Source organism: Schistocerca nitens, chromosome 1, assembly GCF_023898315.1.
Source record: "Schistocerca nitens isolate TAMUIC-IGC-003100 chromosome 1, iqSchNite1.1, whole genome shotgun sequence".
In the NCBI taxonomy this organism is placed as follows: domain Eukaryota; kingdom Metazoa; phylum Arthropoda; class Insecta; order Orthoptera; family Acrididae; genus Schistocerca; species Schistocerca nitens.
The window spans coordinates 437423572-437550543 of record NC_064614.1 but is presented as its reverse complement, the minus strand read 5'-3'; the positions used below and the strand labels follow the sequence as shown (position 1 = coordinate 437550543).

Below are 126972 nucleotides of genomic sequence, written 5' to 3'. Positions count from 1 at the left end.
ATCCTTTCGTCTTTCCCTCTCCTTCCCCTCTTTCCTGATGAGGCAACAGTTTGTTGCGAAAGCTTGAATTTTGTGTGTATATTTGTGTTTGTTTGTGTGTCTATCGACCTGCCAGCGCTTTTGTTTGGTAAGTCTCATCATCTTTCTTTTTAGATATATTTTTCCACGTGGAATGTTTCCCTCTGTTATATATATATATATATAACAGAGTGCCTTTCATTTAGTTGCAAAGATGGAACATACCTCCATGGATGTACACTATGTTCATAATGTTTTCTTTTTACAATGTACATGGCTACAAAGAACAATCAGAGACATTTTTATGTCACACTAAGCATTTGAATACTTTTCAGTAGTTTTTCCCAGTGCTGGTAAAGTTTAATGAAAGTCATACTCAATAAGGTCCCATACTATGTTCTTTTATGATGTCACAACTGAATAGTTTATGCACTGACTTTCTCCTAATCAAGTGAGTTTCAATTAAATTTTTATGTACTGCATGGAATGTGTTGTTTCTGTAGTATCTTTCTGATATTGGTTGCACACTGCTAAAAATCTGTGCTGTCAAAAACCATAAATTAAAAGTTCCGTGTTGTAGACTATTCTACAATATTAATTTATTTTGTTTTCTGGTTTTCAGCTTGCAAGGCCATCATTAGTTAGTGGAATGAATTAGTACTATAAAACAGCCACAATATTGTTCTTCTCATTTATAATTATGAATTTTTTCTATCGAGAAGTGACTAAAGAGTCAGATAACATTTTCGTAGTCTTCAAATGTAGCTATATATTTTTTTGTGAAGTCTGATGCCATGGTTCTTCCACACAATCCTTGCTTTAATTAAATGACTTCAGCTCCTGTCTCAGGAATGGGGTGAACTTACCGGTGTGACTGAACTAGTAGATGTTTACCTCTTTTGTTAATCCTTCATTCTTTGATTATCATTGTTTCCACAAACATATCATCATAACTTATTATATTGTCCATGTATACACCCTCTGAGTTGTCAGTTATGTTTTCCTTAAACAATACCATAATGATCTATTTCTGAAGTATTTGTTCTAGAGAGACATTACAGAAAGCATAAGTTTCACTGATACTTATGACATTTGAATTTCTTCAGTACAATGCAGGGTTACAAAAATATCATGCCCACTGTCATGCCATGACTGGAGAGAGGGTTTCCTTTGGGTTAACACTTACTTTTGTGGATGAGATGGTGATTGTCAAAGGCCCCAATCATAGCTTTTAGTGTATCTTTGACAGCTAACACTGAATAAACCATTTCTCATACAAATTAAGTTTCTACTACAATGGGCCTAAGTTCATAGTCTGATGATTCCTGCATGAATTGAGAGATGAGTAGCATAGATACTAATGGCAGTAGTATTGAGAAACAGCTAAATTTAGTGAAACTGAACAATGTCCGGAACCCAGTACAGTCTCAACCAGTTTCTACATAGAATGTGTGACTGATTTATCTGTCATAAGAACCATAATATACCATAAACTCCTAAAACTGAAAATTGTGTTCAGTAGCTGAAAGAAAGCACAGGTGACACCAGTCTACATGAAGTAGCAGAAGAGATCTACAGAACTGCAGCCTTCTACATTTACTTCCATCTGCTATAGAATCTTAGAACATGTTCTCAGCTCAAAAGCAGTGTGGTATTTTGACCAGAATGGTCTCCATTAAGACAACTAGCATTAATTTTGAAAACATGAGTCATGCAAATCACAACTCACACTTTTCTCACACACCTTAAAAAGCAATGGATGTGAAAATTATGAAGATATAATATTTCTTGGCATAAAAAAATTGAGTCATTACCAATGCCTGTAACTGTGTAATCATATGGGGTCTCAAAACATAAAGAGTCATTGACAAAAGTACTGTATTTTCAGGAGTGCCCTGGGTAAATGTCTTGGTACTATTTCTGTAGCCTATATGTTGTAAATTAGTAATTAATGATGTGGCAGACTGTATTAACAGTAACCTCCGACTTCTGCAGATGATGCAGTAATCTGTACCATAATAAAGTCATATCTCAAAAATGGCACAAAAATGATCAGTCACATATTGATAAAATTTAAAAGGGGTGCAAAGACTAGCAAGTTGCTTTAAATGTTCAGAAATGTAAAATTGGGTACCTCACATGATGTTTAAACACAGTATCCTGTAACAACAATCTCACTGAGCTACAACTGGATGCAGTCAATGCACACAAATACTTAGGTGCAACAACACGTGGAATATGAAATGGAGTGATCATGTAGGCTCAGTCTTGGGCAAGGTAGGTATCAGACTTTGATGCATTGGTAGTATACCGAGAAAATGCTGTCAATCAACAAAGGAGATTGACTACAAAACTCTTGTGTGTCACACTATAGAATACTGATGAATTGCTGAAGTGTGTACAACTAACAGGGGATAATGAAGATACACAATGAAGAGAATCACAAATGGTGAGAGGTTTGTTTGATCTATGGAAATGCTGAAAAATCAGAACTGATGACATCTGCAGATAGACACCAACAACCCCACTAAAATCTACTTAAAATGCTCCAACCACAGTTATGAAAGGAATCTAGGATTGTACTAAATCTCCTTACATGTAATTCACATGGGCACAGATTGATTACAATGTGCACAGAGGCATTTAAGCTGTCATTAATCCCAGGATTCATACACGAATGGAATAGAGTGAGATTCTAGTATACGGTGCAACATTAAGTTACCGCTGCAATGTACTTAACAGTGGTCTGCAGAAAAAGGAAGCAGACCCAGATACTGTAATGTTATCTTTTGTTTGTACTATTTCTTCAGGTCTTAAACAGGCAGTCTGGAGTCATCAGCGGCTGTGCCCATCCTGCCTGCAGATAGTATGTCCTCTCTCTGAAATGATCTCTTGCTCTTGCTTGTAACTGAGTGTGGAGGTTTTAAATTTTTTTGGTTGCATATTTTAATTTACTCTCTGCTGCACCAGACAGAGTAACATTAAATAATGAGTAGTGGAGATCATTTTTATCTGTTATATTAATGCTGTTTCAAATTTATGAATGGATGTTAATGACGACCCTTGTAAGTGAATAAATGTAATGTGAAGCTTTTCTATCATATATTAGTTGTGCAAAAGTTGATGCTATTTGTCATTCAGTTTTGGTCAAGGTTGGTCATTAAGTTACTGTGATGGGTTTTGTAGGAGTCTTTAGATTGAGATGGATTAATTTAATGCCTAATAACACTGTAGTACTAAATTACTTGAAGAAAGATGGGCAAGAAAGGTGTCAGTTGCTGTATCAGTTTTATGCACTTGCAGTTTAATATGAATATAGATTCTTTCTTGACGTTTAGATGGGACTGGAACACTAAACAACATTTTTTTCTGAATGTAGAACATTCATAGAATGTTATTCAATAGGACATAACTCTGCAATCTCCATAGAATAAAAATCTCATCAACAGTCTTAGTAATGACTCAGAACACCATAAGATTTTCAGAGAAGCAAATCACACCACATACCTCCAGTGAATGTGTTAATGTTGTCTAATACATAATGAATATCTCTATCTACCCCACCCCCCACCCCCACCCCCCACCCCCCATGAACCATAGACCTTGCCCTTGGTGGGGAGGCTTGCGTGCCTCAGTGATACAGATAGCCGTACCGTAGGTGCAACCACAACGGAGGGGTATCTGTTGAGAGGCCAGACAAATGTGTGGTTCCTGAAGAGGAGAAGCAGCCTTTTCAGTAATTGCAGGGGCAACAGTCTGGATGATTGACTGATCTGGCCTTGTAACACTAACCAAAACGGCCTTGCTGTGCTGGTACTGCGAACGGCTCCAAGCAAGGGGAAACTACAGCCGTAATTTTTCCCGAGGGCATGCAGCTTTACTGTATGGTTAAATGATGATGGCGTCCTCTTGGATAAAATATTCTGGTGGTAAAATAGTCCCCCATTCGGATCTCCAGGCGGGGACTACTCAGGAGGACGTCGTTATCAGGAGAAAGAAAACTGGCGTTCTACGGATCGGAGCGTGGAATGTCAGATCCCTTAATCGGGCAGGTAGGTTAGAAAATTTAAAAAGGGAAATGGATAGGTTAAAGTTGGATATAGTGGGAATTAGTGAAGTTTGGTGGCAGGAGGAACAAGACTTTTGGTCAGGTGAATACAGGGTTATAAATACAAAATCAAATAGGGGTAATACAGGAGTAGGTTTAATAATGAATAAAACAATAGGAATGCGGGTAAGCTACTACAAACAGCACAGCGAACGCATTGTTGTGGCCAAGATAGACATGAAGCCCACGCCTATGACAGTAGTACAAGTCTATATGCCAACTAGCTCTGCAGATGACGAAGAAATTGAAGAAATGATGAAATAAAAGAAAATATTCAGATAGTGAAGGGAGACGAAAATTTAATAGTCATGGGTGACTGGAATTCGGTAGTAGGAAAAGGGAGAGAAGGAAATGTAGAAGGTGAATATGGATTGGGGCTAAGAAATGAAAGAGGAAGCTGCCTGGTAGAATTTTGCACAGAGCCTAACTAAATCATACCTAACACTTGGTTCAAGAATCATCAAAGAAGGTTGTATACATGGAAGAACCCTGGAGATACTAAAAGGTATCAGATAGATTATATAATGGTAAGACAGAGATTTAGGAACTAGATTTTAAATTGTAAGACATTTCCAGGGGCAGATGTGGGCTCTGACCACAACCTATTGGTTATGAACTGTAGATTAAAACTGAAGAAACTGCAAAAAGGTGGGAATTTAAGGAGATGGGACCTAGGTAAACTGACTAAACTAGAGGTTGTACAGAGTTTCAGGGAGAGCATAAGGGAACAATTGACAGGAATGGGGGAAAGAAATACAGCAGAAGAAGAATGGGTAGCTTTGAGGGATGAAGTAGTGAAGGCAGCAGAGGATCAAGTAGATAAAAAGATGAGGGCTAATAGAAATCCTTGGGTGACAGAAGAAATATTGAATTTAATTGACGAAAGGAGAAAATATAAAAATGCAGTAAATGAAGCAGGCAAAAAGGAATACAAACGTCTCAAAAATGAGGTTGACAGGAAGTGCAAAATGGCTAAGCAGGCATGGCTAGAGGACAAATGTAAGGATATAGAGGCTTATCTCACTAGAGGTAAGATAGATACTGCCTACAGGAAAATTAAAGAGACCTTTGGAGAAAAGAGAATGACTTGTATGAATATCAAGAGCTCAGATGGAAACCCATCTCTAAGCAAAGAAGGGAAAGCAGAAAGGTGGAAAGAGTATATAGAGGGTCTATACAAGGGCGATGTACTTGAGGACAATATTATGGAAATAGAAGAGGATGTAGATGAAGATGAAATAGGAAATATGATACTGTGTGAAGAGTTTGACAGAGCACTGACAGACCTGAGTCGAAACAAGGCCCCAGAAGTAGACAACATTCCACTAGAATTACTGACGGCCTTGGGAGAGCCAGTCCTGACAAAACTCTACCATCTGGTAGGCAAAATGTATGAGACAGGTGAAATACCCTCAGACTTCAAGAAGAATATAATAATTCCAATCCCAAAGAAAGCAGGCACTGACAGATGTGAAAATTACCGAACTATCAGTTTAATAAGTCACGGCCGCAAAATACTAACGCGAATTCTTTACAGACGAATGGAAAAACTGGTAGAAGCCGACCTTGGGGAAGATCAGTTTGGATTCTGTAGAAATATGGGGACACGTGAGGCAATACTGACCCCACGACTTATTTTAGAAGCTAGATTAAGAAAAGGCAAACCTATGTTTCTAGCATTTGTAGACTTAGAGAAAGCTTTTGACAATGTTGACTGGAATAATCTCTTTCAAATTCTGAAGGTGGCAGGAGTAAAATACAGGGAGCGAAAGGCTATTTACAATTTGTACAGAAACCAGATGGCAGTTATAAGAGTCGAGGGGCATGAAAGTTAAGCAGGGGTTGGGAAGGGAGTGAGACAGGGTTATAGCCTCTCCCCGATGTTATTCAATCTGTATATTGAGCAAGCAGTAAAGGAAACAAAAGAAAAATTCGGAGTAGGTATTAAAATCGATGGAGAAGTACTAAAAACTTTGAGGATCGCCGATGACATTGTAATTCTGTCAGAGACAGCAAAGGACTTGGATGAGCAGTTGAACGGAATGGATAGTGTCTTGAAAGGAGGATATAATATGAACATCAACAAAAGCAAAACGAGAGTAATGGAATGTAGTCGAATTAAGTCTGGTGATGCTGAGGGAATTAGATTAGGAAATAAGACGCTTAAAGCAGTAAAGGAGTTTTGCTATTTGGGGAGCAAAATAACTGATGATGGTCGAAGTAGAGAGGATATAAAATGTAGACTGGCAATGGCAAGGAAAGAGTTTCTGAAGAAGAGAAATTTGTTAACACCGAGTATAGATTTAAGTGTCAGGAAGTCGTTTCTGAAAGTATATGTATGGAGTATAGATAGCCATGTATGGAAGTGAAACATGGACGATAAATAGTTTGGACAAGAAGAGAATAGAAGCTTTCGAAATGTGGTGCTACAGAAGAATGCTGAAGATTAGACGGGTAGATCACATAACGAATGAGGAGGTACTGAATAGGATTGGGGAGAAGAGGGGTTTGTGGCACAACTTGACTAGAAGAAGGGATCGGTTGGTAGGACATGTTCAGAGGCATCAAGGGATCGCAAATTTAGTATTGTAGGGCAGCGTGGAGGGTAAAAATCGTAGAGGGAGACCAAGAGATGAATACACTAAGCGTATTCAGAAGGATGTAGGTTGCAGTAGGTACTGGGAGATGAAGAAGCTTGAGCAGGATAGAGTAGCGGGGAGAGCTGCATCAAACCAGTCTCAGGACTGAAGACCACAACAACAACAACAACAACAACAACAACACATCTCTATCTAGTACAAAGATGAGAAACAAAGCCCCATTTGTTATGTTCTTATGTTCTTTTCCTCTGTGAATGTCATATCAGGATGTGACTTGTAACTGGCATCATATTTATGTATATTAGCATTTTGTTTTCATCAGAACTTTCAGTACTTTCACTACATCTGCATTCACATACAAATCTTGTCACTTCAGAAGGTAGTGACAAATGCTGTTGAATGCAACATAGTGAAGACAGGTGTCTGTTATATGTGAATTAATTGTATTTTTATTCTCATTTATTCACTTACTAAATACATAATATATCATTCAGATTAACACAAAAGAAAAGTGTACATGGGACCTTAAAAATAGTAATACAATATCCTTTTTAATGATGTATTTTATAATTATGGCTCACAAATTTATGTCAGTGATGGTTTATACTGGCAATGCCTTAGTTTGAAGAAACAGGCATCTCCATTTTAGAAAACTGCTGTTTTTCCTTCTCTACCCATTCTTTCAATGTTCTAATTTGAAGCAGAATGCTGTCACTGCAGGTTCCACCAGTGCTTCTGTATTGTTCAACACTGTTAGTGTAATCCCATATCTTCTCAATATCATCACTAAATTTAGAGCTGTAACATGGTATTCAGATGTAAATAATAGGCTTTGGAATACTGAAATATATGTCACATTTTGAAGAACGAGTATCCATTAATTTTACAGAAATAAAGTAAAACAGAATTTTAGAATATGAGGTTTATATTTAAATCTGATGGTCAAGCAGAAATAGTACATCCATTCCTGTAGGGCACATTTTTCATATTGGAAATGACTATTAAGTCATCTTCCTTTAGATTAAGTAAATATCATAAGTAATAAATACATAATGAAAGTGATTTTCTAATGTGCATTTACTACATTTAGATTGAACTTCTGTTTCGAAACTGCAGTACGAAAAATGGAGCTGAAACACAATGCTTACTACTGAAGGAAAGCCTGGAGGCTAAAGCTGAGGAGAGATGATTATGGAAATATTTCAAAGATGCATTGATAAGAAGAAGAGAAGATAACGGGCAGAAAGTAAAGGAAATCAGAAGGGAGTTTCAGAGGATCCTAATACATGTCAGAGTGAGAGACCAACTGATCACTCATCTGTTAATACGTGAACTTGCACATTTTACATACCTTATCAGCTGAAGTTCATTTACGGTGAGATCCGTTATCTGTTTCTTCTGTTTTTCAGCTGTGGCAACAACTTCACCAACGATATGATGCGCTTCACGGAAAGGAACCTATTAGGCACATCAACTCAGTAAGCCATGTAAGACAAAATTATAACTTGAAGATTGAGGATAGGTTTTTAATTCCAAGGTTACTTTTTTAGCAGCTACTGGTAGTCTTACCCCTTTCCGCACTAGGTAATATGCAACGTCAGTGGCTAGAAGGTTTGGTGTTAGAGCTGACAGGCAGACTTCTTTATTTACCTGTAATTTATAAGATTTATATATAGCTTTCCATTTTCTACTCTTTTATCAGTGATGATATAATTCTGTTTCATTTTTATCAAAGACAAGTGACATGGGGTTCAAAGGGCAACAAAACTGTGATAGCTTATAAAAAAATTGATAAATTGTCTTACCAAAATACCTGCTGTTGGTAAGGAAATATTACATAAATGTAAAAAAAAGTTAAGCAATTGGTGTAACAATATACCCAGTTTTTTCTGTCAATAATAATAATGCAAATCAAACAGTTTATTTATTTTTCTGGAGCAATAGGAGCATGCATAGCTCATTGCAATTGCTGCTTTGTTATTTCATGCAGTTTTTAAATAAACTATTGGTGCTTCATCTGTTTGTTTTCTAGTGATACCAGCTAAAGCTATAAGTGGCATAAAAACTGCTGTTAATGTACAACACATTACAGTATTTTCGTATCATTAAAAAGAAGTGAAACAATACAGTTGCACATCTTGATGATTCTTTATATTATATGTAAACAATTTATTTATGTCAGATACTTAAAAAAGTAATTTTTGTGTAATTACAATTGTAAGGAAGTTCTGGCAGAATGTGAACACTTTAGGAGTACAGGTGACCACTCACCAAAAAGTGGTGGGGTTTTGTTGGATGGGTGTGGGAGAGGAGGAGAGTGGTTGGAGGCAGGAAGAGGGATTGGGGTTGGGTAGCTAGAGCCTCAGAGGAAGGTACCTGTTTTGCTGGCAAGGAATGGATGCATGGGTGTGGAAGACAGTGGGGAGCTGCGCACTCTGAAGGTGATGTGGAGATGTGAATTGGGAGGCAGTGATTAGAAACTGAGGCCAGGAGGGCTGTGAGAGTGAAGCATAAATTGCAAGGGTAAGTCGCATCTGCTGGTGGTGTAGGGAAGGATCCACATGGTCGAGGTTGTGAAGCAGCCATTGGATAACACTTCAGGATGGTTGGGAAGAGTATAGGATAGAATGTTCGTCATTTCAGGGCATGATGATAATCAAAGCCATTACAAAGGAAATGGTTCATGTTTTTCACTATACCAGTCTTTCTATGGGCTGTGTAGAGGAAACCTTCCTAGCCTCTCAAAACACCAAAGTTTTTGTCTGGATGAGGTTCATTGATGATATCTTCATGATCTAGACTCAGGGCCAAGATTCCCTATCCTCATTCCTTCACAACGTCAACACGTTTTCTCCCATCCACTACACCTGCTCCTCCTCATCCCAAATGCCACCTTCCTGGACATTGACCCCAATCTCTCTGATGGCTGCATACAAAACTATGTACATATTAAAAGCACTAGCCACCAAGAGTACCTCTGTTTCGATAACTGTCATCCCTTCCCAACCAAAAAATCCCTTCCTTACAGCCTATCCCCACATGGTCAGTGTATCTGCAGTGTTGAGAACTCCCTTGCCCAATATGATTAAGGTCTCACAAGGGCCTTCACAGACAGGCACTAACCCAAAATCTGGAAACAGATTTTCTGCACCCTGTCCTCACACACTCTAATCCTGCCGACCCTCAAGAATCAGTCCCAAAGGGTCACTCCCCTCAAGACTCAGTATCACCCTGGACTGAAAAAACTGTACCATATCCTTTGCGAGGGCTTTGACTATCATACCCTGAAATCTACATCTGCATCTACATCTACATCCACACTTCGCAAGCCACCTGACGGTGTGTGGTGGAGGGTACCTTGGGTACCTCTATCGGTTCTCCCTTCTATTCGAATCTCATATTGTTCATGGAAAGAAAGATTGTCAGTATGCCTCTGTGTGGGCTCTAATCTCTCTGATTTTATCCTCATGGCCTCTTTGCGAGATATACGTAAGGGGGAGCAATATACTGCTTGACTCCTCGGTGAAGGTATGTCCTCAAAACTTCAACAAAAGCCTGTACTGAGCTACTGAGCATCTCTCTTGCAGAGTCTTCCAATGGAGTTTATCTATCATCTCCATAACACTTTCATGATTACTAAAAGATCCTGTAACTAAGCGCGCTGCTCTCCGTTGGGTCTCCCTATCTCTTCTATCAACCCTATCTGGTACGGATCCTACACCAGTGAGCAGTATTGAAGCAGTGGGCAAACAAGTGTACTGTAACCTACTTCCTTTGTTTTCAGACTTCATTTCCTTAGTCTGGCATCTGCTTTACCGATGATTAATTTTATATGTTCATTCCATTTTAAATCACTCCATCACTCCTTATGCCTACTCCCAGATAATTTATGGAATTAACTGCTTCCAGTTGCTGACCTGCTATATTGTAGCTAAATGATAAAGGATCTTTCATTCTATGTATTCACAGCACATTACACTTGTCTACATTGAGATTCAGTTGCCGTTCCCTGCACCATGCATCAATTTGTTACAGATTCTCCTGCATTTCAGTACAATTTTCCATTGTTACAACCTCTTGATATACTACAGCATCATCCGCAAAAAGCCTCAGTGAACTTACGATGTTATCCACAAGGTCATTTATATATATTATGAATAGCAACAGTCTATGACTCCCCTGCAGCACACCTGAAATCACTCTTACTCCAGAAGACTTCTCTCCGTTGAGAATGACATGCTGCGTTCTGATATATAGGATCTCTTCAGTCCAATTACACACTTGGTCTGAAAGTCCATATGCTCTTACTTTGTTCACTATACAACTGTGGGGAACTGTATCAAACACCTTGCAGAAGTCGAGAAACACGGCATCTACCTGGGAACCCGTGTCTATGGCCCTCCGAATCTCATGGACGAATAGCGTGAGCTGGGTTTCACATGATTGTCTTTTTTGAAACCCATGCTGATTCCTACAGAGTAGATTTCTAGTCTCCAGAAAAGTCATTATACTGAAACATAATACGTGTTCCAAAATTCTACAACTGATCAACGTTAGAGATATAGGTCTATAGTTCTGCACATCTGTTCGACGTCCCTTCTTGAAAATGGGGATGACCTGTGCCCTTTTCCAATCTTTTGGAATGCTATGCTCTTCTAGAGACCTACAGTACACTGCTGCAAGAAGGGGGGCAAGTTCCTTCACGTACTCTGTGTAAAATCGAACTGGTATCCCATCAGGTCCACCGGCCTTTCCTCTTTTGAGCGGTTTTAATTGTTTTTCTATCTCTCTATCATCTATTTCGATATCTACCATTTTGTCATCTGTGTGACAATCTAGAGAAGGAACTACAGTGCAGTCTTCCTCTGTGAAACAGCTTTGGAAAAAGACATTTAGTATTTCGGCCTTTAGTCTGTCATCCTCTGTTCCAGTACCATTTTGGTCACAGAATGTCTGGACATTTTGTTTTGATCCACCTACGTCTTTGACATAAGACCAAAACTTTTTAAGATTCTCTGCCATGTCAGTACATAGAACTTTACTTTGGAATTTGTTGAACACCTCTCGCATAGCCCTCCTCACACTACATTTCGCTTGTTGTAATTTTTGTTTGTCTGCAAGGCTTTGACTATGTTTATGTTTGCTGTGAAGTTCCCTTTGCTTCTGCAGCAGTTTCCTAACTCAGTTGTTGCACCACAGTGGCTCTTTTCCATCTCTTACGATCTTGCTTGGCACATACTCATCCAATGCATATTGTACGAAGGTTCTGAACTTTGTCCACTGATCCTCAACACTATCTGTACTTGAGATAAAACTCTTGTGTTGAGCTGTCAAGCACTCTGAAATCTGCTTTTTGTCACTTTTGCTAGACAGAAAAATCTTGCTACCTTTTTTAATATTTCTATTTATGGCTGAAATCACCGATGCTATAACCGCTTTATGATCACTGATTCCCTGATCAGCGTTAACTGTTTCAAATAGTTCAGGTCTGTTTGTCACCAGGAGGTCTAATATGTTATCGCCAAGAGTTGGTTCTCTGTTTAACTGCTCAAGGTAATTTTCAGATAATGCACTTAAAAAAATTCACTGGATTCTTTGTCCTGCCACCCGGTATAATGTTTGAGTCTCCCAGTCTATATCTGGTAAATTAAAATCTCCACACAAAACTATAACATGGTCAGGAAATCTACTCAAAATCTTTTCCACATTTTCCTTCAGGTGCTCTGCCACAACAGCTGCTGAGCCGGGGGTCTATAGAGACATCCAATTACCATGCTTCAGCCTGCTTTAACCGTGACCTTCACCCAAATTATTTCACATTTCGGATCTCCGTCAATTTCCTTCGATACTATTGCACTTTTTATCACTATAAACAGGCCTCCCCCTTCACTGTCCAGCCTTTCTCTGCAGTATACATTCCAATCTGAGTTTAGAATTTCATTACTGTTTACATCTGGTTTCAGCCAACTTTCCGTCCCTAGTACTACGTGGGCATTGTGACCGTTTATTAATGAAAGCAGTTCTGGAACTTTACTATAGATGCTCCTGCAGTTTACTATTACCACATTAATATTGTCATTCCCTGTTGCATTTTGCCTACTGCTATCTTGTAGCGTCTCAGGAGTCATCTTGTCGGGACTAGGGAGGGAATTCTCTAACATAAAAAACCCACATGTGTGCTCCACGAGTACTCTGCTACCCTTGTAACCACTTCCCACATGTGGTGCATGCCTGACCTATTCAGGCGGGCCCTACATTTCGGCACCCGATAGCAGAGGGTGAGAAATTTGTGCCCCAGATCTCTGCAGAATCGTCTGAGCCTCTGATTTAAGCCTTCCACTTGGCTCCAAACCAGAGGACCGCGATCAGTTCTGGGAACGACACTACAAATAGTTAGCTCAGATTCCACCCTGCGAGCAAGGCTTTCCACCTTCACCAACTCCACCAACCCCCCATATGAACTGAGGATGACCTCTGAACCCAGACGGCAGGAGTCATTGGCACCGACATGAGCAACAATTTGCAGTCATGTGCACCCAGTACTCTCTATCGCAGCCAGCAAGGCCTCCTCCACATCTCGGATGAGACCCGCCGGCAAGCAGACAGAGTGAACACAGGCCTTCTTCCCTGACCTTTCTACTGTTTCCCTAAGGGGCTCCATCACCCGTCTAACATTGGAGCTCCCAATCACTAATAAATCCCTCCCCCCGTGTGCCTGCTTGGAACTTGCTGAAGGAGCGGCCACATGTCCACTCACAGGCAGAGTGGGCAATGCCACATGGCCAGCCTCCATACTGACCCTCCACCTCATGCGATGCGAACGCCGTTGAACCCACCACTCCTCTTGGGGAGAGGGTGGCCCAACCGTGCCTGGTACTTGCAAAGATGTCTCAACAGCAGGGACCATTGGTGAAGCACATAACACCTAGGGTGTACCATGTGACACTCTAGACTCCCCACTGCCGCTACACTTGGAGGCAGCAGCCTGAAGACGGCTGACCGCGGCCATCAGCACGTTCAGCTGTTCACGAACAGTGGCCAGCTCCTCCTGCGTCTGTACACAGCAGTCACACATCCTATCCATCCTAAGAAATCAACAATTTACTATGGAGAGTTAAGTAATCAACTTTTAACTAGACTGCTAATTCACTAAAGGCGGCTGATAGCTGACTAAACTGTGGTTACTAGACACTTCTTGTTGGAAACAATGAAAATAAGCACTAACTGTCTCTGGATTGTATTCAAAACAAACATGAAATCTATGGAACACTATTGCTAGTACTCGAAAATTAAAGCTTCCTAAAAGCAAAAACGCACGGAAATAGAAGTGACAGGTAAGAAAAACACAGTTAATACATAAATTTACGTAGCTTGCTGCACAGGAGATGTGAAGCAGATGGCAGTTATGATGACACTCAGCTGAGGAATGTCCTCTCCAAGATCCTTCCCCTCTTGCTTATTTGTGGTGTTCCATCACCCCCTCCCTACTAAACATCCTAGTCAATCTCATGCGACTCCCATTCCAAACCCCTCACCAAAGGGGTCATATAGGCCTACCTGTAGAAGACTCAGGTGCAAGACCTGCCCAATCCACACACCCAGTACTTCCTACACCAGTCCTGCCATAGGCTTATCCTACTCCTTCAGAATAAATGACCACAGCTGACCTGTGACCAACAACAAAGTTCTTGTGGTACAAAATGCAACTGAGCTCAAAATGCTCAATTTCAGTAGATCCTTACAAATTGGGCCATGTGGATCCTTCCCTTTACCACCACCTTTTCTGGTGCAAATATCTCCTTCATTCCCATAATCATCTGGCCTCCATCTCTGTTAACCCACTGTCTCCACACCCTCCACCCAACAGTCTTCCCTTCCTTTGTCCTATCACCCCCTACCCTCTGCCTAGCAACTCTGTTTCATAACTTTATAAATTAATTTCCTTTTCGTCCCTGTCATTTCTGTCCTTTATTTAATCATACTAATCCAGTTTAAGGTCAGTGTTGCATTTTTAACTCAACATATATTCTACTACTGATGTCTGTGGTTATGGTAGGTGTGCATCTGGCAGTTCCTGAATAAAGCAAAGCATTACGAGTCATTAATATTACTTATTGTAGTTTCAGTTGCTACCATGTTACATTAATTTTGATCAATATAATTACGTTAAACACGGGTTAGTACATCTTCTAGCAAGGAGTTAAAAACTGACTTCGGACTAAGGTATAGAGAGTGGCATGTTTTTTTACTTGTAGTATAAATTTTTCTCTATTTAAAAAGTAGGGAAGTTAAAGTTTGTTAATAGTCTGTTCTTATATATATATACTGTAAGTATAAGACTAACAGAAAAAATAGTCAAATGTTATGATAGCTACATACCTCCATTGTTTCCACAATCCCCTTAGTTATCTTTAAAATCATTTCCATATTGTTATATGTTTCAAACATAGCTCTTTTGTCTTCCTGGAGGTCTTTATTATAGGTTGAAGGCAGACCTTTGAGGACCATCATAAAACCAGAAAACTGAAACGGTATCAGACCAGCAACGAATATGCAGTTATAACATATAAGATGTATCACCAATGTGTATATACATGTTGTATTTTCTTTCATAAGTATATTTCTTATGTAATGCTGTGTAAGTTGCATAACTGTATTACTCGTAGCCTGCTTTGTTAATTTCAGAGTTACATATTTGTCTGAAGATGGTCTTTCAACAACTGAAACCAGTTATCATAATTTGCAACACAGGTTTCAGTATGTGTAGACTCCAGCATAAACTTGTTCTGTACTTCTTGGTTGTGTGTTAATTCAAGAGGGACTGCAAATTTTTGGGTTGGGAGCAGTATTTGTAACATGGCATAGAGATATTTTAGAAACTACATCTTTGTTTGAAAAACTATTAGGTTGGAATTTACTAGAGTTGTATGTGCAAGCAATAATTTGGTTTACATAATAAGTCGTTGGTAAATTGGGAAAGGTTTACAGAACTATTTTGCATCTCTACACTGGGTATTAACTATTTATGAGTGCAACTGCCATATATGAAATTATATTGAATCACACAAATTCTTAATTAGTGACTTAATTTCTTAATGAAGTGTGTCATTGAATTGAGGCAACAAAAGTATAGTGGCAAATTTTGGAATTAAGTTGGTGTAACTGCAGAAGGCAGCAACTATTTTGCATACTTCATTTTGGTACTTCAGTACTGATTATTTGCTGACTTGATCAGTTTCAGGAAAATTAAAACATGTTTCTGTAAAGTCTGAAGCCTTAGCACTCTAATGGTAGATATCTATACGTCCAAAGCTACTGTATAGCTCAGTCAGAATCTATCATCACACACCGTTATGAGAGGTTCAATTATTCACTGATTTTATTTAATAATGTTTTGATAAAACTAAACATATTACTGTAAGCACCATCGTGAAAATTATCCTCTGAATAATAAATTTTCATGGAACCTGGTGAGAAAAATATTTTGATAGATTAAGAGCAGATGCAGATATTCAAGCTTCCTCTGTTTTAAAGTGGTGTTCAGTTTTATTGACAGGTTATTTAGGGTTCATAATTAATATTGTGATGAACAAAATATGTTTATTTCTGCTTTTGTAAAGTGGGAAATCTGGGTTCAAGTCCTGGTCTTGTGCAAATTTTCACCTTTTGCTATTCATATATTTTAGTGCTCAAATGCTGCTAATGTTATTAAAATATTTCAATGAGAAGTTAGTGCTGTTTCTATGGTTTCATGGTAACAACACTTAGGAAAAGTTTTTTGATAGTAAATCAGAGACAAAATCCGTCTGAAAGCAAATCACATGTAGATGTTTTATTGCATTTATCTTCACAATACATACTGTGAGAAATCCATAGAAAATAAGCTATTTCATGTTTCATAAGCTCTTTTGTGCTGACACATAAATTTATCATGCCATATGAATAAGAACTATGTCAGTCTCAGCTCAAAGATTATACCATAGAGTGAGAAGTAAAGCCATTTGTTGAAGGAAATAGAACTGTCATATGGTGAGGATAAGACAAAAGAAAGTGTACAATAAATAGAATCAAAGGAGGAACCTAAGTAGGAAGGAAAAAGAAATAAATATTGAACAGACATTAAGAAATCGTAGCGTAATAGTGCATAATACTCGTATTTTAATAAACTTAACAGTTTTGCCATAAATGTTCACATTTTACGATAATACATAATTCGCATTTATGTTACAAAATGATAAGTAGCACTAGTGGTTCCACAATATTAAAAATTGATTAAAAATGTAATTACACCAAAGTTAAAAGTGGTTTTTATTAATTGTAACTCTCAGTAACAAGACTGTCAATATGCATTTATCCACTAAAAGGCACAATTTCTTCACTGCAAGCATTTACTTTCAACAAATGGCACGGACTCTATATAACAAATTTTAATACCACATTACTTTACTCACATGTCCAAAAATGCATCCAGATTTCCCTCTAATGAGTTCAAGGCTATCTGGATTCTTCTTCTGTGGCATTAGACTGCTCCCTGTTGCATAGGCATCACTTAATTTTACAAATGCAAATTCTTCACTGCTGTATATTATGAGATCTTCAGCTAGACGACTTAGATGAATGGCTGTTAATGTTGACCAGAATAAGAATTCAGCTGTTTGAAATGAAAAATAAGAGAAATATATTAATCCCATATCACTATTGTTTCTTCATATCCTCTTTTATTAAATGAGAAACTTTCTTGGTTCACAGACCTGTCATTTGCATACTTTTTTGTATTTGTATCTGTTGCAACTTTTATGCAGAATTTTTTGTCCATATTTCAAATATGTTATTACATACAATTGATTACTCACAATCACTAGTGCTCATCTTTGTAGTCACCAGATGGAACATATACAGTGTGCTGAATGAGAACTGTGACCTACCAGACAGCTCATATTTTTAAAACAAATAAAATTTAATTTTACATTGAGGAATCCCCATTTATCCACAACAAAAAGACACTAAAATAATTTCTACCTTAAAATCTTAAAGCAAATCCAAATAAAATGTTAAATGGATGAAATTCAGAGGGAGAGGGAACCATACAAGCCACAAAATTTTATGAAAATCATTATATCTGCTATGTTATTAAGAAAAATGTGATTATTGTGTAACAGGTGGAAGATGAATAGATGCAGTACAAGTTACCACTTTTATGAACAGTATTACAACAGCTATGTTATTAGGAAAAATGAGATTATTCTGCTAGAGGAGCAAGACTGTAGATTGTAGATTGTATTTTATTGGTCCTGTTGTCTACATAGCAGCTTATGCGTAAGACATTGGACAAGTCAAGTTATAAATATACAGGCTGAAAGTAATTTCAAGGCATACATATTTAAGCTTACAATAATACACTTTACACGTAAGTATTTATATAACACATTTCATAAATTTAAATATTCTTCACTGGAGTAAAAGCAGTGATGCTGTAAATATGACTTTAGAGATTTTCCAAATGTATTGACCTCAGTGATAGCTTTTATGTTTTCAGGAAGTTTGTTATAAAGCTTAACTCCCATGTGAAAAGTACCTTTTTGGCACAGTGCTGTGCTGATTTGAGTCATATGTAAGTTTCTGTTTTGTCTGGTAAAGTGCTCATGTATATTACAGTTTTTATGTAGTCTCTGGTCCTTGCCTATTACATTTCATTTAAAGAACAAAAGGGTTTCCATAATGTATACACACGGTAATGGGGAAATACCAGATTTCTTAAACAGGGGTTTACAAGAGTCTCTAGGCTTGCACCCAAACAAGATTCTAATGGCCCTTTTTTGTAGTTTAAAAGTGCTATTAGCTATTTTAGAGTTTCCCCAGAAGGTGACCCCATATCCAAGACGAGAATGGAAGTATGCATGATATGCATTCAATACTGTTTTCTCACTACAGCATGATTTTAATGAACAAAGAAGATAACATGTTTTGCTCAGTCCTGCATTGAGATATTCAATATGCTTATTCCATCTGATGTTACTCTGCAGCCAAAGTCCTAAGAATTTGGTTTCAGTAGTGTTACCAACTGGTTCATCATTGATAGAGACTGATGGGATAAACATGTCCTTGTCAGGAACATTGTGGAATTTTAGAGCAACGGTTTTCTTACTGTTTATTACAAGCTGATTACTCTGTGCCCAGCTGCTAAGTTGTTTCGTGACCGTGTTTACTGTCTGCTGTAACGGTTCATCGTCGTCTCCTTTTAGTAGAATCGTGGTGTCATCTGCAAATATGATTGATTTGTGTGCATCAATATTTAAGCTTAGATCATTTATGTACAGAAGAAACAGAAGGGGTCCCAATACGGATCCTTGGGGTACACCACATTTTATTTGTTTATAGTCAGATAAGTGATTAGATACAGTTTTTAGTTCAATATTTGTGTGCTTGACGCACACTGCCTGCATACGATTTGTCAGGAAGGATCTGATCCACTTGTTGGACAGACCTCGAATACCACATCTTTCTAGCTTTGATAGCAGAATTTTATGGTCCACCATGTCAAAAGCTTTTGACAAGTCAATAAAGACTCCTATTGTTTCCTGTTTTTTGTCCATCAGGTTTAGGATGGAATTGATGCACTCATAGACAGCAGTTGTCGTTGACCTCTTATTTCTGAATCCATGTTGTTCATTACATAGGATGCTGTTTTTATTTATAAATTTCATAAGTTTCTCATACATAACTTTTTCCATTACTTTAGAGATGCAGGAGGAAATTGTGATGGGTCTGTAGTTATTTACATTGTCTTTATCCCCTTTTTTATATACAGGGATAACTTTTGATGTTTTTAACACATCAGGGAAAGTGCCTGCCTGAAGTGAACAGTCGCATAAATGTGTGAGTACTTCAATTAGGTTTGATGCACTCTTCTTTAACATTGTTGCAGGTATACCATCAATACCTGCCGATTTGGTATTTTTTAGTCCTTTTATTGCTTTAGCTACTTCATCTTGTGAAACAGAACTGATGTACATTGATCATCTACATGCACTTATTTTATATTCATTTTCCTGGATGCTCTTAAAGTTTGACTGTAACATATTTTCAGCAACACCTGTGAAAAAGTTGTTGAATGTGTTGGCTACTTCTAAGGGGTTTGTTACTTTTTGATTTTTATGTGATAGTGTTATATTTTTCCAAGGTTGTCTGTATTCTCCACATTCTTTTTTTATAACACTCCACATAACCTTTGATTTATTAGCTGAATTATAAATGATTTCATCATTATGCATTATTTTTGCTGCTTTTATTACTTTTCTTAATATTTTGGTGTATTTTTTATAGTATGCGCGTACTACAGGTGAGGAATTTTTTGAGTTACATATTTCATGAAGTAGTCTTTTCTTCTGGCATGAAACCCTTATTCCCTTTGTGATCCAGCTGTTTGTTCTAGAGTTTCCCCGTATGGTTAATGTTTTCAGTAGGAATGCAAGTTCAAAGAAATGGGTTAATGTATCAATGAAAGTGTTGAATTTTTCATTTATATCGTTCATTTTGTACACTCCTAGCCATTTTTCTTTCTGTAATAAGTTGTTGAAGTAGTTCACATTATGCTGGTTATAGCTTCGATATGCTGTTCTAAAAGACATGTTGTTAATAATACTGCCTTGTACTTTTATGCTTAATATTTGAGCAAGATGATCACTAAAACCTGCATTGAAAATTTTTAGTGAGGTGTTGTGTAAACTCTTCTTTACTAGAAACTGATCAAGAGCTGTTTGACAAGTTTCTGATACTCGGGTAGCTGCTTTTACTTCAGCCTTTAAATTGTAGGACGTTGAAAGGTTCAGAATGGTCTCCCTATTTCCACTATTCGTGAGGAAGTCAATATTGAAGTCACCACAGATTATCAATTCACAATCCATTTTATTTACTTTATTTAGCAATGACTCCATTTTGTTTAAGAAAAGTTCAAAATTCCCGGACGGTGATCGGTAAACTGTAGAAATAACCAGGTTGAACTGAGTAATTTTTATAGCTGCAATTTCATAATCCTTTTCGACATTTGCCCTAGTTAAGTCAGGTAGTGTAATAAAGTCTACATTATCCTTGGTGTAAATTGCTACCCCACCCTGCTTGCTGTTTTTCCTGCAGTAGTAAGCAGCCAAGACAAATTTGTTTATTTTCGTATTCTGGATTAATTCTGGGTTAAGCCAGTGCTCAGAAATGCATAACACTGAGATATCATTAAGTTCATGTGTTAATAGAACATTAATTTCATCGATCTTATTACGCAGGGATTGCACATTATGGTGATAAATTTTTAGTTCGGGCGTATTCACGATTTGGTAATTGGGAATCATATTTACAGCATCACATACCTCTAGTTTAAATTAGGAACGTCAGCAGTGTTGTATTTTCGTTCTTCTTTCTTGTTTATTTTGTTTTCCTCGCTGTTGGAAGGATGTTCAGGAAGCTGATAAATTGTTCTATCCCTTACAAGTCTTTCTTTGATTATTTCACTAACACGATCACAAACAAATCTTTTCCCTTCATAGTTCAAATGCATTCCATGCTTCGTGTGCATATTTCCATGAAGCTTGCTTATATCCAGTACATCGCACTTAGTGTATTGAGAACACAGTTTCCGTATTTTAATGTTTGTTTTCCGAATTTCTTTGTTTACACACGAAATATAAATCAGATCATGCCTATGAGGAAGTGTGGCAACAACTGTGTTTCTGTATTTATTAGTTTGTAAAAAATTCTGTAGCGTTTTCACGCAAACCTCTGCTTCATTTTTTGCCACATCGTTTGAACCCATTATACAGACGATAAAGTCATTTTCTTGCATTAATCTCGTCTGAGAGTTAATGTCTACAACATTTTTACATCCCGCTCCCGGTTTCACTACACTAGTCACTGCTATGTCGCGATTTTTCTCACGGAGCATGCTGGATAGATTCCTGTCATGACTGTCTGTTAGTAATAGTACACTACTCTTTTTCCCTGATGATCTGTGTTTGTTGTAGAAGTGGAAGTAGGTTCATTAAACAGAATGCTGATGGAATTGACAAAAATATGTCACTGTTACCATTATGGAGTTATGCAGTGTTTACTCATAAAAAATGTATTCATATTCTGTGTGATACCTATTGATAACAATATTATTCATGGTTGTATACGTATCTGTCCCTGGTGCAACATTATAGGCCTTTCATCAGGAAACAACTGTTGAAAGTGAACAGGTATTTGTTAATAAATAATTTAGATGAAATATGTTATTACATACAATTGATTACTCACAATCACTAGTGCTCATCTTTGTAGTCACCAGATGGAACATATACAGTGAGCTGAATGAGAACTGTGACCTACCAGACAGCTCATATTTTTAAAACAAATAAAATTTAATTTTACATTGAGGAATCCCCAATTATCCACAACAAAAAGACACTACTCCCTATAAAGATGACAGCTATGTGTTCACTTTAGACAGCCAGAGATAGTGGTCATGTGTGACTGAATTGTGCCAGCTTGTGTCAGTATGTGTGTGTTTTCCTTTCTTTTATGAAGAACACTTTGGCCAAAAGATAAGTGTGTAACCATCTTTTTGTTATGCCTATCTGCAACCCAATGTGTCATGTTTATAGTGAGTAGAATCTATCCTTTTCATAATTGTTGATATTCCAGCCTGGACTTTCCATAGTTTAATCTAAACTAAAAGGTTTCTGACCATCCCAGACATATTTCACAACAACTCCAACCATGTGGGTTGTCTGTTGTAACCTCATTAGCTGTCCCAGCCTTTTCCTTGTTAAAATTTGGGTCTAAGATCTCTTGTTGCCCATTATGGTTAAATGACCAACAAGTTTGCAAACTACATTCCCAGTTACAAAAAAATTTGTGCTATCACACTGTCATGGCTGAAAGCAAGCGGAAACTACAGCCGTAATTTTTCCCGAGGGCATGCAGCTATACTGTATGGTTAAATGATGATGACGTCCTCTTGGGCAAAATATTTCGGAGGTAAAATAGTCCCCCATTTGGATCTCTGGGTGGGGACTACTCAAGAGGATGTCATTATCAGGAGAAAGAAAACTGGCGTTCTATGGATCGGAGTGTGGAATGTCAGATCCCTTAATCAGGCAGGTAGGTTAGAAAATTTGAAAAGGGAAATGGATAGGTTAAAGTTAGATATAGTGGAAATTAGTGAAGTTCGGTGGCAGGGCGAACAAGACTTCTGGTCAGGTGACTACAGAGTTATAAACACAAAATCAAATAGGGGTAATGCAGGAGTAGGTTTAATAATGAATAGGAAAATAGGAATGCGGGTAAGCTACTACAAACAGCATAGTGAATGCATTATTGTGGCCAAGATAGATACGAAGCCCACACCTACTACAGTAGTACACATTTATATGCCAACTAGCTCTGCAGATGATGAAGAAATTGAAGAAATGTGTGATGAAATAAAAGAAATTATTCAGATAGTGAAGGGTGGCGAAAATTTAATAGTCATGGGTGACTGGAATTTGGTAGTAGGAAAAGGGAGAGAAGGAAATGTAGTAGGTGAATATGGATTGGGGCTAAGAAATGAAAGAGGAAGCTGCCTGGTAGAATTTTGCACAGAGCGTAACTTAATCATAGCTAACACCTGGTTCAAGAATCATAAAAGAAGGTTGTATACATTGAAGAAGCCTGGAGATACTGACAGGTTTCAGATAGATTATATAATGGTAAGACAGAGATTTAGGAACCAGGTTTTAAATTGTAAGACATTTCCAGGGGCAGATGTGGACTCTGACCACAATCTATTGGTTATGGACTGTAGATTAAAACTGAAGAAACTGCAAAAAGGTGGAAATTTAAGGAGATGGTACCTGGATAAACTGACTAAACTAGAGGTTGTACAGAGTTTCAGGGAGAGCATAAGGGAACAATTGACAGGAATGGGGGAAAGAAATACAGCAGAAGAAGAATGGGTAGCTCTGAGGGATGAAGTAGTGAGGGCACCAGAGGATCGAGTAGCTGAAAAGACAAGGGCTAGTAGAAATCCTTGGGTAACAGAAGAAATATTGAATTTAATTGATGAAAGGAGAAAATATCAAAATGCAGTAAATGAAGCACGCAAAAAGGAATACAAATGTCTGAAAAGTCAACAGGAAGCGCAAAATTGCTAAGCAGGCATGGCTAGAGGACAAAAGTAAGGATGTAGAGGCTTATCTCACTAGGAGTAAGATAGATACTGCCTACAAGAAAATTAAAGAGACCTTTGGAGAAAAGAGAGCCACTTGTATGAATAACAAGAGCTCAGATGGAAACCCAGTTCTAAGCAAAGAAGAGAAAGCAGAAAGGGAGAAGGAGTATATAGAGGGTATATACAAGGGTGATGTACTTGAGGACAATATTATGGAAATGGAAGAGGATGTAGATGAAAATGAAATGGGGGATATGATACTGCATGAAGAGTTTGACAGAGCACTGAAAGACCTGAGTCGAAACAAGGCCCCGGGAGTAGACAACATTCCATTAGAACTACTGACGGCCTTGGGAGAGCTAGTCCTGACAAAACTCTACCATCTGTTGAGCAAGATGTATGAGACAGGCGAAATACCCTAAGACTTCAAGAAGAATATCATAATTCCAATCCCAAAGAAATCAGGTGTTGACAGATGTGAAAATTACTGAACTATCAGTTTAATAAGTCATAGCTGCAAAACACTAACACGAATTCTTTACAGAGAAATGGAAAACCTGGTAGAAGCCGACCTTGGGGAAGATCAGTTTGGATTCCGTAGAAATGTTGTAACACGTGAGGCAATACTGGTCTTAGGACTTATCTCAGAAGAAAGATTAAGGAAAGGCAAACCAACGTTTCCAGCATTTGTAGACTTAGAGAAAGCTTTTCACAATGTTGACTGGAATGCTCTCTTTCAAATTCTAAAGGTGGCAGGGGTAGTGTACAGGAAGCGAAAGGCTATTTACAATTTGTACAGAAACCAGATGGCAGTTATAAGAGTCGAGAGGCATGAAAGGGAAGCAGCGGTTGGGAAGGGAGTGAAACAGGGTTGTGGCCTCTGATGTTATTCAGTCTGTATATTGAGCAAGCAGTAAAGGAAACAAAAGAAATTTCAGAGTAGGTATTAAAATCCTTGGAGGAGAAATAAAAACTTTGAGGTTAGCCGACGACATTGTAGTTCTGTCAGAGGCAGCAAAGGACTTGCAAGAGCAGTTGAACGGAATGGACACTGTCTTGAAAGGAGGGTATAAGATGAACATCAACAGAAGCAAAACGAGGTTAATGGAATGTAGTCCAATTACATCGGGCGATGCTGACGGAATTAGATTAGGAAATGAGACACTTAAAGTAGTAAAGGAGTTTTGCTATTTGGGGAGCAAAATAATTGATGATGGTCGAAGTAGAGAAGATATAAATGTACACTGGCAATGGCAAGGAAAGCGTTTCTGAAGAAGAGAAATTTGTTAACATCGAGTATAGATTTAAGTGTCAGGAAGTCGTTTCTGAAAGTATTTGTATGGAGTGTAGCCATGTATGGAAGTGAAACATGGATGATAAATAGTTTGGACAAGAAGAGAATAGAAGCTTTCGAAATGTGGTGCTACAGAAGAATGCTGAAGATTAGATGGGTAGATCACATAACTAATGAGGAGGTATTGAATAGCGTTGGGGAGAAGAGGAGTTTGTGGCACAACTTGACAAGAAGAAGTACCGGTTGGTAGGGCATGTTCTGAGGCATCAAGGGATCACAAATTTAGCTTTTGAGGGCAGCGTGGAGGGTAAAAATCGTAGAGGGAGACCAAGAGATGAATACACTGAGCAGATTTAGTACGATATAGGTTGCAGTAGGTACTGGGAGATGAAGAAGCTTTCACAGGATAGAGTAGCATGGAGAGCTGCATCACACCAGTCTCAGGACTGAAGACCACAACAACAACAGTGGATGACCTCACACTTTTCGTTATTTAGGGTCAACTGCCACTTTTCACACCATTCAGATATCTTTTCTAAATTGTTTTGCAATTTTTTTTTCTTCTTCTGAGGACTTCATTAGTCAATAAATGAGCGCATCATCTGCAGACAACCAAAGATGGCTGCCCATATTGTCTCCCAAATCGTTTATATAGATAAGGAACAGTAAAGGGCCTATAACACTACCTTGGGGAACGCCAGAAATCACTTCTGTTTTACTCGATGACTTTCCGTCAATTACTACTAACTGTGACATCTCTGACAGGAAATTCACAAATCCAGTCACATAACTGAGATGACTATTAGATAAAGTAATCTTATGGCTTAATAAAATAAATAAATAAATAAAGATCATCACACATCCTATAGATACTTCATATAACCTATTTATTTCTGTCAAATTTAGTCCACATGGGTATCTGTTGATGATAAAAAAAGTTTTTTCACTTTAATTGTGATTTGCTGAACTACAATATAGAATACAAAAATAATGTCAAAAACGCAAGTGTCTCCTTGACTACGTTGCAGAATTAGGGTTCTGTATTATATTTCAAATCGCTTAAACAGGTTCCCATCAGATACAAAAAGGAAAACAGGAAACCCTTAATATCATGACGAAAATTGAAAAACTAGGTTATTAGGCATGCATTCTACAGATTACCTAATTGTAGTGATTGAAGCACTGAAGGTTTCTCGTAACTGTCTAACAAGTAAAATCATTCATTATAAACAAGTATCTTTGTTGCAGCATGTAGATAAGTCTCTATTTTTTAAATATGAAAATGCCTGTATGAATACTAAGTAAGAATCATTAAGAGAAAACTAAAGGCCTTTATTCTATTAAATTATGCAAGTGCAGCCCTATGAAAAAATCTCTTTTGATGGTTTTTGTTATAACTAAATCATGCATCAGACAGATTTAGTAGAAATGTTGATGAAAGGTGCTAAAATGGCAAACCAGGTGGGCAGGAGGCCTGCACCACAAGTCTTATGACTCAGAAGATAGCTGGATGATTGTCAGATAAAATTTTGAATATTGTTGCAGTTCCATATTTTTACAAAAATCCACAGCATGGCATGGAAACACAAAGATACTGCTATTTAGTACAACTGATAAAACGGCTGATGTCAAAGAATCAATTCTCATGTTAGTCTGGTTATGTTAAATTTAGCCTGTACATGAACTAGTAGTATATAGCAGTATAGTTATTTTTATTATCAGTGCAGTTTATATATTTAATTCATAATAGCTGCTCTTCTTTGTTAATGTAGGTTTTAACTCTGCCCATATCCTTAATGGTTTTTGCTTGGTGTTACAGTTTACAGAGTAGAATGATTGACTCTCTGGTATCAGATTCTGGCAGATTATTGAAAAACAATCAGTTGTGAAATTTTTTTGTACTCGTTTTTTCACTTATATCCCCAGGACATGCAAAAATAATTAGTGAAAACTTGAGGTAAGTCTACAAGCTGTACAGTTGAGTAGACCAAAGTTAATAATTTATTAGTACAGATGGAAAGAACTGTGTCTTTGTTTAAAAAATGATGCAACTGATCATTAGTTAAATGTAAGTTTTTGGAATACAGAAACCAAAATAAAAGATTACCATCTATCCACTTTTAAATGTGTGTAGAAGAAAGCCTAAAAAGAAAGTTGTGGCTCGCATAATTTAAAACTGTGAAAGAGAATGTAGACATTCAGAGTGTGAGATGTAAACACAATGAAAGGTCAGGAACAGCTATTTTCAGAATATTGTGAACGTTACAAAGAAAAAAAGACAAGAAATGTTTGGACACTGATGCATTACGTACCGGTAATGCTTATTCAACCTTTTTTTTCAGGTCTTTCTCATTTCCCTGTTAGGATATCAAGCACAGTGTTTATAACATGCTTTACTGACAACTTGAAAGAAAGAGAATTACTTACCAACGAAATCACGATCTGAAACAGCATGCATGCTGTTCTGCGATATTTTCTTAAATCCCAAATTCTTGGCTAATTTATTGCGATCTATTTCAAAAGGATTTCCTGCTAGGGCACCACTACCCAAGGGCATTACACTTGTGCTTTCAAATAACTGACATAATCTATCATAATCTGATATCAGACTCCAGGTGTGGCTATTATAAGAAAGGAAAAATACTGTATTACTACAAATTATAAGCAGCTAATTTTAGGAACAAATATTACTTACTATTGTCTGCAACACAAATTGCCACTTATTAATTTTATTTAACATTCAAGAAGTGCATAAAGTCTTATGTTAATTGTTCATGTTATATGGAATTTTATGATTCATTTCGAGTTTAACCTGTTTTCAAAGAGTCATAAAATGCTTACAAGACATATTAGTTTAAAAACACAAGGTCTGTTTATTCTTCTTTGAATGAACTAATGAAACTAATAACTTCTCTAGATGTCATAAATAATAGCATTACAGAGATTATACTTTTTTAGAGTATTTTCATACAATAATCATACATCTAAAACAGAAGAGTTAAATTCCTACAGTCTTGCATAATCTTGTTCATAAGGCAAGTAGTGACCAATATTGCACTAAAGAGCTGTTCAACTTGCTACTTAAAATTCCTTGAATACATGCACATTGTTTGATTTAAAATTTAGGAAGTTTCAAAACTTGTTATACAGTCTTAAATCTTTAATGTAGGTGTATTGATTTGATCCACTGAGTTTTGGGTTTCTACTGTTAATGTGCAAAATTTTAATTAATTTACTCCATACATACTAAGTATTTGTTCTGCACAAGATACACTATATATAAAATAAAGCATAAGACTCATTGCCTTCTCCATAGCAGTTATATTGAATTTAGATATGTCTGCTCCCCAAATCCATAACATAATGTCATAGTTCAGAGGAATATAAATTGTCCAGCATTAAACAGAGCTGATGCTTGACTAAGAACAATGTTGAACGTCTGTCCAGCAAGTAATTCTAATACATAGTACTGAGGTAATTCTGCTCCTCACTGAAGGTAACAGGCAGATACTATGGTTTTGTTAGGTGTGAGCATAAAAATCAACAGGTAAAGCATGGGAACAATTTAACAAATGACTTGTAAATGCTAAATATTTCCTTTATTGGAATGTTAACAGGCATAGTTAACTGCAGAATGCATTTACAAAGGTAAGTTGCCATAAATGTGTCTATGAACAAAAACTCTCAATCTAGTCAGTCCAGTAAACCCAATACTCACAAAGGAGTTGGGAGTACACACAAGGGGTGCCTACCATCTATATATGGGGAATCAGTTTATACAGTCTTTAAGGACAAAATGAGAAATGTCGTTAATGTTCTTGAGATATGGCAAATGATGCTAATTTAACACAGTGATCAAGGAAAAATAAAAATAAAAATAAATGATCTGTAAGTGTATCTAATCCATTGTAGTGATCAGAGAACTGCACATGAATGCACTTGAGGTACTGCACATGAAGCTAATCTAACACGGTTGGAGATTTCAGTCAGTAACACCTGCACATGTGGTGCTGCAATGGTTTGCAAACCTTGCCACACTTTCTATAATGTAATGAATGCTGATAAGCAGATACTCCATGTTCAGAACACGAGACTGCGAGATAGGTGCGGTATATTTTTTCCCTGAAGTATGGTACCAATTTCGCCTACTAGATCTCCATAGGTGTCATGGGAGCCCGCAATGCTGTTTGCTTTATAGACACAAAAAAAGCAACTCCACATTGATGTCTTCATGGGTCATGCAATTATCTGGTAGTGTTACAGCAAGCCATTAAGCTCTGGCAATGAAATACAGCTTAGTATCAGTGTGGTACGTGCTGTGAATTGGGGCTGCTTCCTGTAGCATTCTTTAGTGAAACACCCACCATAGTGGTCAAAGAAGTGTGTGGCAGAGAAAACTCTTGTCCTTGGATGCATACAGTTCATGATGAGGTTTTTTGCCAGGCAAAGTGTCATCTGCTACACCACAAGATCACCTGCTAGAGCAGACAGGTGGCAGGCAAGAATGCATAGTCGTGCATCATCACAAAGTTCCCCCCTGCAAGAATGAGAGCTCAAGTTTGAGGATGCAGTGCTGCTTCTGGTGTTGATTGGTGGGCTGCTGGGGCAGCAGTGCAGTGCTGGTGGGGCCGGGGCCACTGCTGATGGTAGAGGCAGTGAATGGTGTGTTATGCAGCGGTCTCTGCTAAGGTTGGGGAGGGGGTGGGTGGGGAGGAGTTGGACAGCAGTGCACTGTGGCTGGCAGGTGAAGTCGAGAATGCTGCAGTGTGGGGGTGGGGCCAGCCAAAGGATGTGGTGGGGTGCTGGTGCTTGGACAGGTCACACACAGCAGGCAGTGTACTATGTGCCTCAAAGAGGTGGCATAAAGCACAGTGTCCTGTGCCAGCACTATAAACACCAGTTGCTGCTGCTTCTTACTCGTTGACCAGGTCACATGTTGTGGTGACAGCATGTGCCAGCTTTGTGCTGGTGAAAACAGATGCCTTAGTGTTGAACAGTGTTGACACCTTGTGATTCTGGCAAGGCACCAGATGATGAGCCCAGCATCAGGGGTGAGGCATTTGTGTCTTGGGTGGCTCCGCTGGGGTTGGCAGTGGTGTGAATGGCAGGGCAGCCTTTGCTCTTGAGTCCCAAGTGCTACCCACTGGATCAGCAGCATCAGCCGGCGTACCATTTTTGTCACTCCATGCCACATTGATTTCAACAACTGGTAGCGCACAAGGGCTGGAGAAGTTGAGTGTATGCATCAGGTTCAGTTGACTGATGGATACTGTGGTGGTGCCACCATGGAGACATATAGAAAAATGCCTTTTCTGCATGCTTAATCAGAAGGTGAGGGGTTGAGTACTTTGTGTGGAGTGGTGCCTGGCTGGCACCCACCCCCTCCCCTCCTCCACCCTGGTGTATGCACGTATGGAGGTCCTAAGCACAAAGGATTTGTGCTTGACATGGCAGTGTGGGAATACTGGTGCAGACATGCCATGCAGTCATGCAGCTGCTGTATGGCTGGCAGGGGCTGCGTGGGATGGTGAGTTACTGTCCATACATGACTTTGGTGATGCATGCACCAAAGTTGGTTTTGTGGGCCAACTGTAAGCCTAGGAGATCTAGCAGCAGGACAGAAGAACAAATTATGAATTGACAGGTAAGTACAGCTTTTAGGGTCTTACGGAATCTCTCAACCATGCTGTTGGTGGCAGGGTGGTAACTGGTCGTAAAATGGATGAGCATACCAGAAGTATTGATTAGTGTTTTAAACAGGAAAGATGTGATTCATCAGGCAGTGGTCCATATTCACATGGCAAGGGCACCCTAAAATGCAAGGCTCAGGTGTCCAGGGAAGCCTTGGCCACTGTATCTGGAATTATGTCAGTCAGCAGCAAAGCTTCTGGCTACCAAGTGAATCTACTGATGATTGTGAGATGTACTGGTGTCTGTTTGATGATGGAAGGGGTCCTAAAATTTGAATACAGTCATGGGAAAAATGATAGGCCAGCTGGAGGGGGGAGAATCAACAGGGGCTTGCACATGACACCTAACTTGGAGCACTAGCATAGAGTCGTGTGCAGGCCCAGTTGGTGTAGTCCAATTGGATACCAGGACAGACTAAATGCCCCGGCACAAGGACAGTGGAGGCACAGACGCTGGAGTGGGACAGGCCATGGAGGTGTTCAAATGCCACCTTGCGGAAGTCATGGAGGAGGTGAGGGTCAGTGTGCTCTGCGGAGTTGCCTGGGGATTCAGTTTTTTGCATGAAAGTTGCATCGTATGTATAAGTCAGTACAGGGAACCGTGTTTGATATGAGGGTGAGTCTGGTGTTTGACTCACTGTCCAGTCTTAACAGCTTGGTATCTCTGGGTAGAGGCCAGGACAGTCTGACTGAGGGCAGTGATGAGGGGACAGGAGTGGCTGAGGCAGGCAGTGACAATATTCTCAATGCCTGTCATGTGCCATTTGTTGGTTGTGAACTGGGCTATGTGTTACTGCTGATGGAACTGCCTTTGGCAAGTCTCTGTGCCTTCCTCTTAATAAAATACTGTCATAAGGGGGTGGCAGTCAGTGAAGAGCTTGAAGGGGCATCCTTTGACCTAGGGGTGAAAGTGCTTCATACATGGCAAGGAGCTCACAGTTATAAGCTGCCAACCTCTGCTGCAGCATAGAGTGCTTCATGGAAAAGAATGCATGCAGTTGCCAGGAACATTCAACACATTGTTGAAGGACAGCACCTAGGGCAGACTGGCTGGCATCAATAATGATTGTGAATGGGGTTGTTGGATGGGAGTGGGTAAGGAGGGGAACATGCAAGAGGTCACATTTCATTTATTCGAAACTCTGTCATTTGCATCCTCCATGGAATGGGCCTGCTACCTTTTTGTGTAGTTGCCCTGGAGTGTAGCAGTAGGTGGTGCATGCACACTTACAGCGTTTTCAGGTGTTGCTGGAAAATTTGTTCCATCCCAAGGAACTTGTGGGGTTCTTGGACCTTCTCATCCATCAGTTGGAAGTCCACGGATGATATCCTAAGTCCAAGAAAGTCAATCTCCTGAACACTAATGACACACTTCTCCCAGTTGATGATAACTCCTGCCTCTTGGATGCAGAAAAACACATCCTGGAGATGTTGGCAGTCCTCCACAAGATCACAAGATTAAATATCATCCAGGTAGGCAGGTGAAACAACCTGAGACACCACACAGGACTTTGTGAAGAAAGCATTGTCAGATCTGAATGGTGTTGCAGAGTTTGAAGAGCATAAATGCACTTTTGAAAAGATTGAAGTTGATGATTATTGTCATACATTTTCAATAAATTGCCAGCAACCATCAAAAACTTGGTTTCAGATAAAGTACAGTTTAAACAAAGTATGAAAGACTTTTCGATAGGTAACACTTTTTGCTCTATAGATGAATATCTTAACAGGGAATGTTAGACAAGCTTAAGTAAAAATGTCTGTTAGTCTTCAGTTTTGACAGCACTTGGTCACAACAGTCAAGATTAGATATTTTTGCCACGCACGGTCTGAGGTGTCTTGTCACAGTTCGCGCGGATAACCCCATAGGGGGTTTGAGTCCTCCCTCGTGCATGGGTGTGTGTGTTGTCTGTAGCATAAGTTTAAGTTAGATTAAGTAGTATGTAAGCTCAGGGACCAATGACCTCAGCAGTTTGGTCCCATAAGACCGTACCACAAGTATCCAATTAGGTATTTTGTGTATGAAAAATGTATTAAAAGTGCATAACTATATTTCATTCTTACAGTGTATTAATTCTGTAAATATTAACAGTTCAAGTTTATTGTAATGTATTCACTTATTTTGACAATCTCCTGACAAATGGTCAGGGAAGTGAGTCTTATATTCTGATGTTTTATGTTTTTTATGTTATACTTTCTGACATCTTCCACACCCATGAGAATCATCTTGTTTTTGGCTGTATGGAATGAAAACAATCTAATCTAACCTTCTCCATGTCCTTCAGGGCAAATGGAATCTGTGTAAATGCTTTCGCACAGTCTATCTTGCTGAAGATGGTTGCATCTGACAGATTGCGGCTTACGTGGCAGAAGCCGGCAGAGCGGCAGAAAACTGTGGGGCCCATTATCATTGCAATGTAGTACAATAGTGTACCTCCCATGGGGTGCTGGAATGGTGGGTAAGTAGAGAAAATTCAGCAAGAAGGTCAGCAAAGTGGCCAGAATATGCTTATGGTGAAATGGGTAGCAGTGCAGGATCTGCAAGGAATGGAACAGGGGGCATGCTATCAATGATACAGCAATTTGCCAGACTGAAGAGGCCATAGTGGGTGACAAAGTCAGCATGAAGGATAGGGTCCACAACATTGGTGATGGTAAAGGTCTGCCGAGGCTGAGGTTGATGGACCAGGTATGGGAGCAGTAGGTTGCAATTATGCAGTCATTCATCATGGAGAGGAGGAGGGGGAAAGGGGCCAGAGGTGGCTAACAATTTGTGGTCACACATGATGATATTGGATCCAATGTGAAGTAGAAGTAGGTAGGCTGTCAGAGAGGAAGAGTTCCAATGATCATGCACAATAGGTGCTGAGAAATAGCAAGCAGCTGTGTGCACCTACTACGGCTGCTGCTGGTGTTTAGACATCATCACATGGTGCCCAACAGTTTGCAGCATCACTGCCAAAACACTCTGCCATGTGGACTGTGGTGGACAAATGTGTGAGCCAATTCACAAGAAGTAGTATTTCTGGAATGATATTAAGCTCAGAAATTGCAGCTACCATTCTTCTGACGAAAATAGTGTGCTTGTGCACTGAATGTCTGATGTAACTATCCAGGCTACCAGCCAATATTTCAGGGCACTGAATCTACTGGACTGTACTGGGCTTTCAAAAATGTTGTGCACCTCTTTTTTTTTTTTTTTTTTTGACCACATTCCTGTGCCCAACTTTAAGTTGACACTACAGTGTGACATCTCTTGTAGTAAACCATGCCTATACATTTAGTATAAGTTCCACAAGACAGCCTTCACCAGCATCCACTGATTACCATATGTGGTGGCCTATACTATGTTCAAATTGCTTACAGACCACTTTTTGTGGCCTTCCATGCAGAAAAATGAAAATATGTAGCTGCAGTCCTGTGCCCGCAGCCAAAAGAGAATGTGGATCACCACATATACAAGATGAGTCACTAACTATTGTCACCTAGAATAACTCCAAAAGTATGATAGGATCTGAAAAGTTTGTGGGACAAATGTTGCATGAGACAGCGGGGGCCATAATATAATGTTGGTTTTTTGTTGCTAGGTTGGGTGATGTCAGAGATATGAAGGTCAACTAGGTTTTTTTTTAATGGGATGCTATAGTTTGATACTTACTTTCTGATAATGGCTATTGAGACGAATCCAATGAAATTTAACAGTAAGGTCTTTGAAGGTCAATGAGTGTCAAAAAGGTGGCACGAACGTCCATTTGCAGAAGGTGCTTGAAGTGATGACCATTGGTATAGATGCGGTGCTGCAATCTTCTTATCGTGGACTGAGTGGTATTTCTTATCACTTTGGCACTTATTGAAGCACATGCTCTGATAATTGTCTCTTGTATATTGTGCAAATAGTAAATATTTGCTGAATACGGTGTATCCATATAACGTACCATTGACATGTAAACACCATTTGATGGTTTCACAATACAACCCTAATAGTAACAGTAAGACTAGTATCGTCAAATCAAGTGAATATGAATGATGTATTCCTTCGAAGAACTAGTCAATATGCTTCTCATTTATGGAGAAGGCCAACAAAATTCAGTGAGTGCTAGAGACTTAGACACTGAAAGATATCCTCAACGTACTCACCCTACACATCTAACATTTAAATTTTAAATATGTGTATGATAAATTGAGAACAACTGAATCTTTAACGCATCAGAAACATATCCAGCAAAGGAAAGTTACTCATGAGGAAACATAAATTGACACTTTTGCCACTGTGGTTCGAGATCCTTGTGTTAGTTCACATCAAAATGCAAGGGAATCTGGCATGAGCCAGAGTAGTGTTGTTCATGTTATGCATCACTATAAATATCATCCTTATCATATCAGTCTCCACCAAGAATTAACTGGTATGGATTGTATGTGTCGCATTGAATTCTGCCAATGGGCTCAACATCAGATTCAGAGGGATGACACATTTATTAATTTGATTTTATTTACTGACGAGGCTATCTTCACCAACTGTGGAAATGTTTATTTGCATAACATGCATTATTGGGCAACTGAACATCCATGTTGGCTCTGGCAAGTTGCAGACACCAAAAGCCGTGGTCGGTGAATGTATGGTGTGGGATCCTGGAGGACGTAATTAGAGTCTGCTATTTCATCAAAGGAAATCTTATTGGTAGGAAGTACACTACATTCCTGCAAGAAACATTAGGTCTGTTATTGGAAGAAATACCTTTAGGAACAAGGACCAGAATATGGAGTCAACACATGCCAATGAAAATATGGTAACCATTAAATAATATTGCATTATACCTCCATGGTACATGGACGATAAATAGTTTGGACATGAAGAGAATAGAAGCTTTCGAAATGTGGTGCTACAGAAGAATGCTGAAGATTAGATGGGTAGATCACATAACTAATGAGGAGGTATTGAATAGCGTGGGGGAGAAGAGGAGTTTGTGGCACAACTTGACAAGAAGAAGGGACCGGTTGGTAGGGCATGTTCTGAGGCATCAAGGGATCACAAATTTAGCATTGGAGGGCAGCGTGGAGGGTAAAAATCGTAGAGGGAGACCAAGAGATGAATACACTAAGCAGATTCAGAAGGATGTAGGCTGCAGTAGGTACTGGGAGATGAAGAGGCTTGCACAGGATAGAGGAGCATGGAGAGCTGCATCAAACCAGTCTCAGGACTGAAGACAACAACAACAAACTCCATGGTATAATCTGATCTGGCCTTGTAACATTAACCAAAACGGCCTTGCTGTGCTGGTACTGCGAACGGCTGAAAGCAAGGGGAAACTACGGCCGTAATTTTTCCCGAGGACATGTAGCTTTACTGTATGGTTAAATGATGATGGCGTCCTCTTGGATAAAATATTCCAGAAATAAAATAGTCCCCCATTCGGATCTCCAGGCAGGGACTACTCAGGAGGACGTTGTTATCAGGAGAAAGAAAACTGGCGTTCTACGGATCGGAGCGTGAAATGTCAGATCCCTTAATCGGGCAGGTAGGTTAGAAAATTTAAAAAGGGAAATGGAGTGGCTAAAATTAGATATAGTGGGAATTAGTGAAGTTTGGTGGCAGGATGAACAAGACTTTTGGTCAGGCGAATAAAGGGTTATAAATACAAAATCAAATAGGGGTAATGCAGGAGTAGGTTTAATAATGAATAAAAAAAATAGGAGTGCGGGTAAGCTGCTACAAACAGCATAGTGAACACATTATTGTGGCCAAGATAGACACAAAGCCTACACCTAGCACAGTAGTACAAGTTTATATGCCAACTAGTTCTGCAGATGATGAAGAAAGTGAAGAAATGTGTGATGAAATAAAAGAAATTATTCAGATAGTGAAGGGAGATGAAAATTTAATAGTCATGGGTGACTGGAATTCGGTAGTAGGAAAAGGGAGAGAAGGAAATGTAGTAGATGAATATGGATTGGGGGGAAGAAATGAAAGAGGAAGCCGCCTGGTTCAAGAATCATAAAAGAAGGTTGTAAAAGTGGAAGAAGCCTGGAGATACTGACAGGTTTCAGATAGATTATATAATGGTAAGACAGAGATTTAGGAACCAGGTTTTAAATTGTAAGACATTTCCAGGGGCAGATGTGGACTCTGACCACAATCTATTGGTTATGGACTGTAGATTAAAACTGAAGAAACTGCAAAAAGGTGGGAATTTAAGGAGATGGGACCTGGATAAACTGAAAGAACCAGAGATTTTACAGAGTTTCAAGGAGAGCATAAGGGAACAATTGACAGGAATGGGGGCAAGAAATACAGTAGAAGAAGAATGGGTAACTTTGAGGGATGAAGTAGTGAAGGCAGTAGAGGATAAAGTAGGTAAAAAGACGAGGGCTGCTAGAAATCCTTGGGTAACAGAAGAGATAATGAATTTAATTGATGAAAGGAGAAAATACAAAAATGCAGTAAATGAAGCAGTCAAAAAAGAATAGAAATGTCTCAAAAATGAGGTTGACAGGAAGTGCAAAATGGCTAAGCAGGGATGGCTAGAGGACAAATGTAAGGATGTAGAGGCTTATCGCACGAGGGGTAAGATAGATACTGCCTACAGGAAAATTAAAGAGACCTTTGGAGAAAAGAGAACCACTTGTATGAATATCAAGAGCTCAGATGGAAACCCAGTTTTAAGCAAAGAAGGGAAAGCAGAAAGGTGGAAGGAGTATATAGAGGGTCTATACAAGGGCGATGTACTTGAGAACAATATTATGGAAATGGAAGAGGATGTAGATGAAGATGAAATGGGAGATATGATACTGCATGAAGAGTTTGACGGAGCACTGAAAGACCTGAGTCGAAACAAGGCCCCGGGAGTAGACAACATTCCATTAGAACTACTGACAGCTTTGGGAGAGCCAGTCCGGACAAAACTCTACCATCTGGTAAGCAAGATATATGAGACAGGCGAAATACCCTCAGACTTCAAGAAGAATATAATAATTCCAATACAACGAAAGCAGGTGTTGACAGATGTGAAAATTACCGTGTCTTTCAAATTCTGAAGGTGGCAGGGGTAAAATACAGGGAGCAAAAGGCTATTTACAATTTGTACAGAAACCAGATGGCAGTTATAAGAGTCGAGAGGCATGAAAGGGAAGCAGTGGTTGGGAAGGGAGTGAGACAGGGTTGTAGCCTCTCCCCGATGTTATTCAATCTGTATATTGAGCAAGCAGTGAAGGAAACAAAAGAAAAATTCGTAGTAAGTATTAAAATCCATGGAGAAGAAATAAAAACTTTGAGGTTAGCCGATGACATTGTAATTCTGTCAGAGACAGCAAATGCCTTGGAAAAGCAGTTGAAATGGATAGTGTCTTGAAAGGAGGGTATAAGATGAACATCAACAAAAGCAAAACGAGGATCATGGAATGAAGTCGAATTAAGTCGGGCGATGCTGAGGGAATTAGACTAGGAAATGAGACACTTAAAGTAGTAAAGGAGTTTTGATATTTGGGGAGCAAAATAACTGATGATGGTCGGAGTAGAGAGGATATAAAATGTAGACTGGCAATGGCAAGGAAAGCGTTTCTCAAGAAGAGAAATTTGTTAACATCGAGTATAGATTTAAGTGTCAGGAAGTCGTTTCTGAAAGTATTTGTATGGAGTGTAGCCATGTATGGAAGTGAAACATGGACGATAAATAGTTTGGACAAGAAGAGAATAGAAGCTTTTGAAATGTGGTGCTACAGAAGAATGCTGAAGATAAGGTGGGTAGATCACGTAACTAATGAGGAGGTATTGAATAGCGTGGGGGAGAAGAGGAGTTTGTGGCACAACTTGACTAGAAGAAGGGATCGGTTGGTAGGACATGTTCTGAGGCATCAAGGGATCACCAATTTAGTATTGGAGGGCAGCGTGGTGGGTAAAAATCGTTGAGGGAGACCAAGAGATGAATACACTAAGCAGATTCAGAAGTATGTAGGTTGCAATAGTTACTGGGAGATGAAGAAGCTTGCACAGGATAGAGTAGCATGGAGAGCTGCATCAAACCAGTCTCAGGGCTGAAGACCACAACAACAACATCCCTCCATGGAACTGAACATACTTTCTAGTTTCAGAATGTAAAATGTGGACTGCAGACTTTAGGGAGACTGTAAGAAGTTTAAAAGCATATACAGAGAACACTACTCTCATTCTTTTTGCTGTTTTCATGGTTGATTTCCCTTTAAATCTTATTTTATTTGTAGTAAAATATTTATAAGATAAGTTGATACAATTTACACTGAAGTGTCAAAGAAGCTGGTATAAGCATGCATATGCAAATGGAGAGATACGTAAACAGGCAGAACACAGTGCTGCGGTCAGCAAAGCTATGTAAGACGACAAGTGTCTGGCACAGTTCTTAGATCGATTACTGCTGCTACAATGGCAAGTTATCAAGATTTAAGTGAGTCTGAATGTGCTGCTATAATTGGCGCATGAGTGATGCAACCTAGCATCTCCAAGGTAGCAATCAAATGGTGATTTTCCCAAACAACCATTTCACAAGTGTACCATGAATATCAGGAATCCAGTGAAACATCAAAACTTCAACATCACTGCAGCCGCAGAAAGATCCTGTAAGAATCGGACCAACAATAACTAAAGAGAATCATTCAACATGACAAAAGTGCAACCCTTCCACAAATTGCTGCAGCTTTCAGTGTTGGGCCATCAACAAATGTCAGTGTGTGAACCATTCAATGAAACATCATCGATAAGGGCTTTTGGAGCCAAAAGCCCACTCTTGTACCCATGATGACTGCACAGCACAAAGCTTTACACCTTGCCTGGGTCCGTCGACACTGACATTGGACTGATGATGGCTGGAAACATTTATCATCCATGAGTCTCATTTCATATTGTATCAAACAGATAGATGTGCATGGGTATGAAGACAACCTTATGAATTCATGTGCCCTACATGTCAGCAGGGCACTGTTCAAGCTGGTGGAGGCTCTGTAATGCTGTGGAGTGTGTACAGTTGGAGTGGTATGGGACCGCTGATAGGTCTAGATATGACTCTCACAGGTGACATGTACATAAGCATCCTGTCTGATCACCTGCATCCATTCATGTCCATTGTGTATTCTGGCAAACTTGAGCAATTCCAGCAGGACAGTGCAACACTCCTCACATACAGAATTGCTACAGAGAGGATCCAGGAGTTAAAACACTTCCACTGGCCACAACTCCTCAGACATGAACATTATTGAGCATATCAGGGACACCTTACAACATGCTGTTCAGAAGAGATCTCCACCTCCTCGTACTCATATGGATTTATGGCCAGCCCTGCAGTATTCACAGTGACAGTTCCCTCCTGCACTACTTCAGACATAAGTGGAGTCCTTGACACATCATGTTGTGGCACTTCTGTGTGCTCGCGGAGGCCCTAACGATATTAGGCATATATAGCAGTTTCTTTGGCTCTTCAGTGTATTTTGTATCCATTCATGTGTAAATGGAAGCTGCAGGTATATGACCTTACCTTAGTAACCAATGACTCCAACGAATTGCTTGAGCTCTTTGGAGATGAGTATATCCTGGCATAATAACATTAATATCGTCTTGTGCTTTCTTAATAAAAGTCTGAAACATAATTACACATTCAGTTCCAATAAAAATACTTGTTGACTTACTAATGGTGATTTCCAATATTTTGAAAGCTAAACTTTGAGTAAGTTATCGTAAGCAGCCTAAGTGCACCAACACTTTAAGGTCTGTTTGATAGGCAAGTTGTTGTATTGTTGTTGTGATCTTCAGTCCAGAGACTGGTTTGATGCAGCTCTCCATGCTACTTTATCCTGTGAAAGCTTCTTCATCTCCCAGTACCTACTGCAACCAATATCCTTCTGAATCTACTTAGTATACTCATCTCTTGGTCTCCCTCTATGATTTTTACCCTCCACGCTGCCCTCCAATACTAAATTGGTGATCCCTTGATGCCTCAGAACATATCCTACCAACCGATCCCTTCTTCTAGTCAAGTTGTGCCACAACTCCCCTTCTCCCCAATTCTATTGAATACCTCCTCATTAGTTATGTGATCTACCCACCTAATCTTCAACATTATTCTGTAGCATCACATTTCAAAAACTTCTACTCTCTTCTTGTCCAAACTATTTATCATTCATGTTTCACTTCCATACATGGCTACACTCCATACAAATTCTTTCAGAAACGACTTCCTGACACTTAAATCTATACTCGGTGTTAACAAATTTCTCTTCTTGAGAAACGCTTTCCTTGCCATTGCCAGTCTACATTTTATATCCTCTCTACTTCGACCATCATCGGTTATTTTACTCCCTAAATAGCAAAACTCCTTTACTACTTTAAGTGTCTCATTTCCTAATCTAATTCCCTCAGCATCACCCGACTTAATTCGACTACATTCCATTATCCTCGTTTTGCTTTTGTTGATGTTCATCTTATACCCTCCTTTCAAGACACTGTCCATTCCATTCAACTGCTCTCCCAAGTCCTTTGCTTCTCTGACAGAATTATAATATCATCGGCAAACCTCAAAGTTTTTATTTCTTCTCCATGGATTTTAATTCCCACTCTGAATTTTTCTTTTGTTTCCTTTACTGCTTGCTCAATATACAGATTGAATAACATCAGGGATAGGCTACAACCCTTTCTCACTCCCTTCCCAACCACTGCTTCCCTTTCATGCCCCTCGACTCTTATAACTGCCATCTGGTTTCTGTACAAATCGTAAATAGCCTTTCACTCCTTGTATTTTACCTCTGCCACCTTCAGAATTTGAAAGAGAGGTATTCCAGTCAACATTGTCTAAAGCTTTCTCTAAGTCTACAAATGCTAGAAACGTAGGTTTGCCTTTCCTTAATCTATCTTCTAAGATAAGTGTTAATGTCAGTATTGCCTCACGTGTTCCAGTATTTCTACGGAACCCAAACTGATCTAGGTCTGCTTCTACCAGTTTTTCCATTCGTCTGTAAAGAATTCGTGTTAGTATTTTGCAGCTGTGACTTATGAAACTGATAGTTTGGTAATTTTCACATCTGTCAACACCTGCTTTCTTTGGGATTGGAATTATTGTATTCTTCTTGAAGTCTGAGTGTATTTCGTCTGTCTCATACATTTTGCTCACCAGATGGTAGAGTTTTTTCAGGGCTCGCTCTCCCCAGTATTGCCTCACATGTTCCAGTATTTCTACAGAACCCAAACTGATCTAGGTCTGCTTCTACCATTCTGTAAAGAATTCGTGTTAGTATTTTGCAGCTGTGACTTATTAAACTGATAGTTTGGTAATTTTCACATCTGTCAACACCTGCTTTCTTTGGGATTGGAAATATTATATTCTTCTTGAAGTCTGAGTGTATTTCGTCTGTCTCATACATTTTGCTCACCAGATGGTAGAGTTTTTTCAGGGCTGGCTCTCCCCAGTATTGCCTCACATGTTCCAGTATTTCTACAGAACCCAAACTGATCTAGGTCTGCTTCTACCAGTCTGTAAAGAATTCGTGTTAGTATTTTGCAGCTGTGACTTATTAAACTGATAGTTTGGTAATTTTCACATCTGTCAACACCTGCTTTCTTTGGGATTGGAAATATTATATTCTTCTTGAAGTCTGAGTGTATTTCGTCTGTCTCATACATCTTGCTCACCAGATGGTAGAGTTTTTTCAGGGCTGGCTCTCCCCAGTATTGCCTCACGTGTTCCAGTATTTCTACGGAACCCAAACAGATCTAGGTCTACTTCTACCAGTTTTTCCATTCGCCTGTAAAGAATTTGTGTTAGTATTTTGCAGCTGTGACTTATTAAACTGATAGTTTGGTAATTTTCACATCTGTCAATGCCTGCTTTCTTTGGGATTGGAATTATTGTATTCTTCTTGAAGTCTGAGGGTATTTCGTCTGTGTCATACATCTTGCTCACCAGATGGTAGAGTTTTTTCAGGGCTGGCTCTCCCAAGGCTTTCAGTAGTTCTAATAGAATGTTGTCTACTTCCAGGGCCTTGTTTCAACTAAGGTCTTTTAGTGCTACTCTTCACGCAGTATCATATCTCCCATCTCATCTTCATCTGCATCGCCTTCCATTTCCATTGTACTGTCTTCAAGTACATCGCCCTTGTATAGACCCTCTATATACTCCTTCAACTTTTCTGCTTTCCCTTCTTTGCTTAGAACTGGGTTTCCATCTGAGCTCTTGATATTCATACAAGTGGTTCTCTTTTCTCCAAAGGTCTCTTTAATTTTCCTGTAGGCAGTATCTATCTTACCCCTCGTGAGATAAGCCTCTACATCCTTACATTTGTCCTCTAGCCATCCCTGCTTAGCCATTTTGCACTTCCTGTCAATCTCATTTTTGAGACATTTCTATTCTTTTTTGACTGCTTCATTTACTGAATTTTTGTATTTTCTCCTTTCATCAATTAAATTCAATATTTCTTCTGTTACCCAAGGATTTCTACTAGCCCTTGTCTTTTTACCTACTTGATCCTCTGCTGCCTTCACCACTTCATCCCTCAAAGCTACCCATTCCTCTTCTGCCGTATTTCTTCACCCATTCCTCTCACATCAACTATATGTAAAGGAAGACAGCACACAAATGTCAGTGATAAAGACTTGTTTTTCTGGCAGAAGAGTGCAACAGGGGAATTCTGAAAGTGTTACTTGGCATGCATTCAAAGAAACATGCTCACAGAAACCTGCTTAAGGGATTCTAAGATCTGGCTGTCAGGTTGGAAGTTAAAAATATACTTCATCCTCCTAAACATCAATCCCATAGTGGTTGTAGAGATAAAATTAGAGTAATTACAGCTTGCACAACTGCATTATATATTCTCCCATACTCCATCCATTAATGTAATTGGACGCATTATTAACATACATTACAATGAGAACTACCTTCAGCCACACATTTTCTATGGTGATTCATAGATTAAAGATATAGATGTAAATGTATAAGTAGATAAAAGTGGAAGAACATTGAATAGATGAAAAAAAATTTTGGTAGCCTATGGGTTGTTACTTTGCAGAATCTAACAACTTACCTATATGAATGATCACTAATCAAGGCTGGTCATTTCCATTTCCATTTTCATTTAAATTATGGTTTCATAGTCTGTTGGCATTGTCCAACAGCTCTGGAGGCTTTCAGAAATTAAAGGAAAGCTACTGTGGCAGAAATGATAGATGATAGTCATCTAAGCTACTATTCGAAATACTGAAAGTGCTATCACTGTCATGGATTTCTGGTATGGAGGTTTTAATGTACATTAAACATAATGTATAAATTGAAAAAAGAAATTAAGTGTGAAAGACATGTGGCAGTCAAAATATTAGACTATGGCCGAACTTGCTTTAGAGACCAGCTAGTACAAAATTACGCCAGTAAAGTAAATTTCATTTGGGAATGAAATTGTACAAAAAATTCTCAGAAAATAATACATACAATGTAAATTAATAAATACAAAAGCAATTTTAGATTAGTCACAGTATATGTTGAACACACTACAACTATCCTGTTAGTGATTAAACTCTATATTTCAGTCAACAGTCCAGTATTGTGCAATAAAATGTACTAAATATAATTCAATAAGCAAAACAAATAAATAAAATAATAAACTTTCTGTCATTATGAACTGCAACAAGATTAATGGAAGGTACTTATAAAGAACAATCATGACAAAGAAAGGCACATCCAAACTTACCTGTACAAGTTCATAAAATATTTGCCGGAGGTTTTGAATATGAGACAGAAGCCAGAGTTTCATGTCTGTGGCTACTTGATCATTTCGGCTTCTTCCAGTGTGGAGTTTCGATGCAGGTTCACCAATAAGTTCCTGAATGTTTAACAGCATTTGTTACAATGGCATCAATAATTGTAGTATCCATCTCATGGTCTACAGAGATGTTGAAGATTTTAACAAGACTAGATTAATATTCATTTTAGCACATTAGGTAGACACAATAACTAACTATTCATAAATGGCCTTTCATTAAAAAAAGAAAAAAGAAAAGTGGCACAAAAATTGCTGAACCAAACGAAAGTAGTTGTGATGTGGAAGTACGACCAATGACTTATTACAGCAAAATGACAAACTCTTCTATCAGACCCACCATAACATTCAAGAAAGGGTGACCAGCAATGCAACAGAGAAAACAGAAAAAAATGGTTCAAATGGCTCTGAGCACTATGCGACTTAACTTCTGAGGTCATCAGTCGCCTAGAACTTAGAACTAATTAAACCTAACTAACCTAAGGACATCACACACATCCATGCCCGAGGCAGGATTCGAACCTGCGACCGTAGCAGTCGCTCGGCTCCAGACTGTAGCGCCTAGAACCACACGGCCACTCTGGCCGGCGAAAACAGAAATGAATGACATTCAAAAAGATATGACCTTTGATGCAGAAGAAGAAGACAGGAAGGAAATGGTAGGTGTCATTTATCCTCACAACTTTTTGTGAATTGTCCAGAGTTTGGAAAAGACAGGACAGAATCGAAGATTTTGTGAGTGAAACTAACATACTATAAAAGCAGAATGTTTTACATCAGTCAGCAGGACCAATGCAACACCAAAATTCACAACACACTAGTTCTTGACAACTATTCATAGATGACAATGCTAAAACATGTAAAACTGTGCTCAGAGATACAAACTTGTAGGCAACTGGAAAACTACAGTTGGTGTGTTTCTCTTTCTAAGCTAATGCATTTATTGCAGTTCTGTATGTCTGTAATTTTTTTGTGCCTAAGGAGTCAAACACAATAGCTTGTGGTAAGAAAATTTGGGCCCATGGTTCATTCACAAGACAATATCAAGGAGATAAATTTAGGTAACTATGAAATTTATTCAGTATCAGGGAGTATCCAAGATTTTAGTAACAATTAGGAATATTTTCATGGAAAAAACAATTAATGAACTGCTCTTTCACATTAAGACTAAATGCAGCTGAAAACAGTAGGGGATTACATGGCTAGTAACTAAGTAACTCCAAAATCAGGCCCAGAGGCCCACACAGTGCCAACTGCCCAGTGTCATCCTCTAACGTTTGGTATCATTTGGATTTGATTTGGATGGGCATGGAGACAGAACACTATTCTCATAGCCTTTGTCAACTTTCTGGACACTTGAGTCACAGTTTCTCATTCTATTATCTTCTCCTCAGTACACCTTGCTAGCCTGAGTGCACCTTGTTCCCGACCTCCCACCAGAGGTTTATTTATCAATTGTCATTTTTTATTTTTAGTTCACTGTTGCTATTTGAGTTTACATATTGACTTTTTGTCATTTGAAGATAGTGTGTGGAGCTGAGTTAAATAGAGGGGTGACAGTAGCAGAAGTGGACAGAAAAATTTGTGCTGTGTATGAGGATAATGCCAAAGGACAAAGTTTGGCATGAAAATAGTTTTCTCATTTTAAGGGGGATAATTTCGACAATGGTGACTCTCCACATTTGGGAATACTTTTGGAGTTTGATGAAGATTGTTTACAAGCATTAATCCACAATGATCCATATCAGTATACATGAGAACTGGCAAATGTGATGAACTGTGATCATTCCACCATTGTGTGACATTTGAATGCAAAGGGCAAGGCTCAAAAACTGGGTGTATGGGTATTGCATACTCTAAGCCAAAATCAGCAGGTAGCCATATGTGAATCTCTGCTCATCAATTGACTCATGAACAACAGTGCTCATTCCTATCCTGTATCATTATTGGTAATGAGAAATGGTGTCTTTATGCTAACATAAGGAAAAGAAAGGAATGGTTGAACCCAGACAAAGCAGCAAGCCCTTTCCACACAAATACCAGTACATGCCCACAAGAGATAATGTTATTTAACATATAACACATCAGCCTCAGTTGCAAATAGAAACAAATCTTTACCTAGGTTACTGCCAAAATAATTTGGCTTTCTTACGAAGCTATTGACACTAAACTATTGCATGCCAAGGTTTGGCCATGCCAAGTATAAAACTGTAGCACAATAGTACCCAGTCATAAATCTACATTACTTAGCTGAAGAGAAACAGTAGGCCCCACTGTACTGATGAGGTCAGTATGCTGTGAGAGCTGCGCCAGAACTAATTGCAGTGAAAAACTATGCACCAAGCACCGCAGATGGTCATGCACATGCACATGGGGAAATATAGATGCATAAACAGTAGCTACCTTTATGTTAGGAATTGGATTAATATAACCATGTAAACTGTTGATGTCGTAATCTGTAACCGAACTTACTTCTGAGGAGAATGAGAACCCTATAAACAGATACGGAGTCCATAAGAAAGACTAACTATTACTCGGCAAAATTATTCCTCAATTGTGGATACAGTACTACTCGACTAAAGAAAGTGGAGTCAGGCATCAGCAACTACAAAGGCACCATAATATCAGGGCTGGTGAAACTGTAATAACTTCAAGTTGAACAAATATATTTCAAGGAAGACGCAATACATGAAAGTCACAGATCAAGTAAACAGAGTAAGATGTGTATACACTTTAACAGTAAAATCATAACTGAGTCCAAGTCTAGCAGCCACTGGCTGGCTGGCCGCTTAGGTGGCGCTGGTGCTTCATGGCTGGCAGACAGTGCCACATGTAGAGGATGCGCGTAACTGTGTGGCGGCACTTTGAAAGATCGGCGAGTTACAACACTTTTCCCCCCTTTGAATTTTTTGCACAGGTCTTGGTGGAGGTGGCCTGTAGGTTGTTAACGTCCATAGGTATTGTTTGACTGGCCATTAAGTCTCGAGGAGGAGGCTTCCCGTACGAACGGAAGTGTCCCCGATGATAATGGGTCAAGATGACAGGAGACTTGGGGGTTGAATCTGCTGGGGCCTCTGCACCAATCTGCTGTTGCGGCAAGTCCAGCTGTTATAACAGGAAAACATGGGTGATGTGTCCACGTCCATAGGAGAAGGAGGCGAGTAGAGTTACTCTGACAGATGATGGTCATCTGGTCCCTGCATGTGCACATCTCCTGGTGGCGTCAGTTCTTGGTCTGGTACCTATATGACGGTGAAAGGACTGCGTTGTGAGTAATGAGAGATTCCAGTATCCCGAGCGTCAGGTAGAGCCGAAGGTGGTGTAGCGGCATCTGGAACAGCTGTTGCCGGCACACGAGGCCGAAGCTGATCCGAATGACACACTGAAACACCCGTGTCCGTCTGGATTTCATACAGGCGTCGGCTACGGTGTCATAAGATGCGGCCAGGACTCCATTTTGGCCACCTGCCATATCCCCGTACCCATACAAGGTCGTCAGCGGTGAACCGGCCAAGTGAAGGCACCCGCGGCGATGAGGTGGAAGGCCGCAGAAGATGAAGTAGCGTGCGGGGCTGTCGGCCACGTAAGAGCTCAGCTGGGCTGTGCTCGCCCATGGGAGTGAAATCGTAAGAAGCCAGAAATTGGAGAAGTGCATCATCAGCAGCAGAAGAAGTCAGGAGTTTCCTCATCTGAGCCTTAAATGAGCAGACCAGTTGTTCAGCCTCACCTTTTGACTGTGGATGGAACAGAGGGGCCATGACATGCATGATGCCATGACGGGCACAAAAATCCGCAAAATCGGAAGAGGCAAATTGCGGACCACTATCAGTAACAAGAGTAGAGGGAAGGCCTTCCAAAGAGAAAATGTGAGCCAGAGCATTGGTGGTTGCCGCAGTGGTAAGCAACGTGCAACGGACAATGAAAGGAAAGTTAGAGTAGGCGTCAATAACGAGAAGCCATTAAGTACCTAAAAAAGTTCCCGCGAAGTCAGCATGAATATGCTCCCAGGGCTTGTCAGGTGAAGGCCACGGTGACAAAGATGACTTTGGGGCGGCGGCCTGTGACGCACAAGGGCCGCAGGCAGTGACCATGTGTGTGACTTCAGAGTCGATGTCGGGCCAGTACATATGACGGCGCGCCAGAGATTTTGTGCGAGAGACACCCCAGTCCCCTTGGTGAAGGAGGCGCAAGACCGAAGCACGCAAAGATGCAGATACCACATCATGCGTCGAAGCATTTTCAGTGGAAAGGAGGATAACACCATCCTTAGCCGTGAGGCGGTAACGCAAAGCGTAGTAGTTCCACAACGGATCAGAAGTCTTAGCGGACGGATGATCTGGCCAACCCTTCTGAATCCAGTGTAAAACCCCGGAGAGGGTAGGGTCAGAACAGGTAGCAGCCGCCAGCCGGTCCCCGGTGATGGGGAACCCGTCCACAACCAGCTGCTCAGCAACATCCTGCTGGAAACACAAAAGTTCGTCCCTATCGAATGCCAGATCAGGACCCATGGGAAGGCGAGACAGTGCATCAGCATTCGCATGTTGAGCCGTTGGCCAGAAATGAATCTCATAATTGAAACGAGACAAGTAAAGAGCCCAACGCTGGAGGCGGTGTGCAGCCTTGTCGGGAAGTGACGTTGATAGATGAAACAAGGAGACAAGTGGTTTGTGATCCGTAACAAGATGAAATTTGGATCCATAGAGAAAAACACCAAACTTATGAAGAGCATAAATAATGGCCAAAGCTTCTTTTTCAATTTGAGAATACTTTTGTTGGGCATCAGTGAGCGTTTTGGAGGCATAAGCAATGGGTTGTTCAGAACCGTCAGAAAAACGGTGCGCAAGAACAAGATGTTGGCCAGGTTAATAAGTAGCCAGGCATGGGGCCTGTTTCGGCATAGTCTTCAATTTCTGGAAAGCTGCATCGCATGACGCGGACCAGTGAAAAGGCACGTTTTTATGCAACAGGCGATGCAACGGCTGAGCCACCGAAGCAGCAGATGGTAAAAACTTGTAACAGTATGCTATTTTCCCCGAGAAGGCCTGCAGTTCCTTAACAGATGTAGGGCGAGGAAGGGCATCGATTGCAGCGACAGTTTGCTGAAGCGGACAAATACCATCCCGAGATAGTTGAAACCCCAAGTACGTGATAGATGCCTGAAAAAATTTTGATTTCTGAAGATTACACTTAAGACTGGCAGTCTGTAAGACATGAAAAAGTGTGTGGAGATTTTGAAGATGTTCATCAGTGATGGAGCCAGTGACAACAATGTCGTCCTGGTAATTGATACACGCAGGGACAGTGAGCAATAATTGTTCCAAGAATCACTGAAAGAGAGCAAGGGCGCTGGCAACCCTGAATGGCAATCGTTGGTATTGATAGAGACCAAAAGCGTGTTAAGGACCAGAAACTGCCGGGAAGCTGCGTCGAGAGGAAGTTGATGATAAGCTTCTGACAGGTCAAGTTTAGAAAAATACTGGCCCCCAGCAAGTTTAGTGAATAATTCTTCAGGTCAAGGCATAGGGTAAGTGTCGATAAGGCATTGAGCATTTACAGTGGCTTTGAAATCGCCACAGAGACGAATATCACCATTTGGCTTAGCAACGACAATGACAGGAGAGGACCACTCACTGGACGTGACAGGAAGCAAGACCTCTGAAGCAATGAGACGATCCAGCTCCCGTTTGACCTGATCACGAAGGGCCACAGGAATGGGCCGAGCCCAAAAAACCTTAGGCCGAGCAGTGGGTTTGAGCGTGATATGAGCTTCAAAGTCGTTTGCATGGCCTAACCCAGGAGAAAAAAGGGATGAAAATGTCGTCGAAAAGGAATCCAATTGAGCATAAGGAATAGCATCAGAGACAATATGGACAGAGTCATCTATGGAGAACCCAAAAACGCGAAAGGCATGGAAACCAAAAAGATTCTCTGCATTACTATGGTCAACCACAAATATGGGAACAGTGCGAACGACAGATTTGTAAGATACCTCAGCATTAAATCGTCCCAAGAGAGAAATCTTCTGTTTATTGTAAGTCTGTAATTGCCTAGTGACAGGTGACAGGATTGGAGAACCCAACTGAAGATACGTCTGAGAATTGATGATAGTGGCAGGAGAACCAGTATTCACCCGCATGCGAACATCTCGACCAAGTATTTGGACAGTGAGGAATAACTTCCCTGAAAGGGAAGAAGTACAGTTGATAGACTACACAGAATCAGAATCAGCATCATGGTCATGAACATCATGTATGCGGTCGGATTTGCAAACGGATGACACATGACCTTTTGTTTTTGCATTTGTGACACATGGCCCAACGTTGTGGACAATCTTCTCGTGAATGTTTTGTAAAACACCGCAGACATGAAGGAAGTTGTCATGGGTTTTGCTGCAGTTTCTTAGAGATTTGTTTACGGTGAGGCCGAGGCTGTGCTTGGGAGTGTACTGAGGCCACGTCGGCTGGCGGGGACATGCCACACGCTTTTTCAACATCGCACAGAGGTTGTATTTCTCTGACGTCGCCCCAAGCCTCTATTTGCGCTCCAGCGGCGTGAGAAATTTCAAAAGACTGAGTGATGGATAGGACTTCATCTAGAGTCGGATTTGCCAACTGAAGGGCACATTGCCTAACTTCTTTGTCGGGCGCCAATTCGATAATAGCATCCCATACCATGGAATCGGCATAGGATTCTTTGTGAACTTCAGTAACAAATTGACACTTTCTACTGAGGCTGTAATGTTCAGCAGCCCAAGCGCAATAGGATTGATTCGGTTGTTTTTGACAACGATAAAAGGCAGCACGAGAGGCTACCACATGCGTTTGCTTTTGAAAATAGACAGACAGAACTGAGCACATTTCAGCAAAGGACAAAGACGCAGGATCTTTCAAAGGAGCCAATTGTGACAACAACCGATACATTTGAGGTGAAATCCATGAAAGGAACAGAGACTTACATGGCTACGAAGTCTTTCGCGACGAATTTCTTGAATAAAAATCTCTCGGTGTACATGCCGCGTCAATTCTGGATAAAACTCCAAGCTTTCGACCACTACCTCCATGGTCGTCGTCAGGGCTAAAACTGACTGTCGTGAGCTAGTCAGTTTTAGTCCTGACGACGACCATGGAGGTAGTGGTCGAAAGCTTGGAGTTTTATCCAGAATTGACGCGGCATGTACACCGAGAGATTTTTATTCAAGAAATTCGTCGCGAAAGACTTCGTAGCCATATTAGTTTCCTCTACGGGGAGGATATAGCGCGCAGCGTTCGTCACCTGGAGAAGCTGCGCCTGAAACAGTCTCAGTTGCTGAGCAATCTGGCTTTTTTACAACTACAAGGAGGTAGTACCGAAGTTTGCAGTCGTCAAACACCACATCAGAACCGCTGCAGTAAATAGAATTTTACGAAAGACCAGCCATGCTATTGTGAAAGAGAGGATACGTCATACCAGGTATGAACTAGACATGAACGCTCGTCTGTTATTTAGTTGCCATTTACTTCTGGCCGGAGTCCTCTCACCATTAGACTGGGAATGGGTGGATATGACTTTGGTGGCACACCAACAGCCAATTTAAGCAGGACTACGGTGAAACAGGCCGATAAATTTGAGCGGCTTAACCGTGATCAAGAAACTACTGGGTCCAACGGCATTCACCGCACTGTTATCAACTTCTCTGACAAGGAACTTGATGAAGCTACCATCTCGGCTCTCAGTAAAGGATTGAACTTTGCCCCAGCTCCACGTAAGTTACCGGTGGTTGAGATTATTAGTGGAGTGGAACAAGCAGTTCGTCATCTTCCTCAAGAAGCAGCGGATGACGTAAGGCTTGCTACTAGCCGGATTTTAGCGACATCTAAGCCACCTAAGTCAAACATCAGCAGAGAGGAGAGACAAGGACTGAAATTGTTGCAGAAAGATGAAGATCTAGTTGTTCTACCTGCTGACAAGGGAAACGCCACGGTAATCCTCAATGCTACAGATTACCACAAGAAAGTTGGATTATTACTGGAGGATAGCACATACCGGATTCTCAGACGGGATCCCACATCGGTGCTCAGCAGGAAGACAAGGGAGCTACTAAAAAACTCTGGCCTCTCCGACAATCTGGTGAAGAACTTATGGCCGAGAGCGCCTAGGCCACCAAGACTGTACGGTTTGCCAAAGGTTCATAAGGAGGACGTCCCGTTGAGACCGATTGTTAGCGCTATTGGCTCTCCTACGTACAGGCTTGCAAAACACTTAACTAAATTGTTGGCGCCTATAGTTGGTCACTGCCCACATCATATTAAGAATTCAAAAATGTTTGTTGATATCATAAAACAGATGAAGATAGGCCCAAGTGATATCATGGTCAGCCTCGACGTGGTTTCTCTGTTCACCAAAGTACCTGTGGATGACACCTTACAACTGTTGGCTGCTCATTTTTCCTCAGAAATTTTGAAGTTGTTCCGGCACACCTTGACGACCACTTACTTTTTATACAGTGGAAATTATTATGAAATGACGGATGGAACAGCTATGGGTTCGCCGTTGTCACCAGCTATAGCGAATTTTTTCATGGAGTACTTTGAAGAACGAGCGTTGAACAGTGCTCACCTCCACCCATCATGCTTCTACAGATACGTCGACGATACTTTTTTAATCTGGCCACACGGGAGCGACACGCTGCAGCAGTTCGTCGAACATTTAAATGGTGTACATCCAAACATAAAATTTACATTGGAGGTAGAGAAGGAAGGGAAGTTACACTTTTTAGATGTGTTGGTAGAGCGAAAGCCGGATGGACGACTGGGCCATTCTGTGTACAGGAAGCCAACCCATACAGACTTATATCTGCATAGCCATAGCTTCCATCATCCGTCTCAGAAGAGAGCTATGCTGAATACTTTAATACACAGAACCAGGACTATTTCCGACAAGGACCACCTCGTTCCCGAGATTAACCATTTGACGACTGTTTTCAAGAGGAATGGTTATTCTGCCGGTGAAATTAAATCAGTTTTGTCCAAGAAAGTAAAACACGATGCCAGCCATATACAAGAAGAGGACCAACACATAGCACGGCTTCCTTTTGCGGTGCTACAACGAGCAAGATAGCCAGAGTCCTGAAGAGGCAAGGAATAAAACCAGTTTTCCGACCACCTAGGAAAATTAGGGAAATGTTGAGATCAGTCAAGGATAGTCTCGGCTTAAGAGTGCCGGGAATTTATACTATTCCTTGCGAATGCGGCAAGAATTACGTGGGCCAGTCTGTAAGAACCGTTGCCGACCGCTGCATCGAGCACCAGCGCCACCTGAAATACAGGTATTTGGAAAAATCAGCGGTGGCTGAACATAGCCTGCTTAACAAGCATAAGATTTTATTTGAAGAAACCAGAGTAATAGCCCACGCATCGAATTACTGGGACTCTGTGATCCGGGAAGCAGTCGAAATTAGACTCAGCGATAATAACTTTAACAGAGACAACGGCTATGCACTTAGCAACACTTGGAAGAGTGCACTGCATAAAGAAAAATCGCAGAGAAAAACATCTCGCACTTTACCTCCTGATTCAAGGGATGGCGCTGCAAGCAACGCAGGATAGAAACTACATCTATGGAAGTAGAGGGCACCACTTCACTACGCGCCATATCGCTGTTGCTATGACGTATTCCAGCCAATCAGAAGCCGTCCTTGGCATATAAAAGTGGGAACCTCGCTAGCTCAAGGCCATCTTCTCAGGCAGAAACTCAGCCCCTGGCGAGAACGGGATACAGCGTCTTCACCTCCGCAACTGCCCCCTCAACACCATCATCCCCCTCTTGTCCCTCCTTTTCAACTTCTGCCTCTCCCACAACACCATCCCCACAGCGTGGAAATCCGCGAAAGTCGTCATGATCCCCAAACCAGGCAAACCCAAATCAGACCCCAAATCCTATCGCCCCATATCCCTCCTTGACGTCCTCCGCAAGACCTTCGAAAGAATAATTACAGACAGACTCACACACTTTACTGACAAACTCCAACTCATCCCTCACCTCCAGTCCGGCTTCCGAAAACTCCACTCCACCAATGATCCCCTTCTCCGACTCACTTCAGACATAACAAGACACCAGAACCTTGGACAGTGCACGCTCGCTATCTTTCTGGACATCGAGCGAGCATTCGACAAAATCTGGCATGACGGACTTTTATACAAGCTGCTTAAGACAGGCTTCCCACCACAGACAGTACAACTAATCAAAACCCTATTAAATGACAGACGCTGCCAAATCCACATCAACCAAACCACCTCATCCCCTTTCCGCCCCGAAGCAGGAGTAGCTCAGGGTGGGATTATCTCCCCCCTGCTCTACTCCCTTTACACCATTGACATCCCCACCCCGACAAGAACCACCGAACAACTCCAATTATACGCAGACGACACCGCATACTGGAACTCAGGACCCTCGATAAACACCATCAACAACCAGACAGCGACCTACCTGACAAAACTAGAAGACTGGATGCGACAATGGCGCATCAAACCCAACCCCACAAAAACCCAACTCATCCTATTCAAACACCGCAACATCCACAAAAATACAAACCAAAATCCCGACCACATCTCCCTCACGCTGTGGGGCACCCAGCTTCTCCCCTCTTCCAACGCAAAATACCTAGGCGTCCACCTTGACAAGTACCTCAACCTGAGCAACCACGTCAAGGAGACCCTAAGTAAAGCCCGTCAACGACAACACCTCATACGAAGGGTACAAGGCAAATTTACAGGCTGCAATGACAAGACAGCTGTAAACACATACAAAACCTTCATCCGCCCACTTTTTGAATACGCGGCAGCGCCTCTTGCCTGCATCTCCAAGACCCAAGCAGAAAGAATCTTCCGCACCGAAAGACGATTACTTCGCAGCATCCTACGACTCCCACCCTCCACCCCCAGACAAGAGGTCTTTGAGGAAGCAAAAGTCACCCCCGTTCAAACAAGATTAGCCATCCTGAGAGCCCGCTATGGGAAAACCACCCTCACCTCCCGACCCGACCTACACACAGTATACACCCACAGACCAAGACACAGAAACAAACCCAAATACAAATACACCTACCCACCAAGAACAATCATAAACAACACCCTCCACACCTTCCCTGAAACTATACACCAACATGAACACGCAAGACAATTACACATACAGAACAACGACACTCCTACCCCCCCTCACCTCCAGGCGTTGAACCCCGACCGCCCGCCACCATAAACCCCACCTAATCGATAGCAACAAATCGGCACATAAACCCGCCTCCACTGTCGCCCTTACTTTTGTACTTTTGTATTATTGTTCTTATTTTCATTTCTATTACTAGCTCCATTTCTAACTCTAATTCCACTTCTACTGCTTCAAAAATTGTAAAAATTGTAATTAGTCTATAAGTTAACAAAACAATTCTATATTGCCAAACACTATTTTAGGAAAAGTGTAATTAGTATGTAAGTTAGCAATAAGTACAAAATAAATAAAGAAAAGAAAAATGTAATACCCTCATCTCTGGCACCAATAGAGCAACAAGCTCTCCAGCGGCCCATCCGCCTCCCATCAGGAGCGGAAATGAATAGTATAAAAAAAATAAAAATAAAAAAAAATAAAATAAAAAAAATAAAAAAAATTAAAAAAAAAGCTCACGACAGTCAGTTTTAGCCCTGACGACGACCATGGAGGTAGTGGTCGAAAGCTTGGAGTTTTATCCAGAATTGACGCGGCATGTACACCGAGAGATTTTTATTCTAGAGACTTACATGTTTGTTCGTACGCGACATAAATGCCAAGAAGTGCTGTCGAAGACGTTTTTCATAATCAGACCAGTCTTCTGCCATCTCATCGTAAGGAGGAAAAGTAGGTAGAGACAACGACAAGAGATGCCCCACATTTGATGCCGTGACGAAATCACAAATCACATTTGTGAGAAGCATTTGCTGTTCTATGAGACCTTGCAATAGTTGCTCTAAAGTAGCCATGGACACACGTGGGTCAACGATGGAAAAGAAAAATCCCATCCTCATCGCCAATTGTAATAACTTCAAGTTGAACAAATATATTTTAAGGAAGATGCAATACATGAAAGTCACAGATCAAGTAAACAGAGTAAGACGTGTATACACTTTAACAGTAAAATCATAACTGAGTCCAAGTCTAGCGGCCGCTGGCTGGCTGGCCGCTTAGGTGGCACTGCTGCTGCATGGCTGGCAGACAGCGCCGCATGTAGATGATGCACGTAACTGTGCTGCGGCACTTTGAAAGATTGGCGAGTCACAACAGAAACAAACGTTGAAAAGCTTCATAAAAGTTCTTATTTCTCAATTGTAACTGGTCATCAAGTAGGTTTTCTTTATCAAGCAACAAGTGTTTAGAGATTTGCAACCCCTCAAGGATGTCAATCCTAGTGCATTTAATGTCACAATTTAATAGCTCTGTGTTATTTGGTGGATTTGGAGCATGACCCAATTGAAAAAGGTGCTCAGCAAAAGTCGAGCCATGCATGCCATCACCACTTTTCATGGGTATGTGTTCTTTATATCTAGCTGAGAGGGCTCTCCCTGTCTGGCAGATGTAATAACTTGGGCAATCACTACAGGTAATGTATTCAGAATTGAGGGATAATTTCTTGAATAATAGCTAGCCTTTCTTACAGGCTCCGAATCCATTTATAGGGTTCTTGTTCTCCTCAGAAGTAAGTTTGGTTACAGATTATGCCATTAACAGTTTGTATGGTTATATTAATCCAATTCCTAACATAAAGGTAGCTACTGTTTATGTATCTATATTTCCATGCACGCATGCACATGACCATCTGCGGTGCTTTGTACATAGCTGTTCGCTGCGATTAGTTCCAAAACAGCTATCGCAGCCTACCGACCTTGTCCACGCAGTGGGGCCTGCTGTTTCTTTTCAGTCCAAGTAATGTAGATTATGACTAGTTACTATGGTGCTTCAGTTTTATACTTGACATGGGCAAACTTTGGCATGCAGTAGTTGAGTGTCAATAGCTTCTGAAGAAGGCCAAATTATTTTAGCTGAAACCTAGGTAAAGACTGGTTTCTATTTGCAACTGAGGCTGACGTGTTATATGTTTAATTATCACAGTTGCTGATGGGGCTGCACAATGTTAAAAGATGTTCGAACAGTTATGGTGTGGTGTACTACAAATTACTTCCCTGAGGTGTAACCATTACTTCTGACACTTACTGTCAAAAACTGAGACATCTTGCAGATGCAATGCAATAACAACAACCAGGAAGACTGTGTGAAGTGATACTACTCCACAATAATGCCCACCTGCATCCTGCTAGGCCGACACAAAACATACATGTAAGAGTTGGGTTGGGAAGTCATTCCACATCTACTTTACTTACCTGATCTTTCACCCTCATATTTTCACCTTATCCTCTGTATATCAAACAGTCTTCAAGGAACTTCCTTTCAGGATGAAAATGCACTCCAAATATGGCTTGATGAGTTTTTCACCTCAAAACTAAGTGATTTCTACAGTTGTGGAATCAAAGAGTTACTTACCCCAGCATTGTAAATGGTGAACGAGAATATATTATTGATGACTTAAGTCTCTGTTATGTCTACCTATTGTGTTTATTAATATGTAAAAATGCTATGAACTTATGCACCAACCCAATGTTTTCTAGGAGCTCCAGTTCATTTTGGCCAATGCTGTTGTTTGTTCCTTGCTTAATATTCTTCAAAATTATTTTTGCCTATTCTGAGAATAGTTTTTATGTTTATGTTTGTATGTTCCATTTTTAGTAACAGCTTGGAGGATTTTGCAATATTGATGGTAAGAGATTTCAGTTTATGGTCTGGATTAAGTGGAGCACATTATTTCTAGCACATACTTTAATCCCAGGAGCCATCCATCATTTATCCTTGCTTCTTTTCAATACTACCCTCTTATGTTATAGGGGGGAAATGTCAAAGTGCCTTAGAAATACATTTAAGAACAAGTTAAATTTTTACTCGAAAATGTCTGTCTTATAAAAATACTTTTTTCCTATGATCCACACAGTTTGCCATATTGTACTGTGAACATTTTACTATCATTGTCAGTTAAACCATTTACTGTTGGTTTTACAGATAAATAACTGTAGGTTCTTGGATCTAAAAATTAATTGTGAATGACTCTTACACTGTGCCCTTAATCCCTGTTAGGAAATTTCATCGTGGGAAGTAATCCAAAACTGGACATCAAAAACTTGAAGTGCTCTCAATCAGTATTATCTTGCAGAAAAGCAACATTTAAGTCCTCACAAACAACTGTTCTCTGTTTCAGTCTCAATAATCTTATTAAAACAATCTCTAGCTACTTTATAAAGCTTCAGACACTTCCAGCTGGTGTGCTGTAAATTGTCAGTACTTAAGCTTGTGTGTTTTCCATTCCATTATTGCAGCTCAGCTTTCAAAGAACTGTTCAACACAATATTCATTTACCTGAAGAGCTTGGCACTTAACTACATATTCTGCATATAACTTTTTTTGCATATAGTAACTCTAGCTTTATTCTTACTAGATATACAACAATATGATATCCATCAAGATATGTATTCCTCAAGATAAATTTGTTCAGTTTCAGTTGTTCTGGCGCAAAGTTCTGATACGCACACAAAGTTTCCTGACATTAGATCTGTCATTCTGTTTTCCTTTATAGATATGAGACATTCATCCTGTTTTGGTGGAAGACTGAAAATGTTAATTTGCCTGTCCTACAGTTTAAACTTTTCACTTTTTACCATTTTTCTACTTAGTTGAGAGTATTCTGCACTTAGTTTTACATGAATATAAAGTACTTTAAACCTGATAATCTTACCTTCAGCCTCCTTTCAATAGCTGTATGAATGTCTTCATCTGAGCTCTTTATTGTAAACCTACTTTCTTGCCATTCTTTACATATCTGTAAGCAAAAGTATAAATAGAAACATAATTTGAATGGAGTACTGGAAGTAAAAATCTGTTCATGAAATGAAACTAGAGATATCATTCAGTAATTAGCATACGAGTCATATTGTTTTATATTTTATGTTTTTTCATACACAAAATCAATTACATCAATCAAAATATTACACTGCCTTGAAATTCTCTTATGCACCAGAGTAGTAGGTACTTACCAGTGGAGAATACTGTACAGAATGTCTTCCATTAAGAACATCATTTACATTTTGTCTTCTTCAATTGCATTTTCATCTTAGACTATTGACAATGAGGCCCTGCCACATATCAAGTAATAAGTTAAGAGGACCCAACTCAAAGTGTTATACATAACCACTGCTTACCCCATGATTATCATGATGTTAGAGTCATCCATTGTTCCTATATATCAGTAAATAATATCAGTAAATATGGTTCTAGTAATCCAAAATAATGTGTTAAACTAAACTGATATCTTATGTTACAGTCACACTATTTCCATAAACTGTGCGCTTCTCTGTTTATGTGCAGCTATCTGTTTGGTCTTCCACACTGTTACATACAGTATTATGCTGTGTCACATTCTCTGCAAACATTCGTCTAATTGTATGTAAATGTCTGTTGTGCAGCATCTTTTTAAAAAGATGCTCAGCAAAGGAAACAAACAGGTGACTAGGGCAGATGAGTCAATTACACCAATGCCACCACGGACGCCAATGCCAGTTCCTCAGCGACCACTGACGTGTGGGCGCGGACCGCAGAGAGAATGCCTCGTGAGGAGAGGGGATTTAATATGGCTGCCTGCCCCCAGGAGCTCAGTTCATCAGTGCACCTGTCGATGGTGACATGTCTGATAGCCAAAATATTGTGCCCGCTGGACACTATGGACCGGCAGTACACCCATGGACTGTTCGAGCAAGAAACTGAGGAATCACATTGCCTTTCTTAATTGCTGTCCATGCTGACCACTGACACACACACTTACCCACACATCTGTTCACAGTTACAACATCATAGCAAATCTTCAGACATTTGCAAAAGATCAAGAAATGTATTAACAAAGAGAAGCTGAAATAACTTCTCTGGTCTGTGATAACCACCAAAGTCTTCTTCTTGTTCTGTCTTATTTATTTATTGTTAATGTACTGGTATCTACAACTATGACATGTAGAAATCTGGGAGACATGTTTAGTAGAAATTATTTTTTCTGATGTATATGAGCCTCTTACAGTTACATATGTCATATTGTTTGCTCACATGAAAACATTCTCACCATACCAATGACAGCTTAACAATTAAAAAAAAGAAAGTGATATAACATGCCCTCTTTGTATCAAGTGCAGAAAACTGAATGTTGTGAATCCGTCCATTTATTTCTTCATGCTCTGTGTATGGAATAATACTGCAACTTGTCAAGGAAAAAGTTTCTCCATAAATGCAAAGTTAAGAATCCATAAGAAAGTTTTGGTATTGTAAGACACTAGCCAGCACAAAGTGAATACTTTCCAAATCAGTAGTAATTTATCAATATCAATGAAGTACTATCTGAAAGAATCTGCATAAATATTCAGTCATATCTTAATAAAATTTAAAAGTGGTACAAAGATTGGCAACATGCTTTACATGCTCAGAAATGTAAAATTGTGCCCTTCACAAAATGAGAAAACATAGTATCCTATGATTATAATATCTACATCTATCTACATCTACATTCATACTCCGCAAGCCACCCAACGGTGTGTGGCGGAGGGCACTTTACGTGCCACTGTCATTACCTCCCTTTCCTGTTCCAGTCGCGAATAATATCAGTGAATCACAGTTGTAATTGGCCAACTCTTACAAATATCTGGAAGGAGCACTTTGCAGGGATATGAAATGGAATGATCACATAGGCTCAGTTGTGGGTAAAGCCGGTGGCAGACTTGGATTTACTGGTATAATACTGACAAAGTGCAATCAGTCTACAAAGGAGATTGCTTACAAACTACTTGTGCAATGGTTCTTGAATATTGCTCAAATGTGTCGGCCCCATACCAAATAGGACTAACAGGGGATATTGAATGTATATGGAAAAGCGCAGCACATGTTCACGGGTTTGTTTAATTCATGGGTGAGTGTCATGGAGATATTGAAGGAACTGAACTGGAAGACTATTGAAGATAGACATAAACTATCCTGAGGAATTCTGTTAACAAAAGTTTGGTATCCAGCTTTAAATGATGATTCTAGGAATGTACTACAACCCTTATGTATCACTCACATAGGGATCGTGAAGATAGATTAGAATAATTACTGCACGCACAAGAGCATTCAGGCTATCATTCTTCCTGGACTCCACATGTAAAAGGAATGGGAAGAAAGCCTAATAACTGGTAGAATGCGATGTACTCTCTGCCATCCACCTCATGGTGGTTTGCTGAGTATAGATGTAGATATATATACAGGGCTTCCCACATAAAACCGATACACCTCATGTACCAGTTAATCATCTTTAATTGAATCACTTGCCAAGTGGCCTGGATGGCCATGAACAACAATTCCAGCATCTCTTATAAACAGGTAATTACATTTTTTTAACATTACTATCATCTATTCTTTTTTAATTAGTTCATATCAGGTGTGAGATACACGGTTTTATATGGGATGTCCACATACAACTTGTGTGTGTGTGTGTGTGTGTGTGTGTGTACACGCGCGTGCGCGTGTGTACCTGTTGCAATTGATGTGTGGCTTTTATACAATATGCAATGCTGGTCATTGCAGCACCATTAAGATGGCTTGTAACAAATGTCAAATTAGCACAAAGTGTACTATGAACATGGATATGTAAATGATTAGTGTTTCATTGCAACAGCATAAAGAAAGTAGGAGTAATGCCATCAACATTCTGTGTAGGAGTAAAGATAGTTCAAACAGGGGAAAATCTCGGATTGAATAATGACAGAATTATGAAAAGGCCGGATTGGTACTTGGCATATAGAGGGGATGCTGACTCACAGACGGGCACAACAAAAAGCCTGCTAAACATGTGAGCATTTGGCCAAATGGCCTTCTTCTAACATAGAAAACACATATATATTCATGCAAGCACAGCTCACACACACATGACTGTTGTTAATGACCACCAATGCCAAACTACAAACTCACAGTCTTTTTGTTGTGCCTGTCTGTCAGTCAGCATCTCCTCTGTATGCCAAACAGCAATCTGGCCTTTTCATAATATTGTTATTTGTGAGAATATTGTGTCATACCTCATGTATGAAGGAGAAATTTCTGTCATCATGTACCAGAATTTGGCAGCATCAGGACTGTTGTTTACTGAAACTGCTGTTTGTCATTCAGATGACAACAAATCACAGCACAATCATCTCTGGTTCACATAGCTGGTAATTTCTATAGCAGGTATTACATTTCTGACGTGATAAGACCGAGGGTTACCCAATCTTCAAGACTGTCATGATGCTATCTTTCAACAAGATAATGCAAGACTGCATATTTCCAATGTTATCACGATTTTCCGCAGCACAGAAAGTGTTCGACCCTTGCCCTGGCCTGCACATTATCCAGATTGCTTACACACTGAAAATGTCCGGTCATGGGTTGCCAAGCAATTGGCATGCCACCACTTACCAGCCACTATGATTGATGAACCCTGGCATAGATTTGAAGCAGTATGGAATGATGAACCCAAACCCATCATGCCAGGTCAGTTTACCTCAGTTCCCAGTTTTGTTAGAGCCACTGCTGCAGAGGTGGCAGCATGGTGTACCAAATTCTACACCTACAAATTTAATCAAGCATTCTTCCTCCTACACTGTGTATTCATTTTAAGTGACATTTAGTTATTTGCTATACTGTCTCGTGTAGCAGTTTTGATGGCCAGCAGTATATACTCAAAGATTTTAGCAGTTAATCATTTCTTTAAATTTTTCCATTGCAGTTGGAGGTAAGATTGTGTATGTCATAGAATAAGTGAAATGTTTAACTCTTAGGGCAAAATTAAATATTTCACTAAGTCAGTAATCTCTTGAACATGAAGACGTAACAAATTTCTGAAAGCTCAAGTTTCTACTCTAACCTGACTAATTGTAAATATGAGAAATGTCAATTTACAATTTTTATGGTTCTGCATTCTGCACCTTGTCACCAATGTGGTGTCAACTAAAGAGGACTTGCAATACAGCGGCCGAAATCCCCCGAATGGGACCTTCTGGCCAACAATGCCATATGATCACTTTCCTTTGCTTTCTTTTTTTTTCCCTCACAGTTTCAAGAAACTATTTGTTTGCCATATTAGTGTGCAAGTGTCTTTTTATTTTTGATTGGTTCCTTGCCATCTGAATGGTTTCATCTAAGCTGTCAACTCAGATGCAGTGGATGAGCAATTTACTAAACATCTGGTTGGCTCTGAGCACTATGCGACTTAACTTCTGAGGTCATCAGTTGCCTATAACTTAGAACTAATTAAACCTAACTAACCTAAGGACATCACACACGTCCATGCCGCGGCAGGATTTGAACCTGCGACTGTAGCGGTCACTTGGTTCCAGACTGCAGCGCCTAGAACCGCATGGCCACTCCGGCCGGCTACTATAGATCTGTTATTTCACTCCACCAGAAGGCAAAATCAGCTCAGGTCCTATAGAGCCTCACAGACAGTAACAAACAGAAGTTTCCTGAGGGGTGGAAAGAATAAAACCAAATATGTGCAGTCTCAAACATGCCCAACTTTGAAAGAAACTACTATTAATACAGCATACTTGGTAAATACACAAATTTGTAGGACCAATCTTGTTTCAGATGTGTCAAATCTCCTACAAACATTTTTATGGCAGAGCACAAGAATACATCTGTAGGAAACTGCAGATTCACTGTCCTTGAGTTGATGGAATTTGATGAATCTGGTCACAATGCAAGGGCCCAGTCTAAGATCAGAAAAGAGGCATGCACTAATAGGCCACACAAATACTTCCTTAAGGTGCATTTACACCTATGCACCTTGCAACTAGTTGCCTTGCAGCTGTAGCTTTCCCCGCATGGAAGTAGAGGCATCCAGCATGAACACAGGTACGAGTGAAATCATTCACACCCACATTTGACGGAAAAGTCATGCAACCTACACGTGTGCCTCTACTTGTGTAAGGGCAAGAACAGTGACATTGTGACCAAGTGCTAGATGCAAAGGTGTAAACACAGCTTTAGTAATGGAATCAGTCTCATTTATTTTGTGTGAAGGTAGCAGGTATCCACACTGAACTTTGCTCAAGGCTATTAATATGTAATACCAATCAACACAAAATCTCTGAGTTATCCACTAAATATCTCCATACACCCCATTAAAAATTCTGAATCTGTGAACCACTGTGTCATTATGAAAGAAATCATCACATTTTTCCAAACTTCTCTTAAATCACAGGGAACATAAATATTTTGATAAAACAGTTTGAGTATAAAAGATAGTTTCCAAATGGCACCTCAGTACTAAATCACATTTTCATAAACACATAGTAAGTGTCTCAAAGGATGGGGTGCATGTCTACACCATTTTTTAATCTGATACCTATGGTCAGTAGAAGTTTTAGCTCTGTAATGATGATGATGAACAACAACAGCAACAACAATAATAATGAAACAAAAGTTAAGTTCTACATACTTACCAATTAAAAAACATTAGGTGCCTAATATAAAAATATATAAACAAAACAATAATCTCTCAGAAACAATTGCCACAACAATATACTGGTTTATATTTTAATCACTTGAAACAATATTACAATTTAAAATGGTACTGGTAAGTGTTTAACACTATGTTAAACAGAGCACTAGGAGAAAAATATGAAAATTTTAGTAGCTAACATACATTCTGTACAGGATGATGTGACAAATATATTTATAGCTGAAATTAATTCCGGGTTAATGTACAAATATTTGCACCTACTCACTAAAATCTGTAAATTGAGATAAAAAGAATAAAATCAGAATAAAGCAAGATTAAATGGTAATTATTTTATGCCTGAGTAAATGGTAATAGTAAATTCATTGGTTACCTCTTGCAGTCCTTTTTTAATCTGGGCTTCTTCATCAGCAGATATTAACCCTGCATGTTTTAATGCTTCTGCATATGCCATGCTTCCCTGTAATAAATTGTATTTTATTGATATTCTACATTTTAAAAATTGTAATAATTTTCCATTACATTTCAAATACTTGATTTACTTTTTCACAATTAAGTGAGCTAAATCACATAAAAGTCTATGAATTACATACTCATGTTCCTTTGACAAAAATACAGATGATTGCAGATGAAAGAGGAACAGAGGAAGGAGATGAGAATGAGATATAATACCAAATCCAAACATTTCTTTGTATCACAAATGTTGGGGTAGAATATAAAAGTACAAATACTGTATTTTGTAATGAACCATGTTATTGCAGATGAATATAAATCATTTGCAAATATTATAGTAAGCTGTTTTAACCATTTTATGTAGCAAATAAAGGGAATGTACAGTGTTGGATATGATGTTAAAAATTGATGACAGAGAGCATGAACTGTTCAATAAGTTGTTATCTTTACACATGCCATTATTTATACTCTACCAAAGACTTTCCTTACCAAGCTTATATCACCAAGATGGTTTCCTTCCATCCTATTCCTTGTGTCATCTGTTCTTTGTTGCTGAGTAATGTTTCAGATATGATTTTATCATTCTTATTGCATATTTAAATTTTTCCTTGTGTTTTCCATTTCACTTTTGTCCTTACAACACAATCTTGAAACCTATTATCCTCCTGGCCAGGCTCTGCTAGCCTCTGCCCCACACCCACATCCACCCTGCCTCATGACCCTAAATTCACTCATTCCACACTCACACCCTTGTCTCCACAGTCTCATCCTTTCTCTTTAATTGCCAAACCTCCCTATTGAGTCCTCCTCATCACTGTGTACTATATACAACTATCTCTGCCTGTGGACAGCATAAGTTAACCAATGTCACATTCCTGTGCCTTGCACCTGTTATATGTTCCTCCCAGCTGTCAGCCAACCTTTCTAAACACTTACTCCTACTCACTGCCTCCTTTCACACATAATCCACTCCATCTGACAAAACCTCTCACCTCATTCGAGCTGCAGTGCTGGTGAAATGTAGTCACTTATTACAAATGGCTGTGCAAGTATGTATGTTTACATTGTTGCATGTCTGTGTACTTAACAGCACTGAAGATGGATTTGCTTGAAAGTTGGTGAACTGGACACTGTTTTCTTAACTGAAGTTATTCATTTCGCTTTGAATAACATTGCAGAGTATCTTGCCATTTGTTTCAAAATTTGAAAAAATACATACCTTTTTCTACGCATTTAGCAGCTTTAATTGTAGCTTTTACAGGTTTGTAACATTTGTGTAGTTTTGCTTATCTTCATCACTTTTATGAGGCTTATTCAGAATAATGAGCAGCCTTATAAATTTTTTTCAGTGTGGAGAGCATCATTTGTTAATGAGAGACACTTTATGTGTATTATTACTGCAACCTCTTTTGATGACACTCAGGAATGTTTCTCTGCCACATGCAATAGCCATATCAACTGGGAAAATACATCAATATTCAGCAATTGTTTTATCATCATCCAGTGTATGAAACCAAACCTTTACTTTAAATCAGTCCTCCTTTTTTCTGTTAGTTACAACTAGTATTCTGTTTATATCTAATCTAATCTGAGATTTCTTTTACAAGCAATAGTTTTGGTTGGTCAACTTCAGGAGTTGCTCAACAGCATAAGATGATCACATAGGGATGTGACTGATGCACCATGTCTCACATGGTTGGACAACATGTTGGATGACCTACATCTAAATGTCTTGCACAAATAATTTCTATAAAGATTCAATGTGACAAGTGCACTGTCCATTAAATCTCTGCAATATCACTTTGTCTATGCATAACAGAACATCATTTCGAAGTAACATAAATAGATGGATTTAGATGTAGACAATTATTGTAAGCATAATATAGTTAGATAATGTAAACAATGTGTGTGTGTGTGTGTGTGTGTGTGTGTGTGTGTGTGTGTGTGTATAAAAATTGAAATAAAGTTCCAGGCCATATAGGTCAAAGAGTACTACACTGAAAATCTCTCCAAGTGCTGTACTTCAATAATAGACTTGCAAACATACAAGACAGTACTTATAACAGTATACATGCACCCAATAGTAGATGCTTTAACAATCATTGTAAGCAGTTATAAAAGGACTAATAACATAATGGAAAGTCTAGGGTGAAATAATAACAGTATGGAAAGGATTAATTTCTACTCATCACATACAGGAAATGTTGACTCAACACCTCCTCTATGTGGTGAGTAGCAATCTGTCATTTACATATTGTTGTAGAAATAGTAGAAATAACTGGGAAGTCATTGCATATTGATTTCATCGTGACATAGTACTGGTCAAGATCACCTAAAGTTCCTGATGTCTAGCTTTGGTTTGTTCCCCACAGTAATATTCTCTGCAAGAATAGGAGGACACAGCACAGCAGCAAGTGATAATCTGTTTCTAAATCCAACAGTCTTTCATTAAATAAATATGAGCCCTGTAATAAAGGTTTATCAGCCCAGATTGGCAAAATGGCAACAATAATTGTTTGGTTTAAATGTTCATTTATTAGCCTTTCAGCATGTTTACCATGCAATTGGCTCTGTCCATTGAAGTTATACATGCACACGTACTTTTAAATTAAATACTTGTAGATTTTAAGGCTTTTACAAAACATGCAGAAACTGTTTCAAGAATTTAGATATCTTAACTTTTTCATTGTTGTATATATACAAAACAATAATGTACATCACAAAAGGTAGTGAGGACTGGATTACAAATGCTAGTGTACACACCCACAATACAAGAAAGAAGAATGAAGTACGGAGCATACCCCACCGACTGGCAATGCTAGAAAAAGGACCCCAGTACTCTAGTATAAGACTGCTAAGAAGTCTGCCCAAAACCCTGCAAGATAGTGTACTTCACAATGACTTGGCAAAGAAACTTAAAGACTATCTCATTGAAAAAGAGTTTTACAGTGTTGCAGAATACTTTTGCCATTAAATTTATATATATTGTTACTCATTATCAGTGATGTAAAAATGTAAGCTAAAGGTGTAGGAAAATAAGTGATAAAGAATTTTAATACTTTGACATGTCCTATATTACACGTACATTTACTGTACACATTGTAATCTTACAGGATCAAATAAAATTCAATTCAATTCAATTCGATGTTTTTCATTAGAAACTTACATTTTGCATAACTCATTACATATCTGTCATATTTTCGTATATCTAATTACATAACTACACAATTATATATAAATAAAAACACTATCTGTCCTATTATAAATCTTCATGTACAAGGTGTGCAAGAAAAGTAATGAGACTGACAATGCTGCGACAGATCTGGCAGTTTTAATGGGACACCCTCCTCTAACATTACCTTTTTTTATAGAAATAGTTCATACCAGGAATATTTTTGAATCTTGTATAGGTGAACATTTTCTCAGCTGTTCAACTAAATGAATTTCATATCATTTTGTATATGATGTATTATATTTCAGGCTAAAATTTATAAAAAGAAATTTTGTTAAAATCAATTTGTACTAACTCTGTATGTAGAGTTAAAATTACTCTTCTATTAGAAATATTAGAAATTATGAAATACTTGGCATACTTAAAATTCATATTATTAATTGCACAATAAATAAGGAGCTACAAAAAGCAAACAAAGACGTTCAAAATACAGACAGTTTAGAAACGCAATATTCATGGATATAAGTGAACTTGGAAGAAGATTCCACACAAATCGTGGCCCCCACCTCAGCAGGGTGGGAAAGAAATTCATTATTTGCAAGATTTTAGAAATACGGTAGTACGTCAAAAACTACACCTGAAGCAGGATATCTCGGTAGCCATACCTCTCAACGACAAATGTGTTGTGTCAAATTCTACACTCCTGGAAATTGAAATAAGAACACCGTGAATTCATTGTCCCAGGAAGGGCAAACTTTATTGACACATTTCTGGGGTCAGATACATCACATGATCACACTGACAGAACCACAGGCACATAGACACAGGCAACAGAGCATGCACAATGTCGGCACTAGTACAGTGTATATCCACCTTTCGCAGCAATGCAGGCTGCTATTCTCCCATGGAGACGATCGTAGAGATGCTGGATGTAGTCCTGTGGAACGGCTTGCCATGCCATTTCCACCTGGCGCCTCAGTTGGACCAGCGTTCGTGCTGGACGTGCAGACCGCGTGAGACGACGCTTCATCCAGTCCCAAACATGCTCAATGGGGGACAGATCCGGAGATCTTGCTGGCCAGGGTAGTTGACTTACACCTTCTAGAGCACGTTGGGTGGCACGGGATACGTGCGGACGTGCATTGTCCTGTTGGAACAGCAAGTTCCCTTGCCGGTCTAGGAATGGTAGAACGATGGGTTCGATGACGGTTTGGATGTACCGTGCACTATTCAGTGTCCCCTCAACGATCACCAGTGGTGTACGGCCAGTGTAGGAGATCGCTCCCCACACCATGATGCCGGGTGTTGGCCCTGTGTGCCTCGGTCGTATGCAGTCCTGATTGTGGCGCTCACCTGCACGGCGCCAAACACGCATATGACCATCATTGACACCAAGGCAGAAGCGACTCTCATCGCTGAAGACGACACGTCTCCATTCGTCCCTCCATTCATGCCTGTCGCGACACCACTGGAGGCGGGCTGCACGATGTTGGGGCATGAGCGGAAGACGGCCTAACGGTGTGCGGGACCGTAGCCCAGCTTCATGGAGACGGTTGCGAATGGTCCTCGCCGATACCCCAGGAGCAACAGTGTCCCTAATTTGCTGGGAAGTGGCGGTGTGGTCCCCTACGGCACTGCGTAGGATCCTACGGTCTTGGCGTGCATCCGTGCGTCGCTGCGGTCCGGTCCCAGGTCGACAGGCACGTGCACCTTCCGCCGACCACTGGCGACAACATCGATGTACTGTGGAGACCTCACGCCCCAGGTGTTGAGCAATTCGGCGGTACGTCCACCCGGCCTCCCGCATGCCCACTATACGCCCTCGCTCAAAGTCCGTCAACTGCACATACGGTTCACGTCCACGCTGTCGCGGCATGCTACCAGTGTTAAAGACTGCGATGGAGCTCCGTATGCCACGGCAAACTGGCTGACACTGACGGCGGCGGTGTACAAATGCTGCGCAGCTAGCGCCATTCGACGGCCAACACCGCGGTTCCTGGTGTGTCCGCTGTGCCGTGCGTGTGATCATTGCTTGTACAGCCCTCTCGCAGTGTCCGGAGCAAGTATGGTGGGTCTGACACACCGGTGTCAATGTGTTCTTTTTTCCATTTCCAGGAGTGTACAAACAAAAAGTGAGTGGTAACAGAAGTGACTTCTCTCAAGGCTGGAAGTGAACCATTCATCTCTGTGCCAGATGAGACCGAAAATCATCAAACAGAAACAGCCAATGAGACTGAGCAAGCTAAGAAAATCTGCGAAAATGATGGGGTGCAAGAAACCAACAACAGCACCACTAAAGAGGCAGCCACATGGATGAACATCCCAGGAGCAGAAATTTTTAGGCATATGGTTTCAAAATTATTTTAAATGGCAGACACATATTGGTATAACAAAAACGAATATGACTACAGCCTACGCTTACTTGCACACAAAGCAAGCTTCCAATTGCATACTTTGCCCAGTTCCACAGTATTCTACAGTATGGAATTATATTCTGGGGTAGCACAGCTACTAACTCAGTAACCTTCCACACCCAAAGAAGAGCTGTAAGAGCAATGCACCATACAAAACAGACTGACTCATATAGGGAGCTCTTTCAAAAGTCTTCCATCTTCTCTTCCCCATCTTTTTATTCTAGAAAATAGTAAATATGTGAGGAAAAACATCAAAGAAATAAATAAAACCTGTAACGTACATCAACATTATACCAGGCAAACTCCATGTTCAGTCCGTACGGACAACAACTTATAAAACCTCCAGAACAAATAGCACAATACAAATGTACAGTAGTCTGCCACATAATATTAAAGTTATTTCTTCATTTTATCTGTTTCACAAATCCCTAAGGGCATTCTTATTAGATCACTGCTTCTATTCAGTGGTAGAATTCATAAACCATGTGAAGTGCAACAGACATGAAGCAAGAATATGCAACAACTGCTACTGCTGCTAAAGCAAGACCAAATATAATTAATTTAGTGTACTATTAAAATAAATGTTGAAGTTATATGTAACCTGTGTGTGTGTGTGTGTGTGTGTGTGTGTGTGTGTGTGTGTCCAAGCGACATCCGACAATCTGTAGAGATTTACTAGATGGATAAATAAATTGACAAAAAATAAATAAATTCTTCTTTTGTCAAGAAAGTGTGTAAACTCTTTAGATTTTGTAAACTCTTTGGAATATTGTTAGTACTGCAGAATGTAGAGAGTGGTGGACATGCCTCTGATCGAATTGGACTTTTATGTTTGGCAATAACAATGTGAATTTGTATTTTAAAGTGGAGATTGTAAAGACAGTGTGACATAGAAAAGTGGGATGGACTAAAAAAAAGTTATATAAATAGAAATTACTTCATTAGTTATCATGTCAACTAGAACCCACAAAGTTAAGAAACTTCATTCTGAAGAATCTACTCCTAGACACAACAAACTGCAGCCAACTACGAGAAAATGAAGATAAGTAACAAAATTATTTGTACATCTTACTCCTCTTGATGCGTTTGAAACAAAGCAATTAATCTTTTTCAAGAGACTGAAAAACTACTGGTGATGTGTAGGAGGGTAAGATTATACAATGCTGTGTTGTTCTACTTGCATAGACCAGTGTGTTCATTCCTTCCAGATGCTCAGTCCAAGTTTCAGCTTTGTACAGCCATCATGTGATAGAATGCCATCAGTGAAATTGTGTTTTTGTTGTGTGTTACAAAACTGGAACAGCGGAATTCGAACAATATAATGCAATCAAGTTTTGTGTTAAACTTGGAGAATCCATGAGTGCAACCTTTGAAGAGTTGAAAAATGCCTATGTGGAACATTCCTTATCTAGAGCACAAGTTTTTTGCTGGACAAATCATTTCTGGAAGGCCGAGAACACATTGAAGTGTTGGGTAGGTGAACTGGGTAAGTTTTGCTCCTGGGTCTTCCATAAGGATATGACCCTTGTGGCAAGGGGTTGGGATTGGGAGTGGCAAGGGATGGACTAAGATGTTGTGGAGGTTGGGTGGCTGTAGAACACCACTTGAGGAGAGGTGGGAAGTATCTCAGGTAGGCCATCCCTCATTTCATCCCTCATCATGCCCTCCAATGAGGGACATCCTACCAAGTTGCCAGAATGAGATTTTCACTCTGCAGCGGAGTGTGCACTGATATGAAACTTCCTGGCAGATTAAAACTGTGTGCCCGACCGAGACTCGAACTCGGGACTTTGCCTTCGCGGGCAAGTGCTCTACCATCTGAGCTACCGAAGTTCGAGTCTCGGTTGGGCACACAGTTTTAATCTGCCAGGAAGTTTCATCCTACCAAGTTACTTCCCACCCCTCCGGAATTGGTGTTCTATTGCCCACCAACCTCCTAGGCCATCCATACCCCACTCCCAGACCCAGACCCTTGCCTCAAGGATCATAGCCCTGTGGAAGACACAGGTGCAAAACCTGCCCAATCTACCCAACCAGCACTTCCTATTCCAGTCCAGTCACTGGTTTATGCTGCCCCATCAGGGACTGGGCAGCCTGGGAAAGCAGCCATGTCATTTACCAGCTCTCCTGCAACCATTGTACAGCTTTTTATATTGGTATAACTACCAACCTATTGTCCACCAAGATGAATGGGCACTGCCAGACTGTGGCCAAGAGCAAAGTGGACCATCCTGTGGAACAGCATCCAGCTGAATATATCACACTTGATTTCAATGGCTGTTCACTATCCGGGGCATCTGAATCCTTTCCTCTACCACCAACTTTTCTGAACTGCACAGATGGGAGTTATCCTTACAACATATTATGCGCTCCCATAATTATCTCAGCCTCTACCTACAGTAACATACTCTCCCCACACTCTCCACCCAACAGTTTTCACCCTCTCTATACTATCATCTCCTTCACAATCTCATCTCCCACCCTGTTTATTTGCAGCCCTCTGCCAATGCATCCATCCCATCTTTCCCCACTCCTCTCCTTTCTTTGCTTCTTTTCTCCCCACCTCTCTACCTCACAACCTACTGACGCTGCACCTGTTGGCAGCCTAGTCCCTGCACACTCCACAGCATTCCTCTCTTTCCTGACCCATACTGCTTTCCCTTCCCCTTATCTTTCCCCTTCCCCACCCCCTCCAGATTGCTGCTTGCATCCTACGTGATGTAACATTCCGGCCCAAGATGCTGGAGTTGGCGTGTGTGTGTGTGTGTGTGTGTGGGTGGGTGGGTGGGTGGGTGGGTCGGTGGGTGGGTGGGTGTGAGGTGTGCTTGCTTCTACCTGTCTCCAACTTCACATGTCTTCTTTATGGTAAGTAGCAATCTGTCTTTTCCTACATTGTTGACATTTCTGCCTGGAGCTTCCATCATTTGAAAGGAAGGGAACAGTTTTACAGGATGAAAACTGGGAAGGAGTTTACCAAGGGCACACAATATATGAGAAATTTAATTCTTACCTAAAATAGTTTTATCAAATTATGAATCCAGTTATTCTTTACAGAAGATCAGGGACAATTGAAGTGGATGCTGAGAGGAAGAGGGTATTTCAGAATGTCGTCTTGTCCTCATATCTAAGTTTTCATTTTTTCCTGCATTCCTGTTATTGAATCACAGTTCAGGTCTGGAGATGTATATAGTTGCTTAGCAGACCAATCTTGGCATGAGATAAGCGGCCACATACATTAAACAAAATAGAGTGTGGAGGGCATGGCTGGGCCTGGTGAAATTTGCATCTCTAACAATTTTCATGGCTTTGATGTTCCCCTCTCAAAATGTAAGACAGAGATGACGTAGTTGTGCACCAATGTTTACAATCTTCTGCTGTTTTGCATCAGTTACTTAGTGGAGTGTTTTGATACTTTAGGTGCTTCTTGAATTTGCCTTTCCTAGAAGGTTCGCAGGACTTTCTACTGTACTCACTTCACTATACAAAATTTGTCAATGAAGTCTGTTGTTTCTCATGTCCATCCATTTGAGTTTGTAACCAATACTGATGGGACCTATACTGTACATCTTTGCCTTCTCAAAAATCATGGTGTTTGATATGAAGTCATCCCATTTGATGTTCATAATGTATCAAAGCTTCTGTTGGTTGAATCACTCTAGTTTCTTAAGATTACAGTGATACAGAGTCCTGTGTTTGCAGTCATAGAGCAGGGTAAAACATCAACTGTTTGATACACTATCACTTTAGTGCAAAGTGTCAGTTCTTTATTCAGGAGGACTCAATGTAGGAGACATCCAAAAGCAACATGTTCGGCATGCACCCTGTTCTTCACATTCTTTACTGATGAGTGGTTAGTCAATAATATACTTCCTAGACAGAGGAAGTGATCTACTTGTTCCAGAGGTACACTGTACATAGAGATATTGAAATCCACAAAGGCAGTTCTATGAGCTGTGCTAGTACTTTTGGTTTTTGGATGTTGATGGTCAGATCAAACTGTTTATATGCAGTAGAGACACAATTTACAGACAGTTGCAGCTCTGTGGGTGTGTTAACTGGAGAAGCATCATCATTATCATCAGTGTATTGTAGTTCAGTTACCTGAGTGAGACTTGTGAACCTTTTAGAGTGCAGTCTGGGCTGATTAAATAGCCCTCCATCAAATCTGTATTTAGGTTCTACTCCTGGATTGTTTACAGATGATGTCTCACAAAGCATGGCTGCTAGGTACAGAGCAACAGCATTGGCATGAGGGCACACCCTCATTTAAGTCCATTAGTAATAGAGAATTTTTCAGGTGTTTCATTCTGTTGTAGCACTTGCAGAGACATATCATTGTGGAAAGCTTAAATCATTTGAACAAGGTGTTCAGGGCAGCCAAAACATTTTAAGACTTTTCACATAGCATCTTGGGGCACTGTATCAAAGGCCTTTTCTAGGTCATAGAACAGAAATAGTAAAGGATTATATTGTTCCCTGCACTTCTCCTGCAGTTGTCATGCACAGAAGATCATATCAATAGTTCCTCTGGAGGGGTGAAATCTGCACTGAGATCCAGGAAGCACAGACTCAGAAAGAGTCTAGAGGCAATTCAACAGAATTCTAGCAAAAATTTTACCAGCCATAGAGAGCAAGGATATGCCATGGTAGTTATCACGTATGTTTTAGTTGCAGTTTTTAAAGATGGTGACAATTGTGGAGTTCTTTCATGTCAGTTGGTATCTTATTGGTTTCCCATATTGAAAGAAATAGAAGAGTATGGTTTTCAGATGCATGCCACAACTTTGAATGATCTCCAGGGGGTGCCCATTCAAGTACGAGTGTGACCACTGATGTTTCACCCACCTTATCTAGAGCCTTCCACATTCAGGGTTGGCAGTGATTATTCTAAGTGGGCCTGTCCAATCACAGATACAGGACTGCATCCCTGAGTAGTCACATGAGTACTCAGGTAGGTGACCATCACACACCTGCCTCCAGTGTACAGGTCCAGACTAGCAGCTACCAGCCTCACTCAAATCTGCTACCACCATCTTATCCCTTTAAGGAAAGTGACAGGAGATACTGCCATTCGTGTGGCTTTGTTTAAGGTGGATCTCAATTTGCAAGGCAGTAATCCACTCACTATGGTTTGGAACTATTCATCATAGCACGTGGGTATGAGACATCTGATTTCAGATACTAGATCTGCAATGAACTGCTCTGAGCACCAGAACAATAGAGCAGCCTCTTTACAGCCAGTTTGTCTGGAATGACCTCTTCCACCTACATGACCATAGGGAATCTCAGATGTGAGATGTTCCTCTTCCATTGGTTTCACAATTAGGTCACAGGATGTTGGAGAAAAGGACTATGGAAAAGGATGCAGAAAGAGATGAGGCATTGTGGGACACATTTTGTCTGGTTCATTCACTGAGACCTCTCTGGCTTGGAAGATTCTGCCAGAAGTTACACTATGACCAGTATTGCCCTCAGCTTCACATGAACAAATAAATCTCTCCTCCTGGATGGACAGTGCTTTGATAAGGTGGTGTCCCCTGGAGAGAGGTCTGTCATTAGACATGAAACAAATAAACATGATAAGGCAAATTTCATTCAGCTCCATGATGACAGCAGCAGTGGGATTATGTTAAATTCGAATCAGTAACCACTATGTTCTTCCCACTAGTAGCTGAAACCACAGGGAGAAAAAAAAGTCAACTGGAAGCAGATCTGTTAGAATTACTTAGACATTTGTTACATACTCAACCTGCAGAAATAAATTTTTACAAATCAAATGTCAAAGATACATAAAATTCACAAGGTCCCTGAAAACAAGCAATTCTTCAGGTTATGATTTAATCAGCGAAGATACTACCTCAGTTCATTAGAACCTCACTGGAACTTCATTCAGTGTGTGTCCAACTGAGTGTACTTTATTTTTCAAAATCTCTCTCTCCTTGTGATCACTTTCACTCAGTACTGTCCTATGCATAATCTTCTGGAGAAATGCAGCTAGGGTCAAAGAACATTTATCAAACAGACGTATACTGTAGAAATATTATGTGATGTTGATAACCAAACATCTGCCAGAAGTCTCTTCAGGTATCTTGGGATTCTTAGACTTACATGGCAATATATGTGCTCCCTAATGATGTTAGTGATTAATATCAAAAGTGGTCTTGAGGTGAACTGAGAAATTCATAACAGTAACACCAGAATCATCATCATCATCATCATCATCATCATTTAAGACTGATTATGCCTTTCAGCGTTCATTCTGGAGCATAGCCCCCTTATAAAATTCCTCCATAATCCCCTATTCAGTGCTAACATTGGTGCCTCTTCTGATGTTAAACCTATTACTTCAAACTCATTCTTAACCAAATCCAGGTACCTTCTCCTTGGTCTGCCCTGACTCCTCCTACCCTCTACTGCTGAACCCATGAGTCTCCTGGGTAACTTTGCTTCTCCCATGCGTGTAACATGACCCCAGCATCTAAGCCTGTTCGCCCTGACTGCTACATCTATAGAGTTCATTCCCAGTTTTTCTTTGATTTCCTCATTGTGGACACCCTCTTGCCATTGTTCCCATCTACTAGTACCTGCAATCATCCTAGCTACTTTCATATCCATAACCTCAACCTTGTTGATAAGGTAACCTGAATCCACCCAGCTTTCGCTCCCATACAACAAAGTTGGTTGAAAGATTGAACGGTGCACAGATAACTTAGTCTTGGTACTGGCTTCCTTCTTGCAGAAGAGAGTAGATCGTAGCTGAGTGCTCACTTCATTAGCTTTGCTACACCTCGCTTCCAGTTCTTTCACTACGCTACCATCCTGTGAGAATATGCATCCTAAGTACTTGAAACCGTCCACCTGTTCTAACTTTGTTCCTCCTATTTGGCACTCAATCCGTTTATATTTCTTTCCCACTGACATTACTTTCGTTTTGGAGATGCTAATCTTGATACCATAGTCCTTACATTTCTGATCTAGCTCTGAAATATTACTTTGCAAACTTTCGATCGAATCTGCCATCACAACTAAGTCATCCGCATATGCAAGACTGCTTATTTTGTGTTCACATATCTTAATCTCACCCAGCCAGTCTATTGTTTTCAACATATGATCCATAAATAATATGAACAACAATGGAGACAGGTTGCAGCCTTGTCTTACCCCTGAAACTACTCTGAACCATGAACTCAATTTACCGTCAACTCTAACTGCTGCCTGACTATCCATGTAAAGTCCTTTAATTGTTTGCAAAAGTTTGCCTCCTATTCCATAATCTCGTAGAACAGACAATAACTTCCTCCTAGGAACCCGTTCATATGCATTTTTCTAGATCTATAAAGCATAGATACAATTCCCTGTTCCACTCATAACACTTCTCCATTATTTGCCGTAAGCTAAAAATCTGGTCCTGACAACCTCTAAGAGGCCTAAACCCACACTGATTTTCATCCAATTGGTCCTCAACTAATACTCATACTTTCCTTTCAACAATACGCTGATTAAAGAGATACCTCTGTAGTTGTTACAATCTTTTCTGTTTCCATGTTTAAAGATTGGTGTGATTACTGCTTTTGTCCAGTCTGATGGAACCTGTCCCGACTCCCAGGCCATTTCAATTATCCTGTGTAGCCATTTAAGACCTGACATTCCACTGTATTTGATGAGTTCCGATTTAATTTCATCCACCCCAGCTGCTTTATTGCACTGCAACCTATTGACCATTTTCTCCACTTCCTCAAATGTGATCCTATTTCCATCATCGTTCCTATCCCATTCTACCTTGAAATCTGAACCATTACGATCGTATTTTCACCTACATTGAGCAACTCTTCAAAATATTCCCTCCATCTGCCCAAGGCAGATTCACCAGCAGTTTTCCTGACCTGTCCAAAATACCTGTCATTTCCTTCTTACCTCCCTTTCGAAGACTGCTAATTACACTCCAGAATGGTTTTCCAGCAGCTTGACCCATAGTCTCCAACCTGTTTCCAAAGTCTTCAGAAGATTTCTTCTTGGATGCTGCAGTTATCTGTTTGGCTTTGTTTCTTTCTTCAACATAACTTTCTCTGTCTACCTGAGTTCTAGTATGTAGCCATTTTTGATACGCCTTCTTTTTCCTTTTACAGGCTGTCTTGACTGTGTCATTCCACCAAGCTGTTTGCTTCATCCTACTTTTACACACTATTGTTCCAAGACATTCTTTAGCCACTTCTAGTACTGTGTCCCTGTACCTTGTCCATTCCTTTTCCAATGACTGTAATTGACTACATTCAACTAACTGGTATCTTTCTGAGATTGCTGTTATGTACTTGTGCCTGATTTCCTTATCCTGAAGTTTCTCCACTCTTATCCTCCTACATATGGACCTGACCTCTTGCACTTTCGGCCTCACAATCCCAATTTCACTGCAGATTAAATAATGATCAGTGTCATCAAAGAATCCCCTGAATACACATGTGTCCCTCACAGCCTTCCTGAATTTCTGATCTGTTATTATATAGTCAATGACAGATCTGGTTCCCCTGCCTTCCCAAGTATACCGGTGAATGTTCTTATGTTTAAAAAAGGAGTTTGTGATTACTAAGCCCATACTGGCACAGAAATCCAAGAGTTGTTTCCTGTTCCTGTTGGCCTCCATATCCTCTCCAAATTTACCCATAACCTTTTCATACCCTTCTGTTCGATTTCCAATCCTGGCATTAAAATCACCCATGAGCAGAACACTCTCCTTGTCCTTTACTCTAACAACTACATCACTGAGTGCCTCATAAAAACTATCCATCTTATCTTGATCTGTCCCTTCACAATGTGAATATACTGACACAATCCTAATTTTCTTGCTAAACACTGTCAAATCTATCCACATCAGTCGTTCGTTTACATACCTTATTGCAACTATGCTGGGTTCCATTTCTTTCCTGATGTAAAGACCAACACCCCATTGTGCTATTCCTGCTTTGACTCCTGACAGGTAGACCTTGTATTCTCCCACTTCCTCTTCTTTCTCACCCCTTACCCGAATGTCACTAACAGCTAAAACGTCCAGCCCCATCTTACTTGCAGCCTCTGCCAGCTCTTCCTTCTTCCAGAGTAGCCCCCATTGATATTAATAGCTACCCATCTCATTACCATTTGTTTACCAAGTCGTATCTTAGGAGTCCCTGGTTTGTCAGTTACAGGTGGGACTCCGTCACCTCCAAAGGTCCGAGGCATTTTGCTCTGATTGTTGCCAGCATCATATTTAAAGTACCAGGGAAGCAGGTTGCTAGCCTTACTTGCCCCAAGTCCCATTGGGTTTTACCCCTAACGGTTGAGGGACTAACCGGTGGATTTGGTATTCTTTGCTGTATGAGCATAAAGGTGACCACGACTCAGAATATGTCCGAGATGCCCAGCCTCCTTCCAAAGTAACTGGTATCCTGACTGTCGGGACCACTTATTTTGCCACTCATACATTGCCCGTGGTTCATGAACTAGGACATGACTACAGGAACCCACACCATGAACCACAGTAACACCAGAAATAAAAATAATTTCCATATTAACTAGGTTTGCCTATTTACACTTCAGACAGCAGTTTTATACTCTGTTGCAGAGTGATGGTGGTGTATTTCTTCATTAACAGTTTGTTTGTGTTTAACCAGTTGCCAGATTGGAGTTTGTATCAGTGATTATGTTATGGATTTCATTAGCACATTGATTTCAACACATTAGGCTATACTGGTGTTACAGTAAAAATTGCTGGTAGACCTGCCTGAATGTTTTGGGGCAGATCACTGATAAATATAACAAACAGAAGTGGACCAAGTGTGGAACCTTATGGAATCCTCGGTTTTATGACTTGCTCCTATGACTATATGCTTCAAACACTTCTTGAAGTGATTACAATTATTTGCACTATTTCAGAGAGATATGATCTGTTGATTACAACTCTTTGTACTATGTCTGAGAGATATTATCCAAACCATTTCATTTTTACCTAACTCTATACTCCAATAATTTCTCCATAAGTAATTCATGGCTGATGAGACTGCAGGCCTTTGTGAGGTCAAAGACTACTCCTATTATATGGTTTCTTTCACTGAGAGCAAAATGAATATAGGGCACCATTTATTAATCTCCCTTTTAGAAAGGCAAATTGGTCAGGGCTCAACAGACTGTTGCTTTCCAGGAACATAATAATATGGTCATATACTGCTTTCTCAAGAACCTTAGAATGCTTGATGGGATCGAAATGAGTCTGCAGTTATCACATCACTCCTTTCACATTTTTTAACTATAGGAACCACTTTTGTGATCTTGAAAATCTTTAAGGACTGGCTCAACAGCAAGGAGCAGTTTACTATATCTGTTAGGAGGTAAGACACATAATGGCAGTATTTGTATGAGAAGGTAACTGGATACATCACAACAGCTGCTTGAGTATATGTTTGATTTCTCCATTATAGTACTGCAGATTTCACCTAGTGTGACTGGTCCAAGAAACAGTTTTTTAATACATAACTTTAGGTATGACCAGAGAGAGGGCACAGGACCACCAGTTACAGAAGAAATTTTGTTATTGATGTTTACAATGTGGTTATTAAATATTTCACATATTTATTTTGGGTCAGAGATAACACAATCTCCATTCTTAATGTAACTTGGTGAATGACTCTTGCTTTTCTTCCCATCTGTCTCATTAGTAACTTCCCAAATGGCTTTATATTTATTCCTTGAAATGGTTATAAATTGCTTGTTGTGTACTTTCTCCGCTTCACAAATAACCTTACAGAGAATTTCTTTATTTAGTCTGAAGCAGGCATAAAATAACATATCATCTGTAGTTCTGCCAACAGTTGTTTTGTTTTATTATTCCTAAAGATGAACATTTGTTACTATATTTTTTGCATTGGTGCTGCATAGATGTAAACCTGATTGGAGAAGCTACATCTTAACACTATCACAGAGACACATCAATGTATCTGCCTTGCTGTCGACATCACAGGCACTCCAGTCAGCATTTTGTACCAAATCTGTGGAAGTTGCTACATTATTTTTGTTGCACACTGATCCTTGTTTGCATACATTTTGTAATGTTTCTACTTCCTTATGTGTGTCTGCCACAGCCATATTAAATATGAAACAGTTATTTTTAGCTAAAAATATTGTTTAATGTGCACAATGATAATATGTTGGTTTAACACACACAAAAAAAATCATTCAGTAGAAGATGAATTTGTAGTTATTATCCTTGTAAGTGTGTGGTTCATGTGCAATAGTATTTTAACACGTTCACTAGTTTCTGGCAAGCTGGTGACTCTTTTAAAATGTCTATTTTAATGCCTCTAAATAGCAAATTTTTTAAGACGACTGCGATACCCATGCATTAAGTTCTATGATAACTATTATTTCAGTAGGGTTTTGAATGTTATCAACTCAAATAATAGCAATTATGGTTTGTGAAGCTGTCTTTTTGAGGAACATTCTGTTGATGACCTGGACTGGATAATGAAAATGTAGGTTAGTTTTGAATGTAAATTGATATTGCACTGAATGTGATGTTTTGTTCTGCAGTATCTATCAGCTAAAAAGTAGTCATAATGAACACAAAGTCACTTCAGAGCCTTTCACGCAAAATGCTGCAAATTTCAGTTTACTTGACATGAAAATTCAGAAAAAGATACATTTTAGAGGTAAAAATTCTACACTTGGTCCATAAGGTGCAGAAACGTATTGGTGTAAACAAACTCTCTGCACTACTTTTAAATTACTCACTGATAAAATCCCCATCCACAGACTAATTTAGTTTACCAGTCTAGAATACACTGTCATCTGTGTTAGTATATATTAATTAATGTTCTGCTACTGTTGCAATATCAATACATGTATTGTAGACAGCAGCACTTACTACTCTGGTTACTATCCTTCTGCTTTTGTACACCTCAAAGTGCTGAACTAGCATTATTTGTAATGTTGTTGTACTAGAAAATAGAGTTCCAACCAAAAACTTAATTTGTAAGAGCATGTATAAATGTTAAACATTAGAAATATTGAGTTAAAAGTCAATTAGTAAATGACAAGCAGAAAATCTTCATTAAAACAAAAGCTATCTCAAGTCTGAAGATTGCTTTGAACAATACAGTACTTTTCTAGACAAGATTTGATTGATCATATGCCCTTCTCTTTATCTATATCTACATTTACACTCTGTGAACCAACGTGAAATTAAGGTATCTTCTGGTTCCAATCACATATAGGTAATGGGAAGAAATATTGCTTAAATGGTCTTGCACATGCTGTAATTAGTCTAATTTTGTCTTTGTGATCCCTGCAGGAATGATACATAGGAGGATGTGGTATACTCCTAGGTTACTACTTAAAATTGGTTCTTGAAGCTTTGTAAGTAGGCTTTCACAGAATAGTTTGCATCTGTCTAAAAGTGTCTGCCAATTCAGTTTTTCAGCATCTCCATGATGTTCTGCCATGGGTCAAACAAACCTGCAACAGTCATACTGCCATTCCTTGTATCTGTTCAATAAACTGTGTTAGTGATTCCTCTTACAGGTGCCACATATTTTAGGATGGGTTGCGTGAATGATTCGTAAGATATCTCACTTAAGGGCCAATTGTATTTCCCTAGTATCCTAGCAATGAACCAAGTCTATCACCAACTTTAATTATGATTGAGTTTACATGATTGTTCTACTTCATTTTCCTACAAATTGTTACACCAAGGTATTTGTATGAGCTGTTCAATTAAAATTGTGGCTCATTTATATTTTAGTTGTAGGATACAACTTTTTCCATTATGTGAAGTGCACAATTTTACATGTTTGGATATTTAAAGGAAGCTGGAAATTTTTGCACCACTTTAAAATCTTTTCATAATCTGTCCCAATACTGTGCAGCTTCTCTCAGAACTTACTTCATTATAGATAACTGCAGTACCTTGTCTTCCTGTCACATGACAGTCAGCACGATCAGCCAGTTACTGAGGGACTTGCGCTTTCAAGAAGAATCTATTTCATGGTGTAATTTATTTTTACTCATAAAAAACATCAGTAAACAGAAACCCAGTATTAACTGTCAGAAAATTTCTAGGTCCTATCATGCATGACAGATTTATAGCCTGACACTCATGGAAGCAGTAACTGTTATGCTCCAGAGGCAGCATCTTTGATATTAATCAAAATGACATGAATCATTTCCCAATCACTCTTTAAGGTTTGAATAAAATTGTCAGGAATGGTAGCCAAAGATTTCCAATGTAAGGAATTGCCCTGATTCTGTGAATCGTCTTGTCAAGAAGACAGAGGAGGAGATAAAAGTTTCATGATACCCTTTTGGACTTGGGTTGGATAGTTGTCCCTAAAGGTGGAAGAATCATCAATGGTCAACAGAATGATAATTCATTGCAGGAAAGAGATATAATTTTTTTTCCACAGAAAAGTGACCTGAAACCAGAAAAATCATGAGATGCCACATGAAACTGATCAGGAGATTCACAAGTAACCTCCCCCCCCCTCCCCCCCCTTCCCAGAAGAAAATGGAATTAAGAAATAAATTCAAAAATTTGCATGTGTTTTACGTTCGAGGAATCAATGAATTAGTTATGTTAATTGAGAGCTCAAAGTGACTTAGGCTACTGTCCAATTACCAAATTTAACTTTTTGCCCATTTCTTTTGTCAATATGTTCCTTAATTTCAGGAACAGAAAGTAGTGATCCCAAAATCAATAGAACTTATCCTTTTTTTTTTAAAAATGACAAGAGAAAGAAAACCTTTTTGGTCTCTTACAGATGTCCCCAATGATATGGTGCAATGGCAAAAAATCCTAGCCAGTCATCCACATTTAGATTCTCCATGATTTCCACAAATCACCAAATAGAAAAATCGCATAAGTTCAATTCTAGTTAAAGCAGGGGACAGGCTTGGTTCATTGGTAGGGTACTAGGAAAATATTGTTGGTCCACAAAGGAGATACATTACATGAGTCTTTTGCAGCCCATCCTAAAATATGTGGGACCTGTAACAAGTGCCATTAGCAAGATATATTGAATGTATACAAGGGATGACTATGCCTGTCACAGGTTTGTAAAAACTGAACTGGCAGATGCCTATAGATAGATGCAAACTATCCCACAAAAGCATAGGTGCAATATCTCGCAAACCAGTTGCCAGAATTATTTCTCTGGAAGGACATTGATTTTCTTCCTCAATCTGAGCTGGTGCTCTGCCTCTAATGATAGGTGTTAAACACAAATCTTCCTTCCATGAACATACATATCCCAGTACCATATGATACCCCACTTATAATACACAAGATTATGTTGATGATATAGGCTGAAACTGCCCGAGAGCTATTAATCACACAACCAGTGGTGTATCTTCCCTAATCTTAGAATTCAGACAAGATTTCTGTTCTCCTTTAATTACACTTTCTAACTTACTCTAATATCTTCATGCCACATTTTCTGGTCACAATCAATTGATGTATTTAGTTTTTCAAGAAGAGGGTCTGCTGGCCTTGAGAACCTTCCTCCCCAGAGCTTCACTGTAACATCCTGAAATGAATATATCATAATTTATAATTTTTCTTATATGCACAAGATGTTAAGGTGCATACTCTAAATTAATATATATACTTATGTGTATACCTAGTAAAGCTTGTGGGGAATAACTGTTGGTTCAGTTAATCAAAACACATTTGCATAACACATATTTACTGGTTCACATGCATTTTAAAATAGTGTCAGACCAAAGCTTCATAGATGAATAATCATCTACATTAAACATGTGATATTAGTTTGGTTTAGTGTACATAACAGTATGGCCAAAGGAATTAATCACTTATGAACTATGATATTCCATATGAACTAAGAGACTTGAAGCTAAAATTACATTAAATAATGTACACAATATGTAATCCATTAATTAAACTGATTGAACAGTGGGCCTCACAAAAATTTCTCAACTGGATACTAAATGTACAACAATTTGTAAATTAGTTACAAAATTATATAGTTTATGAATTTAAACAGTTAATTTAAGTTTAGCACACAAAATGAATTAAAAACTGTATCATTTACCACATTATGCCCCCTTTCAAAAGTTAATTGAAAATCAATAACAGCAATAACACTAACAATAGGATGAGAAACTAACAATTCCAAATATTCATCACTTTCAGATGCTAGTGATCTTACGGTCTAAGGAACAAAATTAAGAAAACAACATTATAAGAACAGAGTTAAAGAATCATATCTGTTCTAAATATGAGAGTCAGCTCTGTACACTGCTGCATAAGGTATGGTCAAACAGAGAAAATTGACTGTAGGAATAAGTTTAATAGTATGACACATACATCAAGGTACAACAAGTTAATTTCATTGTTATATTTCTCAGTTACAAGATGTGGAGAACAAAAGTGTGCTGACTTGTGTTACAAAATCAGATCTGACAAGTGCACAATAATATATAAAAAAACAACACACAAAGTCAAAACCAGTACCAGTATCTGCAGCAGGGAGCTCAGGATAATGATTTGAATCAAATCATTCATTCTTTTCAATTTGATTTTATGACCTAGAATGAGCAGTGTATCTCCAATTGTAATTCCCATCACTGTGCTGTTTTTTAGTTGGTCAAACAATCCATGTTCCAACACCACCTTCATATTTCCAACATAAAGTACTGAGAAAATAGTACAGTAAGAAGATTTGATTGTAAACTCATAACAGTTTTCAAATGGCATGTAATCTTTATAAAATGTTGTGGTTTTTTCTGTTTCTTACATTTCACCAAAATTAATTATATTTTAATTGTATTTTCCTTGTATGTTTTCATTTAGAACAGAAATCTAAGACTTTGATACTCAATAACATTAGTGCTGTCTCCACCCACCTGCTTCTCCATTTTGACAAGACTGTGGACTGCAGCTTCTTGTGTCTCTGGTAGTTGAATGAATGTTACGTAATATATGTGCTGACATGGATGATGACCTTTGTGATATCCACCCTGCCTCAGTAAATATACATAGTCCTGCAACATCTGAGTTTCTAAGTGTGAACCAGGAAGAGCTCTTTTCTTACCCTTAGTGTAATGGAAAATAAAAATGTCCACAAAAATATAGGAGTGAACAACATTCTTCTTCTCTTTTAGCTGTGGTACAGAAAATCTTATATCATATATTCAATCTCTACTTCAGCAAGTTTTTCGTGTTCACTGTAGTATATATAATTTAAATGTGATATCACATGAAACATTAATATGCCAAAGAACTGAATGGAACACCATTAAAAGGCCACTTTGAACAATATGCAAGACAAATATTGGTTACTGAGATGCAAGTCTGGCTCTATTTTTTAATCCATTCACAGATGATGAATAATTTTTAAAATTTCTTTCTAATGATGTTACTGCAAATACCTACCTATTGTTCAAAATTAACTGTCTTTCTAAACTACATTGCAAAATTTAACATATATGACAGGATGTAACAACAGATTGTTAGTTAATATTAATTTTGGGACAGCTGTGGAGTCTCTTTGGGCCTCACGATAAATTTTGGTTCTTGAAATTACACAAGTATTTTGTTGCTTTCATTCAATCATATGTTGTACTCTGTACATCAGATTATCAGAAAGTACTCCCAGTTCTGTGGAGTTTATCAAGACATTATAAACCTCTTATGAATTATAAAGGTGAATTCTATACCAACATCTGGCATCTGGCTCTATACTCTGGAGAGATACTGCTGGGACCAGCATCATCTCCCCCCCCCCCCCCCTCCCCATACCTGTACTTCACCCCCTTTGACTGAAAATGTTAGTTAGAACCATATAACAGACATTATGGCTTTTCACTCAATCACACTTGACAAACATTATTTTTCCTTTCATCATTCCATTATGTGAATCCCATTATGAAAAAGAAACTTCAGGTATGAAGAACAAGTGAAGCATAACTTAACAAAATGAATCATCTGTAAGAAACTTCATTACTAATTAATAATTATTGCACAGTAATAAACTATTTGAGCATTCTCTGATTAAATTTAACATAGAAAAAGTATCAGCAATATTGTGCTTTGAAAAAAGATGTTTCCTCAGTATAGATTTTCAAAAGACAGAATCACCACTAATTTCAATGAGTATGGAGAAAGTATGCAAGGAAAGAAAAGATATTATTACTGTTCTTGATATAGAAATGTATTTGATACTCTACAAAGTTGAAAACTGTGAGAATAATATGAGAAAGTAATGTACCAAGGACTCTAATTAGTAAAATCCAAATCCCTTACATATACTCCAAATGCTGTATCCAAACAAGTGTATTCAAAGCAGTTCAAGAGAAAACAATGTAAACAATTAGGCAGCACATGGTCTGAACTTTTATTCAATTCAGCCATAGATGAAGTAATGTAGAGAGTTAATAGAATCAACAATTTTGAGTTTAAAGTTGTCTCCTTAGCAAGTATATAGTAATATTGGGTGAAAATAAAAATAGAGTTAAATAGAAACTTCATGTGTGCACTGATGTGGACATACATTTTGATTTATAGGTAAACTACTAAAAATAGTTTTCTGACCAATAAATCGGTGAGATGTGAATAGTAAGATGACATTATAAGGGTCAAGCCTTAATGCAAATGCATTACTTCCAATATCTTCATAGAGCAGCAACAAAAACTATACTTGCCAGAAGAATACCTATTAGAGTCCAAGAATATTGTAGTTTTAACATAATGCATGAAGATCTCCTTTTGCAAATGCAACATTCCTCAAAATCTAAACAAGTTTTCTACCAGAGATTCTCTTTTCCAATCATAGTGAACAACATAAAATGTGCATGAGAACCAGTTGATTATCATATTAATCTCCATAGCTCGAGAGGAAAAGAGTGACGAAAATAGTAATAGCTAGTTGTATAGAGTGGCCAAAATATGTATATTTCAACCTAGAACATATTTCAAATATTGACTATGAATGCATTCCTTTTCTGTGCCTTTCGTAAAGCTAATGTAGGCATACTCATAGGAATAATCCAATGGAATGAATTCATATATAACAGTACCACAAGCAAACCCAACAAGGAGAACAATTGTTCTTAGCACCAAAGTATATTATTAGTTCAGATGGGTGTCTGTAGCTTCCACAGGAAATGAATACTGCAAGTTATGAAAAGAGTAACTACCTTGTCTAAGAAAAACAGGCAGAAGGAGAGGACAGACTGCAACCAAAGTTCAATATAACAGATGACATTCAAAGGAAGTTCCTGTAATATAAAAAACACAGTGAGTATGGCAGACTGAAGATGAATACAGTGAACCTCCATAACATAATTTTTAAATAACTTAACAAAACCCATTTATGACAGTTAAGTGCCATATTCACTTCCAGCCTTGATTATAAAAAGCATTAGACAGTAACCATTTTATTCTTAAAAATCTTTAGTATATTTATTTTATGTATTTCACTAATGTATGCCAGAAAACTTTGTGTAATCAAAAAAGTGATATCTGCTAAGCTATATTTAAGTCACTGACTGCCTGTTATGGTTCCCACATTTTTCTCAGTCTTCCAGAGCCTTCTTTTCCTTTTGATTCCTGTTTATATATTTTTATTTGTGGTCATTCAGTATCCATTCTTATTTTAAACAGCTGAACACACAAAGGAGAATGCACATTTCTGTAATCTCAGTGATTCAATAGATTACTATATAGTAGCATTCTGTTCATTTACTGAAACTATGAAACAGTCACCAGCTTTGAAAAACTGCAATATTATGTATTCCAACACTTTTATGATAAACAGGAAGTAATAGTATCATAAGTAACTATTCTAATTTGATATTGAGGACTGTGTTGCATACACTGTGTCAATGAAAAGCAAATGCAAATTTTTCTTTTATCTCATCCATTAAAATTGGTCACCTGTGTGTAGCAATTAAATTAAAATTCTTGTTTTACCTACGCTGTCATTAAATGTTATACACATATGTATAATTCTAATGCAAAATAATAATGGATATGCTCAAACTGTAATTAGCACTGAAGATGCAATTGTAAATGTTTAGCAAAGTATCCAATGTCACTCTGAACAGTGATCAAAGGATGAATGAATAAATAAACAAATCATTTTAAAACCCATGTTACACCAGGTAAGCACTTAACCACACAAATGTAAATGGATGCATTTGCTAATTGTACATGTGTTAGTGAAACTGAAAAAAAATTCTTGAATTTAACAATAATAAATACATCTTCTGTTCATCTACTTGTACATATAAATCCATACTGTGAAAACCACGGTGAAGCACATGACAGAGGATACTTCACATTGTACATCATATTAGCATTTCTTACCATTCCGTTTGTGTATGGAGCATCAGAAGAACGACTGTTTAAATGTCTTTCTGCTTTCTATAATTAATGTAATCTTCTATTTGTTGTCCATGTGGGAGTGAGACTTAGGGAACTGTAGTATATTCTTATATTTCTCACTTAATATTGATTCTTGAAACTTTGTAAATAGGCTTACATGAAATTCTTGATGTCTGTCTTCTAGGGGCTGCCACTTCAGATTTTTCAATATTTATGTGAGCTCATGACCAATCATATTGCCCTGATTTGTATACATTTAGTATTCTCTGTTAGTCCTATTTGTTCAGGGACTTACACAGTTAGGGAATAATCTTGTAGACCAACTGCACTTTCCTAGTATACCACCAATTAACTGAAATTTGCTACCTGGCTTACTTAGAAATGAGCCTATTTGATCATTCCATTTCATATCCCCACAATTTGTGACACTCAGGTGTTTCCATAAGTTGACTGATTCCATTGACACTGTTGACACAGGATACTATGTATTTGGATTTTGTGAAGTTCACACTCGCACGTTTCTGAACATTTAAAGCAAGTTGCCAATCCAACCACAACTTTGAAATCTTATCAGATATTATTTCATCACATATAACTGAATCATCTACAAAATATTATAGGTTTCTGTTAGTAGTGTTTGCCAGGTCATTAATACACAACATGAACAGCAAGGATCCCAACACACTTACCTGGATTTACCTGAAATTACCAATACATCTACCAATGGCTCTCCATCTTAGGTAACAAACATACTTTTTTCTTCTTATCAAGAAATCCCCAGTCCAGTCACAAACTTAGTTTGATATCATTATAGCCATTCTTTTGTGACAATGTTGGTGTAGTTCTCAGTCAAATGTTTTTTGAAAGCCAATAAATACTACATCCATTTAAATGCCTTAATTGATGGCATTCAACATGTCATGTAAGAAAAGGATACATTGGGATTCACATCATTGTTGTTGGCTCCACAATGATGGGCATGGAGGATATCACTCTGAGGTATCCCATTGTGTTTGATCTCAAAATATTTTCTAAGATAGAATAACTGATGGATGTCACTAATACTGGATGGTAATTTCACGGATTAATTCTGCTACACATATTGTAGACAACTGTGACTTGTGCTTTCTTTTAGCAACTGGCCGCTATTGTTGTGGTTGAGGGAGGGGCTAACTAAGCTGTAAATTCTGTAAAAAATTTGGCAGGAATTCCATCAGGCAGTAGGGCCTTGTTTAATGTTAGTGATTTCAGCTGTTCCTGAATGCCAATGTCACTAATATCTATATCACTCAATTCTGCAGCAGTGTGTTACCTTGAACCTACCTTTGTTAACAGAATACAACATTTCTGCTTTTGGTGTCCTGCACTTAATGTCAGTTTCTGTGTCATCAGTGAGTGTCTGGAAACTATTATATCTTTTGGGTGTTATGGAAGCTGTTTCAAAAAGATTCTCCTACAGCAGATATTGAAGGCTTCACACATTACCATTTTGACAGCCAAGTATATTTTATTTAACAGTTGTTTATCCATAACTTTATGCTTTAATTTATACCCATGGTGCAGTAGATGCCACTTTCTTATAAGCTTCTTTTACAGAGACTATCAACCACGCAGCGTCCTTCCCATCATGAACAGCTCTTCTAGGTACATTTCTATCCAGCAATTAGTCAGCTAGTAGTAGTGTTTAGTTGTAGTACTCTTCTAAGTTTTAACCACAATTCCTCTACATCCTCCTCCACTGAGCTAAATGTTTCAAGTTCCTCCTTCAGATATTATACTACCACATCTTTATCTAGTTTACAGAACATGTAAATCTTTCCAGTTTTCTTTCCACTCCATCACTGGCTGATTGATATGGCAACAAGTTTTCATTGTTATATTAAAAATAATACAGTCATGGTTTCAAAGTTATTATTATTTAAAATTTTTCAGAGCATCTAAAAGCTAGTGGCCATCAGCTGCTGATGCTATGCAATTTAAAAGTACTCCATTAAACCAAAAAGGCAAAAACGTTGAACATATTAGAAGACGTGGGAACTGTATACACCTGTGTGAACATAGTGGGACTCTTCTTAATGATCAGTTGGTTAGCAAGAATCAGACATTTTATGATTTAATGATATCTGTCATAATGTACCTCCATTCACTTATGACTATTATTCCAATAATTTATTCTATTGTTGTATTCTTGTTTTCCTTTGTAAGACCTATCCAGCATGTATCATTGGTCCTGGAATTTCTACTTTCCGTCTTTTTGTGCAGTTTATGATGTGTTGTACTAGTTGATTTTTAATTTATGTTTATCCAACTGTTTTTGTTTTAGAAGTAAAGTTCCACACCTTAGGGCTACCCTGTATTGCCTGACTCTGCAGCATCACTTTTTTATTCATGACTTGTTTCTACTGGGCTAATGCTACAGATGCAGTAAATATTGTAGGCTCTTAATCTTTGTTGATCTCTTTTACTTTAACATACGATATGTACACCATTGTTTTCAGCCCCCTGTATTCACTTTTCTTTGGGAAAAATTGTGAGTTCTGTCTTTACGTAGTGTGCAGCAACTGGATATTCCCCCAGTTCCTCACTTTTGAACAGGTTGTTTTTCTGGATAGAACTCCCTTTTTCTGTGAGACATTTACCATTATGTAACCATTCACTGATTTTAATGTTTCTACTATATCTTCCAACACCTTTTGTACATAAAAGGAAGACACTTTTTCAAGGGTCCCATCTTTTCATTTTATAAAAACAAATATAATTTTGAAAATGGTCCATACTCTGCTACTATTCTTACTTGCACCCTGTCTTAGGATATGTGGCTGATATTTGTTTCATCATTTTTATGACTTTTTGCCAACACTAGTGGCTGGTGCTGTCAAAGGTTCATCCTCCATTGCTGGTAGTGGATTGAAGTCAGGTCTACTGCCAGAGATTATATGTACCTGTCACACAGTCTGAGGGCTTTTCCCTAGTCATTACCAGTATGGTTCTCCCAGTGCTTCCTGAAATGGTCATTTGCAGCAGCAGCGGATTCCAGGATCCATTTACCTTGAAGATCTCTTCTTTCTTATTGAAACTATTGTCATCTTCATGAATTTCTACTGCTTCTCAGAACAAATGAGCATGGTAGCATTCTTCTTCAGAGTGAGAGCGTGATTCAGCAACCATTCTGAAAATGATCTTTTTCATACTTCAGTGTTTTCACAAAGTTTCAACATGACTTGCTATTCCTTTCAGAAATTGTTTATTATTTTGCTTTACTTTCTACAAATAGTGGCTTTTTGTAAGTTGTTAGTCTGATAATTTTACAACGGCATATATGGCTTTGCTTTTACTGAAGGAGCTGATCTGGGTATCACAGTTCCAGTTACCAGCGTTCATGTTGACTGATATCAATTGTTTTTATATTACACGATCTCTCAGATTTTTTGTAAAAGGCTGCAGCAGTCTCTTCAAATTGTTGTCACAGTACAGTGATGTATGCAACAACATGGAATTCCTCACTGGGGGAGTCCAATGGTAAATGGAGTGCCCATTTAAAGAGTCTGCTTTGAATCCTTCATAGTTGCTGCAGGTTGATAGGTGTAGTGTTCCCCCATATGACTGCCGCCTCTTCCAGTACTGGCCATGTGAGTGTCTTCAGGAGCACGGTTTCCATGTACTCTGTTATTGAGGACTCAGCACTGTATATAGAAAGTGAGAAGCTCCACGTAGGCTATTATTTTTATGTGGTCAGTTTATGCAGCACGTGCTCTGCCACAGATGATTTCTCCACCTGCCCTAACCTGCAATTGTTGTTGTTGTTGTGGTCTTTAGTCCTGAGACTGGTTTGATGCAGCTCTCCATGCTCCTCTATCCTGTGCAAGCCTCTTCATCTCCCAGTACCTACTGCAGCCTACATCCTTCTGAATCTGCTTAGTGTATTCATCTCTTGGTCTCCCTCTACGATTTTTACCCTCCACGCTGCCCTCCAATGCTAAATTTGTGATCCCTTGATGCCTCAGAACATGTCCTACCAACTGGTCCCTTCTTCTTGCCAAGTTGTGCCACAAACTCCTCTTCTCCCCAATTCTATTGAATACCTCCTCATTAGTTATGTGATCTACCCATCTAATCTTCAGCATTCTTTTGTAGCACCACATTTCGGAACCTTCTATTCTCTTCTTGTCCAAACTATTTATCGTCCATGTTTCACTTCCATGCATGGCTAGACCCCATACAAATACTTTCAGAAACAACTTCCTGATGCTTAAATCTATACTCGATGTTAACAAATTTCTCTTCTTTAGAAACGCTTTCCTTGCCATTGCCAGTCTACCTATTATACCCTCTCTACTTCAACCATCATCAGTTATTTGGCTCCCCAAATAGCAAAACTCCTTTACTACTTTATGTGCCTCATTTCCTAATCTAATTCCCTCAGCATCACCTGACTTAATTCGACTACATTCCATTATCCTCGTTTTGCTTTTGTTGATGTTCATCTTATATCCTCCTTTCAAGACACTGTCCATTCCGTTCAATTGCTCTTCCAAGTCCTTTGTTGTCTCTGACAGAATTACAATGTCATCGGCGAACCTCAAACTTTTTATTTCTTCTCCATGGATTTTAATACCTACTCCAAGTTTTGCTTTTGTTTCCTTTACTGCTTGCTCAATATACAGATTTAATAACATCGGGGAGAGGCTACAACCCTGTATCACTCACTTCCCAACCACTGCTTCCCTTTCATACCCCTTGACTCTTATAACTGCCATCTGGTTTCTGTTCAAATTGTAAATAGCCTTCCGCTCCCTGTATTTTACCCCTGCCACCTTTAGAATTTGAAAGAGAGTATTCCAGCCAACATTGTCAAAAGCTTTCTCTAAGTCTACAAATGCTAGAAATGTAGGTTTGCCTTTCCTTAATCTATTTTCTAAGATAAGTCGTAGGGGCAGTATTGCCTCATGTGTTCCAACATTTCTACGGAATCCAAACTGATCTTCCCCAAGGTCGGCTTCTACCAGTCTGTAAAAAATTTGCGTTAATATCTTGCAGCTGTGACTCATTAAATTGATAGTTCGGTAATTTTCACATCTGTCAACGCCTGCTTTCTTTGGGATTGGAATTATTATATTCTTCTTGAAGTCAGAGGGTATTTCGCCTGTCTCATACATCTTGCTCACCAGGTGGTAGAGTTTTGTCAGGACTGGCTCTCCCAATGCCGTCAGTAGTTCCAATGGAATGTTGTCTACTACCGGGGCCTTGTTTCAACTGAGGTCTTTCAGTGCTCTGTCAAACTCTTCATGCAGTATCGTACCTCCCATTTCATCTACATCTACATTCTCTTCCATTTCCATAATATTGTCCTCAAGTACATCACCCTTATGTACTCTATATACTCCTTCCACCTTTCTGCTTTCCCTTCTTTGCTTAGAACTGGGTTTCCATCTAAGCTCTTGATATTCATACAAGTGGCTCTCTTTTCTCCAAAGGTGTCTTTAATTTTCCTGTAGGCAGTATCTATCTTACCCCTAGTGAGATAAGCCTGTACATCCTTACATTTATGCTCTAGCCATCCCTGCTTAGCCATTTTGCACTTCCTGTCAATCTCATTTTTGAGACGTTTGAGACGTTTGTATTCCTTTTTTCCTGCTTCTTTTACTGCATTTTTATAGTTTCTCCTTTCATCAATTAAATTCAATATTTCTTCTGTTACCCAAGGATTTCTACTAACCCTCGTCTTTTTACCTACTTGATCCTCTGCTGCCTTCACTACTTCATCCCTCAGAGCTACCCATTCTTCTTCTACTGTATTTCTTTCCCCCATTCCTGTCTATTGCTCCCTTATGCTCTCCCTGAAACTCTGTACAACCTCGGTTTTAGTCAGTTTATTGAGGTCCCATCTCCTTAAATTCCCACCTTTTTGCAGTTTCTTCAGTTTTAATCTACAGTTCATAACCAGTAGATTGTGGTCAGAGTCCACATCTGCCCCTGGAAATGTCTTACAATTTAAAACCTGGTTCCTAAATCTCTGTCTTACCATTATATAATCTATCTGGTACCTTCTAGTATCCCCAGGATTCTTCCATGTATACAACCTTCTTTTATGATTCTTGAACCAACCTGCAATACTGTTTATATTTTGTGATCTGGATATTGATGGATAGTCGACTCATGACAACATATACTTTTCTATATGTACACGGTAAGCAGATATTCCTTACACTGTGAGTGGACCCATTTGTCCTTTGCCAATTTGAGACATCCTTTGATCCTCTGGTAAGTTTTCAAATAGTTGTTTGTACAATATATGGCTGATTCTGTATTTCTTCTTCTTCTTTTCCAGCACTGCAGCCCATGAAGGGTCTGTACTTTGTTGACCACCTGTCTCCTCCAGTCATCTCTTGACTTCACCAGCCTTTTCCAGTTTGTTGCTCCTAACCTTCTCAGATTTGCCTGTAAATCACCCAACCATCACACTCCTGGCCTCCCTGCTGAACAGCTACCCTTTGGCTTTGAAATTAGTGCCTTCTTTTTGCACTCACTGTTCTTCCATTCTCTGTACATGCCCCAGATGCTGCAACTTCCATGCCTTTAGCTCTATGATGATTGATGGACAGCCAATGTTCTACATTGAGGAGGTTGGATATTAGATATATATTCTATCAAGTAAGCTGGCGTAGTGGACCATGATGTAAGTATGCCCTGGACAGTCACCATATACTGCTCTCTAAGTGTGGACAAGATGAAAGCAGTGGACCAGGAAGCAAAGTTTCAGACATGTGGTGAAATGCAGATGTCTACACTTGATAACACAACTGAAATTCCTGGCCACGATGAGGTGATCATCTCTGCTGAGAAATAAAGGCATGTGAAGAACTGGAAGTGATAGCTCCATTTATCCATATCCGGAGGGACACAAAAAAATTATGATTCTGGTTCCCTCAGCTGTCAGGCTCATCCCTTGTGTCTTAGGGGTAGACATGTGGCATCAGAAACGACAATTTCTTCTCAGAGGAGGATGGCCATGATATTCTGTTCCATACCCGTCATGTTGGTGTACATTTCATATCCAAAAAACATGGACCAAGTTGCTATCCACAGTTCCTGTAGCACAACAATGTCAATTTCTGTGGTCTTAGAGGTCATCAGGGAAGATTCCTCATTTTAGTCAGCCTGCTTAGCTGGGTGGTACCATGCTTGCCTCCTGTGCAAGTGGGCCTGGGTTCGATTCCCAGCCAGGTTGGAGATTTTCTCCACTCATGGACTGGGTGTTGTGTTGTCATCATCATTTCATCCTCATCACTGGCGCACAAGTCACCCAATGTGGCATCAAATGAAATAAGTGTTGCACTTGTGGCCGAACTTCCCCGAACTCATTTCTGCATCGGATGGAGGAGAGAAATCCCTTTCATTCAATCGTGAGAATGACCCAGTAGTTTCAACATCAGCAAGTGGTGGTAGTACTGGCTGAGTCAGCTCAACTACTTTGGTGATGTAAGGCATGCTATCGCTTCTGAGCATGGATCTTGCTAACAGTCTCTGATGAATGACTCACAGTCTTGTGGAGAACGTAGCTCCATGGCAGCAGGAAATGATTCATCACATATGTCATCAGATTTGTGTGCCACCTCTTCATTCTGCAAAGGTGGCTCAGTGGCCAATTCTGATGTCTTGTGTTCAGGTGTCTTCTGCTTCCGGCAATGTGCATGAGTGTCTGAGGAAGGAAGAAATTTATGTCATTCTGGTACAGAAGCCATTAATTGTATAATGGAGACATCAATCTCTATAAGACTCTTGTGAGTATCCTTGTGAGCTTAGAGCGTAGATGTGCCTGGTTGGAAGCAAAGTGCACAAGTGGTACTGCTGGTGGCAAGGTGCTATGACACCTCCAGTTGTGTTTTTCTGGGGAGAGAATTGTTAACTGTGTCTTGTGAAGACTTGATATGCAGTTTCATCAAGTAGATGATTGGGAATACAGTTGTGGTTCAGTCAGTGTTCTTGTTGTCGTGCTGTAGTTGTGTTATGTGGCATTGCTGCGGGGATTCATTATAGACCTGGCCTTCTTTGCCACATCTGGAACATGTTCAAGGTTGTCTGTTGTAAATAACTATTGGTCAATACGTGACTACAAAAATATATTATGGAACACGGCGTTTGAGGTCTGTCTGACACCAGTGAGCACCTGGTATGTTGTAAATTGCACCCATGCTTTGGCTACATGACTATGGACTTTTCCATATGACCTTAGCGCTGTGATAACTTTGTCTTCCTGTACTTTGAAAGGCAACACATAAGATTGTTCAAAAGCCAAATCCAGTGTGGCTGGTATTGCCATCAGAGTGTCGAAATTTGAATCCGTATCACATTCGTTGGATAATCTCATTGCAGGCAGCATTGGAAGTCATCTTAACACAAAGAATGCTGCTGAAAATCGATAGGTGAATGCCGATGAGATTGTTGAGGAAGTCTTGACATCATCACATAAAAGTGCTTGAGAGCCAATGCTTTGTGTCATGCAGTCATTCAAAAAGGTGAAAGTTGAGAGAGTTCTTCCTTTAAGAATTGGCCATGATAGTTCATTCAGCTTAGAAGTGCAGTGATGTGGAAGTAAAGAAACACTATTCAAGTGCAGCAGAGAGGACATCTAAGCATGGGTTGCATCACGAAACTGCTACAGGCAGTCTGTTGCACAGTACAGACGTAGCAACCTCTGTGCATTGCACTTATTGCTCGCCAGCATTCACGGGAGTCTCACAAGAGTTCAGTAGAGAGAGAGTGCATGTGTGTACATTCACACTGAAGAGATGTTATGGGTGTCAGTCTGCATATACATTTGTACATTCATGACACTGCTTTTGTACATATAAATGATGAAACAAAATGAAATTAAATAATTTCTGACTTGGCTGCAATTAGGCAGTAATGGATTATGAGAGTTGTGAGATAAATAAATTACTGGTAAACAACTGTCATCAGAAATATTCATCCATATCACTTGAAAATGACAAATCACACTCTTATAGCATCATATCTACATCTATATCTGTACTCCGCTAACCACTTTGAAATGCATGATAAAGGGAACATTTCCATACAGCAGTTATTAGAGTTTTTGGTCCCAGAAACCTTCTAAGTCTGCTTTCACCGGATAATCTATGTCTGTATTCAAGTGTGTGCCATTTCAATTTCTCCAGTGTGTTCGTGTCTCTCTTTCAAGAGACAAACAAGCCTGTGACCATTCATACTATCATTCTTTGTATCCTTTCAATATCCCCTGTTAGTCCTATTTGGTGCAGGTCTCACACACTTGATCAATATTCTAGAATGGGTGACTCAAATGTTTTTATGCAGACTCTTTTGTGGACTGCATTTCCCTAGTATTCCAGCAATAAATCACTGCCTGCCATCTGTGTTACCTACAACTGAGCCTAGGCGATCATTCCATTTTGCATCCCTACAAGTTGTATTTGCGTGGGTTGCCCAATGCCAGCTGTGACTCATTAATATTGTAGTCAAAGGACAATTATGTTCTTTTCATTCTGTGAAACGCACAATTTACATTTCTGGACATTAAACCAAGTTGACAATCTTTGCACCATTTATAAATCTTATCAAGAGGTGACTCAATATTTGTGCAGTTTTATTCAGCCAGTACTTCATTATAGGCAAATGCATCATTTGCAGTAAGTCTTATGTTATTGTTACTATTGTCTGCAAAGTCATTAATATACGAAATCAACAGTAAGGGTCTCAACACAGTTCCCTGAGATAAAACGTAAGTTACTTCTATATCTGTCATCTCTCCATACAAGATAATATGCTGTGTCCTCCCACCAAGAAATCCTGAATCGTCAAAAATTACGCTTGATACTCCATATAAACTTAGTTTCGATAGTAAGTGTATGTGTGATACTGAGTCAAATACGTTTCTGAAGGCGAGAAATAAAACCTGACTGCCTAGATACACTGCTTTCAGGGTATCATGTGAGAAAATCACGAGTTGAGTTTCACTTGATCGATGTTTTCAGAATCAATGCAGACTGGCATGAAGGTGGTCAGACTGTTGGAGATACTTCATTACATTTGAATTCTCAATATATGCTAAGATTTTACAACAAATAGATATCAAGGATATGGGACGGTGGGTCACTTCTGCTACTCTTCTCATAGACAGGTGTGACCTGTACTTTCTTCTAACCACCGAAGTCAGTTTTACATTTGAGGGAACTATGGAAAAAAGAAAAGTTAACTCAGATGTAAAGTATGTGTAGAATCTCTACAGCCCTGTGCCTTGTTTTACACCTATTATGTCGTCACCTCTGTTTTCTTAGAAGTTTCTTTACCACGACTATCACTTGGACGCCACAGAAATTAATCAGCTACATTTAAATAGTTATAAAATTGATTCTTCCTACTGTCGGAGCAACTTAACACAAGGCGGAGTGGCAATTTACACACACAATACTAATAAGTCACAAGTTATAGATGTATCTAAATATTGTATTGAACAGCACTTTGAATGTTGTGCAGTCAAATTAGAGCTTGAAACACAGTTCCTGACCATAGTAACAGTTTACAGATCACCTATGGGAGACATTCAAAAATTTCTCTCTCAGCTAGAAACAGTTCTTACTAAACTTTATAGAAACAATAGTAATGTCATCGTATGTGGTGACTTTAACATAAACTTACTCACAAAAAATAACAACCAGAAATTATTAGAATCACTACTGTTAACCTTCAATCTGCTCCCCATGATCTCATTCCCAACAAGAGTATATGGGCACAGCAAGACCCTGATTGATAATCTGTTCCTAGATCCCACAAATTACAATGAAGTGATGACACGGGCAGTAACATATGGTCTGTCTGATCATGACAGTCAAATGACAACCCTAAAACTTGCCAGCAGAAAAACAACACATGGCCATTGTAACCAAGTTAAACATGTTAGATCAATAAATGCTGAATCTACTTGCTTCTTCAGAAATAGTTTATGCCATGAACAATGGGAGGAAGTATACCAGGCTGACACAGTGAATGAGAAGTTCAACTCATTCCTGAACTTATAATGAAGCTTCTTTCCCCCAAAGACAGATTAAAATCAAACCAACGTGTACTAAAAGGAAAGAGTGGCTAACTACTGGCACAAAAATATCATGTAACAAAAAGAGAGCTTTGTATGGACAACAGAGGACTAGTACAGACCCAGCAGTAAAGTTACATTACAAGAAATACTGTAAAATTTTAACAAGTGTAATCAAGAAGGCCAAACAGTTGCACTATGCACAAAAAATTAGCAATTCAAAAAATTAAAAAAAAACCATATGACACATCATAAAAAGTGAGAAAAATAGGAACATAAAACTTGACAATAATAAACACAAAGTTGCAGCCTCAGATTTCAACATTTTTTTTCCTCTCTGTAGCGGAAAAAACAGTGAACCATAATAAACAGGCTCACACAGAAGCTATTGAACTACTTAACCACATGCAAATAACATCTAAAGTAGCACTTCATTTCAGAAGTACAACCCCTAAAGAAATTGAAAAAACCATAAAATTACTCAAAAACTCCGATTCCTGTGGATATGATGGCATATCAAGTAGGATTTTAAAATCATGTGCAGTCTTAATCAGTTATATATTGTGCTATTTGTGTAACCAATCTATGGAAACTGGTGTGTTCCCAGATAGATTAAAACACGCAGTAGTGATGCCAATCCACAAAAGTGGAGCAAGGGATGAAACATCCAACTGTCAGCCCATCTCCCTGCTGCCAGTATTCTCAAAGGTATTTGAGAGAATAGTGTATGATAGGATTTATAGTCACACTACACAAAATGGCTTACTGGCTCCTACTCAGTTCGGATTTCGTAAGGGCTTCTCCACAGACAGAGCTATATTTAACCTAACAGATGAAATTTTAGGTGAACTAAATTACAAAAGGTATCCAATGGGGAATTTTGTGACCTTGCCAAGGCATTTGATTGTGTAGATCACAACACACTCTTAAAAAAGCTTCCACATTATGGCATAAAGACAAATCTTTGACTTGGTTAGAATCATACTTACAGAAAGGAAGCAAAGGGTTGTCTTAAGGGGGACAGGAACAGCATTAACATCAGACTGGGGAAATATAAAGTATGGAGTCCCACAGGGCTCAATTCTTGGGCCATTAATTTTCCTGATCTACATTAATGATCTACCAACCATAATTAACAACAGAGCAAAAATAGTAATGTTTGCTGATGATACAAGTATCCTCGTAAAATGACCCAACTCCACAATGCAGGATACAGCCATGACAGTCTCTACTCAAGTACACAAATGGTTCACTGCGAATAGCCTAACCTTAAATATTTCAAAAATCAATATGATACAGTTTCTGACAAAAAATAAAAAAATAAAGCTCCTGAAATACATGTTAACAATCACAAAATTAATGAAACCACACATACTAAATTCTTAGGTATCCACATAGACAGTCACCTAAGATGGAAAGAACAAATTGATCAGCTGGTCAAGAAACTTAGCTCATCGTACTTCGCACTAAGAGCTCTCCATCAGTTACTAGACAGAGAAATAATATTGTTGTCATATTTTGCATATTTCCATTCTGTTCTCTCCTATGGCATAATCTTCTGGGGAAATGCTGCAGGTGTTGAAAAAGTCTTCAGAATACAAAGACGAGCAGTGAGGCTAATATTTGGGGTCCCTAATAGGACATCTTGCAGAGGTCTCTTCAAATCTCTCAGGATACTTACCATCACAGGTCAGTATATATACTCACTGATGTTATTTGTAGCCAACAACAGGGAAGTTTCAGAAAAATTGTGACATCCACAACCATGACACAAGACAGGTGAAAAATTTTCATCAAGGCTCTGCAACTCTCACTAAAGTACATAGGAGAGTTACTGAGTCAGGTATAAAGGTCTTAAATAAGCTCCTCATCAATATAAAAAAGGAAATAAATAATGTACAGGTTTTCAAAAGGAAACTAAAATTATTCCTCATTGAACAAACTTTCTCTAAATTAATGAATACTTGAGAGTTATGATGTACAAGAGTGGGGGAAACTGCCTAAAAAAAGCACTCCCTTAAAGATAAAGTGTGATGCTGTTACTTGTAGTTTAGTTGAAATTGTGGTGATAAAATGTAAATTTATCTGTTTCATTATGAGAAAATGTGTAACTCCCATGTATCCCACTCTCTTGAGCTTTCACTTAAACCTCTTCTTAAGCAATGCAGTTAAAATTTGTATTCATTCAAACCATGACCATGAAGAAAATTTACTTCCTTATATATGTCAGTAGCATAAAAATATGCACTGTCACTTATTCTACTATTTTAAACAATCACTTAAACTGTTTTTGGCATAATGCAGGCTTTAATACTGCATGCAAGTAATTGTTCTTGTAAAATAAACAAATGTCTGTGCAATGTAATGTATAAATGTTAATGTACTATTGTAATTGCATCAATTGACTTGTCCTATATTACTTGTACACTGGCTGTATAATATGTAATCAACAGGACCAAATAAATATAAATAAAAATAAAAGGAGAGTTCCTTCCACCATGAACTACTCTGCTAGGTAGATATCTACCCAGTGCATGGTCAACAATTCTTTTAAACTTGAGCCATAGTTTCTCTAAATGCCCCTGTCCTGAGCTAAAAGTTTAAAGTTCCTCATTGAGATATGATACTACTACTTCTTTATCTACGCCTCTGACAAAAAAAGTGAAGTAACCAAAATACATGGTCAGATGTAAATGTAACTTTACTCATGTATGGGTGGGTATGTAAATGATTATCATTGCATTTCTCTGGTTTGGCCTGTGTTATGATGACACACATTATACTCCAAGCAATTATCTGCCAGCAAAGCTACTATTTGATAGGTTTCTTAAAGCATTTTTGGGACACTTTAACGACTGCATTCCAATAAAGAAATGCAAAGTAACTGACAGAGTCCTAAAAGCAAAAGTTCCAAATAGACAAAATACATGGTATACAAAACAGCTGTCTACTATGAAAAATCAAGTTATGTTGTTGCACAATATTTATAGAAATCTGAAAACCAACCATGCTAAATTAGCCTATGTTAGATCTAGGAATAAGTACAAAAAAGCAATTGTGGAAGCCAAACAAGCACACAATCTCAGAAGTATTGAGAAATCCACCAATAAGTGCAAAGCAGCATGGACACTAATAAATAGTGTCGCCAAAGATAAATGAAGTGACAAAATTAGTATCTCTCCCCAGGAATTTAATGACTTTTCTATTAAATCAGTTGAGGAAGTAGGAAGTGCTATAATTAAACTGGAAATCAGCTCATCACAGTTACTGTCAAAAAATGTTGCTAGGTCATCAACAAACACAAGTACTTTCAATTTTTCTGAGGTCTCACCTGGTTTTGTGTTAAGAATAGTGAAGCAGTTAAAATTATCAGACAGTGTAGACATATATGACCTGTCTTTTAACATGCTGAAGAAAGTAATAGACTGTATAGTGTACCCCCTAACATATTGTATAAACAAGTGTATACTGGAGAGTTTTTTCCCTGATGAGCTTAAACAGTTTAGGGTAGTTCTAGTAGATTAAAAAAGGAGATACAAATTCTGTCTTAAGTTACAGGCGAATATCCATAGTCTCAGTTTTTTCAAAAGTTCTAGAATGCATAATTTACCAACAATTATCTGTTCACTTTGATAACATAGGATTAATAAGTGGATCACAGTACGGCTTTAGGAAAAACCTGTCAACCTTGATACCATAGACAACGTTGTTAAATACATCCATCAAGTATTTGAAGATAAATACTTTGCTCAAGTGACTTTTTGTGACCTAAGCAAAGCCTTTGACTGTGTAGAACGTACACTACTACTCGAAAAAAGGGACTTTTATGGTGCTAAAGGTAACAGCCTTAAGCTATTAAGATCATATTTACAAAGCCGTAAGCAAGCCGTCTGTGTTGGGAAAGAAATGTCCAGTATAGAACAAGTTAAGGTACGTGTTCCGCAGGGATCTGTGCTGGGCCCTTTCCTTTTCCTAATAATGATAAATGACCTGCCATCATTTATTAAATCCAGAACAGTACTCTATGCTGATGATACAACGTTTCTGAACAGCAGTAATGATCTTAATAGCCTTAAAACATGTGTTACAGACAACTGAGCAAGCTTCACTCTGGTTTAAAGCAAATGGGTTCTTGCTTAATGAAAGTAAAACCCAGCAGATGGTATTTAGTTTAAAAGACAACTTTCCATCAGATGATCCTAGTTGTGTTAAATTTTTGGGGGTATATTTGGTTGATACACTTTCTTGGAATCCACATATTAAGTATATTAGTGGTAAATTGTCTAGGGTAATCTATTTGTTAAGGCAATTAATGCACTGTGTACCTAAAAATTATGTTAGAGTATCTTACTACTCATTTTTCCAAAGCATCATATCCTATGGTATTATTTTATGGGGAAACTCCACTTGTGTGCATGATATATTATTGCTGCAAAAGAAAGCTATTAGGATAATTACAGGCTCACCATACAAGGCTTATTGTAAACCTTTGTTTACTCACCAAAAAATCATGACAGTAATAAACCTATATATTTATTATGTTTTAATCTACACAAAAAGGAACTTACCTAAAGTAAAATGCAGGGCAAATATACATTGTTACAACACTAGGACAAACAGCTGTATCCATACGCCCTACTACAGACTGTCAAAATCAGTTACCAGTAATGAACTTACGGGCCACAAATTATTTAACAAACTTCCACAAGCTATACAAAATTTACCAGAGCAACAATACAAACAAACACTTTATGACTGGTTAGTTGTAAACCCATTCTACAATATAAAGGATTTCATGACCTGTGATATTAAACTGTAACATTAATAACAATTCTGTTCTTTTATAGTATGTACTGTATTGTATTATGTGTATGACTTTGTCTATTGCAGTAATGGCTTAAAGACAATAAAATTATTATTATTATTATTATTATTATTATTATTATTATGTGTAATCCACCATTAACGCCACAATGCAAAGGACTGCATTTGAGGCGTGCCATGTCATGGAAGCATGGATTGCTGAAGAAGGGTATCACGTTGCGTTCAGAAATGAATCACGGTTCTACACTACCCACAATGACCATTGTCGGCAAGTATCGTGTCGACCTGTGGTAAGGTCCCATTCTCCCAATGTTTTGGAGAAGTGTTCCTGACATCAGCGACCAGGTATGACTTCAGGTTAAGCCTGGTGGTGATTCAGGGAACTCTGAAAACACAATGGTATGTCATGGACATTCTGGGTCCTTATGTGATATGAGACACTATCATAGTGCCATTTTTCAATGGGACAATGGTCGTCTATACATGGCGCATGTGGCAAGAAAGGTCACAAAATTTGTTTCTGATAGAACATCTGTGGGACCAGCCTGGACCTCAACTCTGTTCCAGAGCCATATCCAGGATACCAAGAGTTATTTACAACAGTTGTAAGCCAACTTGTCTCAGGAGAGGATACAGCATCTTGATGGCACACTTCACAACTAGGCCAGGAGGGGTGCAATGTCATACTGATTAGTAGGCTCATAGTGCCAAGTTATGTGTATATTTGCCTCGATTTTGTAATCACTGCAATTGCGTCACGTACCCCCTCAAACTGTGAAGTTTCATTCACTCATAGCTCCCTCCTCTCCTCTGCGGTGCTTCACTTTTTGTCAGGCAGTGTAATTTGCTGATCATATAACTCTTTTTGCTCGTTTTAACTGCTGTTTGTACTTTATTAATCATTGTTGCTACAACTTCCTAGTAGTCACTGATACCAGGTTCAATATGGATATCTTCAAAGGTGTCAGATTTACTTGTTGCCATTAGAGCCAATACACAAGGTGTCCCAGGAGGAATGATCAGTATTCGGAATATATTACAGGAATGATCATCTGAAGCAAAAGAGCCTAGGCAACAGTGGCTCTGAAATGCGTACCTTAACAGCTGTTGAGGGCATGGATGTGTGTGATGTCCTTAGGTTAGTTAGGTTTAAGTAGTTCTATGTCCTAGGCGACTGATGACCTCAGAAGTTAAGTCCTATAGTACTCAGAGCCATTTAACAGCTGTGAACAGTTGTTTATCTACGATATTGTGAAAGGAACTTTGAAGTATGAGAAGTGAAGTTGTCATGATGTCAAAAACTTGAAACCTACGTACGCCGTATCATTTGACCCTAACATTAGCTTCTGGTGGACGTATTTTGACGAAAAATGTCAATTTATATCATTTAGACCTACGGGAGTACTAACCCTTCTATTATAGTCTAATGTGTAAAACAAATCACATTTCATTCATGCGATATTTTCTTTTTATGTAGGCTCTACACGACTTTTGTTTCCACTGTTTACTTTTTTACATTTTCCGTCAGTCCAACTTGAAAAGCTCTCTGGTTGGAACGCTGTGAGAAGGAAAGATCGATAACCGAACAAATAGAGGCAAAGGTGGAAAAATGGGCCCCTGCTGGTATTATGGGCCCCCTACATATTTGGAAGTACAGGAAACGAATTCTAGCGGAAAGCACATGAACTACTAGAAATAGTGGCCAAACTTCACTGTAGTGTGTGCAGACGTAATAGCTGTCATGGTTTGTGAGTAGTTGTGCTGTGAATTTTTCCGCTGTCATCAAAAGTTTGAAAGGTTAGTGTTTATTTGAATAAAACTCAAATTTCTAACATGTTATTACTAAAACTAAGGTAAGGTACGTGTTTGGCTTGTTGTTGGGATGCCGTTTTGCATTAATTAACGTCGGTTGCGAACTAAACTAACCGTAGGCAAAATCATTTTTCCCAAGATGTCGAGGGTGGATATATGGGCCCCTTTTGCTGCTGGTATTATGGGCCCCGTAAAATCAATCAGATTTTATGGGACCATTTACAAATATTGCTACTCTTTATGTTTCAGATGCCTCGAAGACATCTTGTACCACCAAAAAAATCGAAACGTCAATCGTGGGACAAAGCAAATATGTCAAATGCTATTGTAACTATTATAGAGAAAAAAAATGGGGTTGAAAAAAGCGGTTAAAGTATACTCTGTCCCTCGTTCTACACTGTAAAGGCTTTCACGAATCGATAAACTGGTCGAAGAAATAGTTAATATTAAACTGGACGATCCACCTGTTTTACCACAGGGACTTGAGGATGAACTGGTTAAATATCTTCTCATTATGGAATCCAAATTCTACAGCTTTACCACAAATGACGTCAGGCGCATGGCCTACCTGCTTTGTACAAGAAATAAAATTCCTCATCCATTTGTAAAGGGCGAAGTTTCTGGTCGAACTTGGTTTGACCATTTTATGTCACGGCACAAAAATATTCTGTCTATTTTGAAACCATACACAACTTCGATTTCATGTGCTAATGGGTTTAATAAACAAGCTGTCGACAATTTCTTCAGTTTACTTCAAGCTGCGTTCAGTAACTACAAATATCCTGCGGCCAGAGTTTTTAATGTAGACGAGTCAAAAAATGGCTCTGAGCACTATGGGACTTAACTGCTGAGGTCATCAGTCCCCTAGAACTCAGAACTACTTAAACCTAACTAACCTAAGGACATCACACACATCCATGCCCGAGGCAGGATTCGAACCTGCAACCGTAGCCGTTGTGCGGTTCCAGACTATAGCGCCTAGAACCACTCGACCACCCCGGCTGGCAGACGATTCAGGTCTTAGTGTCGTTCAAAGAAAAATTTCTCGTGTCATCGGCCTGAGGGGAAAAAGGCAAGTTGGTGCATTATCTGCAGCTGAAAGGGGATCACTTGTAACGTTAAAAAGATGCTTATGTGTGTGACTATTGTGAATAGACTAGGCATAGGCTGTGAAAATCATCCCACCAGTAGACTAATTAACAATGTTCAGAGTGAATCTTTCTTTCATAATACACAAAAATTAAATAAAGTTATTTTTTCAAATTTTTGTTTCTTTTTATTTCAAACTACCTTGGGGCCCATGTTACCAGCACAAATTCTTGACACAACAAAATGCAGACTATCAGGAAAAATAAAATTTTGTTTTAAATATTAAAAATTTTAACCAAAACATGTCGTAACTATTTGCAGGACATACTAGAGAAATGATTTATGTTAATTTCAGGTGATTATACTAGAAATAAAAGGTGTTATATAAAAAAAACAAAGTGGGGGCCCATTTATCCACCTTTACGTATAGCAAAATATGTTCTCAGAATTTTTTCCTCTTAAGGTAAATGCTGCATTACGAAAGCAGCTTTTCATACCACATACTTCACTTCTTGGTTATTCGAAACATATAATAAACACAAAGTTACTTTAACGATGGGAAATGTGTTGTAAGACCTATCACTATACCAGTTTGCGTTTAAGACCATAAAAAAGTCTGAAAATAACTTCCTGGTGCTGTGTTATTTACGAAAGCACTGTAACTTTTTTTTAAATTTGAAACAACTGGTGGGTGCATACGATAGAAATTGAGAACATGAAGCACGTGCACAGTAGTGTGGTGTGCTAATGTTTTGGCGCATATAAAATGGCGGCGCCGGCTTCAAAGCAACGAACAACGTAAAGGGGTGTGTCAACTAAAGTGCGCGTCATATATCTTGGCGGCCGAGTTTAGGTTCGTTCTGCGTATCTGACGTCACAAAACACAGTCAGCCAATGAACAGAGAACGACGTTGCCAGATCTCGACAGCAGTGCAGACCACGGACGAGTGTCTTCAGTTTTAGAAACGTTCAGTCATAAATAAAGTAATAGAACAAAAGCAATGTCTTGATAGCAGATTTTCTTTTACAGAAAGTTTGGAAAAAGCATTCTTTATACCAATTGCTTCATATTCTATTAATTAATTAAACCAAACAAGCAATAAGACTCCTAATTCAGGCGATAGCAAGGAAAGCTGTTTGTTTCAATCTCACGAACTGCTTTTTCGCAATAAAGAACAGCGGTAATTGTTTATTTCCTATTGTACTTCGACGAAGCGTGAGTAATTCATAGTCATACCAACAGTGTTTATAAGTAGTTGCGTGAGGTGTTAGAGTCCTTATGGAGTTACCCTTTTCGAGGAGCTGAGGTAGCGTAACGGTTAGGGTGTTGGGTTATCAAGGGAAAAAAAAAAATAGTTCCGCTTGGGACGCGACAGCGACCGGACGTGTCGGTACTTCCGCGTAGTCGTAGCGCCGCAAGCCGTGTTTATAATAATTCTTGGATTGTGACCTGTGATATTCTCAGTGCTTCTTCACTACCGTCGTACACAAGCTTCTTTATTTTACTCACAGCGGTCCCGACCGCGCATATAGTGCAGTTATGGCTCCCAGTGTACCACGTAAGAATACCCTGTGTTTTGCATTTGAGAAATCTTCCAGGAATGTGCAACCGAGTTCTCTAGAAATCCATGACTGGATAGTAGATATTATTGGCATCACATCTGATCAGGTCCACACAGCATATTATGACATGGCGGAATACTGTTTCTTTGTGAAGTTTTTAGACCAGATACAACTGGAGAAAATTTTGGTGAATACTGGTGGGAAAGCAGAGTTCCGACATCGTGATCAGTCGGTGAGTACAGTTTCAATAACTAACGCTGACATTGAGTATAAACAAGTGCGAGTGTTCAATTTGCCACCTGAGGTTGAGAATTGTTTTCTTAGAGATGTCCTCGCCAAATACGGTGACATCCGACAGATTAGAAACGAAAAATGGTCGAGCCGTCACAAACTCCAATGTTATAGTGGGGTTCGCTCAGTTGACATGGCTGTTAAAGTCAATATCCCATCCTATATATTGGTTTGTGGTTATAAGGCTCATGTCATTTACGAGGGGCAAGTAGGCACTTGTTTTATCTGTAACACGAGTGGACATTTACGAGAGGATTGCCCACGGCGAGTTGTCGTACTTCGAAACAATCTGCAACAACGACAGAAATTAACATTGGCTGATATCCTAACTCAAAATCAGACGCCTTCTGTGACTGACTCCCAACCGAGTGCATCTGTGTCAGAGGACAACGATCTCGGTAACAGCACCTTCCCACCCTTGCCTCAAAAACCCGTGGTCAGTCACCCCTTAGCCACCGGTGTTGCATTATCTGTCGGTAACAAACGACGACGTACTATAAGTGACGGTAGTGGTTCCGGCGAACAAGTAGTAAACAGTCAAACCGATGACGCGGAGCCACGGGCCTCCACACAGGACACGCATGTGTCGGATGGCTCAGTTACGAACCGCCAAATTCCCATTCAACCGCCCGACGCAGAAACTGTCAGTACGGGTGCAGCCGAGTGTTTACAGCAATCCGTTCCGATGCCGCTTGCCGACTCGCCGCAGGTGGCCAACACACAAGAGGCGGCAGTCAGTCAACTGCAACTCGTAAACACGGCGGATGAAGCACGCGGTGTAGAGCACAACATAAACAGCCGCCACCTCGAAACTGCTTCAAAACAACACGAGGACCCGGACAGCTGCATACAAACAGCCAGTGCGGCTCCAAACAAACACAGTGAGCCTACTGAAACCGTGTCTTCGGACTTGCCGTCACCCGTTCCGAAGCAAGGACTTTCACATACTGATTACAGCCATGACTCGCCGACTCCGCCGTCTTCAATGACACTTCGGACGCCTTTGCGACGGCAAAATAAAGTTAAACCAAAGGACTCCGTGGCTGGAAGTAACTCAAAAAGTAAAGTCAGCGCAAAAACTGGCACAAAACCTGCGGATGTAGGTTCGAAGTCCGACGGTGAGATGGACTGGGCTTCCTATGCTTCCCATCACCCACAAGTCTCGGACGATCATGAGTCAAGCTTATAAGTTTTTGTCCCTGAACATTAATAGAGTTAGGACAGATTTAAAATTAGCAATGCTACGGCAGTTTATCTATGAGTCCGAAGCTGATATTGTTCTGTTACTGAAAGTGTCTATCTTAAGTTTTCATGTATCAGGATTTGCAACAATCGTAAACACCGTGGCGGACGGGGGTACAGGTACGGCCATTCTATCACGAGACGGAATCCCAGTGAGCAATATCGAAATGTTGGACTCCGGTAGAGGCATAGCTTGCCAAATTTTTGACGTCACCCTCGTCAATATCTATGCTCCATCTGGAACGACCTTAAAATCAGAAAGAGCTAACTTCTTTAAACAAGACATCATATACTTGCTACGCCGCAACCCAACCCAGTTGATAATTAGTGGTGATTTCAACTGTGTGATCCACAGGAAAGACCAATCGCCAAACTTTAATTACTGTAGGGAACTACATGATCTGGTGCGTCACCTGCAGCTGAAGGATGCGTGGGAACTAAAATTTCCTACCCTGGTAAAGTACACGTACCTGACCACCACCGCATGTAGCCGTCTAGACCGTTTGTACATCTCTGAGAACATTTGCCAAAATGTTCTGGACGCCGATGTCATTCCGGCTAGCTTCTCCGACCACTGCGCCCTCTGTGTCACAATAAATCTGCACAAACAGCATACTAAATGGCATAGGACTCCGTGGAGCCTAAATGTTTCTATTCTCGCCGATGCCTTGCTACAAGATGTCATCTCCACGACATGGGCGGATTGTCTCAAGCAATGCTGCAGATACCCGAGCAAGATAGCCTGGTGGAATGATGTGGTCAAACGGAAAATGCGATTATCTTTAAGAAACTACAGTTGGCAACGGGCGCAAGATGTCAAACGCACGATTGATTTTTACCAAACAGTTCTGCGAGAGTTGTATGCGACTACGACACCAACCAACACACAGCTGACGACCATCAAACAAATAAAGGCGAAGCTTATAGGCATAAAGCGAACGCAGCTTGAAGGACTGAAGATCAGATCTAAAGCAAAATCGCTTCAAGAGGACGAACTTGCATCGCTGTATCACCTCATAAAACATCGTGCCCATCGCAAGCGAGCTTTTATCGGGGAGCTGGACACAGATGATGGACTCCGTTTGACCCGACAGAGTGATATTCTTACTGCAGTTTACCGGTACTTCACGGATCTGTACTCACAATGCGACACATATGGTGATGACGGCGGCGATATCGTGAGTGCTCTGCCCACCGTAGTCACGCCTGCGGACAGCTTGGCGGTCGTACGCGATTTTGCTCCAGACGAAGTCCTTGAACTGATTTCTGGCTCGCCATCAAATAAATCCCCTGGCCCTGATGGTTTGCCACGGGAATTTTATGTGCGCTTCTGGCCCATAATCGGACACGCATTTACAGAGGTTCTCAATGAAGTGATGCGAGGGAGTGACGTGCCGGCCGAAATGAAGGAAGGCCGAATTGTATTGATACCAAAAAGCAAACACCGAAAAACCTTAGATAACTTCCGACCTATTACTTTACTCAATTTTGATTATAAAACCTTCGCCAGAGCACTCAACAGCAGATTGTCCCCGTTAATGAAGCAAGTGATTCACAACCATCAATCATGCATCCCTGGCCGCACTATTATGACGCCCCTTTCGGAATATAGAGATGTAATAGCCATAGCGTCAGTCACTAACGTGAATCTCGCATTGCTGTTTATCGACTTTTGCAAGGCTTTTGATCGCGTCCGCCACGAGTACCTCCTACAGCTACTGCAGCGGTGTGGTTTTGAGCAACGGGTTATAAATGTCGTGCAACATTTCGTCACGGGAATTACAACCAGAATCAGCGTAAATGGACAGCTTACTCAACCCATCGAGGTCCAAAGAGGAGTGCCGCAGGGGAGTCCTCTCTCCATGATGTTATTTGTTTTATCGCTCGAGCCGCTCTTACGCTCTATTCATGACAAACTTGCAGGCCTTTCGATCGCCGGGACGTCCTTCGTGGTTCGTGCTTACGCCGACGACGTCGGAGTGTTATTGCGCAAAGACGGAGACGTATCAACCCTCAAGACCGCGGTAGACGAGTACTGTCGTGCTTCCGGTGCTAAAATCAACGCCGGTAAATGCACCTTTGTCAACATTCGAGGATTCGACGCAGTTATTATACCTTGGGCGAAGCGTGTCGAAAACCACACCACTCTGGGGATGATTATCGACAAATGCCCGCTAAAAATGAATGCAAAAAATTGGAAGCAGGTCACCAATAAAATGCAAGGTGCCATCTATGAAAACAATTGGCGGTCCGTTAACATTCTCCAACGCGTACGACTCCTCAGCAGTTATATATTCAGTAAAGCGTACTATATGGCCCAACTATTTCCAGTCCCCAAGATGCAGGCCAAACACGTGATGAAACTCTCTAATAGATTTATCTGGCAAGGGCATCTGTTCAAAGTGAAATACACCACGCTGACGTCTTCCAGACAGGCCGGCGGACTAAACATGCCTGACATTAACCGAAAGTGTACTGCGTTATATATTAAACGAATCACCCATTTGTTGGACAAGGAACCTCTCAGCGTAACCAGTTGGCTCTTCCGAACCTTACAGCCCACCGATACGCATCCACCCATTGATGTAGGCAAAATACATTACAAACTACGACATGTCAAGCAGTTTTTTCTTGAAGTAAGCTATATTGATGGACATTATTGCACGCAGGATTTACCGACGACGCACCTGTTATTAAAAAGATGGACATCTCCAATAGTCCGGAATCCCATTGAACTTAAATACCCGAGTGTTCATTGGAAGGCAGTTTGGGACAACATAAGTTTAACCGTCCACACTGCTGAAGTGGCGTCCACATGGTATAAAGTGGTAAACGATGTTATACCCACTAATGAAAGGTTGCATAGAATCGGTTTAAGTGACAGTGATAAATGCGTCCGCTGTGGCCTGGTCGACACCTTACGCCATCGCTTCACTTGTGGCGGTCATCTCATTAACTGGAAATGGGTGCAGCAGAGGCTGGGCCTGATTACCCGCAGCAGCCCAGCCAGCCACTGCACCGACATCTTGCTCTGGCCGGACGCGAAACATTTTCCCGCTACCAAGAACAACACCGTGATGTGGATGTTAGGACAGTTTGTGACATATATCATCATTCACAATAGTGAAGATAATCTCATTAGTTTCGAGGCTTACATGAGAACGGCACGCTGGAAGATGAAACGTTACCCAAATTGCAGGAAGATGTTTGCCAACATGTTAGACATAATTTTTGAAAAACAAGGCGTAGGGTAATTCTCGATGCCGGTAAGGACACAAATCACATGCAAGACTATGTAGCGAACAAAATACACAACGAGTAAGGGGTTATACCAGTTCCTAGGACTACTCCCGACTCCTAATGGTGTTATTAACTTCATTATGACATTTTCATTAATTAATGTTCCTGTGCATCTCTTGTTATCCGTTTGTGTGCTCCAAATGACTTTGAGTTTGGACGGTTATGAATCAAATGACAGAACTGTCATTCCAGTTAAGACAATCAATTATATATATGTTTACGTTTCGGATCTATGTCTCTGTCTGGACTGAAGAGGCTATTGTCAGTTTACTATTTATGTTCTATTTTGTAAGCTTACAAGTGGCACTATATTGAAATGTGTTCTTCAGTCTATTGTAGGATACAATTTGTGTTGAATCAGTTCCAGCACTTCAATATTTTGTTTTTGTGCTTATGTAGATATATGGTTGTTTTAATAAAGGTAAAAAGATAAAAAAAAAAGGGAAAGGTTAAGAGTTCTAACCTTGTGTGGTGCTTAATATTTTCTTTATTTAAAAACAATATTGGAGTGCCTTACTTCACGAATTTTATTCGTTTGAATGAAATTTCTAGTGCTTTGCCTCTTCATTAACTTTTTCGCTGCTGCAGACACGTTCTCCCCGCATTCCGCGCTGTGCGCGATTTTGTCATCACTGCACTTCTCGCCTGTGCAGACACATGGTGTTCCCACTGCTTTGACACACTTATCATTCGATTTCACAAAAACTATGTGGCCAAAAAATTTGATTTTTACACATCTTCTTGCCTGATACCTTTCCCCCATAAATGACTTAATTTTGTTTTGATGTGCAGCATTAAATGTAGTAAACCATTGCACGAAATTTTGAAGAGTTTGCAGAGGTAGAAGTCCATAGCGTATACTTTCCGTATGGTCGATTTTAGTTGCCACAATGTTGAGAATGAAATGTGGACAAGATACCTAAATTTCATACAATATTTGCTGTATAACAATATCTCATTTAATTTAAGTACCACATAGGTGTCGTATGTAATATTGAGAAATATTCTGTCTTTCGCGACTGTAATAAAAGTTTTATATACACATGGCGCGTTTGGCTTTATTTTAGAGCACTTCCATCGGTGAAAGGTATGGCACATACACAATGGTATTCATGTTCTATTTCTTGTTTTTGTTCCATAGTCGCAGTTTTACCAATGATATTGAAATATATCCCTCTTCTGCAACTGTAATAAGCGACTTATTTAGACCAGACGCGTTTCTCTCTTTTGAAGCATCGTAAGAGGACTGTATTTTGTGTCCTCCATTGCCAAGTCACCTTTCGTAGTTTTGTGCTGCGGTAGCACAATATTCAACGTTTGTGTTGGCTCATCAGTGTTTTAGCAAATAAATTATATTTGACATAGCTCTGAGCACTTCACTGACAGACGTTATATTCAAGTCCTAATGTTTTTGTAAGTCCACAGTTTTGTTTAATGTATTTTGTCTACTTCCTTTTGATTGATTGAAGTGCTTTAAAATAAAGCCAAACGTGCCCAGTGTAAGTAAAACTTTTGTTACAGTCGCGAAAGGTGGAATATTTCTCAATATTACATACGACACTTATGTGGTACTTAAATAAAATATATAGGTATCTTGTCCACATTTCATTCTCAACATTGTGGCAACTAAAATCGACCATACGGAAAGTATACTCTATGGACTTTTACCTCTGCAAACTCTTCAAAATTTCGTGCAGAGGTTTACTATATTTAATGCTGCATAATAACTGCGTTGAACACCGAAACAAAATTAAGTCATTTATGAGGGGAAGGTATCAGTCAAGAAGATAGGCAAAAATCTAATTTTTGAGCCAAATAGTTTTTGTGGAATCGAATGATAAAGAATGTCAAAGCAGTCGGAACACAATGTGTCTGCACAGGCGAGCAGTGCAGTGACAAAATCGCCCACAGCGCGGAATGCAGGGAGCACGTCTTTGTAGCAGCGAAAGGGTTAATGCGGCCGTGGTGGCTTTATTTCATGAACTGCGCGCTCCCCCCTACACGTAAGCTTGCGAACTATGCTATACTATGGCGCTGCTTCTATTGGCGCGTGCGTCGTGTGCAACTGGCAACGCAGCAATCTCCCGCTTCTGGGCGGGCATGCGCGAGCCGCCAAGATAAAAGAATTGAACTATAGCAAGTACACTACCGCATGGCGCTATCAGTAGTCGTGCGACTTGTAGCAACTACTTGCCGAACTTGTCAGTTGCTGGAAGCTTTACTTCGGCTTGCGGAAGTTTTGTGTTGTGATCAGATACGAAAATGTTAGTATCGGTGACAAAACGCAGTTAATAATCCAAAAGGTGAAGTGCTTCCTAGAATTGTTGGAGATAAAGCACGAGGACTTTAATACCAGAATGAAAAATACAGATCGCTCTCGTAACTATTGGGGAAGATTTCTTAACAACAGACGCCGAAAATTTCATACTTTGCGCACACGATTAATGACAAAACGCGAACAAAATGAGAAAACGAAAAAGTGGGCAGAGTGTGAATGTATTGTACACAGATAGATGAGATTCATTGAAATTTATGTTTCGCTTCCGTACCCCCAAGGAAATCAAGAATTATATCTGAAATTTACCCATATGTGTAGTGAGAAACATAATAAATTATGCTATTTATTTCATGTAGCAAAGAAAATAAATTTGACACAAACAGGCCTACTATTTTAGAGGAAAAGTGTGTGGAAACAGAAGGCAAAAGGAAGCCTTGCAAAAAGAAGAAACTGACTCAGATAGTGACGCTATTTTTTAAAAAATAGCCTTGGCAATGATACAGAAACCAGTTGATGAATTTCAAGCATTGTAGCAAGAGGTAAATAAAAAAATTTAAAACGTAGACATTGGAAATTATGGCAGAGAATGGTGCTTGCTACGTTTGGATACATGGCGATAGAAATTTTATTTCTACAATGTACAAGTACACTCAATCTGATGATGGTATTTAATCTGATGCCGCCGAAGTGGGTCATTTTTGTTTTTTAAGTGTTCCGCTTAAGCGAATTATTTGAATGAGCTTATGAAATATCTAAGTACTAACTTTAAACACTCACTTTTCAAACATTCATACACAGCCTCTCTTAGCAGTCTAGAACGATAGAAGAAATCGTGCAAACAGGGACACGAAAAAAGATGGACTATGTGAGCGTGTGGAACGGATGTCCTGAAATTGTAAAAAATAAGTAAGTGTACATGTAGTAGCTCTCAATAAATACTTCGTTTATTTTATATTTAAGTGTTTTATTCTCTTAGTGGCTGCTAAATATCGAATGGTAATTGAAAAACCACTTTTCATGGCAAGTACTTGCAGAAATTGTTCTTCAGTGGACGCTTGTGGACACACGCCTTAAGGCCGTAGATTAATCTGCTCCTGTTGTACCCCCACAGAAACAAATCTAGAATCTACTGCAAGGTCTTTGCTTTCCATATTTGAGACGTTGTTTGGACCAAACCAAGGAAAATTTGTCTGGTAAATACTGCAAATGCATACATTACAAGCTACGAACATTTATTCAGTAGAAGCCATAGGTTTCACAGAAGCGCATATAAACAGTTCCTTATAGCTCTTAAGGTATACACTTTAGAGGCCATGTTTACGTTACATTTTGTACTTGTTTTGGTCCACACTACCAGTTTTGAAAATACGAAAAGCAAAGATCCTGGAGTGGAAGAGATGTGTTTCACAGTACCAAAGTGATCTCTTTACAGCTCATAAGGTATTTAATATGCATTTTAGAGCCAGTGTTTACTAGATTTTTTCCTTTATGTGGTCGTTCCTGTCATATCCCTGAATATTGGTCTTTCCTCTTGGGACACCCTGTGTTTCCATTATGAGAAGGCTTCTGAAATCTGCTCTAGTTTTTAAGTAGGTTTCAGAGTTTATAGTCCGCTTAAAATTACTTGATAGTTGACATCTGTCACTTACCACTAAAGTTGTGTTACATCGGCTGCCAGCTACCGCTCGGTTATAGGTGACACATAAACATGGCGGGTCACATCACAAATATTGTTAATGTGTAACACGGTGCAAAGTTGGAAGTGGCTGTTTTCGTTGTATTTGGTCTGGGTGGATGTCACGTTCATCGGTGAGTCCTATACTGACTGTCAGTTTTTTTTATTACAGCCCTCCTACGAAACACGATGAGATACCGTGCCAGCAACCATTGTGCTACGGCATAACGCTGGATTCAGTGCCTGTACTTATGACGCAGTCGCAACGACGCATTGCAGCCTTTAAAAATTCAGCGTCACACAATGTCAAGCAAAGCTTATCTAATGTATGCCGATCTTTGTTATTAAGATAATTGTTTATGTGACACTGAATTGCGTCTTGTGTGGAAGTATGCAGTAGTGCTGTGTATGAAACGTGTATTTCATTAAAATCGTTGTGTTCGCATGTTGTTTTTATTGTGAACTGTGGTTATCATGTGTGATGAAATGCTAAATAAAAGTGCCAGACCCGTGATTCTGGATCCAGACACATCGAAAAATAATGCCGGACAAGAAATTCAAAGTGAACTGGTCAATTGTTGTGTTATTTTGGCAACAGCGAACGGTTTGAGCGTGGCGTTGAGCGCTCTGATTGAAGGAAACCAGTTCCAGTGTGTGAAGTTTCAACTATCAAGTAATTTTAATCAAACTGATGTTGCACAGGATGCAGTACCGTCTCTACTCTAGGGGCATGTGTGTGACAAACCAACGGTCCCCAGCACGATGGGAGCTCCAGAATTCCGAAATTCAGTTCCTCTTTTCCTGAGCAATTGCTTCTTTTTGTAAGTGAAATTTTGGAATTGAAGAATAAATAAATACTATTTATTTCAAAGTGTACAAGCCTTTCTCACGCATTCAAAACGTCAGTTTCAAACTTTATAGGTTCCACACACTAAACGAGAAAGAAGGAAAGAGCCCATGACCCTCATCGGAGGACTCGCTGGTTTTTAGATTTTCTTCCCTTGTGTAAACCTTAAATTACCTAGGGTATTTTCGTAAGTAAAAAAAGTTAGCTTGTCCATCAAAAAATACGTCTGTACCTACTTCTCAGTGATTAGGTCGCAATTTCGAGTACTATGTAAATGCACTTATTTGCAATAAGTTTAACCGTAGTACCTGGCTTAACGGACATAATTCGTTTCTGAAACTTACTAATACTACCAATCATTCATTAAGCGAAAAAAAATTTCGAAAGAAATCCTTGTAAAGTGGGATGATGCATTATATCCCGTAAATAACATTCAAAGAGATTTGTAATAGGCTGCACTACCTCTAACGTAATTTTTATTTATAGTACAGTACATCCCTCTTCGTACAGGGAGGTAGTTTACAGATATTTTTTTTATGCTAATACTTCAAAAAAAGTGATGTGGCATTACCGTAAACTAAATTTGTAGCGTACATAGCAACTGTCTAAAAGGCGTCTTCATTCGTGTTAGCTAACGACGGTAAATTAGAATTGGCATTCATGATGAGAAACTGCAAGGCAATAAATCGAAGAACGTAAAAACGTCTAACATCGTTGCAGAGAGTTTGGAGCATCGCCTGAAGACCAGTACGCTGGTCCGGAGTTAGCAATATGGCGTGAGGAGCATTGCTACAGTCCAACTGAATTCGGTATTGTTGGGAATGCCTGTGAAGCGACTTATGGTTGTACAGGATTCGCTTTCTTGACTGGGCTATTTGTTAGAGAGTGACTTAAAGTCTGTGTATCTGTGTAATTTTGTAGACTGGTTTAATAATGTCGAAAAGAATATACTTAAGTGGTTCAGAAAAAAGGAAAGAAGTTGCAATTCAAAAGCAAACTATCAGCAGACTACCTAAACTATCTTCATTTTTTACAGTTGAAGAAACTAACAGGCAGAGTGATCGATCCACCTCATCATCTTAAGGTATCTGTGATGTAAGCGGTAAAACAAAAACCAGAAATTAACTAGGAGTGTTTTCTCTCGCAAATTGACGAATGGTGAGTGTGTGGAAATCTTAGAAACATAGAGGATGACATTTGTGTTTCGAGCTCTTACGTTCCCGTTATGAAGACAGCTGCTCTTATATCACAGCGTGGGTCTTCCAGCTCAAGCTACTTCGACTCACCAAATAGAAGTATTTTAGAAAGTATATCTCACAACTCTGGTAAGCGCTGCGATGAAATTTCAACGGAAGAAGTATGCGATATTTGAATTTGCAAAGGACCAGAGTTTTTCAAAATGAAAATAATGACTTCTCCGAAACTTGTACACGTTTTTCTGATGTAAGCGATAAAACAAAAACCATAAAGTTAACTAGGAGTGTTTTCACTCCCAAACTGGACGAATGGTGAGTGTGTGTCGAAGAAATCCACGTATGTTGTTATTGCCCTCTATTTAATAATACTTTGGGCAATAATTTGAGTTCTTCCAGTGGACACAAAGATTGGAAGCATATAAATAACTTATTAAGGGAGCATGAGAACAGCTTATAGCAAAGAGAACCAGTGACGAATTATGTCGCAAGAAGCAAAACTGCTGGAAAAATGGATAGTGTATCGCTTTCCCAATTTAATGCTCAGGTCAACTATTAGAAAAGCACACCGGAAGGAACTGTTGCAGTGGTGAAATTTTTGCCTTCAGGGGTACTTGAGCTTCGTGGAGATGACAACATTTTGGAGCCTCACAATAAGGGAAATTATTCTGGATACGTGGAATACGCGTGATTGACCCTTTTTGTACTGATAACACACAAAACTACGGCAATCGTGGCAAAGGAAATACATCATATTTGTCTGTGAATATTTGCAATGAATTTATTAATATAATCTAACAAAGTGTCAGGTCCGATTGTAAACGAACTAAAAGCAGCCAAATACTATTCAATAAGCGTAGATTCTTCAGCACAGCTCTTCCATGTTGACCAGCTGACTTTCATTGTTCGGTACGTAAAAGAGGGTCAACCTGTTGAGAGATTTTTGAGATATATGCCTATGGAGGAGCAGGGGTTCAAAATATAGCAGATATGTTTTTAATTTTTCGATAGCCTTGACATTTCAATAAAAGATTGTCATAGACAGAACTATTATAATGTAGCAAATTTGGCTGGAAAGTACTCTGATCTTCTGGCAAGAATAAAATCAAAATATGAATTTGCTACTCTTGTCCCGTGAATTTAGTAGGTGTTCAGGTTGTTGGATATTTCAGAAGCAGTAGCATACTTCCAGTTTGTCCACATTTTTTTCAGGTTCGAACAACTGATGGGAAATTTTGACAGAATTTTAAATGAAAATAAAGTTCTGGAGTCCCTCTCTGAAAGCAGACGGTATGCACTCGTTGATGCTATTAATGCTTTCCATAATGGCTACCATCATATTTTTGAAGCTTTAAAGTCAATTATTAGAAACATCGATCAACCAGGGGAAACAAGAAACGAAGCTCAAAGCCTAGCCAACAAAATGGAAAAGCTGAAGGCCATTCTCCCAACGGAGACATGGAATGACCTGAGAATTATCAACAAGACAAGCATAAATTTAAAAACATAATTATAACGGACGTTGCAATAAATCGTTTTGCATCTCTTGCCGATTTTATGAGAAGTGCCCACAGTAAAATCCCAGGTGCTGACTATAGAGTAATTCCAGAAGGAAAAGAATTCACAGTATGCGTATCACTTTTTGGAAGAATGAACAGTGACTGTGCAGTTGAATGACTAAGAAAAATTCATGTAGAAATTTTTCTGCCTATAATCGACACACTGGATGCTCATTTACATCAACGTTCGGAATCATAAGAGGGGGTTATCAAACGCTTCAGTTTCGTTTTTGAGTTAAAACGAATCGATTCTGATCACTTGAGTAATAGTTGCAAAGAATTTGCAGAATTCTATCATGAAGACATTAATGTTAACGAGCTCATATTAGAATGTCCCCATTTAAGGCAATACTTGAAAAGCAAGGCAGATAAAACAGAAGAAACTTTCCGAAATGTAGAAATTGCTAACAGGATATTTCTTTATCTAATGCAATTACTGTAGCGGAGAGCGTTTATTTTCACAACTGAAGAGAATAAAAAATGAGTTACGAACGACTGTGTTACAGGAACGACTTAATTATTTGTTAGTCATGTGCATAGAATGCGACACCCTTCAATATTTGAACTCTGATTACGTCATAGAAGATTCTGCACTTTGTAAAACCCAAAAGAAACGTTAACATCAACGTATGCCCAGTTTGCAGAACAGCAATCAATTGTGATTGATTTGTATAATGCTAACTATAACAATCGATAAAGTCAGTAAAATAATGTACATTCTGATGTGTTCATTCAAAATAAACTTTTTTGTTGCTGGGACCCACACTACGTGTAGTACCAGTCATGCACATGGAAAGTGAGATCCTTAAGGAGATCGAGGACATAATTAAGATTTTGCATTTCGGAAATCTCTAAAGAAACCATTGATTTGAATGTAAGTTCAATTTGCGGAACTAATCTCTGATATTTGATTTTTATAATGCTGACGGATAAAGTCACTGTACAAATTTACATCATTCTGAAGTCATTCAATTTATCTTCTTCTAAAAAGCCCCATACCATGTGTAGTCAGGAGTTTCACTTTGTCTGCGTGGCATAAGGTGTTTAGTTAGAGGTGGGTGTGGCGACACCCACCTCTAACTAAACACATTACCCCAATTGATCGATAGATTTTTAATATCTCCTTCGATGATTACAACATTATTGGGAAACTTACATGTTAACAAACTGAAATTTTCTCTAAAGTTTTCGGCTGCACCTCACGTTGAGTCTGGTGGTTGACAGAAGTAGTCAGCTTTAATTTCTACTTCGGTGGCTTTGAGTTCCTTGTCTACTATGACAAATGCACCATCTCCATTCCTCGTTAGCCAATCCTTTCGATAGAGGCCTACGTTTAAATCTGTAAACAAAGTTTTATAAAACTTAGTGGCTGCATTGCACACTTTTCAAGTCTATCAGCGAAAGCACAGAATAGTATGGTATGCTACATGTGAAGTGGAGAGCACGAGGCAAGGTCAGAATGCTGTCTCTTCTACAACTTAGCCTTTACGTTCCTCTTTCTCCTTCATTTTACTTCAGTGTTTCGTTATTATTGGGAAAGCACGGGTCGGAGGTTTATACATTTGCAGCACTGTGATCCAGTACAAGCGTCTTCTAGCGCATTGTTGATCGCATTAGCGGGTTTTTTCGTGGCCACAACAGCAGTGTTTTTTGATAATATGCTGTTGGGGAGGCAAAGCCACTAACAACGTAAACACACAGCAAAAGTGGTTGTTTCGCTGCCTTACGAGAGTGCCTAGTTTGTCTACAGCTATGGTTACCAATCATTGTGAGAAAATAAATGCCATAAATCTTGAACGGGAGCAGGTGACAGCCAGTTCCCCCCAAAAAAGTTTGGCACCTAGACTGAGTTGCAAAAAGACTACTACTGTTTCCAAAATGACAAAAAGTAAACGATATTCAGTAACATCCAAACAATAAAACTAACACCATTTTGTAGGTTTTTTATTAAGAAAATAATAGTTCAGTGAGACGTTTTACATTAGCTTTCACTAAAACATCGGACATCGAAAGTCATCTTCGAAGGCCACCCGGATTCTCGCTTTTGCATTAACTACTACCACACCGGTAGTCTAAAGTCTGCTTTCACGGCTGTAAGTTTTGGCGAATGGAATCGGTAGCTTTAAGCCATTTTCCGGTAATAATGCGCAGTGTGGCTCAGTAAGTAGTGAGTAGTCAGCCATAAATATCTTTGAGCACCCACCCTGTGACGTAAAGAATTAAATAGAGAATAAAATTAACTTTAAACACAAACTGAAATCGTATATGCTTGACAACTTCTTCTACTCATAAGAAGAATTTCTGATTTGCAGTAGTATGAGCACTCGCAGTTAAGACATTTATCCCGCAGGGAGACTAGACGATCAATTCCTGTTTACTAGACTGCTGACGACCCGACAACCGCATCCACTCTTGCACTTCCTCGTCCGACTGAAACCGATGTCCACGTACGGCCTTCTTCAGGCCGACAAAAATGTGAAAGCCACTAGGTGAAAGATCTGGATTGTACTGAGGATCTTCACTTAAAACTTCCGGGCTGATAGGCCGTGGTCGAAGTATAAAACTGTCTCCTGACGTTTCGTCTCCGACTGCGGGAGACATCCTCGGAGGTAAAGCGGCGAACTGCGAAGAGAACTCGAGGAAGCGATTATATAGGCAGTACAGAGGGCGCCACTGTCGATCACGTGGCTTCGGCTATGAGATTGTCTCTGGTAATGCCAACATTCTCGATTGAAAGTAATCGATCGTCACGCTTGCGGTGCAACGCTGACATCCAAATTTTATCCAGTTTAACACCTTTGTCTTTCCTGTTAAAATTATTACGATGTTTATCAATCTCGATAGCCTCTCTATACAAGCGTGCATAATAATGCGAGGTTTTTTATATGACGCTCTTCTCGCTGAATTCAAAATATCAAAAACTTCGCATTATTATGCACGCTTGTATAGAGAGGCTATCGAGATTGATAAACATCGTAATAATTTTAACAGGAAAGACGAAGGTGTTAAACTGGATAAAATTTGGATGTCAGCGTTGCACCGCAAGCGTGACGATCGATTACTTTCAATCGAGAATGTTGGCATTACCAGAGACAATCTCATAGCCGACGCCACGTGATCGACAGTGGCGCTCTCTGTACTGCCTATATAATCAGCGCTTCCTCGAGTTCTCTTCGCAGTTCGCCGCTTTACCTCCGAGGATGTCTCCCGCAGTCGGAGACGAAACGTCAGGAGACAGTTTTATATACTGCTGGCCACTGTAAATGCAACACCCTGAAGGAAGCATCCGAATCAAGTGAAATTTACACCATGAGTTTGCAGCGATGAGATATGCAACTGAGTAGAATTTCAGCGCAGACGCACATCACGCACGCCTGTGGCGCCACCTCATAGCGCCATTTAAGGCTTGGCGATTTCGACGAGTGTACGTTCGGCACGTGTGTTTACCTTGTGGTTGTTTCACAAGACGATCAGTTATGCCTCGTAGACAACAGCGAACATCTTTTGATCAAGTATCCGAGTTCGACAGAGGAAGGATAGTGGCTTACCGAGATTGTGG

At 39.4% G+C, this 126972-nt stretch overlaps 1 protein-coding gene across 2 annotated transcripts; it reads right to left on the bottom strand.

The window, feature by feature from the left end:
- Window positions 1–7152: 7152 nt before the first annotated feature.
- LOC126251400 (argininosuccinate lyase) lies at window positions 7153–87333 on the bottom strand. 2 transcript variants are annotated; one of them, XM_049951816.1, is made up of 12 exons: window positions 87189–87333; window positions 85736–85849; window positions 65638–65724; window positions 59493–59576; window positions 44582–44713; window positions 40387–40487; window positions 27627–27820; window positions 17178–17377; window positions 15106–15249; window positions 8296–8376; window positions 8078–8184; window positions 7153–7524 (listed from the first exon to the last, which is right to left on the bottom strand). In XM_049951816.1, exons 1-12 carry the CDS (start codon window positions 87198–87200, stop codon window positions 7344–7346), a joined length of 1437 nt encoding a protein of 478 aa, XP_049807773.1. In that variant the 5' UTR covers window positions 87201–87333; the 3' UTR covers window positions 7153–7343. The 2 variants fall into 2 exon arrangements, with proteins under 2 accessions (XP_049807773.1, XP_049807763.1); XM_049951806.1 differs by lacking the exon at window positions 87189–87333 and adding an exon at window positions 86797–86976.
- Between the last annotated feature and the right edge of the window lie 39639 nt (window positions 87334–126972).

Excerpts from the sequence above, each read along its gene's own strand:
- LOC126251400 (XM_049951806.1), bottom strand. The coding sequence starts at position 86,961 with ATGAAGGTGGTGTTGGAACATGGATTGTTTGACCAACTAAAAAACAGC. Across the intron at positions 85,850-86,796 it reads GCTCCCTGCTGCAGATACTG|GATGTTACAGTGAAGCTCTG; the intron begins GTACTGGTTTTG and ends TATTCATTTCAG. Across the intron at positions 40,488-44,581 it reads TATTTTATGAACTTGTACAG|ACTTTTATTAAGAAAGCACA; the intron begins GTAAGTTTGGAT and ends ATTATGTTTCAG.